Here is a 144,179-nt window from a genome sequence, read left to right as displayed (position 1 = left end):
TATCACTCAGGTAGGGATACGTGAATTTTACCTAAATTCCCAATGTAAGAAAGAAAAAAAGCGTACATCCCCGTGTCTTAACATTAACATTAATTTTGGCAAATATGTCTCTAAATCTCAATATGTGTTTCGCAATACAAAAAACAAAAAATGATATGTTTCCTTTGATAGATATCGTAAGAGTACACACAAAAAATAGATCGCAAGGAAAAGAATACTGCAATTTTAACGGTAGAGCACAGACCACAGAAAAACAAAGTTACTAATCAATGGTAAGCCATATGGAATTGATATTATCATCCTATTAGTTAAAGGTTTTGCGATGCTCCAGTATGACAAAAAATACTCATGTAAAGCATATACGGAAATGTAAATAAATGATATGTCCTATGAATATAGTATAAAATTGTTCCGTTTTATAACTTTGAATTCAGCAGAGTGCTTATGATCCCATATAAGATGAATTAGAAATGGGCAAAAGGAAGGAATGAAATTTGAGGCCTTTTTCCTTATTCTCTCATGTTAAAAAAATTGTTGCTTTATTGTCTTAATTAGAAAGAATTAAGAAACTTGAACCAACATGGTTTACTTATTTTTATATAACAGAATGTAATGATTGTTTATATTGTATAAAGTGTATTATAAAAAGAAAATCTTTTGTAAATAATGTATATTAATTTTATGTATATATATGTATTGTTTATAGCCCTGAAGAAGTCCGCGAGGATGAAATGCGTTGGCTATGGTCTGTTTTAACATGTTGAAAGAAAATTTCTGAATAAAGGATCAAAAAAGAAAAAAATCAACTCTGCTGAAAGTCCATATGTTTTTTTGAAAGATAAAATTGTTGACAATTACTTATGTCACAACAAATATTTAATACCTGTTGCATTTTGAGTGCTGGACCATTGGATTGTGTTATGGTTATTGGAAGCGTGGAGCTTCAGGAGATTTAGAGGTTTTGGATCTCCGGTCATTAGCACCATACCTTTTATATAATTCGACTAGGGATAGGTGCGGTTGTGCTTTGCCTCAAATCCTCTCTTTTTGCTCAAATAAATGGTTTGTCATCCATGTTTACCAGTGCTATTGGGTGGTACGAGGCACATTTGGTGAGGTGTTTGCCAGGTTTTGGGATGAGTATGAGTTTAGCCTTCAGACCCATGGCTGGTGTGAAAGAGTTGAAGAGCGAGGTAAGGTGATTGAGAAATAGTGGCAGGAAGAGCTTGTAAAATGTGGCTAGGAGGCTGTCGGGCCCCGGGATTTCCCAGTCAGTAGTACCCGCAGTGCCTCGCGAATCTCAGCTGGGTCTATTGGGGCCTCAATAAGGTCCCAATGTGAGGCATGTAAGGGAGACCAGTCACATGCTAAAATATATGTCTGTATGTCTTGTGGGGATTCTTTTCTCTGCTGGTAAAAGTCCTGGTAGTGTTCTAGGAAGGTTCTTTGTTTCTCCTGTTTCCTAGTCACCCAGGTGCAGTTGCTCCTTTTGACAAGGGCCTTGTGTGCTGTTGTGTGTTGGACGCGCGGTTTGTGTGCTAGAAGGGTTCCTACCTTGTCTCGCTTGTCATAGAAATGCTGTTTTAAGTATAATAGTGAACACTCCAAACGGTTTGTCCAAAGTGTCATGAGTTGGCCACGTAATGATGCGTAATTCCTGCGTGTTGCCCTGGAAAGATTTTAGTGGTCTGGACATTCTTGCATTTTTATGTTGGTAGCTCGAGCAGTTTCGAGCAGGTGTGATCCCCTAGCTCTGTCAATTTCCAGTGTAATAAGGACGCCTCGTATTGTTGCCTTGAAGGCATCCCATAGTGTGTGTCGGGAGGTATCAGGTTGGGAGTTCATGGAAAAATAGCCCTTTATAGCTATAACCACTGTTTACCCTGTTTATTGGGTAAACAGGACACAAGGGTTCAAACACCATTGTGTTTATCCAAACGGGGGACCACGGCCACTTGACCAGGACAGTTCCATGTGGGCATGGTCCGATATGGAGATGTTCAGCATCTCTGCCGAGCTCGCATTCTTCAGAAATGCATAGGACACGAAAAGATAGTCGATCCGGGAGTACAGGCAGTGAACATGAGAGTAGTAGGAGTAATCCTTGATGGGCGAGTGGAAATAGCGCCAAGCGCCCATCAGGCCTAGTTCCATGATTTATTTTCTGAGGATGGCCAACATCGCCCTCACACACTGGTAGGAGTTCTGACTTCTGTCATGGGATGCTTCCGACTTCTGTCATGCGATGCATCACACAACCAGGTTAAGATCACCCCCAGCTATTATGCCTCCTTTAGCATCTATCAAGTGGTCTCTGAAGAAGATGCATAGGAAAGTCTCCTGCGCAGTTATGGGTGTGTGCACATATAGAGAATTGTAAGGGGGATGCCCATCCCAGAGAGGTGGAGTTTGAGGAAGTAGCCCTCTTCACCTTGGAAACAATGGATTTCCCTTTATCTATGTGTGCTTTACAGACTATGGTAACTCCGGCCGTCTTTTCTTTGGAGAAGGCCCATAATTAATAGTGGTATTTTGAGTGGCACATGTGGGGATGGATTTCTTGAGGAATTATTATGTCCGGGTTTGGATGTGAGAAATATCTCCAAACTTGGGCATGCTTGGGGGAGTTGAGTCACTTGACATTGAAGGAGAGGAGTTTAAGGGAATGAGGATCCCCCATCCTGGTTGCTTGGGACAGGTGAGAGCATCAAGGGTGTTCCCCTGAGTCCCCGTCCTCCATGACCCATGATCAAGAAATCCCTCCACCGAGGAGAACTGTAACAGAAAACAACAACATAACATGTTGGAACATTCGGCAGACGGGGCCACAGATGACATTACTGTTGTGTGGGTCATGCCACCCCACCCAATGCGAGGTGTGACCCTCTGCAGTGAACGTCGGGGGTAAGAGAGGACTCCAGGAGAGTGGAGATGCAGAGATAATGGGACGGGTGAGAGTTAATAGCACATTAGAAACAATACAAGGTCAATTGTCTATCTCCATGGCTCGGCCTTTCTCTTGACATACTCGGGCAGGTGTCACTATAGGAGGAATCGCAATGTATTGATCCATTGAGGTGTGATCCAGTGGATTTCGTTAAAGGTCTCATCAGCAGATCCCTCCACAGGCATGAGCTCAATGAGTTTCATTGCTTCCTGAAGTAAATGGGCTTGTCTGAGTCTCCCTTACCATGAGAAGATGAGTCTAAACCAGTGCCCTATTGGTATTTCCCTTTAAGTTCTCAGAGGCAGCCTGTGATCAGCTTGAAGTCTTTGCATTTTTATCAAGTAATCGGTGTTAACTCTTGAAAAAGGTGGACTGTCTTGCGTCTGAAGACAATGTCCGCCTTATCTCTGGCTTTGTCAATGATTTCTTCCTTGTCCTCAAAGTAGTGGATTCAGGTGAGGATATCAGGGGAGCTTCCCCATGCGAGCTGGTGAAAAAAGGGTTCTGCGTGCCCGGTCTAGTAGGACGGGCAGCATGTTTGACTGGTCCCTGATTGCCTGGAGGAGGTCAAAGGTGAACCCTAGTATGTCATCTCCTTCTGCCCTCTTAGGCACCCCCCTGATGCGAATGTTGTTGAAACGGCTTCTATTTTTTAACTCGTCTTGCTTCACCTGTAGTTCAATCTGCTGATCTGCCAGTGTGACCAACTGCTGCCATATTTTTTCCTGTGTTATGACCTAGTGCCCAACGAGCGTTCCAAATCATCCACTCTCCCTCTCTGGTCTGTGACCTCCCTTGTACAAGTCCTGGAGGCACGTCTTTGAACTGGTTTTTGAGGGAGCCTGTTTCCATGTGGATCTCTTGGAGGAAGCTGCTCAGGTAATATTGATTGATGGGGTGGAGCAGGCCCACTACTGGGTGGTGTGTGCCAGATCCTCTTGTCTTGTTTGAAGGTGTACATTCACTGTGGGGCCCCAAATATCCATCACCAAGCTGTCCTTGGGCTGCTTTCTTTTTACCACTGTGCTGTCAAATGTTGGTGGGGTGAGTAGTGGATCCACAGGGGCCCACAGACAGTGCTGGAGGGCCTCACACATGGTGATAGTTAGCTAAATGGCTCTGAGGCTCCAAGTTCCTAAGTAGCTCACAAGAGGAGAGTTAGGCAGCAGTCCTCCTCAACCCCCATGGCAGTTGGAGCTTGTGGCCACGGGGGTCAGCCAGGGGAAAGTCCAGTAGCGTGGAGGGCACCACAGAGCCAGGGCCATAGGAAAAAATGCTCCTTACCAGCTGCAGTAAGTCTGTGAAGAATTAGGCCACATGGCGTCCCAGTGCCCAGTCAAGGACCCCTTCCCCCAGGAGGAGATCCTCCCGCAAGTTGCACAGGTCCCAGTGCATGCAGAGCCACCCAGAGGAAGGCAGGCCGGTCGCATTCCAACTGCCCCTCCAGAATCATCACACCAGGCCCCAACGGGTCAAAGGTGGCACGAATGCTTCAGGAAATGCACCCTGGATTCCCTGGCCAACCCTGCAGATTCAGAGGGCTAAGTAGGGGGGTTTCCTGACAGAGGACAGCCTGGAGCGGAGTGACAGAAAGCACATCTCACTCTATTACCGGCTAAGCTATGCCCCCTTGTATGCCTTTGAGTCACTTTACTCATGGCTGGAGTTCAAGTCTATAGATGTGCCTCAGGGCAGTTTTGTGCCAATAAAGCAGTAGCTCTGCAAACACACCATAGGGCTTGCCAAAATGTAAAAGCATGAACGGTTTCAGTGTTCTGATAGTCGCTCTTCATGTTCTTTTCAGGACACTGATGGTCAGTGTAAATAGGAAAGAGAAAGGATTGAACTCTAAGACCCCAGTAATGAAGAAGAAAGTAGCAGAACTTTCTAAGAAACATGCAGATTTAGCAACGAGTCCTCCTGCAAAACAAGACATGGGCAAGAGTGCTCCTAGACAGCACAGCAGAAGTCACATTAGTACATCAGACATTTCAGAGGTTTCTCGATGTGTAATCAACTGATGACTTCATACTGATTGAGACTACAGATCAACACTTAAATCTTCCTAGTTTGGTTTACAACCTAAACACACAAACTGTAGGGGACATACCACGTATTATCAAAGGTGTCTACTGGACACAATTATCTGATGATTATGACATCATCCTAGTGGAAGAAGACTGAATCCAGTTTCTATTAGAGAAGCACCCTGTGGGAGGATGTCATAAGGGTTGCCTTCTCTCCGATAGTACCTTAAAATATCAGGGAAATTTATGCTAGCGAATGGACCCCGCTTGATTTCTACATAAGACCGGAGCTTGTCTCACGCAAGTTTCAGTCTTATATAGATATCAATCAGGGGTGAGATAAACACTCTAGTCCACATGTTATTCCCTTAGTGAAGAGTAACTACAACCACAAGCTCAATACCCTTTATAAACAGATGCAAAATGTGATATTAAAGAGATATTAGATCGATTGCAGTACCAGGGCATAATAGCACCTTGTCTCTCAATAATGAACATCCCCTTTTTCCCATCTCTAAACCAGGCAGCTCCCATAGAATAGTCTTAGGCTATAGGAATTTGAATGCACACACACAAACAAACGTAGTACAAGAAGCGCATAGCACAGGTTTAATGACCAACCTAGTGCAGAAAAAATGCAAAACACCCCTTTGTATTTCCAATGGGTTCTTTAATCAAAACATAGCGCCTGCAAGTAAGTAACTAAATGCTTTCAATTTCCACGGAGTGCAATTTTCATTCCAACGCTTGCCTATGGGCTATAAGAACAGCCTTGGCTTATTGTTAGCATTAATTTTGTAGATCTTACAACCAGATCCAAAGGTATTGTCATACATTGAAGATATGTTTGTCACCGATGATGATTTGAATATACACCTATCTAGAGTAGATGGAGTAGAGACCGTTTTAACATCACGTGGTTACAAAATTTATATACAAATCAAAGATTCCCTATCTGACCGTGACCTTCTTGGGATATGGGTTATGTACTTAGGGAAAGGGTTTAGCTCCCAACTTCCTTCAGAAGTGCACTACCTTGCAGCCTCACGACACATTGAAAAGTTGCAATCTCTGTTGGGGTTCTCAACTTTGGACATACTTATTTACCTCACTACGCTGAGAGAGTGAAGCCCTTGTATGACCTGACTTCTCCTATGTTTTCATCCAAACAGTGGCTAAACGTGCATACTGATATCTTGCTTGATGTACAAGCAGATATGCTTGAGACTAAATATTTAAAAAGTGGTGACAATAAAACCTATCTAGTTATCAAAGCCATACCCAGTCACTTTGGTTACACTTATGTGACCTACAACAAAGGACAGACCCTCCCCATTGCTTTCAGTATCACATGTATTCCCTGGTGGAAGCACCGTTTGCTTCTACTGAAAAAATCCTGATGGCTGTGCAAACAGGTATTCTAAAAGATCTCCCTTTGGCACAGGGAAAACACTTCATTATTGTTTTACCATACCAGCATTAGAGGCAGCCACAAGGGCAAGCATGCCTAATGCTGGTGCCCTACACCCGAGATGGGTACAGTGGGCCTCATCTTCAATTGCAGTGGAAGTAAAGTTTCAGTGTGATCCCACTCTTTGTACACAAGCTTTTCTCCCATACAAACTGGACGTTTCTCTGACTCTAGCTCCATTACCCATTGAGTCTTGCCAGAGTATCTTTTATACAGATGGACCTGCCCAGACTGCAGTAGGAACTAAATCCAAATACTCCACAGCTTGCGCAGCAGTACAAGGTTTAGTGAAGGATGGTGAATTTATCCCACAGCACACCCAAACTAAATAGCAATATGACAGTACTGCACAGCATGCAAAATAACATTCCCTGCTTCTTGCATTACAAAAGACTGACTTGTCAGTTTGCACAAATAATGTGTCAGACTCATTCTTTTGAGTGCAAGGTTAAAATGTTGATTGGTAGAATTGGTGGTTGAATGGATTCAAGGAATAAAAGGGAAAACCTATAAAGAATAAACGGCTTTGGGGAAAGGTAGCTGTCTTGCAAGACAAGCTTCCATTGGTTCATGTGAGGCACACTGTGGGCCATCTGGGTCGTAAAGGGAACTGTGCAGTTGACTAGTGGCAATGCATTCAGACTGTTAGAGTAGCAGTCCTAACCAGATCTCAAATGAAGATTTACACAAATATTTTAACAGCCATAAATGCAACCAAACAAGATGGTAAATCTCCCGTCAGATTTCCTCTCCAATCATACTCCTACACCCTTTATTCACATAACATTCCTGTAGTTACGAAACCAGGAGAGGGAGGCAGAATAGTACATAATAGTCTGTCGAGATTAGACTTAATCAAAGAAGCCCATGAGGGATTGGCCTCTGCACGTGCAAGAATAAACACAATCATAGCAATGCCACCATACTGGTGGCCTAGTTTATATAAACAGGCTACGGACTATGTAAGGCAGTGTGATACATGTCAGCATATCAAACCCTCCACTGTCAAAAGACCCTTGCCAACGCCTGTCATGATCTCTAACATACCCTTAACGGGTGATTTATTTAGATCACATTGGCCCCCTCCATTCAGTTAACCAGTAAAAGAATATATTGGTAGCGATCGATTCATATTCTTGATTCCTATGGGATTGGCCACAGAAAAATGCAAGTGCTTCCGCAGTAATAAAAGATTTGCATTGCGAGCAGTTCATTCATTTGATTCAGATAACAGACCTGTGCTTGGCTCCAAGGCTTACAGTGATTCAGGGCCTCATATTTGAGGCACAGGGCAGCCCCGCAAGGAATCTTGCTGTGCTGCCCAGCATCAAAACAAAAGGTCGGGAATGCACCTTATCTATGAGATACGGAACATTCCTGTCCTTTTCCCCTGCGCCGGTGCACAATGGACTTTCATGCGCCAATTCAGGCACCCGTGCACCATGGTGCAAGGGTGCCTGCATTGCAGGGCTGATTGATTTTGTGCAGGAAGGTGTTAATCAATCAATTCAGGCAATTTCCTCTTTGTATGTGTGCTGCAGAATGAGGCACACATAGAAAATAAAAAGATGACGAGAAATAAAAACATCTCTCCTCGTTGCGCCTCCCTAACGCCACCCCTGGGGTGGTGTTAGATTCTGAAGCATTCTCAGAAATCTGGGAATGCTTCAGATTCATGGGTGTTGGGTGGTAACACCAACAGCAACACCCATGGAATGCCCCTTTCATGCAGTGGAAGGGCACATATTTTCAAGGCCATGAAAAGCCACGTAAAGTGGCTTTATGTGGCCGTGCAAATATGCCACGGCACATTGCTCCACTGGAGTTTCAAAAAAGTGAAATTCCAGCAATGCTAAATTTGCACAAGGGCAATGACAGCTCTGAAAGTTTATCCGTGATTCCGCAACAATTCAAAACTGATTCAAACAGCATTTTCGAGTAGGCCAATGGCATGTTAAACAAACTTTGAGTGATAGGGCGCTAAATTAAGATCTAAGTTGATATCATAACCTGTATGGATTTCAGAGAGCAATAAATAAGTTGCCTAGAAGAAAATTGGGAGCATATAGTTCAGCTGAGGTTCTCTTTGGAGATCTTATGTGTGTGCCTGGTTTAGATAATTCTGGGAAGGTGGCAGATGAAGATAAATTTGACTTGCAGAAATGTGAAACAACCACTCTTATGCTGCCAGCTGTGAAGAGAAGGTTGTCACTGCCTCTGACAAGTGGATTTTCAAAGTTAAGGACCTAGGGGCAGATTTACAAGCCCCTTGCGCCACTTTTGCATCACTTTTTCCTTGTTAAAAGTGATGCAAAAGTGGCGCAAGGGGCTTGTAAATATGTCCCCTAGTCTGGGTAAAGAACCATGACGAACAAGCTTTTGAACCATCCCACAGACTACCTGTCACTGTTCTTTGGATAAAAGGCAACTGAACTGTTACCCTGTCTCCTCTACCTGGATCAAGAAAAAACACACAGGTGTCTATTAAGCACATTAAAAAATGCTATGTGCCGGTCCTCTACAGTTGACTGCAACAGACACAGAGAAGGATTCTGAGTAGTACCTCCCGGTCTCTCCCTACACTAAGTACTCTACCGTCTGAACAAAGCAGAAACATTTCTAGCTCGAGTTCCCAGACAGGGATATTTAGGTGAAACACTCCATGCAGAACATTGAGTGCAACAAACACAGCTGATGCTGCAAATATATGACAGAGGCTACTGTCCAATGCAATTCCATGGTTTACTATGAAATTCCACTTGACGCTACGTTATTTGAACTGGTACCCTTTCGAGAGCCTTGAGAGACAGATGGCATTTAAAATTACTCTGGCTTTTCACAGGAGATTTTTCAACCCCTCCTTCAGCCACTCACTACCAGAGACTGCTTCATGGTTGAGAGTGGTTTGGTGACAAGTATTTGATTCCTCCGTGATTCTATACCTGGATTGCTTTGGGAACTTTTCTTCTCATCATGTGGGTATCAATGATATTTGTTGTTCTACTACTACTGTATGGATATTTCATCTCTTCCAGAACAATTGCATGAGCTGTGCTTCGTGAACTACTACCACAACCCTCATCCCATAGTGCCCAAAGAGGATCCTTGCTACAAACATTACATTTTATCATGTGCCCGAGGGCATCGTTTGGAAAAAGGTTCCATATCAGATTATGGGACCCACTAAGACATTACAAAAGCCTTTTGTGATAATATTTTCATTGAATGATGTTATGATACTGGGTTCCATTTCAGATGATTGAGACATTTAGATTGTTAAAAGAATGATGTCTGATTTGCAGGCATATGCTACTTTGGATAGTGAAGATCCCTATTTCAGTTCAGTAAATTACATAGAAATGTATTGTTATCACAACTATGCACATTATTTTATACTTAGAGGTAAATATTCAAGAGACATTCACAACTACACACAGTATGGACATTGTGAGGTTCTGCATTCTAATTTCTTGAGGAAATTCCCTTACTTTCAGAGTGCTCTTAGGTCACACCCTTCAGCTTTCTAGTTCACACAGAAGCCACAGCAGCTTCCTAAAAATGTAATCACTACCAACAAACTGATATACTTTACTGAGTTTAGTTAATATATGAGTATTGGAAAGCAAAGGTTGAGGAGAAAAGCATTTGGGGAACCAAATTCTGTAGGATCCAATGTAAAGAGCCCTTATTTTGAGCCTGTGGAATACCGGAACAAATCACCTTTCTAAACTAAATTATTGAGCAGATTACTTGTCTGGGATTCAGAACAATGAACGCCTTAAACCTTGCATTCCAAAAGTCAATTTGACTATGTTCAATAATTAGCAATTCCTGTCATCCCCTTAGTAGATCTAAAGTGTGACTTTCAACTGGCCCCACTGAGATCTATTGATAGCTACAGATATGCCATACTCTTGGGGGCATATTCTCAAGGAGCTATCGCCGAGTAATCGGCACTTTAGCGCAGCTAAAGTTGCGATAAAAATACCGCCCCATTCACAAGCTGGTGCAAACAGCCAATATCACCAGTTTACTGGTGATAGCATCCTCAAAAAACTTCGCCACAGATGACCCTGGCAACTATCACTAATGAGATGCAAAGTAGGCGTTCCCGAGGAAAAATCAGTGACAACACCACACCTCAACATTCTCAATGACCAACCTGATCTGCGATAAGATCACAAAACAGGCGATAATGAGCGTTAGCAGCAGGAAATTAACACCTGCTCTGACCTGGTGCAAAGTCGGACTACAACCGGCACCAGAAAAGGGAGCCCAGACCACACCACACCTGAAGCACAACAACAGATGCCATGGATCCACTGATCATGCAGTTCGGACCCCCAACAGGGCCACCACACCCTCTGCCACCACCTCCAGGACCTCCGCCCCCCTGGACCGCCTTCCACCACCCTCCCGGACCAACACTGAGGCAGCGCAGACAAAGACAGCGACCTCATGAAAACGCACCAACCTCACAGACCCAACATAGGGAATGTCATTCCCCACCAGAGGCTCAAAAGGACAACCATCCCACGCATCCAGACCACCATTGCCCACAGGATGACGGTCCCAACACAGTGGACAACCAACATCCCACCTCAGACTAAGATGCTGGCCTTGCTGCATCTGTTGGCTCCTGGTACCTTCCTGTTGGAAAGGCGTCCGCCGGAAGGGGGTTCGAACACGTCTTGCCCACCCCTTTGACCCACCTCTCCCAAGTAAGCCGAACCAGGCGCGCACACCCTGAGCTGCACTGTGAACAGAGGGACACCACACGTATTCTTTGTAGGACGATAAGTTCTTTTATCGATGATTTCAGGGATCTTTATGACCCAAAAGGCAAATAGTACAGCAGTGGCACAACGTACCACAATTCAGTCGTGGGGAATGGGGGTAGCGGGACAGTCTTTCAAGATAGTGTCTCTGCGAAATACCCTGCGGAAGCTCACAATCCTCGAGCTGGAGGGTGTTGTGTCTCTGGGCGATCTCTTATCGAGTCGTCCTCAAGGGGAGCGCCGCGAGTCTCTCAGCAGGCACAGGTGGTCGGAGTTCAGGAGCCGCGATTCCGTCAGCAGGCTCAGATGGTTCAATGCTGGGGGCCGCGAGTCGCTCAGCAGGCCTAGATGGTTCAAGGCTGGGGGCCGCGAGTCGCTCAGCAGGCCTAGGTGGTTCGATGTTCGGGAGCCGCGACCTCGTCCGCAGGGCTCAGATGGTTCAATAGCAAGAGGCCGCGAGTCACTCAGCAGGCCCAGGTGACTTCAGCGTTCAGGAGCCGCGACAGCGTCAGCAGGCTCAGATGGTTCCAGGTCTTCTCTGTCCTTGTTTCTCCGGCACCCCTTGTTATACTCCGCTGGTTCTTTGAAGTCCGGAGTGCTCACAGAGGGGGGACTGGGATGACGGAGGGGGTTCGGCGGGATTTCCTGCCGCTCACTTCTTGGTCTTTTCAGGTGGGTCTGGGAGGGACCCCAGACGCTCGGTAGGGGAGGCGCCTGCTCCCCAGGGGCCTGGTGGCCGATTGAGTCCTCCCGGGGAAGGCGACCCGAGGTGTGACTGGGCTGGCGCCTCTGGGTCTGGCTCGAAGGTTCCCGCTCCCTCGGTTGGGCATGCGTGGTAGAGTGGTGAGTCTGTCAGGTCTCTGGCCGGCCCGTGGATCGGGGGTGGCTGGGGCGGCCGGAGTCGGGGATGTCGGGTCTTGAGGGTGGTTGCAGGTTGGCGGGATGATGGAGAGGGCCACGCCGTGAGGCCGGTCTCACACGCGTCCCCCCCAGCTGAAAGGCGTGGGGAACTACCCATCCACTGGGGGGTTCTCCTCGCCGAAGCGGAAGAACCGGGACAGGCCGTTGGCGTTGGCATGATCCGTCCCGGGGCGATGTTCGACAGTGAAGTCCATCCCTTGGAGAGAGATGGACCATCGTAGTAGCTTGGGGTTCTCCCCCCTCATCCGCATTAGCCACTGCAAGGGCCGGTGGTCCGTCTGTACTCGAAAATGGGTTCCGAACAAGTAGGGCCGCAGTTTCTTGAGGGCCCAGACTACGGCAAAGGCCTCTCGCTCTATAGTGCTCCAACGCTGCTCTCTCGGCAGCAGCCTTCGGCTGATGAAGGCTATGGGCTGATCAATGCCCTTGTCGTCGAACTGCGAGAGCACGGCCCCGATGCCATGTTCGGATGCATCGGTCTGGACCACGAACTCTCGGGAGTAGTCGGGGGCCTTGAGTACGGGAGCGGTGCACATGGCGGTTTTCAAGGCGTCGAACGCCTGCTGGCACTGGGGGGTCCACTGCACCTTCTGCGGAAGTTTTTTGGAGGTCAACTCTGTGAGGGGCCCTGCGATACTACCATAATTTTTAATGAACCTCCGGTAGTACCCCGTAAGGCCCAGGAAGGCCCGAACCTCTGTCTGCGTGGTGGGGGGCTCCCAGGACTTGATGGCATCGATCTTCGGCTGGAGAGGGGCGACCTGGCCGCTGCCCACCTGATGCCCCAGGTAGACCACGGAGCCTTGTCCGAGCTGGCATTTGCTGGCTTTCACTGTCAGGCCCGCTTGGCGCAGGGCCATCAGTACTTGTCGGAGGTGCTGGAGATGCTCGTGCCATTGAGAGCTGAATACGGCGATGTCGTCAAGGTACGCTGCGCTGAACTCCTCGAGTCCGGCCAGGACCTTGTTCACCAACCGCTGGAACGTGGCTGGGGCGTTTTTCATCCCGAACGGCATGACCCTGAAGCGGTAGTGGCCATCTGGCGTGGAGAAGGCAGAACGCTCTCTCGCCCCTTCCGTGAGAGCGATCTGCCAGTACCCGCAGGTCAGGTCGAAAGTGCTGAGGAACTGGGCGGCCCCCAGGCGGTCGATGAGCTCGTCGGCTCGGGGAATAGGGTGAGCGTCTGCGCGGGTGACCGCATTGAGCCCCCGATAGTCTACACAGAATCTTAGTTTGGGGGCGACCCCTGGGGAGGCAGCCTTCTGGACCAGAACCACCGGGCTGGCCCAGGGGCTGTCGGAGGGCTCGATGACCCCCAGGTTGAGCATTTTCTGTACCTCGGTCTTGATGCAGGTGCGGACCCGGCCAGGCACCCGGTAGGCTCTGTGTCTCACAGGCGGGCAGTCGCCGGTGTCTACGTCGTGGACACACCAGTCGGTCACCCTTGGAATGAGGGAGAAAAGGTCTGCGAATTGTCCGAGCAGCTGGCGGCAGTCGTCGGCCTGCTGGGGAGTGAGGGTGTCCGACAGTTTCACCCCCTCCACGGAACCGTCCAGTTCTTTTGTGTACAGGAGATCGGGCAGGGGTTCAGTGTCCTCTTCTGCCCCCTCATCGGTGGCCAGTAGCAAACTCAGTTCTGTCCTTACGAAGTGGGGCTTGAGACAGTTTACGTGGAGGACCCGGAGGGGGTTCCGTGGGGATTGTACGTCGACCAGATACGTGACCTGGCTCTTCCGTTCGACCACCTTGAATGGACCAGTCCATTTGTCTTGTAGGGCGCAGGGTCTCACCGGAGCCATGACCCAAACCTGCTGGCCCGGCTGGAACTCGACCAAGGTTGCGTTCTGGTCATACCAGCGCTTCATTTCTTCTTGGCTGGCCTCGAGGTTAGCCTCTGCAAGTTCCCTAAACTTCCTCGTCTGGTTGCGGAGCGCCAGGATGTAGCGGAACACATCTGGGGGTGTTCCCCGAGGGCTTGTCTCCCAGCCCTCTTTGACCAGGCTTAGGGGCCCCCGAACGGGATGTCCGTACAGCAGTTCGAAGGGGCTGAACCCCAGAGACTTTTGGGGAACCTCCCGGTACGCGAACAGGAGGCAAGGGAGGAGGACGTCCCATTTCCGGCGCAGGGGCTCTTCGAGCCCAGGATCATTCCCTTCAGAGTTCGGTTGAAGCGTTCCACCAGGCCGTTGCCCTGGGGGTGGTAGGGGGTCGTGAATTTATACATGACTCCGCACTGCTGCCACAGGGACTTCATGTAGCGGGATATAAAGTTTGTGCCGCGATCACTCACAACCTCGCGGGGAAATCCGACCCGGGAGAAGATCCCCATGAGAGCCCGCCCCACCACGGGAGCCGTCACGGTGCGGAGGAGGTTGGCCTCGGGGTAGCGGGTGGCATGGTCCACCAGGACGAGGATGAATCTGTGGCCCTGGGCGGTCTTCGGATCCAGGGGTCCCACGATGTCGATGCCGACCCGCTCGAACGGGGTACTTACAACGGGGAACGGTTGTAAGGGAGCTTTGCGTTTTCCGCCACTCTTCCCACTGCCCTGGCACGTGAGGCAGGACTTGCAGTGTGTTTCTACATTCGCTCGCATCTTGGGCCAATAGAAGTGGGTCACCAATCGCTGGTATGTCTTGTCTTGGCCTAAGTGTCCTGCCAAGGGTACATCGTGGGCCAGGCCCAGGAGGAAGCTCCGGAACCGCAGGGGTACCACCAGTACTCGTGCTGCGCCTAGCTCGGCGGACTTTTGCTCGCTGTAGAGGAGGCCATTGTCCCAATAAACCCAATGGGTTCCGGTTTGATCACCGGCGACCTGGGCTTCGGCTTGTTGTCTAAGTCCCTCGAGGGAGGGGCAAGTGGTCTGTTCCTGGCAGAACTCTTCGCGGGAGGGCCCCCCTTCGCAGTGCCACTGGGCCAACTCGGGCAGTTCTTCGGGTTCCATCGGGGCCTCTGGGGCGGAAGGTTCCGGTTCTTCCCCTGGGTTAGTGCCTCCTACTTCCTCGGAAGGAGGGTTGTCTGCTTCTGGTAGGGGGTCTCTGTTCTCGGGGAAAGTGTTCGGTAAGAGGGCTTCACCGCCCTTGGAGGGGGCCACTCGTGCGGTCATGGAGCGCGTGGTGGCGCAGACCCACTCCGGTAGGCCCATCATCTCTAGGTGGGCTCTTCGTTCCACCTGCCCCCACGGGGAATTTTCCAGGTCGTTGCCCAGGAGGCAGTCTACGGGCTGCGAGGTCCGGACCGCTACCTTCAGTTCTCCGGAGACCCCTCCCCACTCGAAGGGCACCAGGGCCATCTGGCAGAGGCTCTCAGAATTGTCGGAGGAGACGACCGGACAGAGGGCCCCGGCTAGGATCTGGTCTTCGGCAATTAGGCTGCGGTGGACCGCGGTGACACTCGCCCCGGTGTCGCGAAGGCCCTCGACTCGGTGGCCGTTGATAGTCACCTGCTGTCGGTATTTCTCTGTGTTGGCGGGCAAGGGTGTCCCGGGGACCATTTCTCGATCCCCAAGGGAGACCAGGGCCATGGCCGCCGGTTCCCATTCCTCGGAGTCTTCCATTTCTTCCCCCAGAGCCACGGAGGCCATCTGCCGGGTCGTGGGGTTGGTCGTTGTGGTTCGCTGATACTGGGGACACTGGGGGTCATTGGCGAAGTGTCCGGGCTGCTGGCAGCGGAAGCAGGTGATCCTAGCTCGTGGACCTGGTCGTCCTGGGGCTCCGGTGCTGGCTGGAGACTGGGCCGAACCCGCCGTTGGTGGGCTGCTGGGGGGGCTGGTGGAGGACCCCCCGGCAAAGTCTCTTGGTCGGCCGTGGTTCCCTCCGCCCCTCTGGCGGGGGGGACCCTGACTGTTGCGGCCGTAGTCCCCCACGGGGCCCCGGGTGGCCCGGGTGTTCACCCAACGATCAGCCTCAGCGGCCAGCTTCCGAGGGTCGGTGAGTTTACTGTCTAGGAGATGCTGGCGCAGTTCTATAAAGCAATTGGCCGCTAAATGTTCCCAGGCGATCAGATCGAACAGTTCTTCGAAGGTGGAGACCTTGCTGCCCTTGATCCACCCGTCCAGAGCTCGGCTGTAAAAGTTCACGTATTCGACCCACGTGGTGCCCGGTATCTTTTTGCAATCTCGGAACCGTTGTCGGTACATTTCGGGGGTGAGTCCGTACCGGCCCACGAGGGCTTCCTTCATGTGGCTGTAGGAGTTCATGACCGCGGAGGGCAGATCGAGCAGAGTGTCTCTTCCTTCGCTTAAGAACCGGCCCCATAGGCCAGCCCCCCAATCCTTCTGCGGGACTCGGTGAGAAGTCATGGCGACTTCGTAGGCTTTAAACCACTGCTGGATATCATCGTTCTTATAATACTCCTTGACCACATCCTTGGGGATGTGGACTTTGGTTTCCCCGGCGGGAGCGGGCTGGGGATTCCCGGGCGGCTGTGACTTTTCGTGTCTAGCCCGCCACTCAATTTCCTTCAGGCCGCGTTCATGTTCTAGCTGGAGTTTCTTTTCGTCGTGCTCCCTTTGGAGTCTCTTCTCTTCGAGTTCCCCTTGTAGCCGTAACTGCTCGACGGCTAACTTCTTCTCTGCCAGTTTTATCTCTCCCTCGATTTTTAGTTTTGCCAGTTCCAGTTCGTGGTTGCGGCTTCTCTCTCGGTCCGCTAGTTCCTCGGCGGACAGGTTCCCCTCTGGCCCGTTGTTTCTCGCCGGGGTGCTTGTTTGTTCATGGGTAGAGTCTCTTTCCGTTTGGGTCGGGGGCGCCCCCGTCTCGACCCAGGCTTTCAGTACTTTCTGGTAGTCTTCCTTTGTGCTCAGTCCGGTGGTAGCGATGCCAAGGTCTTTGCAAAACTGTTTTAGTTCTCTATGCGTGTAATAGTCCAATTGATCTTCTCGGAACGGTGAGCTTATTTCGGTACCTGTGGCACCCAGGGAGGTTTCTCCTTCCATTTCTGTTTGGTAGTGCGTCAGTCGTTTACTGCACGCTCTCCTTCGGTGTCGGCTCGGATCCCGTCGTCTGCCACCAAATGTTGGAAAGGCGTCCGCCGGAAGGGGGTTCGAACACGTCTTGCCCACCCCTTTGACCCACCTCTCCCAAGTAAGCCGAACCAGGCGCGCACACCCTGAGCTGCACTGTGAACAGAGGGACACCACACGTATTCTTTGTAGGACGATAAGTTCTTTTATCGATGATTTCAGGGATCTTTATGACCCAAAAGGCAAATAGTACAGCAGTGGCACAACGTACCACAATTCAGTCGTGGGGAATGGGGGTAGCGGGACAGTCTTTCAAGATAGTGTCTCTGCGAAATACCCTGCGGAAGCTCACAATCCTCGAGCTGGAGGGTGTCGTGTCCCTGGGCGATCTCTTATCGAGTCGTCCTCAAGGGGAGCGCCGCGAGTCTCTCAGCAGGCACAGGTGGTCGGAGTTCAGGAGCCGCGATTCCGTCAGCAGGCTCAGATGGTTCAATGCTGGGGGCCGCGAGTCGCTCAGCAGGCCTAGATGGTTCAAGGCTGGGGGCCGCGAGTCGCTCAGCAGGCCTAGGTGGTTCGATGTTCGGGAGCCGCGACCTCGTCCGCAGGGCTCAGATGGTTCAATAGCAAGAGGCCGCGAGTCACTCAGCAGGCCCAGGTGACTTCAGCGTTCAGGAGCCGCGACAGCGTCAGCAGGTTCAGATGGTTCCAGGTCTTCTCTGTCCTTGTTTCTCCGGCACCCCTTGTTATACTCCGCTGGTTCTTTGAAGTCCGGAGTGCTCACAGAGGGGGGACTGGGATGACGGAGGGGGTTCGGCGGGATTTCCTGCCGCTCACTTCTTGGTCTTTTCAGGTGGGTCTGGGAGGGACCCCAGACGCTCGGTAGGGGAGGCGCCTGCTCCCCAGGGGCCTGGTGGCCGATTGAGTCCTCCCGGGGAAGGCGACCCGAGGTGTGACTGGGCTGGCGCCTCTGGGTCTGGCTCGAAGGTTCCCGCTCCCTCGGTTGGGCATGCGTGGTAGAGTGGTGAGTCTGTCAGGTCTCTGGCCGGCCCGTGGATCGGGGGTGGCTGGGGCGGCCGGAGTCGGGGATGTCGGGTCTTGAGGGTGGTTGCAGGTTGGCGGGATGATGGAGAGGGCCACGCCGTGAGGCCGGTCTCACACTTCCAAACAACAACTGCCAGAGTCGGAGGAGTCTCACAGCCAGCCCAATCCAAGTTCCCCACAACTATCTTGGATGCCATCATCAGCTTTTTACCACACTACCTATCCTTCCCCCACATTGCACAGGAACAGCTGTAGACCAAGCAAGGCGTTTATACCATAGGTGGATTCCCGCACGTGTCAAGGGGCAATTGACTGAACACATGTCCTACTTGTGCCCCCTGGCAACACTGCATACAATATCCGCTACCGAAAGCACGCGTATTCCATCAATGTGCAGGCAATAGTGGACCACCGGGGAATCTACACCAACGTCAACGCCAACCACCCAGGCAGAGTGCATGAGTCCTACATCTTCCGACAGTCCATCATCAACAGGTGCTTGAGGGCTGGCACCTACGGAAATGTGCTGGTCGTTGGCAAGCACCAAATTAACACACCACAAACCTCAACTCCACAATCATGCAACTCACAACAAAAAAAAGTACACCTCACAAACTCACATAGAACATGCCAAATAACATGCCCACCCACCAGACACGACAGCACAACTTACTATGGCAACCTGGGCCAGCCATGCACATAAGCCATCAACGGCATTGCACCTCAGCCACACGATCGCAGATTGTGGGAAGAGGTGGGGACCAGGCATGTGCGAAGGAGGCAAGTAACCGATGAATGTGAATGTACACAATGCTAAGTGTGGCATGGATGCAATGGCCAGACTGCAGTATGCAGACCACACACATATCCGTGTCGACATACACCTCTGGTGTTTGGAGTGTAGTGGACAGTGAACGCAACCATGTCACCCCAGCCAGTGGGGAAGATCCCGTAAATGTAGCTGGTTACATCCCCCCCTCTAAGCGTGAGTGGAGTGGGCTGGCCTGGCGTATGCCAGGCCAGCATAGGGGTGTGAATAAAAAGCATGTAGCCCTGGGCGTGGTTCCCTTCCGGAATGCCCAACATGTCTGCCAGGGCAGTTCCCCTCACCCCACCACGAGGCAGACACCATCGCCTTGAACGGTGTTGCCTGTGATCCTGTTTGCCTGCTGCACCCCGGGCTGCTGGTCCCCGAACCAGTCTGGCCAGGCCCTGCACACCCAGGCCTCAATGCACACCTGCTGACACCGGCGTGTGTCGAAAAGGGCCCACCACGTAACAGTGCAAGCTTCAAGCCCGAGTGCCGCGAACCTGGCAGCCTCCTCAGACCATCACGGCCTCCACGACACAGGCCCGCAGTACTCCCTTCTCGTTGACGTACTCCACTGGCATACACAGCGGACAAGTAGGTCACACATTTGGAACTGAGTCTTGATTACACTATGGCAGAGAACATCAATTATGGCTGATTTTATCTCACTATACTCCATTCGATGTGGTGACACCAAGTCTGTGCATAGCATTCCATCCACACGTGTCCGTGGGCCCACGTGGACTACTGCCCTCGGGCCACACTGCGCTCAAGTCGGTCGCACATGTGGGACTGAGTCTTGATTTTATAATGGCAGAGTAAATATCATTGCACGCAAGGAGAGGTGTAAGAGGTGTAAGAGGATGACGCATGTCATGGTGTCACTATCTCTGTGTATCGCAAGCCAACGACACATGGTTGTGGCCCCTACTGACCGCTGCCTCCGGCCTACACTGCGGTCGAGTAGGTCACACATTTGGGACTGTACTCCCTTCGATGTGGTGACACCAAGTCTGTGCATAGCATCCCAACGACATGTGTCTGTGGGCCCTTGATGACTACGCCGTCGGCCTACACTGTGGTCCAGCAGGCCTCACACCAATCCAATCTAGTCCATACCAGGCAGGACACATCATCGTCGCTGACTGAACACCCGCTCAGCTCTGGTGCTTTTACCTCCATCAACCACAAGTCACCCCCAAATGCCATGTCAACGTTGTGTGTTACATTTCCAGGAGGAACTCGCTGAACCACATTTGGCCCGCACTGACCGCTGCCTTGGGCCTACACTGCGGTCGAGTAGGTCACTAATTTCAAAATCAGTCTTGATTTGTTTATGGCAGACTTGATATCATTGTACAGGCCTCATTGCAGACTGCATACCCTTTCAGCTCCGGTGCCACTAAGTCTATTCCCCGAGATCCAAGGACACTTTCTGGTTGAACTTTGGTGGTGACTGAGTCCATGGACGGGGGTTGTCGTGACCATCATGTCGGTGATACTGACTTGGTGGCAAAAATGAGACAGTAGCATCCACTCCTCCATTTGCTGCTTCCGGACGGCTTCTACCCTCTGCATCATACCCTGGAGGACACCTTCCACTGTCCCCCGCAACCCTCCGCCACATTCACCTCGGACATCGATGAGGACCCGCTCAGCTCGTGTAGCCCATCTGTCTGCAGCACAAGTCACCGTCCCATGGCGGTGTGCCTGTGCCTGCCGCAGTGCATCCAGGGCCACTAACTCTGTGCAGCTCAGGTCAGGGACCCTGGTTCTTGAGATATTGGATGACCACTGAGACGATGGCCTGGGGGTCATCAATGCCATGTGTGTGTGACCCTGAACTGTCCGCTGCCTCCGGCCTCAACTGCGTTGCACCAGGGCTCACACATCAAATCAAGTCCTGACCAGCCCGGACAATGCATCACTGCAGGAGGCACACGCCAACACCGCCAGGGCCACCAACAACCGCCAACTGCAAGAGTCAAAACAGTCGTACTGGCAGACTAACGGAGTTGCTCACACCTATGGTGGATGCCATCATATGCCTAATACCCTGCTCGGCACACCAGGTGCCCCAACCTCAGTGTGCTGCAACTCCCGGACACTTATGTTTGCATAATGTGTGACATCTGAACTTGCTCCGGCTACCTCCATGATGCTCCGCATTTGTCTGTTATGCTGGTGTTTGCAGTTTCTGTTTTAATGGTGTTCACTGTTCAAGTTGTTGCCAGCACCAACCACTCCGTGGGAGCTGGCTCACACTCACCCCACACACATCCAGCACAGGTGTCATTGTACATGTGGCCCTGCCAATAAAGGGGCCGGGCGCACGTGCCTGTGGCCAGTTCCACCAACTATCTGCGTGTGTCTGTATGGTCATAATGTGTTCATGAGGGCCCGGGCCCGACAACATTACATTGTGTTGTGTACAGCGGAAGCCAACATGTCACCGCAGGCAGCGTGTTGGACCTTGGGCATGTAGCTTTATCGTCACCCTCTCAATATGTAAGAGGAGTGGACTGGGCCGTCGTACGCAGGTCCAGCGTGGGTTTATAAATGATAATTGAGTGCCTCTGGGCGTGATTCAGTACTGGAAATGTGCAAATGCATGTGTCTCTGTCACAGTGTGGGTCTCTTTGTGTGGAGTAGGTGGTCCCTGAGGGGAGTTAGACACCCATGCATGTGATCTAGTTCATAATCCATGGCTTCGGACCCCACCCGCACCTGTTCGGCTACCTCCGTTTGGCATCCTGACACCTGGCATTGGAATGTCATGTGTGGCTCGGTGAGGTGTTGGGAGCCAGCCGTGCTGGCGGGTGCTTCCTGCTGTGTGGTCTGTGCATGGGTTGGGTTCTCATCAATGTAGCTTGGCTGCCCAGGTCCTGGAGGTGGATTGCCTAGGATGTGCATGAGCTGTTGTGTGCCGTCAGTGGTGTGGTGGTCCTCTCCAGCATCGCTGATGAGTAGTCTGGTCTGCTCTACTGGAGGCGTTGTTTGTCCCTCTGCAATGTGAAGGGGAGATGCATGTTGACATTGTGTTGACATGTGTGTTGGCGCATTTTTCTTGTTTACATGCAGACTGTATGACTATGTACATTGTGACTGTTTGGGAGGTGCTGGATTTTGATGCGGGACAGTGGACATTTGGAGTACATGATGGATGTGAGGTTGTACGCGTAAATTTTCTTCTCACAGTTTCCTGCTCTGTTAGATGTGGTTGGCCTGTTACAGCGCATGAGCGCAGCCAGTTGTGTCCTCTGTTCTGCGGTGTCGGGTCTGCACATTGTACTACATTGCCGTCAATGTGGATGTGCTTTGATTGCTATGTGTGTGTGCTACAGTGTGCCACATGGATCAGGGACATGATCCAGGGTCATTGTGGGTGACCAGAGTGCTACACATCCTTGTGCATGTGTGCCATTGTGCCCATCTCCCCCTGCCCCCCCAGTCCCTGGTCGTTACTCATCCTGTTGATGTTGTGTCAGGTCCTCTCGAGCTGTGTCCTGACTCCCACTTGCAGCGTCTCCATCCTGATGACTGTGGCCCCCGTTTCCTCCTGCTCCCCCCGTGGCGCAGGACTCCCACCTCCTGTCGCCGTTGCTGCCTTCCTGTTGGCAGGGGGTTTGTGCTTGGTTTGGCTTTTCACATCATGCCAGCGCCTCATGACCTCCTCCATTGCCCTCCTCGACACTCCGACTCCATTCACGTTAGTCTACTTGTGTGTCAGTTGATGGTAGTGTTCTGTCACCTCCGTGACGCTGATCTGACTGCAACCCAGCTTCCTCTCACTCTTCTCCTTGGCCTTCCCCGACACCGTTGTTCCTTGCTAGTGGTTTATGGGGCTTATGGGGTTCATGTTGGCCTCTGCACTCGGTCCGGGTGCCTCCATGGCGCTACGCAGTTTTTTTTCTCCCTTTTTTTCCGTTCCTTTTATGGTGCATTTTCCCACATGACGCGTGGGATTTGCAGGCCTGTGGCTTGTTTTCGCTGTTTTATGTATCGTGCTTGGCCTCATCATAACTTTTTTTGCGTTCGTGTTTCGCATTTTTGCGGCATCACGTTGACTTTATCGCGGACATTTGATGCATTATCATGGGCCTATCGCATGGTACCATCGGCTTGGGAATATCACGTTACCAGGGTGTTATTTTCCTGCAATAGACTGCGATGTGAAGAGTTGCGTTAAGCTAGTTTTGCGGTAATTTTCACATGTTCTTGGGAATATCCCCCTTGGGGTAGTACTGCAGAAAGGAGCGGAGATCCCTGACACTTTACCCACAGTGAATTGTACACAAACTCACCGAGAATGCTAGAACTTGCATCCTTCACTCTACATGGTCCTGAAGAAGGCCCCACCGACCCGTTAGGGAAACGTAAAGGGGCTGAAACATGTCGACGCTACACATGGACACCCTAGTGCGCTAGACAGGTAACCCGTCTTTTCAAGCACACCACTGTTTTTACTTGCATCTCTACCGAACTGAATAAAGGTACAGTTCAGGTAATACGTGGCTATTTTTTAATTCACTTCACCAGAACTCACACCACTTGAGCACCCCACTTTTTATAACTGATCACTACTGTAATAACCAGTGGTTTCTCCTCCAGGTGGAGGATAGCATACAAAAAGGAAACCCAATGATGATGCTGTCACGTTCTTAGAGCGGAGAATCAAGATATACCGCTGCACGACCTGAAACGTGAATGAGGGTTTTCTATTGAATGACAGTAAGAATGCAGAACCCTGGTTACTCAGGTACAAGTGATCCATTCCCCATTGATTTATCGTTATTCTTTGTGTCACCTGTAGAGGAGCTGCAATTACCATTGAGTGCCTCAGATGAGCAACCAATCGCTGAGCCATCAAATGCACAGAGTTTAACTATGAATATGCTCTGTATGGATTCCTCAAAGAACATACATATGCTGCATGTGAACCCAACAATGTCAACATGTCCAATGACAAAGCCTCAGAGGATTGTTTTTGTGCAGGAAGGTGTCCCTTCCCGCACAAAAATAATCCTGCCTGCAATGGCACTAGGCAGCACATCCATACAAGAGAGGAGCCAGGATATTAATGTACCCCCCATTTTGAAATGAAAACTGTGGGGCAAAAAGGAAACAAAGCTAGTGAGTGAACTGCTCCCCAGGAGAGCTCCCCTGTCTCTCCCATCCAGACATCTTTCCATCCATCCTTTTACCATTCTATCCAACCACTGATATCTAGAATTTCACCTTTGCATTCTTGCAGCCATTCGTTTTGTCATGTATCAGTCAATCTTTCCCCATTTCATCAATCTATCCACTCTGCCATCCACAGATTTATTCATCCACTCTGCCATCCATCCTCTCTGCCATTCATCCATCTATCCGTTCACCCTGCCATCCATCATCATCCTTCCATTCACTCTGCCATTCATCCATCCATCCACAATGCCATCCTTCCACTCATCTGTCCACTCTGCCATTCATTTACTCATCCTTTTACCCACTCATCCCTCCCTTTATTCTACCATCCTTTCACCTGTCCATCCATCTATCAATTGATTTACTGATCCATCCATCCATCCATCCACTGGGCCATCCAAACACCTGTCTATCCACTTATCCATTCACTTATTATTTCACCTATTCTTCCATCTACCCACAGATTCATTCGCCTACTCATCCCTCCATTCTTCCCTTCTTTCTAGTCCATCCTTCTTTCCCTTTTCTATTTAACATCTTTTGTTTTTCCTTGGTCCTACATGCTCTTCTATTGCAGAATTCCTCCATTGTGTTGATTATAAGATATTGTCTGCCGAGTTGCAGAGAGAAGAGGCCAATAAAGTGCTCCACCCCCGCTGTAGCTGCCAAAGCGGGGGCGGGTGGCGGTGTTTCACAATGTCCCTGCATCAAGACACCTTGTTGCGCTGCATTGCATGACAGGGAGAGGGCATGAATGCACCATATTTAACATGAAATAGTGCATTCCGAGCATCTTCTTGCGCTAGCGCTCTATGTACTGTTTAGTGCCAATGCAGGCAGCCTTGCACAATGGTGAAAAGGTACCTGTGTTGCAGACAAGATTGTTTTTGTGCAGGAAGGAACACCTTTCGGCACAAAAACAATCATCTGAGGCTTTTTCCTCTTTCTATGTGTGCAGCAAAATGTAGCACACATAGAAACAGTAAGCTATGATGAGAAATAAACATATTTCTTCTCATTATGACTTCCCTGGGAAAATGTAGTATTTTGACGCATTCCCGGGTATGACACTCATGGGAAATCTGGGAATGTATGAAAATCCATGGGTGGATGTGTGGGAACACCCACGCTCCATCCATGGAACACCTCCCTGGGGCAGACTTACGCAAGGCAGCAACTTGCACTGCCTTGCGTTACTCCAGATATATCAAGCCACGCAGGGCCATTCAAAGTGGCCTTGCTTGGCTCGGTAAAATTCACACTATGGTTTGTGTCGCCCTGCAAGGACAAAGCGAAACCTCTGATAAATCTGACCCACAGGGCCATATTATCAAGAACGGCGATAACATTATCGCCGCTTTAGCCGCAGGAAACTGCTGTTAAAGCGGCGATAAGGGGCTTGATAATATGCCCTTGAGAATTCCAATAGAAGCCCAGGTTATGGTGTGAAGGACATCAAATCTGGGCTTCTATTGGAATTCTCAAGGGCATATTATCAAGCCCCTTATTGCCGCTTTAGCGGCAGTTTCCTGCCGCTAAGGCGGCGATAATGTTATCGCTGTTCTTGATAATATGGCCCGAAGTCTTTTACTTCAGTAAAGTTTTTCAACTCCATAGGTCACTTTATATCATTGTGTGCCTTATATTGTGCCAATTGTGCTTTTAATTTCCGCCATAATAATGTATTTATTTCAAGGTTTACAAATGTATTCGTAGCTTCTGTTTCGATCATTTCTGTAAAAGTTTGCTATATATATTTTTTTTTACTGTACATCTACCCTGCACATGCTTCATGACATTTGCCTACACTTCAAGTGCACAGTTGTTTTAAAGCCTTTCTCTAACATTCTGTTCACCATCCATGGTGTTATCTTACACATCATTTGTTTTCATTTAGAATATATTTGTCTTTTCCAGCCTTTATAACGATTACCTCCATGTAAAAATACTCACTGATATACATGCATTTTCAGCCGCGACCGCTACAGGTAAGAGCTGTGGGGTGGTGGGGCCAGCTGGGGGGGATTTCGAGAGAGGACCACGAGGGAACTTTATTTATTTATTTAATTTCCCCTCGTAGTCATCTCTCGAAATCCCCCCCAGCCGGCCGTACTGCTCCTACCTGCAGCAGCCGCGGCTGTGCATTTTCTATTTGTGTCTTTTGCCTATGTTTTCTGTATAAAATATGCACTTCATATTTTATGTTCTGTTTTACTACTTTCTTAAAAATACTCTGAAGAAAACTTTCATAAATGTATGTCTTATGGCTTCGCGTGGTTCAAGGCAGAAGTGATCTGGGCATATTTTTTTTTTTTTTTTTTTTAAAAACCTTTATTTCTTCAAAAATCTGGACACAGCTATTCAGCCGACAACCCGGAGGTTCGGCAGCTTCGGTAGGAGAGGACAAAGAAGCGCCCACAGTGCATTGAAGGAGCAGTGAAAAGGTTCCATTTTTAAATAATTACAAACACGATCTGGGCATATTTTTCATCTTCTGCACATACATTAACTTTGAAAATTGGTGAGATAGTGCATGATGTGCAGACAGCATTGCTCAGAAACACAGGGCAGTAATCGACTCTGAGTTTCTGAGCCAAGAACATCTGAAGTCACCAGGGTTAAGACCCTCTGCAGAAGAGAGCTGCCCTATCACGTGGCCCCCTGAAAACCCTCGTCCATAGCCCACTTTGCCCATGACTTAAAACATCTCTATTCTGAGCTGTGCTTTCTTCAGCTCATGCACAAACTCGTAAACTTTTCGAGTTAATGCATATGCTGAAGATGCCTCAAACAAATGCACACACCACTTCTGCGCTGGTGCAGCACAGAAAACGGCATCATGATTCACCCCTGTTTTATTTAAAATATTTTATTGGATGTTTTCAAGAAGGAGAAACAGAAATAGAAAATAAAATAACAGTGATATATGTCAAGCAGCAAGATGACATTAGCTCTATACATCTTTTAAGCGGTACACAATAATTCAAGCTGGTGTGGTAAACAGTGGTTATTAAACACAGTGTTCCATTGGTCGAGTAAAAAGTATGAGATCATATTTAGGCAGCCAGTTGTACAATGATGGCTAATTCAATACACCTGTGAAATAATGACACAAATGAAAAAACACAATCAAGAAATGAAGAAAACTAATAAACATCAAAGAAAAGGATAGGGGAAGAGAGATCATTACGATCAGCATAAGAGAAAGCTAAAAGTGTTAATAGGCAGGTGACCGATAAGAATGCCAAGAGAAAGGGCCATGGCGACATAGCTTTTCAGGAAGTTCATGGAGGTTTATGTGAATTGAAATATGTATCTAGATTATCCCACATATGTATAGTGGGAGATTTCCAAGGAGAGTTTTGGAGATCGATATTGTCTGCGCCCCTAAGGTGAGTAATCCAGTTTAACCAGCATTTAAATGATGCTTTTTGTGTGTCTTTTCAGTTATTTAAGACAATTTTTTTGAGTTAAAAATATATTATTGAATTTTCATATTAAATAATAAACACAGACAATTCAGAAAAAGCATTATTGAGTGAAAATACGTAATCATAATATAACATTTTAATAACATCAAATGAATTACAGTCGGTAATGACATTGCAAATATTCATTGGAAAAATAAATAGGAGAGGAGGGGAAGGAAACAACTATAAAACTATTGCATTAACTATAAAAGGTGCTGCTATAGCATAGAAATTAGTATAATATAATATCAATAAAAACGCACAACTAGCAATAAATATACAATTAAGAAGATAAATATAAATCAACAGGTCTCCAAAAAGAGTGATAAGAGTTAGAATTATGATTAATCCCAGTCAAGGACAACTGAGCTCCTCTTCTTGTAAAATAACCCACGACCACCAAGCTTGAACTGATAATAGCGAAACATCTTTCCAACAGAATGTAATGGATTTTAAAGCAGCTGAAATTAGGAAATTAAAAATTTTACCTTCTAAGTCATTTAAGTTTTGCGAAATAACTGCAGATTTGCATATTAACAATTTAAATGAAACATCATCATGAATATTTAATATCTTTTTCAAAATATACCAAACTTCAGTCCAAAATCTAAAAACTAAAGGACAATCAAAAAGCATATGTTGTAACGTACCAGGATGTAATTTACAGTGCCAGCAAGTTGCAGATTGAAGAAGTTTAGCTTGAAATAAACGTAATGGAGTCCACAAACAATTGAATAAAATATAAGAGTTAGTTTGATAAAGCGAGACAGGTAACCAACCAGAAATACTATTAAGCCAAATATCTTTCCATGCATCAATAGACAAGAAAATTGAAAGTTCATTATTCCAAAATACTGAAATCATATTTATGTTGTTTCCTAGAAAATTAGATAATTTTTTATATAAAATAGAAACGCCATGAGATGATGTGGAGATAGTTTGAATATAAATTGATAAATCAGCTTTAACATTAGAAGGAATAACATGAGGAAAGGAATCTAAAATTGAATTACACAAATATTCATATTTGGTAGGGTCAGACTGAGGTAAACTAAATTTTGTTTGTAAAACCTCAAATGATATGAAAGCATTGTTGGAATAGACATCGTTAAGATAAAAAATACCAGCATTGATCCATGAATACCAGAAACTGATATTTCTATTCAATTTAATGACATTGCTATGCCATAATGACAAGTCTTCTGTAATAAACATGGGAGAGAGAACAATTTAATCTAAATCATTAAAAATCATTTTAGTGGATTTAAGAATATCAGATTTATGGAAAAATGATGATCTATTAGACATGGTTAACAAAGTGGGTGGTGGAAATGGATTTACTATTGATTTCTCAATAAGAAGCCAAGTAGGTGGATTATTTAAAAAGGAATGGTTAAACCATATGGAACTTTGTTTTAAAATAAAAGCTTTATGATAAAGAAAAAAGTCAGGTAATCCAAAACTAGCATTACATTTGAGCATTTTTAATTTTTTATAACTAATACAAGGCGACTTGTTATTCCAAAGAAATTTGGAGAGAACTTTATCAACATCCTTGTAAAACTTTGATGAAAATTGAGTAGGAATCATGGCAAGGGTGTAGAAGATTTTAGGAGCAATAGTCATTTTAATAGAATCCATTCTACCCCACCATGAAAGATGTAGTGAAGACCATTTGGGCATTTTATCTTTAATATAATTTAAGATAAAGTTACAGTTCAATGTTATTGTTGATTTTATGGATGAAGAGAATAGAATACCAAGATATTTCAATGTATCCTTTTGCCAAATAATTTAATTCATAGGTATCATATCAGGAGTACAATAAATATTTAAGGGAAAAAAAATCAGTTTTGTTAGTATTTAATTTATATCCAGAAACTGTGGAATACTTTGAAATAATCTCTAATAGGGAAGGTAATGAGGATATAGGGTCACTAATAAATAAAAGTACATCGTCAGCATAAGCTAAGGTTTTAATAACAACGTCCTTAATATTGATTCCTTTAATACTATCACATTTTCCTATAGAGGTAAGGAAAGGTTCAATACCAATGAGAAACAAAAGCGGGGAAAGGGGGCAACCTTGTCTTGTACCTCTAAAAAGGGAAAATTTATTTGAAACTTGGCCATTGATAAATAAACGAGCAGTAAGAGCAAAATATAGAGCAGAAATCATGTGGATAAATGTGTCACCAAAATTAAATGATAATAAGGTGTGAAATAAAAATTGCCAATTAATTTTATAAAAAGCTTTCTCAGCATCTAATGCGAGAATTCCTGAAGGTAAAGTTAAAGTGGAACCTTGTTCAATAACATGTAACAAAGTTCTTGTGTTGTTTGCAGAATATCTATTCTTCATAAAACCAGATTGATCTGGGTGTATAATAGAATCTAACACAGGGTATAATCTAGAAGCAAGTATTTTAGCATATCATTTACAATCTTGATTAATTAAAGATATAGGACGATAATTTGACACACGAGTGGGGCCTTTATCCGGTTTGGGAAGTACAATAATTAAAGCCTCAGTAAAAGAACCTGAGGTAATTCCTGAAGAACCAAAAAAGGTAAAAAGTTGAAATAAAAAAGGCGAAAGTTGTAACTGAAACTCTTTGTAAAACTCAGCCGGAATACCATCAGGACTAGGAGACTTATTTTTTTAAAGAGATTTTATGGCTGATAAAATGTCATCTGTAGTAATGGGTGAGTCAAGCCCAATTTTATCTGATTGTGAAATCTTGGGTAATTCACATGTAGTTAAAAAAGAATCAATTAAGGAGACATCATGAAAATTGGGCTTGTTATATAGATTAGAGTAAAAATCCAAAAATTCATTAACGATATCATCGTGAGATAAAGCAATTTTACCATTAGGGCCATGAATTAAATTTGAGTTTTTTCTTATACGTAAATAATTAGCTAAAAGTCTTCCAGATCTGTTGGCATTAAAACGAAATTTGGCTTTAGAATTGGAAATCCGAATGTCAGCTCTTTTGCTAAGGACTGAGTTAAACTCATATCGAAGTTTTTGCAGTTTAACTCTATATTGAGGATCATTAGACGTAATAAAAAGTCTCTCAAATGTTACAATTTGTTATTCTAAATTTTTTATATTTGCATTAAAGGTTTTATTTTCGTAGACTATAATAGAAATAGTTATACCTCTAATATAAGCTTTAAAAGCATCCCATCTATTAACCATAGAAGTAGAACCTTCAGGGTTGAGTAGGAAATAATCTTGAATGGCATTTAAGAGCTTAGGTTTATTTTGTTCATTAAGAACAATGCCAGTATTCATTCACCATCTAGATTGCTTTGTGACAGTTGAATTTAAATTCAAAACAAAAGAAATCAAAGCATGATCTGAAATGTCAATGTTGCCAATCTTAGGAGTAATACCGGAGTTAATTAATTGTTTGGAGACTAATAAATAATCAATCCTCTAATGAGAATTATGTGGGTTTGAAAAAATGTAAATCTTTTTTCTGTAGGGAAGTGTAGTCGCCAAATATCACCTACCTTAGTGGTTTGAATAAATTATTTAAAAGCATAAAAAACTTAGGAGGGTGAAATTTAGTAGGAGATAATCTATCTAATAAAGGATCAGATATAACATTAAAATCACCTCCGACAATTAAAGGAACTTTACCCAACTTTAGATCTTCAGTAGTAAGATTAGACCAAAAAACAGGACCATAAACATTTAATAAATATATGACTGAATCATGAACTTTAATTTTAACTATTATGTATCTCCCGTCAGCATCTGAAGTTTTACTCAAAATCTGGTGATGTAATTTTTTTGCAAAAAGAATAGCCACACCAGTATTTTTGCCATTTGCAGGAGAGGAGACAATAGTATCAACCCACTTTTTCTTCATATAATCTAAGATTTAGTCATCTATATGAATCTCCGGTATAAAACAAATATCTGCTTTGCAGCTACCTAAATAATCTAAACATTTTGTACGCCTAACTGGATGACATAAACCTTTAACATTTAATGAGACTACTTTAATATTATGAACATTTGCCATAATGGAAGATAGAGAGAAAAAAAGGTCAAGAGGAGGAAAGCAAGAAATAAGGAAAGAGTATGAAAAAATAGTAGCTCCAGTGCAAGCAAAAAAGAAGGAGGAAATAAAACATGGAAAAAACGACAAACATAATACATTAATATCAAGAATGAAACGCACACATGCTCTACAAGCATGAACGGAACCGTTGGAGCCCAATGCAAGAATAAATCATCAATTTGTCAGAAAATACGTAACTGGTAATATTCAAGTAGCAGAGTCATGAGTATCCATTGAGTGCTGTGACTGTTGATCCAAAAACTGTTTTAATTCTTCAGGACGATGAAAGGATTTCGAGAAATTATCTTTCCAAATAAGCATTGCGGATGGATCAAAAAGACCATATTTGAAACCAAGACTTCTTAGTTGAGGACGAAGAGCAGTGAATTCCTTGCGAATTGAAACAGTCTCCATGGCAAAATCTTGATGTATAAATATTTTATTCCCATTGACCATCAATGAAGGAATTTCTCGTGCTGCTTTCCTGATCAAAACCAAATGGCGGTGAAGGTAAACTTTAAAGATCATTTGTCGAGGTTTTGTGTCTTGAGGGTTGCGATGGGAAGGAATCCTGTGTGCCTTATCAATTTAACATTTTTCTGAAAATTTGATTTGTAAGAGATCAGGAATCAGATTTTCCAAATATAATCTACAGTTGGCACCCTCAACATCTTCTGGTAAGTTGAAAATGCATAGGTTATTTTGTCTGCTGCCATTTTCCATACCTAAAAGTAGTGTAGACATAGGTGATATTTTCGCCACAAGTGGGGTAAAAGCATCTATTTTAACCATATTATCTTGTATTTTAATTGAATTATCAGAGATTTTCATTGATAAACTAGCCATTTCTTTGAGCACATTTTTAATCTCTGACACAATTGTATCTGTATTAACACGAAGTGCCTGAATTTCGTCCAGAATTAAAGATAAGGAAGGTTCAGTTGACTCTACCACTTTAGATTTAATTGGAGTTTAAGTGGAGGTGAAACCTGCTGTCTCCTTTTATTATGAAGAGAATTTTTATTTTCCATTTTCTTGTAGAAAGAATTAAATTTTTAAAGAAATATAAAGGTAATGAGAAAGTAGAGTGATATTAGAGAAAATATCCTTAAAATGACTGGTGCAGCAGCTAAAATGGTCTGTGGGAGTGGCTAGGCCCAAGCCAGGCCCTTTCTTGAGTGCTCACTCTGTCCCCTTGACAGACAAGCCTGGCAATACCTGAAGACAGAGCTGGGTGCAGGAGCCTGAAGAAGATAAACACCACTTCCTGTCCAAAAACGAGGGAAACAAATCCACAGCACAGGTACTGGCTTCAAATATACAGCGACCTCCTTGTAGATAGAATTCTGACAAAATGTCGTCGCTTTTTAATGAAAAACGGGTGAAAACACGCTGGAGCTCACCGGGAGGCAGCCATTTTGTATCGCGCGCTCGCGCGTCTCTCTATTCAAGATAATGTTAATCGCAGAAGTGAGTAGAAGGTCTAGTAGGGCTTTAGCAGCGTCATTAAGTGTATCCACACCCAAAAAGCCGGTTGTTAAGGTGGATAATTCTTTTTTCAGTGTACAAGAAAATAATTTGGAAATAAAATGAAATATCTGGTCCCAATATGACGCAACAACTTTACAGTGCAGAATCAGATGGCTAAGTCACCGGTTTCCTCTTTGCAGTTCCAGCAACAAGGATCATCACATAGGTGTTACAAATGTAGGTGGGCCGGCGTCCAAAAATCTTTGTGCAGGAGCCATAATTTTGTCTGAGAGAGGACTGGGGATATTTTATATCTGGTGGTAGAGCTCCATATTTGAGACCAGTTAGATTTAGAAATCGGGTAAGAGGAGTGTGATTCCAAAAAGGTTCTAAGATTCTTATTAAGGGTTGATTTTTTTGGGCGAATTAATTTATAGATCATAGAAACCTGGTGACCTAACTTATTAATTTTTGTTACAAAATTTGGTAAGGATTGGGTTGAAGTATGCAGTTTCGCTTTTGTCAGCGTTGCCTTAACTTTTAGAAATCTATAATACTCTATGTTGTCCAAATTATATTCAGATTGTAGTTCTTTAAAAGTAATCGGGTAAGATAAGTTTTCTAGTTGATGGGGAAAAAAGATCCCTTTATCAATCCAGGTATCGTAATGTATTGTTTTCCTCTTATATAGAATATTGCGATTGCCCCATAGCGATTCGGATTTAGAGCATCTCATGCTGATGTCCAATTTCTTATCTAATATTAACAGAGCTGCTTTTGTATTTTTAAGTATAGATTTTGAGCTGCTGAGATTTGCGTGATTAGAGGTGAGTAGGGCTACTGGGTCAAGGTTATTATGTATTGATTTTTCAACCTCTATGATTCATCCCTGTTTATCTTGGTTTCCGTTACTGTGCCTTGGACAGTCTTCACCACGTTTGCCTGCACTTCGGGAAGGGCCGTTTAGTGACATAAGTGTATGCTTTACTCTCTTTTCAGCATCCTTTCTATTTAAAGTGTGCTTTTCAGTTTTTTTACATATTGCCTGAGCTTACTTACATAAGCTAGCTACTAATTTAGTTTACAAGCCCTTCTGAAATGACCCTAATTCTTACCTCTGGAGACAAGAAAAAACAGGACAGCCACTTACCCTCAGCTGGCTGGTATATAATCATAGAATTCGTGTACCATTTCCGATACAGATATCGCTACCACTAGCATTTTTGCGAGAGAGAAAGAACGGTGCAGAGCAGAGTTGAAGCGGCGCTGGCGCTGTCGTTACCATCGCCGCTACCGCTATTTTTACCGTTACAGACATCGCCACCAGACATCGCTACCACTAGCTGCTGTCAATCACTGCTGCAGCACCATTGCCCCGTAGAGCCCCGTAGAGCCAGCAACGGCACTTGTATCAAGCAGCCACTTAACCACTAAACCGCCTCTACAGCCTCGACAGCCATATATCAGCCGAAAAAAGGGGAGTGGGGGCCTAGCCGGCACTCGATCTTTTTACCAGAGCTGCCTCCCGTGATTGCCAGAAAAACCACAGCGGAACCGCAGGCAAAACCTGATCCTGCCGTTTTCGCTGCAAGCAACCCACGAACCCCCCGTCAGGCTCCCCAAGCCTTGGAAAAACTTCAGATATCGGCCCCTTCCCCCTGCGCTGCCACCTGTGATTAAGCACTAGAGCCTGGAGATGGAGATGGAGGAGGCACAGCGGTGAATCTATACTCACGGTGAGCACAAAGGGGGGTGCGCAGCGCAGCAAAACTTTCTCATTTGAGGAGCGGGCCCTTGCCTCTACCCTTGCGCTCTACCCTCGCGCTTAGCTATTGGAAGCGCGCTGAGGAGCATGTAAAAAAATCGGCAGAGGGGGCAAACTAGAGCAGGAGGAGCAGTGCAGAGAGGAGCAGCGAATTAAGGCATTAGCAGCCCTGGTTATAGATAGGTGGTCTGATACCACTAAAACCACTGAGAGGCATTTGTCAAGCTAACTGCTAAGCACTATTTAACCTGCTCGGACATTCCCCTGACTGCTTGTCATTGGGCATCTTTTGACACGCTTCAGACGGCCGGACAGCCCTGGCGATATGAGATCAGGGCGTATCCGCGGTTGCCCCATGAATAAAGGGGGGGCAAATAAACGCACGAAGAAAGGCAAAATATCGCAGAATGAGCTTGACGGCATAAGTGAAAAGCCACTGCCTAAATCTAGGCAATCAATCCAGAAGGAAGGCTCATTAATTGACTTAACAAACATCAATTCTAATAGCCTGTGCAGCGAGCAATTGACACAGGAAAAAAAGGGCAGCAGAACAAAAACCAGTCTTGCATTGCTTCAACCTAAAATCTACACAAAGTTTCATTTTTTTTAAAATGCGGCGGACACACTACTCTCAAACACCAATGAATCTTTAGGTTTACAGCAACCCATCGAACCATCTCAGCCTACTCAGCCTACTCAGCCTGCGCAGCACTCTGGCCTACAATCAGCCAATAACAGCAACGGAAGCCCCTGCCATACGGCCAGGGGGCCATTACAAGTGACATCAACCCCTCAGCGTGATGAAAGCTGCATTACAAGGGGCGCGATAACCAAAGGGCTTCTGCCAGGAACAAAAATTCTCTTAGAAGCAAATCTGATCCAAGTGCATAGGGCAGAGAACAACAATAAAAAAGATCAGCCAACAAATATACTTTACAAAAGCTTAACAGCCCCTTGCACCTATCTCAATGAAACCTTTTGCGAGGGCAATACAGTTGGTACAGGAGACGAAGCCAACGGTTATATGAACTGTATAGCAAAAAACAAAGAACAAATAAAGCATCCCAGAAACTACAACTACGCAAATGAAAATACAAAAAAAGAGTGCTGGGAAATAAATGATCCAAATCTGAGAAACCAAAATCTAACTCAAATTGAACAAGTAATGGACCATGAAAGCATGTTAAGGCCTGGTAAGAACATGGCCCGCACAGATAGGGCATCAACCTCGCCAACAGAAATATCCTCATTCCTGGGAAAGGAAGAATGGGAAGACCTTCTAGCTGCATATACTCAAGACAAAGGCAAAAGCAAGTCAATCATCAAAACGCTGAATACGCCTATCACAATAAGCGACACATCATACGAACATCCAGTGACGGACGAGGAGGCACCAAAGATGGGTGAAAAAAGCCCCACAACTTCTGACATTCATGATGAAATCCCAAAGCACGAAAATGCCTGGTGCAGTCTGCTTAAAACTATACAACTCTTAGTAGAAGCCCTCAATTATCAATCGGACAGAATGGACACTCAATTGACGCTATTTGACACACTGGCTGTATTTGTGGTTGCCATTGACGGGAAGTTGGGCACGCTAAACACGCTTCTTCAAAACAATTTTTTCAGTGATCTGGGAATACAAAAGAAGGGTGCGGATGCAGCCCAATTATCGACAAATTGGCAACCTTACCGACGATTTTGAGCAATCTGTGCACACAGCTTAGAAAGCTATCTAAGTACAAACAATGCAACCCTCGTAACAGCTCCTTTGTGGCCGACACAAACAACTCAAAGATTAATGAAACGCCGGTGAGCAACAGACAAGGCATTTGCAATCTAAGAGCAATAAGTACAGGGATCTGTGCACCCGGAACAACAGAAATTCCACTCTCTCCAAACCCCGAGGAAGAAAAAGCAAGCCCAATAACGAACGCCAAACGAAGACGAGCAAAAAAACGCAAAGGCAGGAAACACAAAATTGCTTCTCAACGTAAAGGCTTTATGCACCTCTTTGGGAATGTTCCAACTATGGTACAAGGTGCAGCTCAATCTGAGCATGCCTTGTGCCCACCGGAAATTGAGGAAGCCTTCAGTACATCTGAGACTCCCACTAAGGCAAAAACCCCTATTAAGACGGGAAGTCATATTAAGCCCAAAATAAAAACCATGGAACCACCTGGGACTCGCATACAAAAAGAGCTCGAAATAGGCACACAAAATTTACATCTCCAATCCGGTGTAGCTCGCAATATTCTCCTTGAATCTAGTGTGAATCAGGCACAAAAAAGTGGCGGACAGCACGGTCCCAACTTACAGCAAACAAAAAACCAAGAACATACTTGGGGCGCGAAGCCTGGGAATAATCAAGGATCAGAAAAGGCAGAGACAGACATAATGCATTCAGCAAGTAATTCACTGAAAACAACCCAAGAAGCACCGCCCAAGAAGAGAGAAGAAGAAACAACATCTACTATAGGACAGTGGATTCTGTACGTAACATCTTCAGGCCCGGCAAAATGCGCCACCCGGCCGGGCAACCAGCACTGACCAAGTATACAATCAGTCGTGACCTAAGAGTAACCGCACCCAACGCAATTCAGGCGAATACAAACGCAAAACGCTTAGTAGAGGACATGCGTCTCAGCCCCCGCAAAAAAGAGGGAGGACAGTCAAATGAACAAAGAATCGCTCAGTCTCTGGTACGAAACCAAACACCTGGTCGAGAGCTAAGAATCACTGCACCTAACCCTTGCCAAATGAAAACAACTGCAAAAAGGCTAGTAGAGGATATGCGATCCAGCCGACCAAAAACAGAGAGCGAGCAGACAAGCGAACAAGGACAAACAACAGGCGTCGTTTGGTTCAATCCGAACTACTACTCGCAAGGAAGACATGACAAACTGAATAGGGGCAACATCCTACGACTGCTATCTCATGTCACCTCTCTGGCAGAAGTAAAAAGCTCAGACCTGGTATCCATTGAATTTGTAGTCGATGAGCACACAGGAAGAGAAAAAACAAAAGCAACTTGGACAACCTTGGCAACCTCACAAAAAATATACGCTGAGGCAGAAACCTTCAAAAACTGGGGAATCACAATAGAACCATACGTAAAGCCTAGATACCCTGAAATTCTTGCCCCGGTGGAAAAAGAGGCAGAATTAACTACTACTAATAGCCTCAGAAATTCTGTCCTGAGAGGCGCGGCAGGGCCAGAAGGCGACAAGGTTGATCAATATAACGACAGCGCCCGACGCATAGTAGACGAACACACACAATCATCGGGACTGCCTGACCCAAGATGGATAGCCAGAACTTTAAATAACAACGAATGACAAACCGGCTCCAAGCCAGGGGATGCCGCACACGACTCATTAAGAACATGTTCATGGAATATCAATGGCTTGGCCTCCAAAATATCAGACTCAGAGTTTATGACATATATCAGGAACTTCGACGTCGTGGCAGTCCAAGAAACATGGCTTGCAGACCCCCCGCATCTACACGGCTACTTACGCTTTTTCTCCGCTGCAAAAAGGACAGCCAAATATGGGCACCTTCAAGGTGGTCTAGCAATTTACATAGCAGCCACAAGCATTTGACAGCAAAAGAAGTTGGCCCAACTCTCACAGCCTTGCTGGCGGTAAACATTCACTTGCCACAACTTACAATAGGCTCCACCGAAAATGATATTACTCTAATCAATGTTTACATTCACCCGAGAAAGAAAAGAAAAGAAGCTAAAAATCTTTGCAGCTTCATGGAGTCTTGCATTAGGGAAAGACCCACAACAAATGTTATTCTCACTGGGGACTTCAATCTCAACCTCATGGGTGCCACGCAAGAAGTTGACCCACAAATTCAAAATGCAATCTGGGACATTCCTCCACAAGCGATTTCACAGATCTCCAAGCAAACAAAGCTAGGTAATAAGATTTTGGAAGATCTGGTTCATTTCAACATCAGGGCCTTAAATGGAAGGACACCTGGAGACAATCCCCCAGCTGCAACTTTTCATTCAACAAGAGTAAGCAGCATTTTAGACTATACCTTCATTTCACTTCCTTTATTTCAGTTTTTAAAATCATATCAGATAGGTCGCAGCGGAGACAGCGATCACTGCCCCCAAGAAACCATCTTTAAGATTGCAAAACCCAACTTCGAATTTTCGAAAGAACCAAAAGAGTTACCCCATACCGTCAACTTCAAAAAAATTAAGTATTCAGCAGTAATAGACGGAGCCTTAGTGGAAAGAGCAAAACAGCATTTTGGTAGTTGTACTGGATACAGTAAAATCACAAACTAGGAACATTTTACAAATAAAATGTCCATGTACGCCACAAGACCTAAAATACAACCACAATTAAGCAATGAAAGATCGTGCAAATTCTCCCGAGAACACAAAGGAAAAATCAGAGGCATAAAAACCTCAATCTATCGTACAATGAGAGAACTCCAACAGTATCCTACGAACCTAGTAAAGCGTGATCAACTACGGAAATTAAAATTAACACTGAAAAAATTAAAATGGGAAGCAAACAAATCCGCTGCGGACAACCTATGGGCGAGACTACACTCTGACATCAAACGGAACGATGGGGCAAGGTTCTGGAAATCAATAAACACATTCACAAGACCTATGCACAATGGGGTCTCATCTAACATCTCAGAGGACAAATGGGCAAACTATCTTGGCAACCACTTTCACTAGGCTGCGGGACACAACCAGGACAATGAGTTCGACACTCAAAAGTCACTAATGAGCGACAACACAAATTATACAGAAGGGCAGTCTCAAAATGATAGAGAGAATCTGCCGAACTTACAAAACACCATTCAGCGTTTAATTAAGAAGGGAAGAAGAGAGGGAGCACCAGGGTCGAATGGTATCCCGCCAATCCTCTACAAACAAGATGTGGCAGGCTGGGCAGCAGCCCTCAAACCGCTTTTTCTGGAGATAAGACACCATAACATCCTGCCAAGCTCCTGGAAGGGCTCTATTATCTCCCCAATTCACAAGGCAGGAGACAAGGCTTTCCCTCAAAACTATCGACTGGTGGCTCTAATTGACATTGAGGCAAAATATTTTGCAGGCATCCTACTAGAAGAGCTGATGGCCTGGGCAACAGAGAGATCCTTAATCCCAGCAAACCAGACTGGCTTTGCCAAAGCAGTAGGGACAATGACGAACATCTTGAGCATGGGCATGCTCATAGATAAGGCAGAATCCAACAAAATGCCCATACACTTCTGCTTCATTGACTACAAGGCTGCTTTTGATCACATAAACCGGAAACTTTTATGGTCTAAACTAAATGATTGGGGGATACCTAGACCCCTTTTGAACCTGCTAATTAATCTCCACACAGAGACCTGGGTACAGATAAAGGTGGGGGATGGATCCGTCCTGTCCAGGCGCATACCGACCAACAAGGGCCTGAAACAAGGCTGCGTCCTGGCCCCCACCCTATTCAATCTGTTCCTAAGCGACCTTGTCCCCATTTTAAATGGTTGCAACTCCCACGCCCCCAAACTAGGAGGACTGCAACTACCTTGCCTACTTTATGCTGACGATATCGTCCTTATAAGCTACACCAAGGTGGGACTTCAGCACCTCCTGAACGCAACACAATGCTATTCAAGCAAAAACGATCTCACAATAAACCTGGAGAAAACCCAGTCAATGACCATCAGCAAGAAAAGAAACAAATCAACATCATGGCACTGGGATAAAATAAGAATCGGAGACACGCCAACATACAAATATCTAGGAGTGAAGATTGACAACGGAGGGCAGTTTTCCACCCAAAGAACAAGTATTCGAGGGAAAGGGATATCTTTGGCAATTTCTCTAAAATCTTTAAATAACAAACTTTCTGGCCCGTCTCTCCTGCCCTTGACGCAAGTAATCCGCGCTAAACTTCTCCCAACAATTACCTACAGGAGCGAGGTTCTTAGAGGAAGAGACGCCAAGACCCTTGATAATACAATAACAGCTGCCTACAGGATCATCTTCAGCTTGCCCAAGCAAACCTCACCAGCTCAAATTAGGCTTGAATTTGGCATTGACCAACAGATCCTGGCAAGGCAGGGAGCCTACATGATAGCCTGGGACAAAGTGAGGAAATCGATACAAGGATCATTAAATGAATATTTGTGGATGGAGTTAGCCCAACACCCGTCCTCGGCAGCAGCCAAGTTCCTACGGGACAGCCTGAAGAACACTGGTCTAGAGCAGCTTTGGGATACTCCATCAAATCATACAACTTTCAAAAAACTGGTCAAAAAATCGATCAAACAGCTATCATGGATTCAAGACAAGGCAGCCCTTTCCAAAAGAACGCATGGATGGATGATCCTAAATTCGTATTTAAAGAAGGCACCACAGCACTACTTTGGCGAGGGATATTCTAAATCCACCAAAATGTGCTTTTTAAAGTACAGACTGGGCCTGCTCCCCTGCATTCAAAATCTTCCAACCTGGATCAAAACAAAAGCCGATCCTCTCTGTCGGCTATGTGGATCGGGGCAAGAGGATATGCTGCACCTGATCTGCTCCTGTGAGAAACTACGTGACGAACGAAAACACTTGTTGAAACATCAGTTCAACCAGCAAGGGATTCGCACACGTAGAAAGGCAGTTCTGGTTTGCTTTTCTTCCCACGATCCTCGCATGAATTGCAGCTTTGTAAAATTTATGAAGGCAGTGGACAAAAAGATGCCAAAAATTAACTTATAACGGTCCCTGTATCACTGACTCAACACTGCTTGTCGACTGACATTATTGACCATACGAACTCATGAGGAAAACAAAGAAAGAAGAAATAACCCTACTAACATGAAGCGTGCAAATTTTATTCTGTTTTTACCTAGAATTGTCATTTTTGTATTTTTACCATACCTGTTCTTAATCAACTTTGTACAGCAATGGTTTTAAGTAACTATGCTAATAAAATTACTTACTTACTTACTTACATAGAATTCGTGTAGAACTTCCTGAAATTCAATGCCCTGACTAAAGTCCAAATCATGGAGGTTGGGTGGGTTTGCAAGGTCTGGTATGGGGATACTTGGACAAGGAATAATGAAGATTACTGGAAAGTTATCAAGCATTTACCTTCCCGTCTCTCGTCCTCATCTCAGTCACATTAATGTAATGCTTGAAAGGGTCTTTGACATATTAACGCACAAAGATAAATGATGAAGAAATGCAGTACATGTGTATATTTTTTGCATAAAGAAAAATCAGTAAACATGATCAAAGACCACAGATAAAATTACTGAATGAAAAACGGACAGCATCTGCATGATGGTGGCGAGAAGAAACACTGCTGCCTCATCCTCCTGGACCTCTTCACCGCATTCGGCATGGTATCTCAACCCATTCTCATTGGACACCTTTACAGGATTGAAGTTCAAGTACCCACCCTCCGCTGAATTTGCTGACTGAACCAACCCAGTGTTTCTCTCTGGCCCCCTACTCTTCAGACACCCACAATTTCATCTGTGGAGTCCTGCAAGGATCCTCACTGAGCCCGACCCTCTTTGACACATAAATAATCCCTCTGTTAGAATGTGGTTGGTTAGTGAGAGTAAGTAGGTGCCTACCACTAGTAATCAGGCCAAAATCACAATATATGGACAAGTCTAGGGGGTATATTCACAAGAACGTGTGCTAAACATCACCCAACAATTCTAACGCAACTTTACACATCGCAGTCTATCACGGGAAAATAACCCCGTGTCAACGTGGAATTCACAACAAGGCAGTACCATACGATAGTCTTCCGAAACCACGGCCAATGTCTGCGTTACAACCACCTCAAAGGAGATAAAAACACAAACCACAACACAAAAAAACGTGCAATGAGCCCATTCGCGATGAGGAAAGTAGGGATAAGCACCGCCAGGCACGCGACACACACGGCATGGGGCAATCAGCACAACAAAAGCCTGAAAAAGAAAGACAAACCAAACAGAACAGCCAAGCACAATGGAGGCAACCTGAGCCAGCAGACAACCCCACAAGCCCTATTGGCAACAAAACATTGTACATGGCAGTCCATCTTGGACAAGGTGAATGCAGCCTGAGAGCAGAAGAGGATAATGGAAGAAAACCAGAACATCCGGAATGATGGGAAAGGCACAAACAAGCAGAAACATGCCAACAACAAGAAGGCAGCAATGCACACCTGAAGTGGGAGTCCAGCGCCACACCAGGAGCTGGATGACATGGAGGAAATGTTGTCCAACACATCACTCTGGAGATGGTGGCAGGATCCGGGCCCGGAAACTGCTGAAAACAACAGACACAACAGCAACAGGGAGAGGAACCAGCAGGGACTGGGGGGACGGGGGGAGATGGGCACAATGGCACACATGCACAATTAAGCACAGCACAACTGCTGACAAACCATGCCCAAGAGTAACAACACCAACCAGGAGCACAAGTCACACAACCCGGCAACATCACACCACTGAAGAAGCACAGAAGTGAAAACCACACTGCCTGAAAGGGCGAAGGGTGAGCCAAATCAGAGCTGAAGGGACATCTCATGCACAATGCAGCACACACACATAGGAAGCATAGCACCCCAACATCGAACATAATGTGGTACAAACACCAACATTTGCACAACCAAACACAGGACACAAGTGCACCCGCATGTGGCCGGTAAACGGCCATACGCATCTGGCTAAGCACGAAACAGGGACATGATAATGCACAAGTACAAACCCACAGTCCTGATGAGGTAGCAATGCACGTATGGCAGGGAGCCAGAGAGTACGTGACACACACATTGGCATACAAATCAAGACACAACACAGTTGGAGACAAGTGAAAGTGCGGAAACTTTATCAACAAGTGCATGTCAGTACAGCCAAGAGAAGTGCCACGAAATGCAGACCAATGCAGCAGCATGTCTGAATGAGGAACATAGGAAAGCGCCCATGCCCACATCGGGGGAGTCCATCACCAACATAAGTCAGTGCCAACCTACGTTGGTTGTCCGCGCCTAGATCATGAGTCCAGGCCAATGCAGCCATGTCCACTGTCGTCTTCGGACATGTGACCAGATTCATAATATGCAACCAGGCGTCAGGACACGTGCAATGGGTCACATCCAGTTGGGTCCACCACATCTGACATGTCGTCAACGTAATCCATCAGCTGACCCGGACAGATGTGCTGACTCCAACCACTGGACCCAATGTGCAACAAAGCCCAATCGGGTAGTGGCTCAATGTGCTCACTGCACACAACAACTCGTGCAATCACATAGGTCCAGTTTTTCGCCTGCATGCCATAAATGGGCATCACGGTGACACTCGTGGTCGTGGGCCAACAGGGGGCGCACTCAAACGTCGTAATACATGTCAGCTACCATTATGTTGGAGAGGCAGACATCCATGGACCACTCGAATGTGCATGAGCAACAATGCAACACAGGCTGAACGCTGGTGACGTCCGCAAGGCGGAAGCTCAGCCGGTAACTGATCCGCAGCACTGCCAACGGCAGTGCCCTCAGTACATGCAGCAGACGTGCACGGTACAGGTCCACGAGACTGGAGTCGAGCATGTGTCCGGGATGGTCTGCCATTGCGTCAGTCCTGTGGATGAAATGGCACAGCTCGGTGCAATGAGCAGTGTCTGTGTGCAATGGGTGCAGGCTTGTGGGGTGGGAGTACGTGTGAAGGCCATTTCATGCACGCTAACTACGACCAAGGACGTCTGCATGTGGGATGTGGGATGTGGGATATGTACACGTTGGTCTCACGTCGGGCAGCGCGTAGTGTGGGAGTTGCAAACAAAAGCTATCGTATCTGTCAGGGGGTGCTGGCCACATGCAAGTTTCTGCTCGGAGCTGCAGATGTGCTACCGCCTGATAGTTCAGACAAAGGACCTTTCTTCCCTACAGTAACTTCACCATCGGCATGCATACAGGAGATGTACAGAGGCCTGTCGTGGGTGTGGTGGAATGTCTGCAGCCCCTGGAATCATCGATGATATGCCCAGCACGGGGCACATGAGTGGCCTCACTGTGTGTTATGTTGCTGCACAGCTGCTCCTCCCTCCCACGAGCCCCCACACTTGTGTGCGCTGGGCGGTTCATCACATGCAAATCTATGGCACACCATTGTAATGCCTGTCCTCGCATGTCCAGCGGCATGCCAACAACACCGTAACGCTGGTCTTTGAAGGTGTGCAGCCACGTGAGTGTAGGCCAATGGTCCGGACAGGGTGGACACAGGTGTACAGCCCAAGACTGGCTGTGATCGCGCTGCGAATGAGGCCAGGCAACTGACTCATGCATCTGCAGGACCGCTACACATTACACTTGGCATGCATGTGCCAAGCCCACGAATGGTCTTGCGCTCCTACATGTCCCCGTACGTGCGGACCCGCCCTCCTGGTGCATGCCACATCTCAACGACTCCTTTCTTTGGCAGCCATTCTCGAGGGCGCGGCGCGTTAACCAGACACGCCCCCTCGGTTGGCCACGCCCCCCCACCAGATCACATAAATAGTGTGCGCCTAAGCCAGACGTCGCACTAACGATAGGACTCCTGAGGCGGAAAGCCGGGAGCGAGGAAAACGCCGATTTTTAAAACTTTTAAAATCTGACTGTGATATTGTGTTCTGATTACCCCCCCCCCCACCTACCTGCGCTTTCTGGCACCTTTGAACAGCGCTACACGCTGCAACGACTCCTTTCTTTGGCAGCCATTCTCGAGGGCGCGGCGCGTTAACCAGACACGCCCCCTCGGTTGGCCACGACCCCTCCAATTTCTTGTCCTGCTGCTATAAATCATGTGTCTCGGTAGGAAGCGCAGCGGACGAGCGCAGCGGGCGCGTCGATTGCGCGCCAAAGGCGCGCCTAAGGCAAGCCCGTCTGCGCCCGTCCGCGACTGGCCGGGACTAGGGGCGCCTCACTCTGCCCCACCCATCACCTACACCCCGGATCTACTTCGTAGCTACCAGGGCCCCTGGCCCATCTCGGCCACAACAAACTCCCGCATCTCTGCTCTCGGCATAACTCCCCCCACCCTCCGTTCTCGCCGTTTTCCCACAGTCGATACTTCTCCCACGACTTGTGAATCAGTTCCTTTGCCAATCCCTAAAAACTTCACTGCCCTCTACCTCAATACCCGGTCTGCTGTTGCCCACGCGCACGAACTTTCGGTCCTGCTGGACCTTCATGCTCCTGATCTCCTCTTTTTAACCGAGACCTGGTTCTGCGATGACTCCCTCCCTGCCCTCCTATCCACCTTACCGGCCTCCTACTATGCCCTCAGGGCGGATCGTTCTTTAGGCAGAGCCGGGGGCGGCGTGGCGGTCATCGCACGTACCGATCTCCCCTTTCAAATTCTAACCCTACCTACTATTGCCACTACCGAATTTCTGGTGATCCGCACAGTCTCCACCTCTCCCCCCCTAACCTGCTTCCTCACCTACCGCCCTCCCCAGTCCCCCCTACAGTTTCTCCCTGACTTTTTGGAGGTTGTGGCCACCATTACAGTCAACAATTCCTCCATCTTGCTCCTTGGCGATTTTAATTTCTGGCCCTCTGATCCTTCCGAATGTCCGTCATCAAAGGAATTTTCCGAAACCCTTCACTCCCTCAACTTTATATCTCATGTTCACTCTCCTACCCACATTAAAGGTCATCGGCTTGACCAGATCTGGTCCCTGAACTGCCCTGTGGAATCACTTTCTATTTCCCCTTGCCCTTGGTCTGACCACCACTTGATTTCCTTTCTCCTTCCCATTTTCCCTCCAGCTAAGCCCCCTCGGCCCAAAAACACCTGGGTCCGACCATGGGGCCGTGTCAACCTTGAGAATCTTTCCTCCCTCCTTACCTGCTCTCTTCCTTCTCTTCAGGGCCTTACCACTGCCTCCCAGGTTGATGCCATAGATCAGTGGCTCTCCCATAGCCGCGCCCCGCTCAAGCGCATTACTTCCAAACGCGACAAAGACGCCAATCGGTGGTTCAATAAAGAGCTTAAAAACACCAAACTAACAGTTCGCCGCGCGGAGCGGGCTTGGAGGAGAAACTATTGCCCCACTTTGAAACTGGAATACACCAACATCCTGAGCCAGTACAAAAAAGGCATCTTGGAGGCTAAAACATCTTATTTCTCCTCCAAGATTTTAGCAGCAGAGAACCAGTCCAAGGAGATATTTACCATCGTTCATAACCTGGCGTTCTCGGACAGAACTACTCTAAAACCAGCCCCGTCCGAAGATCTCTGCCTCTCTCTCAATAATTATTTCATTCACAAAATTACCACCATCAAGGCCAACATCCCTCCCCCTTCCCCATCTTTTGTTGATCCTCAATGTCCTCCCCCCAAAGGCGCACTGACCACCTTTCCCCCTATCACTCGGGAAAGTCTGACCTCCTTGGTGCCTTTGATCAAATCTGGCTCCCCGCTCGACCCCTGTCCTGCCCACATCCTCCGTCACATCTTTGTTTCTTGCCCAGACCCTCCCCTTCACCTCCTCAACAGCTCCCTTTCTCAAGGCATAGTTCCCAGCTCCCTGAAATCCGCTGTAATTGTGCCCATTCTGAAAAAACCTGGGGCAGATCCTTCTGTCCCAGCCAATTTCCGCCCCATCTCCCTTCTGCCATTTCTGGCTAAGGTGCTCGAGCGCCATGTCACCTGTGCTCTGAGTTCCTTTGTGGAGAAGCACGGAGCCCTTGCCCCCCGCCAAGCTGGCTTCCGCCCCGCACACTCTACGGAGTCCGTTGTCATGTCGGTTCTAGACACCCTCAGGGAGGGTATGGACACCAATCAGCACCAGGCCCTTGTGCTCCTCGATCTCTCAGCCGCCTTCGATACAGGTGGATTATAACATCTTACTTTCCCGTGTCAGGGCGGCGGGGATCGGGGGGACTGCCCTGGTCTGGTTATCCTCCTTCCTGAGCAACCGCACCCAGGCTGTCCGCCTGGGTGACTTCACAGCGGACATCCGGAAAGTTCAGTGCGGGGTCCCCCAAGGTTCCTCTCTCTCTCCCCTCTTGTTTAATTTGTATATTGCCCCTCTGATTTTTTCTCTTCAACAGATGGAGGTCGCCGTATTTAATTATGCGGATGACCTCCAGCTGGTCTTCAATCTTTCTTCTCCCTCTGCTGTTCTTAATTTCCAAACTGTCATGCTTCATATCAGGGACTGGATGAACCACAACCACCTTAAACTCAACCCTGATAAAACCGAGCTGGTGTTGACGGGTGGTTCATCCAGTCCCTGGTCCCCTCTTTTTTGGCCCCCCTCTCTTGGTTCTTCTCCTGTTCCCTCCTCCTCAGTTAAAACTTTAGGCATAAAACTTAACTCTCAACTCACACTTCACTCCCAGGTTAGCTCTGTGGTATCTTCCTCCTTCCTCTCACTGCGTACTATACGCAGGGTGTCCCGTTTCTTCACTTTCTCTGCCCTCAAACTCATCATCTTGGCCATGGTGGTGTCCCGCCTGGACTATGGGAACGCCCTGTATGCCGGTATCCCTGCATACAGTCTGCGTCGCCTACAACAGATACAAAACCAGGCGGCTCGCCTGGTTTTCAATCTCCCTAAATTTCACCATTCTACTCCACTTCTGAAATCACTTCATTGGCTCCCTGTGCGAGCTAGAATTCAATTCAAGCTCGCATCTATCACTTTTCTGGCCCGATCGGGTTTGGCGCCAGCCTTCATCTCCTCTGAGATTGTTTCATACGTCCCCACCAGGGCTCTACGTTCCTCCTCCCAGTCCCTCCTCACCATTCCACGCTTCCGGAGAAAGAAGCTGGGGGGATCCAAATTTGCTATCCTTGCCCCTACCCTTTGGAACTCCCTTCCCCTTGAACTTCGCTCCATCACCCTCTACTCACAATTCCGCAAATGCCTTAAAACCCACTTATTCATAAAGTCCTTTGAATAAATGCTCCCTCTGCCTCTCCCTGCTTATAACCTCAGTCCCCGTTAGCTATAGCGCCAAGAAACCGCTGGTATACGTGCGCTCTAAAAGTACTTTTAAACTCAAACTCAAACTCAAACATCGACTACTGTCGCCCTGACGGCTACAACACCCCAACACAGAGACACACTTATCGCACTTCCTGTCCAAGGCCAGGTCCGAGCCACGCCCTGGTCCCCCTGCCGAATCAGCACACCCCTGCACTGACCTGACGTATGCCGGAGCAGCACATGCTGCTTGTGCATGCAGGGGGGTGCGTGCGAAGCTACATGTCCAGGGTCACTTCCTACGCTGAGGTGACATGGTAATGTCTGCTGAAGACAGCACACTGTGATGTTGCAGGGCCTGTGCCCATCATGCTGACACAATGACCACACGGACACACTTGCTCAGATGGTGTGAATGTCTACAGGCATGTGCGCACAGCCACATTTGTTAGCAGGCACATATACCGAGTGACACCTATGTTGGATGTGTGTGGGGTGTGTGCACACCAGCCGGCAAGGGCTGCCTGGTGCAGTCAGAAATCGACAACAGTGTACATCGGAAAGGACACAACCATTCAACTATAAAGGCCCCATGACTTGTGCTGCACAGAGTTAGTGGCCCCGGATGCAGAGTATCCTGCACGGGCCTAACGCCACGGGCTGCTGACTTGCAGGGCACTGGGGCATGGTCACGAGTGCAGCGTGGAGTGTCTCAGTGGACAGTGGAAGGTGTACCCTCAGGGCATGATGCAGAGGGCAGGACCACGCTGAAACAGTCACTATGGTGAAGATGAATGGAACAGACACATGTTGGACACCAAGCCCGGTCCAGCAATATGAAGATGCAGAAGACCACCAGGCCATGGACTCAGACGCCACCAAGGTCCAACCAGATGGTGCCCATGACTCATTTAGTGGCACCAGTGCTGTTAGGGGATGCCTCATGCGATGAGGCATGTCTAATGGTGTGGACTCCACATCTTACCCAAGACACAGTTCCACATGTGTGACCTGCTGGACCGCAGGGTAGGCCTGAGGCAGCGGTCAGCACGGGCCATTCACCGAGTGTCGCTGGCTTAGGTTGGATGGCCCCACCGGCCTGCGTAGTTCAGGTTCAGTGGTACCACGGGACGCAGACTTGTGGTGAACAGGGTTGATGGCACCAGGTCAGTTGTTGATAGTGTTCGATCACCTCCATGACTCTGATCCGGCTTTCGTCCATACTGACCCACATCTTCCTCTTACTCCTCTCCGTGCTTTCACTGGTGTGGACTCTGCCATTCATGATTTGCGACTATGTGCTGGATGTGGGACCTCATGGTCCGCAGGGTAGGCCTGAGCCCTCATCTCCGTGTCGCCGGCTTACGTTGAACAGGGTTAGTGGCACCACATGTTGCCGGCTTGCTTTGAACAGAGTTAGTGGCACCACGTGTTGCTGGCTTGCGTTGAACAGGGTTAGTGGCACCATGTTTTGCCGGCTTGCGTTGAACAGGGTTAGTGGCGCCACATGGCGCTGGCTTACTTTGAACAGGGTTAGTGGCACCACGTGTTGCCGGCTTGCATTGTACTGGATTATTGGCACCACTTGTCGCAGGCCCGTGATATGGAATTATGCCTCACTGATCAAAGAGAGTCTGGTGCTGTGGCCGCTGCCACAGACTTGGGGTCACTGCCATTCAGGACTCAGGACACAGTTCCACATGTGGAACCTACTGGGCTGAAGGGGATGCCGGTGGAGTATGTCAATGAAAAAGGAGTAATGTGGGCCAGCGTCGGGGGGTCCAGCGATGGTCTGCGGAGGCTGCAGAGGTCGCGGGACAGGTGCTTGGAGCTTGCACCGGCACGTGGTGGGCCCTCTTTGACACACGCCAGTGTAGGCAGGTGAGCGGAGCCTCGTTGGTGCGCTGGGGCAAGCATGATGGGTCTGGGGACCAGTGGCCCAGGGTGCAGCAGGCGAACAGGGACGCAGGCCCTGCCGCGCTCAGCGCAGGACTCGTGGTGGGCTGAGAGGCACCGCCCTGGCAGACACGTTGTCCATTCCGAATGAGAACCACAACCAGTGTGATGGGCTAATTGTTCACACCCCTACACAGGCCTGGCATACGCAGGTCCAACCCAATATGCACGCCCATGCAGGGGCAGACGTAACGTGCAACATTTCCACGTTCTGCCCCACAGCCTGTGGGGACATGGTAACTTCCACTGGCCACTACACTCCATGCACCAGCAGTTGATGTCCACATGGCCATTTCCGTGGTTTGCACTCTGTGGTCTGTCCGGCACCTCCACGCCACACCTGGCATTGGGTAGGTTCACATTCCTTAGTCACTTGCCACTCTCGCACATGCCTGCTCCATGCCTCTACTCACATCCTGTTATTGTGTGTCTGTGGTGCCATGCCGTGGCTGGGTTGTGGGCATGGCAAGGCAGGATTCCCAATGGAGTGGTGTTGTCGTGTCTGGTCGGTTGGCATATTGTGTGTCATGTTGAATGTAGTTGTGCTGCGTGCCCATTGGCAGCGTCGTGAGTTGCATGACAGTGGGCTGGAGGTGTGTGGTGTGTTTATTTCGGACTTACCAACGGGCACTGCATTTCCATGTGTGCCATCCTGGGAGCGCTGGGTGATGATGGACTGTCGGGAGATGTGAGTTTCATGCACCCTGCCTGGGGAGTTGGCCACGACATTGTCCCAGGTGGGCCACAATTGCCTGCACATTCATGGTATGTGTGTGCTTTCTGTTGTGGTAGTTGTGTGCAGTGTGGGCAGGGGGCACGAGGGGTACATGTGTGCAGTTTATTGTCCCTGACACGTGAGGGAATCCAGCTATTGTGTAGGGGCCTTGCTTTGTCTTCAGCTGCTCCTGTGCAGTGTGGGTGACGTGGGGGTGCTGGGGTACCAGTTTGATGTTGGAATCCAGGACAGGTGTGATGACCTTGGATGTGGCTGGCTGTGTGACTTCTCCAACTCTGGCAGTTGTGGGTTGGATGGTACCAGAGGCCAGCATGTGCTGCGCAGCCGGCAGCTTTGTCTGCGGAGGGATGTTGGTTGGCCGCTGGGTTGGTACCGTCAGCAGGTGGAGGATGTGGGTCAGGATGTGGGGAATGGTTGTCCTTTTGGGCCTGTGGTGGGCAATGTCCTCCTCTGGTGTTGGGTCTGGGCGGCAGGTGCATTTCAGATGGATCCGCTGTCTTTGTGTACGCTGCCTCTGTGGTGTTCCCGGGGGGGGGGGGGAGTGGTCCTGGGGGTGGTGGCGGGCCTCAGGTGGTTGCGGTGGGTGTTGTGGTCCTCATGGGTATCCGCGTTGCATGATCATTGTCTCCATGGCATCTGTGGGTCTTCCAGTGTGGCTCTTGGCTGGACTCCCTTTTATGCTTCAGGTAGTCGTCCTGCTTAACACCAGCAAAGGGCAGGTGTTAATTCCCTGCTGCTACCGCGGCTTATTGCCTGTTTTTGGTTCACATCGTAGATCTGGCAGTTCGCTGTGAAAGTGGTGTTGTGGTTTTTACGTGTGTTTTTGCACGGAAACGCCTACTTTGCATCTCATTAGGGTTAGTTGGTGGTGTCCACCGTGGAGATACATTTTGGGGCAGTTAACGCGGGAATACTGACGATGTCTGCAGTTTGCACCAGCTTATGAATGGGGTGTTAAATCTATCTCCACTTTTGATGCGTTAAGGTGGAGATAAATCGGCGATAAGTGCTTGTGAATATCCCCCTAGGTCTCAAAAAATGATTCCCTTGCTCAACCCTTGGTGGATGGCTGCAAGCACACAGGATTAATTTAGGAGACAGGTGTGTAAAGCATTTAAATACATCAATTGATTAAATAAATAAGGTACAAAACACAATCTACATTCAACACTAATTTATAGAAATAGGATATATTTTTATGAGTAAAATGACACCAAAATTAAGAAAATTTAATGAAGGGAAACAAATATATGCATTTTTAAAGATTAAAAGTAAAACTAGCATTTAGAAGAAAATAGCGCTCAAAGGATTAAAAAGGGTCATGCTGGCCAAAGTCAAGAGTTCAGGTCGCCGGTAATGCAACACTTTTACAGTTACTTCCAGAAGAATTTCTTGATGCAGGAAAGAGGCCCATGTGAAACTTGTCAGCTAGAGTTGTCCTCATTGTTGATGCTGCAGTTAGCCCTGCTAGCACTTTTCTACCTGCGACTGATCAGGAAGTCCAGTCCTTATCCTTTAAGACAGGCAAAGCCCTTTTGTTGTGAAGCCTTATGAGTGGAGTAGGTGCAGTCCTCTCTTATACAGTCAAAGGGTCTAACAGGACAGTCCTTTTTCTAACCCCGGGCGGAGATCTCCGCTTCGCCCGCAGAGTGTGCGGAGATTTGCCTTCTCCGGGCTCCGCGGAGAACGCGGAGAAGACAAAGCTCTGCACATTCCGCAGCGGAGCGGAGTTGGCCTGCCCCCGCCTCCACCCCCCAATTATAAAAAGTATTTAAACATGATTAAAAAATAAATTAAAAACCACTTACCTGGCAAGCGGCGTCCCCGGGCTGCCCTCCTCCTCTTCATCGCCCTATCGGTAATCCTTGTGAAAACTGCGCAAGAAATACGCATGTGCGGGCATGCGCGCATGCGCAGTTCTCACAATAATTAGCCAGACGGTGAAGAAGAGGAGGAGGGCAGCCCGGGGACACCACATGCCAGGTAAGTGATTTCTCATTTATTTTTTAATCATGTTTAAATACTTTTTATAATTGGGGGGTGGAGGCGGATGGCGTAGCGGAGCAGAGTTTGTTTTCACCTCCGTGGACCTCTGGTAGCCCTGCTACGTACACTATGCCCGGGGTTACCTTCTTCTACAGATGTTTCTTTTGGGTCTTTGAGGGTTGTTGCTAATGGGATTTCCGGTTGGCTAGGGCAAGTGCCTAAGCCAGGCTGAAACCACCATTCCAGTCAGGGCAAGGGAGTTACACACTGAAGATAACCCCTGCTCACCCCCTTGGTAGCTTGGCAAGAGCAGTCAGGCCTATCCAAATGGCAATGTGTAAAGCGTTTGCGCAACACACTCACACAGCAGCGACACACTAGGCACACCACAAAAGAAACTCCACACAAGGTTATATAAAAATAGCCTTTGTATTACTCATAAAAACACATATATACACTGTGCCACCTGGCACAAGGTATCACTTTACAGGGGACTATATACATGACAGGGCCAATAGGGCCACTCTCAGAACCATCATAACTCACAAATGTACAGTTAGAGAAACCAACTAGTAACTACTGGTAAAGGTAGCATCACACATTAGGCATAAACATCTTAGACATATATCCTAAATCACCAGTGCACCACAGTAACACTAATAAGGTCCACACATTACAACCGCTTCAGGCATTAGGCTTTGCACCATAAACATCAACACTGCACCATAGGGAATATTTATCAGACTGCCCATATCATAAGTACATCATACCCATAACTGTATAGTGTAACACATGTACCCTGAGTGGGGCTCAATATGAGGCATAACCCACAATAATGGTACTTAGCTGTGCACATTACTCATAGACACGTCATCATCAGTGCAGTACAATAACTACTGGTGATTTGTAAACATGGTGGAGCAACTACTCCTTGCTTGCATGGGTTACCAGACCCCCCTCCACCCTCCTTTGGTAGGCACACTCGCCCTGGCAATCATTACCCTGTCCCTACCGTGACAGGACGTCCTATCCTCCTGGACACATGGCTTCCACTAGCCACCTAGCTGCAGATGCAGCAGAAACACCCCGAAAAATATCCACAAAGTGATCAGGGGGGTGGGGTGCATTTCACCCTAGATTCCAGGCTGGAGTGCCCCCACGATGCAGCTGCCCACAATCTGGCAGTGCAGCTGTATAAACAAAATATTTATATATATTTATCAGAAACAAGGGAACCCAAAAAGGTAATTGAGGACCTTGGGTAATCGTTAAGTACAAACAACAGTGATCCTCAAATAGTTGGGATAGTGATTAGATAAATATAGTTCTGAATCGATACAATATTCTAGAAGTCCAGCCGGACAACCGATTTAATTATTCCAATTTTTAGATTTTTATACATATAACAAAATACATGTGGGACACAGTCCTGTGTCCAAATAGAACAATGACATTAACAAAACAAACAAGGCATTTCAGGCAAGACAAAGTTTGAAGCTTTTTAGATTATCCAGTGTTATAAGCTTTTTACAAAACAGCTAGTGCACTTTTTCAACACAATGGAATAACGTGCATGCTATTTTAGAGGGGGTCGACGACGTTTCGATCCTTTTAGAGGAGTACCAGGATCATCATCAGGACTTTGATGTGTACAAGCCTGATTGTGAACGAAATTGCCTGCGGGGAAACAAAAAAGGAGTCAGATGTAGAGAAGGAAAATAAAGGAAAAATAAAGAGATTTCAGGCGGTCCGCTCGTGGTCTGTTGAACATGGTGAATTAGCACAAGGGATGCAAGTGTGGTTCCAGGAGTGCATGCGGATGTGTAGGCATGCGTAGGGTCAAGAACGGATGCAAATAAAGCGTATATGTGGTAAGTGAACGGATGGCCTATCGAGGTGGAAGAATAAGAAGAAGTCAAGGCGGTTGATGTGAGAACATCTATCCGAGGTGCATGCGAATGAAGGGCATGCATAAGGTGTAAAACTTAGATCCACTGAGTAACGGGCGCGAGTAAGCTATATGTGGGGGTAGCTAGGAAGGATAACCGGTAGTGGTGGTGAAATGACTAATAAGAGCAAAAAAGGAACATGAGTATGAAGGAACCGTCGGTTGGACGTGTGCTGCGTGTGAGATGAGGAACTCATGCGACTAAGCAGGGTGGGGGGGACAGGAGTTTAATATGCGTATAAAGTAACCGTAGGTTGGACGGACGCGAAGTGCGTGAAGCGGACTCATGCGTCTAAGCAGGGTGGGGGGCAGTGTGAAATGACCGTGGGTAGCGGTGGTGCTATATAGCAACCAGGTGGGGGGCTGAGCCGTTTGAGGAAGTGAATCTCACCTGTTCTCGTAAGAGAGCAAAAAGCCGTTCAGTGACGGGAGCAACTATGGTAAGCGCTCATCGGTGAGAGTTGGAGGGCAATGGCTCGGAAGGGCCGGAGCCGCGGGAACAATTATTCACCGGTTTAAGGCAGACAGGATTGCTAAAAACGGAAATTGGTGCGTTAAAATTGGTGCGTTTAAAAGGAGTGGTGATTTGTGGCGAACATCCAGGCAGTGGTGGAATAATAGTTACCTGGGTGAGAGAGTTATTCCCCAATTAAGCGAGGTCCAAACGATGCTATGGATAATGGAGGCGACGTGACGATGCACTGCAGAGAAAATCAAGGTATAAGCGCGGTGTTGGTGCCTAACACGAGACAGGGAGAAAAAGGAATCAAGTGCTTACCGGGATCCTGCCAGGTCCTGCGGCTTACAGTGAACCGAGTGACGGGGTGAGGAGCGTGGAGTGTCAATAAATACTGAAGAGGTGTGCTTGGGGGACTAGAGCGGGTGAGAGCGGCGCCATCTTGGGGGAGAAAGATAGCCAGGGAAGATAGACTAGGGAAGTTCCTTAGAATGCAAAGGAAGTGAAGACAGACCAAGCAGATCAATTGTTATTTTTACAAAAAAACACAATTGCGACAGTTCACAATTATTATTGCAATCTGAGGGTATTAAATTGAGAAGTTGACCAAGGAATCTGAGTTAGGAGAGAGTATGATGTCAATGAAACTGTGGTATGTAAAATGTGAAGGAATTACAACTCACTACATTAAGGTCTAAACAGTGCCATAATCGTGTTAAACCACATAGTTAACCAAAGGAGGAAGACCTCTAAGAGTTACAAGGGGAGAAGAGGCTGCGTTATCTAAGAATGGAAAACAAACGATATATGACAATTTGTTGCAGAACCAAGGCGCAATTGACATGAGCATGAGAGTACATGGTGTCAGAAAACAGTCCGTAATTGCAAAAAGCAAGAAGGTTCATAATGTCAGAGGAGGTTAGTCCAATCCTCGCTGCGATTCAGGCCCTGCCTGATGCTGTCAGTGAGGATGATCATTCTGAGTTCTTCTTTATTCAAGATTTTCGCAATGTCTCCTCCTCTTGGCGGCTGTTTGATGCATTTAAGCAATGTCCATTTAATATCAACATCGTTGTGCCCCATTTCAATGAAATGTTCAACAAGGGGGGCATTTGGAGTTTTGCAGCGCACTCTGCTTCTGTGTTGGCCAATCCGCAATTTCACCTTCTGTGTTGTCTGCCCAATGTAGATCTTGTTGCATGGGCAAGAGATGAGATAAATAACATTGCTCGTATTACAGTTCGAGAAGGAATTTAGAGTGATGGGCACATTGTTAAATACAAAGTCTTTACCTTCCATGGTAGTGCTACAAACATTGCAGTTGCCGCATTTGGCATGTCCAATGAGAGGGTCTAACCCCCAAAGTGCATCAAGAGTGACCATCGGACGGGGGGAAGGTAAAGCGGCTCTTACCAGATGGTCCTTTAGGTTCCGGTTCTTACGGAACGCAAAAATAGGGCGCTCTATTGAGAGATTACCTGCATTGACCACAGGCCAGTGTTGCAAAATGGATTTTCGAATTTGGTTGGACGCTGGGGAAAAGGTGGTGACACAGACTAGGCGGTTGGCATTGGTTTTGACTTTGAGTGACAGTAGGATTTCTCTTGGACAGTACCAAGCTCGTTTTTGTGCATTTCTTACCAATCTTTTGGGGTAGCCACGGGCTCTAAGTTTGCTGGTGAGAGCGAGAGCTTCAGAAAAATAGTCATCCTTTGAAAAACAGTTATGTCTAATGCGAAGAAATTGGGAATATGGTAAAGAGTCTCTGAGTGCTCGGGGGTGGTGGCTTTCGTACCTAAGTAGTGTGTTTCTCTCTGTGGTTTTTCTGTACAGTTTGGTTAATAGTTCACCATCAGAATGATATATGGTTAGGTCAAGAAATTGGATTTGTGATCTGTCATGTGTGTTGGTGAAGTTGAGACCAGAACAATTATTATTGAGCCAGTGATTGAATTGGGAAAGTGTGTCCTCGTTTTGATGCCATATCAGGAAAATGTCATCTATGTAGCGAGGCCATATAATGATGCCTGGAAGGAATGGATTAGTGGCATAAAGGATGGTAGTAATTTCTAGATGATCCATGTAGAGGATCGCTAGGTTTGGCGCAAAAACTGCGCCCATCGACGTACCTTTTACTTGCTGGTAGTAATCATTCTCGAAGGTAAAAAAGTTATGGGTCAGGCATAGTTCAAGCAGCTGGATAATGAAAAGTGTGGGGACAGGGTGGGGGCGCGGCCTCGAGTCCAAGATACCTTGGATCACGAGAAGTGCTGGGATTTGCGGAATATTAGTGTAGAGTGATTCTACATCCATGGTACAGAGGATATCAAGGGTGGGATCAAAGGGGTGATGCTCGATGAGATTTATCATCGCCATACTATCTCTGATATAGCACTGAGTATGTGATACGAAATCTTTGATAAAGTGGTCAATATATTGACCTAAGGGCACTAGGATGGACCCGCAACCAGAAACTATGGGTCGTCCGATGGGGGTTGGTCTGATTTTTGTGGACCTTTGATAAAGTGTAAATGACTGGTGTGCATGGGGATTTCACATTGAGGAATAGGAATTCTTTATGGCTCAGAAAGCCCTCCAATTTTGCTTCTGTAGTGATTTGTAAGATAAGTGTCTGTAGCTCTTTGGTTGGGTTTGTGGGAAGTCTACAGTAATGATCTGTGTTCGATAATTGGCGTTGGATTTCTTCTTTGTACGCTACTCTTTCTTGAAGTACAATGCCTCCGCCCTTGCCGGCTGATTTAATGACTAGGGAATCATTCATTTTCAGGGAGGTGATGGCTTTCTTTTCCGGAAGAGAGATATTGTAGGGAATGAAACGTTTTTTGGATTCCAGGATGGATAAATCGTCCAGAACCAGTTTTTCAAAAGTGGCTATTTCACTGGGAATCATGTTGGTGGAGGGGGAGAAGGTAGATGGAGGTCTAAAGGGTGTGTAAGAGATTGAAGAAGGGAAAGGATTTAAAAGAAAAAATGTATGTAGACGAAGACGTCTAAAAAATCTGAGTAGTTCCGTATGAAGTTCCCAAAAATTTGGATGGGTGGTGGGGACAAACGATAATCCTTTGCTAAGTAGTGATAACTCAGGGTCTGAAAGTTTGTGATGTGAGAGGTTGAAAATGGGTATGCGTTGCAAATTGTCATCAGTTACCATTGGTAAAATTTGTGACGCGTTTGGCGCTCCCCCGGTGGGTTGTACCATCTCTGGGCCTGTTTGACACAGCCGCGCCTGGGCGGTTCGTTCTGGCCGCGTCCTAAAAACTTTCTACTTGGGGCTGGGAAGTTGGGGCCAGGGGTACGGTTTGATGTGCTGGTACCTTCACCTACGTCGGAGTTATCTGAGGATTCAGCTGATGTGTCTGAAAAGCCGACCAGATTGTTGCGTCTATTGAAACGGCCCCAAGGTCTACTGTTTTGTGGGTTGGAGTATGACCTATTTGTATAGAAATCTTTTTGCAAATATGGATAAGTGCGTTCAGTATTGTATGATCTGATGTCTTTTCTTAGGTTGACTGCTTTTTTGTTTTGCTCTATTCTGTAGAACTCATCGACTGTCTTTTGTATTTGTTCTAGTAATTTCTTACTCTCAGCGATTGGGCACGTTTCCTTAATTTGTTTTCAATCTCCTCGATTTCTTCTGCTAATTTTTTAAGGGCTTCTGTGGCGGTGTCAATACCCAGTACCAGCCAGTGTCTAGAGCAGGTAGTGCCCATGTAGCTGAAGCTGTTGATATACTTTGGGTTATCGGTGAAGATTCCAGGAATATTACGTACTTGTAACCCAGTGGGGGATTGTTTCTGCTTTGAGATATTCTGTGAGCATACGGGTCATTAGTTGGAGGCGTACTTGTTTCTTTTTGCACTTTTCTAATTGGTCAGTGGATGATATGTTTGTGGAGGAAGGGCCATCTACAGAGTCTGAGAAAAGCGAAGGGCCCTCACAAATTTTTTTGATATAATCATCGGAATATAGAGGTGCATGGTCAGACATAACAAGGGGTAGAGTTTAGAGAGGAAGAACAAGGAGAGAGCCCACTTATTGGAAGGGGATAGGTATCCTACCCTTGCAATCCAGCGATTGCGCTTAACATATTTATCAGAAACAAGGGAACCCAAAAAAGTAATTGAGGACCTTGGGTAATCGTTAAGTACAAACAACAGTAATCCTCAAATAGTTGGGATAGTGATTAGATAAATATAGTTCTGAATCGATACTATATTCTGGAAGTCCAGCCGGACAACCGATTTAATTATTCCAATTTTTAGATTTTCATACATATAATAAAATACATGTGGGACACAGTCCTGTGTCCAAATGGAACAATGACATTAACAAAACAAACAAGGCATTTCAGGCAAGACAAAGTTTGAAGCTTTTTAGATTATCCAGTGTTATAATCTTTTTACAAAACAGCTAGTGCACTTTTTCAACACAATGGAATAACGTGCATGCTATTTTAGAGGGGGTCGACGACGTTTCGATCCTTTTAGAGGAGTACCAGGATCATCATCAGGACTTTGATGTGTACAAGCCTGATTGTGAACGAAATTGCCTGCGGGGAAACAAAAAAGGGGTCGGATGTAGAGAAGGAAAATAAAGGAAAAATAAAGAGATTTCAGGCGGTCCGCTCGTGGTTTAACAATGTGCCCATCACTCTAAATTCCTTCTCGAACTGTAATACGAGCAATGGTATTTATCTCATCTCTTGCCCATGCAACAAGATCTACATTGGGCAGACAACACAGAAGGTGAAATTGCGGATTGGCCAACACAGAAGCAGAGTGCGCTGCAAAACTCCAAATGCCCCCCTTGTTGAACATTTCATTGAAATGGGGCACAACGATGTTGATATTAAATGGACAGTGCTTAAATGCATCAAACAGCCGCCAAGAGGAGGAGACATTGCAAAAATCTTGACTAAAGAAGAACTCAGAATGATCATCCTCACTGACAGCATCAGGCAGGGCCTGAATCGCAGCGAGGATTGGACTAACCTCCTCTGACATTATGAACCTTCTTGCTTGTTGCAATTCCGGACTGTTTTCTGACACCATGTACTCTCATGCTCATGTCAATTCCGCCTTGGTTCTGCAACAAATTGTCATATATCGTTTGTTTTCCATTCTTAGATAACGCTGCCTCTTCTCCCCTTGTAACTCTTAGAGGTCTTCCCCCTTTGGTTAACTATGTGGTTTAACACGATTATGGCACTGTTTGGACCTTAATGTAATGAGTTGTAATTCCTTCGCATTTTACATACCACAGTTCCATTGACATCATACTCTCTCCTAATTCAGATTCCTTGGTCAACTCCTAAATTTAATACCCCCATAGTGCAATAATAATTGTGAACTGTCGCAATTGTGTTTTTTTGTAAAAATAACAATTGATCTGCTTGGTCTGTCTTCACTTCCTTTGCATTCTAAGGAACTTCCCTAGTCTATCTTCCCTGGCTATCTTTCTCCCCCAAGATGGCGCCGCTCTCACCCGCTCTAGTCCCCCAAGCACACCTCTTCAGTATTTATTGACACTCCACGCTCCTCACCCCGTCACTCGGTTCACTGTAAGCCGCAGGACCTGGCAGGATCCCGGTAAGCACTTGATTCCTTTTTCTCCCTGTCTCGTGTTAGGCACCAACACCGCGCTTATACCTTGATTTTCTCCGCAGTGCATCATCACGTCGCCTCCATTATCCATAGCATCGTTTGGACCTCGCTTAATTGTGGAATAACTCTCTCACCTAGGTAACTATTATTCCACCACTGCCTGGATGTTCGCCACAAATCACCACTCCTTTTAAAGGCACCAATTTTAATGCGCCAATTTCCGTTTGTAACAATCCTGTCTGCCTTAAACCGGTGAATAATTGTTCCCGTGGCTCCGGCCCTTCCGCGCCATTGCCCTCCAGCTCTCACCGATGAGCGCTTACCTTAGTTGCTCCCGTCACTGAACGGCTTTTTGCTCTCTTACGAGAACAGGTGAGATTCACTTCCTCAAACAGTTCTGCCCCCCACCTGGTTGCTATATAGCACCACCGCTACTCTGGGTCATTTCACACTGTTTAAACTCCTGCCCCCCCACCCTGCTTAGACGCATGAGTCCTCTTCATGCACTTCGCGTCCGTCCAACCTACGGTTACTTTATACGCATATTAAACTCCTGTCCCCCCACCCTGCTTAGTCGCATGAGTTCCTCATCTCACACGCAGCACACGTCCAACCGACGGTTCCTTTATACGCATGTTCCTTTTTTGCTCTTATTAGTCATTTCACCACCACTACCGGTTATCCTTCCTAGCTACCCCCACATATAGCTTACTCGCGCCCGTTACTTAGTGGATCTAATTTTTACACTTTATGCATGCCCTTCATTCGCATGCACCTCGGATAGATGTTCTCACATCAACCGCCTTGACTTCTTCTTATTCTTCCACCTCGATAGGTTATCCGTTCACTTACCACATATACGCTTTATTCGCGTCCGTTCTTGACCCTACGCATGCCTACACATCCGCATGCACTCCTGGAACCACACTTGCATCCCTTGTGCTATTTCACCATGTTCAACAGACCACGAGCGGACCGCCTGAAATCTCTTTATTTTTCCTTTATTTTCCTTCTCTACATCCGACCCCTTTTTTGTTTCCCCGCAGGCAATTTCGTTCACAATCAGGCTTGTACACATCAAAGTCCTGATGATGATCCTGGTACTCCTCTAAAAGGATTGAAACGTCGTCGACCCCCTCTAAAATAGCATGCACGTTATTCCATTGTGTTGAAAAAGTGCACTAGCTGTTTTGTAAAAAGCTTATAACACTGGATAATCTAAAAAGCTTCAAACTTTGTCTTGCCTGAAATGCCTTGTTTGTTTTGTTAATGTCATTGTTCTATTTGGACACAGGACTGTGTCCCACATGTATTTTGTTATATGTATGAAAATCTAAAAATTTGAATAATTAAATCGGTTGTCCGGCTGGACTTCCAGAATATAGTATCGATTCAGAACTATATTTATCTAATCACTATCCCAACTATTTGAGGATCACTGTTGTTTGTACTTATGTATAAACAAAATAGGCACTAACAGGGTGCCTTCAAAGCCCCACTCACTGGGGCTCCCCCCCTTTTACAGGCCCAAGCTTAAACCAGGAAGGATGTGGTCACAGGGAGCCTGCGAGGCTCTGTTCCTCTCTCACGGCGTCCGGTGAGCCCGCGATGCTCCGTCTCGGTCTGCCCACACATGCAGGGCTTTCCCCTGCCTCTCCTGACTTCGGCTGACATGCGGGGCTCTCCTCTTCCACACGTCGAGCCCCGCCCACTGTCAGGCACCATCTCACCTGACATCCTGAAAGCCGCTCTGATATAACAGTAGCGTCTTTACTATGCCAACAATTATGCACCGTGGACTTGAGATCAGGTGTATTCTGACCCTGTATATTAATTGCATCTCGACTGTTATTTGTTTGAGCTGGAAATAATATTCAAATTACAATTTTAAACTATATTATTTTGGTTTATATAAAAACTTTGATCATGTCCGCAATTGCAGAACTAGCTCTGAACTAGATACATAATAGAACCGAGTCTGGTGGATGCTTGTAATAACGCGTCCCCCAGCCAAATTTAGACTTTTTAAAATGTCCGATCAATTTGGAAAGGGCTGTACATGTAAATGGCGGTCCGGTTATAATCGTAGCGCTTTTATGATGTTTTCAACCTTGCGCAGTGAACTACGATCATCACCTTTGCAACTATCTATGTATTTTGAGTGTTCCTATTAGATCCCGATCAACTGTCTAATATTTGAAAGATGGCTAAAAATTAAGCATTTGGTTCTAGTGTATTAAATGAATCGTGATTGTTGTTTCCGCTCGAGTCGGAAGCAACATTAAAATTACTAGCTAGGTTATATTGTGTTTGGTATATATTAGTATAGTTGCCTCCCCCCCCTTTTTATTTCATGTAATTTTAGTATTGGCTCGGTACTGGATATATATTAAAAACTCGATGAATGCATGCAAGCCTTGACATTTCAAAATGGCCGATCCATTTGTAGGATGTGTACATGCAAAAGGATGCTCGGACAAAACCGCGGCGCCTTTTTGACGTCATCAATGCGCCATAGATTTGAGATCAGGTGCGCTCAATTTCAAAAACACGGGCGCCATGTATAAAGGCAGCGTCAACAGAACATGCAAGCTGTCGGTGTATTGGAGTAAGAGCAGGATTCGCTTATCAAGGTATTTCGATGATAAATTGAGAGACGTAGTACTTTTTGATAGTTAGTATGGGGGCCATTTGGCTGATGAGAAATTGAAAGTTGGATTCAAACCGCTAACTTTGAGCCTATATCTTAAACTCTCTTTTTGACATTAGTAGTATATACTTTCTCCCTTACATTATGACTTGGGCCATAGTAATTTTTACCATTCAATAGCTCCTAACGACATAGATGAATATTTCAAACTTCGATATCTTTTCGAAATGTATATTCTCCTTAATATTGCGATTAAAGATTGAAATTGCGCTCTTTCTTTGCGGTCACAATATGTTTAAACTTTCCACCACGAAATAGAGACTTTTTATGCATGTAACATTGTTAGATATCTATATACTTTTCGTGACTAATATAAATGCGCGGATTTGAAATTTAATTATACACATATTTGTCACCAGGCGACTGATTGATATCACTCTGGAATTAAAATGAGCACCCACCAATGCAAATTAGGACGTCTATACATAAATTCTTGAAGCTACTTCACAGGTGAGATCCTAGTCTTAATATTTTTTATTTAATTATTTTTTTAAAGTGGCAGAACTTATATCTTAAGGATTGTTTATGGCAGAATTTACATCTTGAGGATAGTTTATGGTTGTATATTGTTCACTATTCCTTCATGGCCTAATTTGAATTATTTGGTTTTAGATCACCACCCTACAAATACTTAGCTCATTGAAGTCTCTCATCCTGTATCTAGTTAGTCACATGGTAACAATGTTGTGTCTAATTAACAATGTGCAGACTAGAAAACGAAGTATACGCTAGGTGATAACTTGTCATTTCACCAACATTAAACTGAGCTTTTACTAGTGCCATTTTGGACCCTCCGCCTGAAATCGCTTGCTAAATTTTCGAATATTATATGATTTAGATTTTAAAACTTTTTTGTAAAGTTATGTATTTTCTTTTCTCCTCACTATACAAAATAGAAATAAATCAATTCCCTTTTTTTTGCTTCTTGTTTATTTTCTTTGTAACTAGTTAGGTCTCACACTATTTCATGATTTTAGTAAAAATGTTAAATGAAGAACATATTAAAATTCCGTCTATTGACTCCTCTAAACTAATATTTAGTTTATAAATTGGTGTGTGTTCTCTTTAGATTCTATCACAAATCTGAAAGCCTTCTTTATATTTGGTCATCTTTTTACCTTTCGATTGGTTGACTTCTCATATAATTCTACACCTACTGCTACCGATTGAGGTGAGACTTATGGCATTACTTATCTGGAATCTAAAAGTCTTTTATTAACCAGTTTGGGTTTGGTTTATCCTGGTTTCCCTGCCTTATTTTCTAGACATCTTGGATTTCCTACATATTAAGTGGAACTCGCAGTCTTTCATTTCTATTCACCTGATCAGTTATAACAGTTTGAATCTGACCTGCTGTCAGTTTGAGGTGAGATAGCAGTTTTTGTATTTTTCCTTTTATTTAGGAGCTTTGAAATTTGAAAACTGCTAGGCTACGTCTTTTCAGACACTATGAATTACGCGAAGTACAGTGTTCTATGTATGTCGAGACCTCTTTTTCATATGTTCTAAAGGAAAGAGAACATTATAAAATACAAAAGAAAATGTCAAAAAAATGGAAGTTACAACTGAATAAATTTAGATTATTGTGTATAATAAATTGTAAAATATGTAAATATTAAACAAAGTACAGTGTATTGTGTATATAGAGACCTCTTTTTTCTCAATAATTTTTTTTTTAAAATAAAACAACTTATAAACAGGGTACTACAGATTGTGGAAAAGAATGCCGAAAAAAGTTAGGGTATCCTGTGTGTCCAGTGACTTTATTTTCGGCACATTTGTAAAAACTTTCTGTAAATATGTGCAAGTCCGTCATTTTTAATGAGTGTCTTATACAAAAATGTTTTTTCTATTTTTATTACAGCCCTGAAGAAGTTCCGTTAGAATTGTCTGTAAAGGAACGAAACGCGTTGGCTGCTTTTTTGTATTCATCAAGCTATGAAATAAAAGCTAAACAAAGAAAAAGAGAAATATCATGCACTCTCTATTCTGTGTTCAGTGCACCTCTATTTGTTGTTAATAAATTGTCAGTTTTCTTTCTGAGGCACCATTAGGTGAAGGGTGCCAGAGCTATTGTGCATTAACAGCCAGATAAGGCAGCAGCATTACAAAAAGTGAAGTGCTACCATTTAAGTCCGTCACCTTCTAGTTGTTTTTTGATATTATCCTTTCTGAGGCAGCCCAAAGCCCGCGAGGCTCTGTCTCTCCTGCCGGCCACACCCCAGGTCAGGCTCGTCTGGTCTGACTTCCAGCACAGCCACAGCTCTCGCTAGGAGCGGAGTTGGACCCCTTCCTCGGGCTCCTGGAAAAAGGAGACCTTTAGAAATGCGCTGATCACACGCTCTTGATGTCTAGGACAGTGCTTCAGGGCACAAAAGCACATGAAAAGCTCCTCACGGACTCCGTAGTTGAGTACCTCTCCCGACTCAGCTCCGTTCTCCTGTCTTACACTTGCAGACACCAGCAGGGAGCAGGCAGTGCTTTTTCTCCAAGAAGTGCAAAGGCAAGCCAGCACACCGGGTCTCCTAGGCAGATCAGCAGACCCTTCAGCTGTCCCAGGCAGGGCAGCAGGTCAGTCCCCCAGCGGTGGTTTCTCCTTGCAGTCCGGCAGCCTGCAGGTAAGCACCCAACAGCACACCTTCATGGGGTCACAGCCCCAATGCTTATACTCATGCCAGTCTTTATTCTCCCCCTGGCACAGGGTTCTGTGCCTGTTCAAAACTAGGCCTGGGCGAAAATTTCGTTCCGTTCGCGGAAATTGCGATAATTTGAAATTTTCGCGTTCCGCGGAGAGCGCGAAAATGTAAAAAATTCCGGTTTCCGCAGCTTGGCGATAATTTGTTTCTTGCTCGCGCTGTAAAATAATACATTCTCGCGCGCGCGCGATTGCCTTACCTGAGTCCCTGCGTTCGCCGACAAGTTTTCTTGATCCGGTTGCGTTCTCCATGAGATGTTGTATTGTTTTTAGCCATTTGCGCTGTCTCGCGACAGTTCGCGCCTGCAGTGACGTCATGCGTCGCGCGATCACATCTTTCTTCTCGCGATCATGCACCGCGAGACAACTCAAAACAAGATGGTCGCGCCCGCAAGCAACCACATGGGTAAGTTGGCGACCCGCAACCATGCAGAAAATCTTGCGAACATGCCGGAAAAAAACTTACGCATCTTCGCGATATTTCCGCTTGTTTGCGATAATTTTAAACATTTTCGCGATAATTTGCGAAAGTTAATTTCGCAAATTCCGCCCACCCCTATTCAAAACCAGTTCTGGGGGGCACTTGAAAACATATTTACAGTGCACAATAACCTCCTTTGTTAGTGTAGGCTCTGACCCCAGACACACCACAGGGGGGGCGCAGCCAGCATTGTGGAAGGCAGGCACAGTCCTATTCAGGGTCAGGTGCTACTCCTCCCACTACTCCAAATGCAAATTGGCCTATTCAGCCTAGCGCTGACTCACCCAGCCCCTCTGGAGCCACTGCACCTCCCCAGCCCCTGTCACTCCAGAGCCAGAAATGCAATACACAATAGGCAGGCACAAAGACACATAGCACACAGAAATGCCCACTTCTAAAAGTGGCATTTCTAAAATAGTGAATAAATCTGTGCACACCACCACGCAGAATTTATCACCACTATTCCAAAAATACCAAACTTGATCACGCTACTCCTCTCTGATCAGGATTTACCACTCAAACACATCTCAGGGAATCCCAAATGCATTCCTATGAGAGGGCAGGCTCACATGAGTGAGAAAACAAAATGGCTGTTTGTCACTACCAGGAAATGCCACACAGTTAAAGCACATGTCCTACCTTTTACCTACAGGGCACCCTGCCCATAGGGCTAGCTAGGGCCTACCTTAGGGGTGACTGATATGTAGTAAAAGAGAGTCACAGACATGGCAACCACTTTATGCGCCACGTCACAGCGGCAGTAGACGGTGTGCGCAGGCCCTGCAATGGCAGAGGCCTCAGACAGGTTTGAAAGGCTACTTTGGCGGATGGTGCAAGCAGCGCTGCAAGCCACTAGTAGCATTTAATTTACTGGCCCGGGTATATGAGATACCACTTTACAAGGGACAGATAGGTAAATTAAATACGCCAAACAGGTGTATACCAATCCTACCACGTTTATCATAGAGTGCACATGTGCTTTAACACTGAACAGCAGTGATAAAGTGCCCAGAGTCCTAAAACCACCAACACCAGGTCAGAAAAAATACCAGGAGTAATGCAAAAAGTTCAGGGATGATCCTGCAAAAAGAGCCAAGTCCAAAAAGGGTCTACAACAATAATCCAAGGTTCCAGAATCTCAGAGTTGCTCCTTGGGAAGTTTGGACTACAAGAACCACAACGCACCTCGCCAAATTCTTAAAAGTCTACTGAACGTTGTCCAGCTGGGTTCTTCTTAGTCAAGATGATTCCGCTGGAGCTCTGTTAACCTGTTGCTTTCAGGGAGTCTACTCATTCTACTTTCACAGTAAAGCAAAGTCCTTTTTGGACTGAAGACCAGGGTGTACAACAGGTGCAGTCTTATGAGTGCAGTCCTCTCTTGTGCAGCCCAAGGCTCCTGCAGGGCAGCCATTCCTTTTCTTGTTTCTATGTAGGAATCTTAGTTGCTGGGCAGCTCTCCCATATTTATCCGGTGTTCTTCGTTGACAAACAGGGGGTCACCCCTGATGAATGGGATACAGGGTGCCACCCAGACATATGACAACTTACTCGATAATTTGGCATATCCTTGTCCCAGAAAGCACTGTTCTTTAAAAATGCAAAATGGAGAAACTCTCTAATGAAGGTTAAGATATGACCAAGACTACACACTGATGTGGCTGCGTTTCCCAAACAGTCTCCTTCCAGCACCTTTGCTAATTCAATTACTGGGGCTCCTCTCTGTCTGGGGGTGCAGGAAGTGTTCAAGTATTTCCATGTTAGCCTAAGGAGCCAATGTTCTACAATGGGGAATAATGAAATTGACAGGATTTCCCTTGCCAGGGCATATAAAACATCTTTTAAAATGTCCATGCTTATTGTTACATGGCACCCTACCCTGGGGGCACCTAGAGTAGACCTTAGGGGTGACGTAGGTGTTAATATAGGGTTGTTTAAGACTTTGGAAGTACCTTTTAATCCAATGTAAAAATTTGCATGTCATTTTATTTTAAAAGCAGCCTGCAAAGCAGGGCTGCCTTTAATTTGACAGCAGGCAACACAGCAGCTCACACGTAAGTGCATTAAATCTACGGGCTCTAAACCTACATGCCCTACCATATACTACGGACGTACAGGTAGATTGTCAGTACCAATTGTAATTATGCCTACTTACCATGTACTTTAAAACAAAGCACAAGCCCTGGGTCTGGTTATCAGAGCCCAGGGCACAATGAGAGTCAGAAAAACAACATCTGGCAGTCAAAATGAGGGTAGAAAAGTGAGGGGGACACTGCAAACAGCCCTAGTTTCTCATACTCTTGGTAGTCTCATCCTCTCCCACAACATTGATGTTCTCTCCTAGGCCAACAACACCCAGCTCATACTCTCCGTCATGGACAATTCACCCAACATCGAGAACAAGTTCAATGCCTGCATGGCCAAAGTCACTGAGTGAATGAGGTCCAACTGTTTTAAACCTAACACCAAGACAGAAGTCATGATCTTCAGGAAGGACCAGTCACCATGGGAGTATACCTGGTAGCCAACAGAACTTGAAGACTACAAACCATTGAGAACACAGCTGCAAGAATCACCTTTAATTTTCTACTGCACACACACATGGCACCGCACCTCAAGGAATTACAACAGCTCCCAAGCGACCCTTGACCCTGCTAGGTAGGTCACTCCCCCTCCGCACAGCACCGCCTGTGTGTCCTTGCCCCAGCTGCCGCTGCTGAGGAAGTTTGAGGCCCTTCCCTGGTGGCCAGTGGTAGGCCGAAGGTTCGTATCACCATCTGTATCTCATTGCATTGCCTTTATTGTTATTTGGTGTCTGTGACTGCTGTTGTCTGTCTTCCCCGGTACCTGTACTTGGTCTGTTCCCTCTTTTTCCTTCTGTTCCCCTCGCTGTCCCTGTGTTTCTCTGCCCGTTTTGCCTTCTGTTCCCTTCGTTACCCCGTGTTTCTCTGTCTGATTTTGCCTTCCGTTCCCTTCATTGCCCCGTAATTTTGTGCCAGTTTTTTTTCCTTCTGTTCCCTTTGTTGCCCCATGTTTCTCTGCCTGTTTTTGCCTTCTGTTCTCTTCGTTGCCCTGTAATTTTGTGCCCGCTTTTGCCTCTGCTCCCTTCGTCGGCCCTCACAGCTCCCGCTCCAGCCATTGCGTCCCCTGTGGCCCGCCCCCCTGACCGCCCATTCGCTGTCCCTGCCCTGCCTCCCGCCTCCCAGCTGCTCCTCCCTCCCACCTCCCCATATATGGCGCCCACTGCACGGGCGCGCCGCTGGCGTGCCAAAGGCGCGCCTAAGGCAAGCCCGTCTGTGCCCGTCCATGCCTGGACCGCGCCCAGCGCCAGAACCCCTGGTCCCCGCGCCTGCCACGACGACCGCCGCCACTACGATGCCAGCACACTCCACGCTCTCAACTCCAGACGGACCCACACCTGCTTCAAAGCCGCCCGATACACACACAGGGTCCCTTCACCTGCCGGAACTGCAGCTACACTAGCCTCAGAGCCGCCAAACCACCCATCAAGAAAGGCCACAATCACCTCCGATGCATTCTACTGAACTCCCGCACCGTACGCAAACATGCCGTCGAGCTCTGGGACGTGCTCGACACTTCATCCCCGGACGTCGCCTTCCTGACAGAGACCTGGATGAACAACTCCTCCGCACCCGACATCGCCATTGCCATCCCAGATGGCTACAAGATGATCCGCAGAGACCACCCCAACGGAGTCGGCGGAGGAATCGCCATCCTCCACAAGAACAGCATCAGGGTCTCGACCAGCACAGACGACACTCTCAGCACTGCCGAACACATGCATTTCCACATCCACACAGACCCCAACTCCACCCTCAGAGGCACCCTCGTCTACAGACCCCCGGACCCCGACTCCAGTTCAGCGACACCATCGCCGACTTCATCAGCACGCACGCCCTGACCTCCACCGACTACATCCTCCTTGGAGACCTGAACTTTCACCTTGAGAACAACAACAACAGCAACTCCACCACCCTGATCGATAACCTCGTCACAACGCCTACCCACTCCGGCAGCCACACGCTCCACCCCGTCTTCTCCTCAAGCTCCCACGTCTCTTTCCGCCACACCACCGAACCCCCCTGGACCGACCACCGCTGCATCCACTTCACCTTCCAGAAACCCACCACACACCACGGCACCCAACAGATCCCCCACAGCTGCTGGAGCAAAATCAACGAAGACCAACTACACGCAAACCTCGCTCTCAGCCCACCCACCGAACCCTACAACACCGATGACGCTGCCCACAGCCTCAGACGCTGGATCGACGACTGCGCCAACACCCTTGCCCCGCTGAAGAAACCCTCCTACAGAGACACCAGCAAGAGGGCCAGCTGGTTCACCCCAGAACTCCTAGCCTCCAAGCGAACCTACTGGAAACTAAAGAAGAAATGGCACAGTGAGCACACTCCGGACAGCCATGCAGCCCACAAGGACGCCACCCACAACCACCATCACCTCATCAGGACTGCCATGAGGACCTCCTTCAAAGACCACCTCGACAACAACGCACACAATAGCAAGGAGCTCTTCAACATCGTGAAGGAACTTTCCAACCCCAGCTCCAACACCAGCGACATCCCGCCCTCGCAAACCCTGTGCGACTCCCTCCCCGCTTTTTTCCACCGTAAGATAGCAGACATCCACGACAGCTTCAACACCCAGACAGCCCCAACAGACATCAACACAGCAGACTCTCCGCACACCATCGACCACACCCCCTTGCTAGCCTGGGCCAATGTGATCCTCGAAGACAACATCAAGACCATGAGCACAATCCACTCTGGCTCCCCGTCAGACCCTTTCCCGCACCACATCTTCAACAAAGCCAGCAGCTCCATCGCACCCCATCTGCGCAACATCATCAATCTCTCCCTCAAGACCGTGACCTTCCCAGAGAGCGAGAAACACACCGAGATCAACGCCCTACTAAAAAAAAAACAAGGCGGACCCAAGAGACCTCAAGAACTTCCGGCCCATCTCTCTGCTTCCGTTCCTGGCCAAGATCATCGAGAAGATCGGCAACAGACAGCTAACCCGATACCTTGAAGAAAACAGAATCCTGGACCCTTCCCAGTCAGGGTTGCGCATCAACCACAGCACCGAGACTGCCCTCATCGCCGCCACTGATGACATCAGGACCCTGCTGGACAATGGTAAGACCACGGCCCTCATCCTCCTGGACCTCTCCGCTGCCTTCGACACCGTCTGCCACCGCACACTGGGCGCACACCTCCATGCCGTAGGAATCCGAGACAAGGCTCTGGAATGGATCACCTCCTTCCACTCAGAGCGTCCGCCACCCCCCACTCCAATCCGAAGCCTCCGAGATCATCTGCGGCATACCCCAGGGTTCTTCCCTCAGCCCGACACTGTTCAACAATGACATGGCCCCGCTCGCACACGTCGCCCGACAGCACGACCTCAACATAATCTCCTACGCCGACGACACCCAACTGATCCTCTCCATCACCAAGGACCCCATCACCGCCAAATCCAACCTTCACGAAGGAATGAAGGCCGTCGCCGACTGGATGAATGTCAGCCGACTGAAGCTGAACACGGACAAGACGGAGGTCCTCATCCTCGGCTCCAACCCTTCAGCCTGGGACGACTCCTGGTGGCCGACGGCAGTGGGGGCAGCCCCAACTCCCACCGACCTTGCATGCAACCTGGGAATCATCCTCGACTCAACGCTCTCCATGACCAAATAACTCAACGCTGTTTCCTCCTCCTGCTTCAACACCCTCCGCATGCTCTGGAAGATCTACTGGTGGATCCCGACACTCACAAGAAGAACAGTCACCCAGGCCCTCGTCAGCAGCAGACTCGACTACGGAAACGCCCTCTACGCGGGAGCACTGACCAAGCTCATCAAACGACTGCAACGCATCCAAAACGCCTCTGCACGACTGATCCTCGATGTGCCACAGCCACATCACTCCCCACCTGAGAAACCTGCACAGGCTCCCCGTCAACAAGAAGATTTCCTTCAAGCTCCTCATCCATGCACACAAGGCACGCCACAAGACCGGCCCAGCCTACCTCAACAGACGACTTTCCTTCTACATCCCCAACCGCCAGCTCCGCTCCACCGACCTCGAACTCGCCACCATCCCTCGCATCTGGAGAACAACCACTGGCAGAACATCATTCTCCCACCTCACTGCAAAGACCTGGAACACCCTCCCACTGAGCCTACGACAGACCAAAGACCTGCTGACCTTCAGGAGGCTACTCAAGACGTGGCTGTTTGACCAGTAGTAGTGCCCCCCCTCCCAGCGCCTTGAGACCCTCAAGGGTATGTAGTGCGCTCTACAAATGATTGATTAATTGAATACACAAACAAGCACTGTCTGAACTCTTTACTCGCATCTTCAATGCACTACTTAATACCAGCCCAGTCTACCTCAATAGCTGCATCTCTTTCCACAAGCCATCTGAACACCTTCGTTCAGCCGCACTCCTACATAGCATAACATAACATAACATCAGCTGCCCAAAGTATTACCCTTCTTCATTGAGTGCACTTTGTAAAGGTTATTGTCTTATAAATGTATGATTCAAAGACAAAGCCCCAGCTCTGCAAATTTCAGGCAAAGGAACACCTCTGGTTGATCTTCCTTGGACACATTCTGATACAGTCTTTTCAAAAACTGTATATGCAAACATATTAGTTTCCCTAACCCGTCAGGTTAGCACCAACTTAATGCCTTCTCACCTTTCCCAGACAGACCAAAGGTAACAAACAAATTCTTAGACTGCCTGTACTCCCGGGATCGGTTGTGACATTTCTATGCCTCAGACTAAGGAGAATGAAAAAAGGAAAGTAGAACAATTTCCTGGGAAACATGAAAACCTGGCTTCACCTTAGGATTAACAAAAGTAAGCAAGCCTAAGCACCATTTTAGCCCCCAAAAACTTGAAAGTAGAACAACACATCAGAGATGGTAATTCCTCCACTCTTTGCCCTGAAGTATTAGCCACCAGAGACTGACCTTAGAAGCAAGGAATTTCAAATCAGTAGAAGGCAAAGTTTAAAAAGGAGGAGTTTGTAGAGGTTTGAGAACCAATGGAAGATCTCAGTGAGGAAAAGTAGATCAAAATTAAGGTCTAGAAATAGGAAAAACTCTTGAATAGTGTAAAAAGATATCTGTTCACAAAAAGAATTGTCAAAATTGTGAACACATGAAATTTTAAGGCAGAAACAGACAACTTCTTGTGAAAACAATCAAGCAGAAATTGAAGCTTCTCAGACAGTGAATGAGGATTATACAAATTATCATGTGAATAATACCATCGGTGAAAAATCTGCACAATGTCTAGATTATGATTTTTATGTAGAAGGCCTTCTAGAAGCCTGGTTAGCCATAGCCAAGTGGGATGGAAGACACTTTTTCTGGAGATTCGATCTTTTGCCTTCCAAATTAATATAGTGAGTTTGAGAGTAAAAAAGTGCTTTAAATTGAAAGGAAGGTGCATCAAAATCCATGATAGATGAATCACCAGTGACTTGAGAAGAGGGTACCAAGCCATGAGAGGCCGGAATGGAACCACCACCACTATATCCACTTTCTCCCTCTGAATCTTGAACAATAGTTTTAAAATCAACAGAAAAAGGGGAAATGGATATAACAGATATTTTGCCATTTCACTTAGGGGACATCTACCCCCTAAGTTATGTGTCCCAAGAATCTAGAACAGAACTGTTCTAGAAAAGTTGTGTTCTTAAATGCAGTGAAATCAAATGCAGGAGTCCCAAACCTTGTCCAATTTTACCAGTACATTGTGCTGATAGACCTGATGACAAAAATGGAGTACAGCCTGATGCACTGCATCAGCTCTCGCCAATTTTATGATCTGAAATATTTCTTGGGAAGCCACTTCACTTGAACTGAAAGTGAGCCTATGTTGCTCCCCATTCCAAAGCATTAACATCTGTTGTTGAAATGATTGGTGCATCTGTAGGAGAGTAGGATCTGCTTCTTATAGCTACTCCCACTTTTTGCTGATGTTTCACTGTTTGTCGACTTTAGTCTGGCTGGGTCCCTGCTAACCAGGGTCCCAGCCTAGCTGCTTCCTCACTAAAATGATTGCATGTACTTTAGGTACACTCCAGATTGGATTCTGGGGTACCCTTATAAGACCCTAGTATACAGTATACTATGTACCCAGGGCATAGGTACCCCAGGGGCCTACCAGGGGCTGCAGCATGTATTGTGCCACCCCTGGGAAGCCATTTAAAATGACACAACAGGTCTGCTACAGCAGCTTGTCTAATGTGGTGTATGAACCCCTTACTGAGATATAGGTTCCCTATATCGCTCCATATCACTGCACATATAAACCTATCAGTCACCCCTATGGCAGGCCTTATCAATCCTAAAGGCAGGGTGCTGGGTTTTATGTGAGAGGGTGCCCATGCATGATCAGAGCCCCTCTGCAGCCTTCGGAAACTTTATTCCTGGGTTGTTTGTGATGCAGCCAGACCATATACTCTGAAGTGCATTATAACCTCGCGGTAAATGTTAACTTTGGAATGGTTGCACGGAAACATGTTGTGTTTGGTGTCAAACACCTTAGCATCATACCCCCACACCAGTAACTGGTGTGGGGGTATGATTCCACCCCACTAGAGGGAGAAATATGACAGCACCGGTATACCCGGTACCAGCTTTGCAAGCCCTGTATCACAAAATGGATGCTGCCAGCCACAGACACGAGTCTGCCCTCCTGCTGCTGACCAAAACTCCAGCAGGGGAGGCCTGGACAATTGGTTTCCTATCACAGGGAGGTGTGACCACCTCCCAGACAGGCTTTAGTGTATTGGGCTGGGTGGGTGCACTACAAGAGTGCTTTGAAGTCTGCACTGGGGGCACATTTGGTGTCCCTGTGCATAGTCCAGCTCAAACTGGTTGCAAGGGCTAGCAGCCCCTGCTCTGGCGCGAAACTGGACAAAGGATATGGGTGTAGCCACCCCTCTGCCCAGGCCCTCCCATAGTTGGGTCCCCAGAGTTTGTCCCACCCCTTCCTTTGGTATAAAGTAGGAACCCCTGACTACAGGACTTTAGATATTACCTGGACAAAAATATGCTACAGAAACCAGTACTTCGACAATCTACATTGAACTAGATGACTGAAGAACCTCCCTTGGAGTAAAGGAGTTGCTCCCCTGCTTGGCAGGCACCAAAGACACATCTGTCCGGTTTGCATCTCCGAAGCTCCTGAGGACTCTGAAGAGTATTGCAACACAGGAGGTGGGTTCCCTTGGTCTCTGAGGTCGATCGGTGTGCTCAGCAAGTCTGAGGCCTGTATCCCTTGTTGAGACCGTGCAACGCAAACCCTGGGACACCGCGGCCATTTGCAGCAGCATATGCTTTTTGGCGATCCCTGAGGCTGTGCTTTGGGCTACTTGTGGTCCAGATCCCGAGCAGTGATTTCACCAAAGATTACTGGCCTACCCTCATCGAGTGACCCGTGGGCTGGTATTTAGTGATTCCTCTCGAGGTCCCTTCGTGATCCCTTGTCGGTCGACTTGTGGGTCCCTGAGAAGGGTACTTCAACAGGCTTACCTGGTTGCTCCAGACTTGCCCTGACTCTCCATCACTTGGGGAGTCCACAGGACCTTGCTGGTCCACACCGAAGCCATTTTCTCTCACAGCGTGGGTTGCCGTTGCCAAGACTTGTTGGTCTCCAATCCAGAAACCGACTCCACAGCACTCAACATCCTTTGTGGGACAGCTCGCCTGCCAACTGTGGTTGTCGTTGACGCCTCCTGGTCCTCGTGGCAGTGGAGTCAAGCTTCACCTCTTCGCACCTGAAACACCCGGCATCGGTGGTCATTCATCTATCGTGCCCCTGGTCACTGGCAAGTGACCCAGACTCTGTCCCCTCTGCTTTCAGGTTCTTCACATCTTCGATCCAGGCTTGGATCACCCCGGACACTTCTTTCCACGGCAGCAGCACTTTGCAGCACATCGCCATTGAAATCAACGACGATTCCCGACACCATTCGACACCTATGCACCCGGCTTCCCTGGGTGAGTTAGCAGGAGTATTCCAGTGCTACCGTGGGTGCTGTCCCTGGAACCCTCTAAGTCTAAAGGGGTTTGCTCAACGTCCTCTCCTAAGTGCCTTTATTATTTAAAATTCCAACCACGACTTTCCCATCGAATTGTACGGGGCTCGCGGCTGTGTTCTCACAATGCACACGTCCCCCGTGGGTCTCCTGTGTCACTGCCTTGGGTGGTTCCTTGGGGTCCCAGCAATTCTACGTGCTCTAGGCACTGTGTCTGGTCAAGTCGTGGTTCTTATACCACTTTCTTAATATATGGTTTGGTCTCCCCCTGGGGCCCATTGTATATTGTACTATTTACTGTCGTTTAATAACTGTATGAGTGTGTGCCTTGCTCTCTAACTTCATAAAGAGGTTAGTAGAGAGTGTTTAGAAATAAATACATATATTTTATATATACCTGGTGTGGTTCTCCTTTAATTTAGTCAAACAGGAGGTTATATTGCTTTACCAGATAATCTCATTGAGTGACTAACTGAAAACCACTATAGGTACATAGGTACATATAAATCAAGTTTAGAATAACAGTAAGTTCTACTGAACTTAGAGTTGTGTGTCAATGGCTTAGCACACCTTTTCTACTACTCAAGAGAGTTTAGAAGTTCCCACTAGGTTAGGTAGGTGTAACACCTCACAACACTAGTATGTCTTCAAGAGCAGAAGCCAATGGCTCCTTGCTGAACAGGTATGACCACCTCTCATTTCAAGAATTAGGAAATATGTGTGCATCCAGAAAATTGAAGACAGAGAAAAACTCTAATACTCAACGCCTCATAGAGGCTTTGATTTTAGATGATCTCAGAAAGACCCCAGGGTCTGATGAGGCAGGCAGTTTGGGGGGGGGCAGCAGAAGATGACAGGTTTGGAAGTGAACACATCCAGGACCAGGACTCTGAAGCTGGCCAGGAGGATCAAGCGGATTTTAACCTGGTCAATCCATTCTTTCCTGAAGGTGAGGATGAGGAAGAGGTCATTGACAGGCCTCTCTTTACCCCACCTGAAAGGGTTAACAGTGTGCCTAGAAGATCAAGATCTCCTTCTCTGGAGTCTAATCATTCTGGTACATCTGTAGGGACCTCTGTTTCAAATAGGACCACTACCTCTCATAGGAGGGAGTCCTCCTATGACAGGAAGTGCAGACTGCTTGACTTTGAGAGAGCAAAGCTCAGAATCAAGAAAGAGCAGCTGGCCCTAGACAGGGAATCCCTGGAGCTCCAGAGAGCTTCAAAAAGATTGGGGCTAGAGCCCCATGGTGGCCACAACAGTGTCCCTAGAGTTAGAGAACATACTCATGACCATAGGAACCTGAACAAGATTGTCCCTTCCTACCAGAGTGGGGATGACATCCACAAATGGATAACTGCACTTGAGAGGACCTGTAAAGTACAGAGGGTCCCTCAGGAGCAGTGGACTCTCCTTTGCAGACAAAGGTAGAGACAAGCTCCTCACTGTTAGAGAAGAGGATGCTGATAATGACAAAGTCTTGAAGAGTGCTCTGATTGATGGGTTTGGCTTAACCTCTGAGCAGTACAGGTTGAAGTTCAGAGATACCCAAAAGGCACAGACTCAAGACTGGGTTGAGTTTGTAGATTGTGCTACTAAGGCTCTGGAGGGCTGGTTACTTGGCAGTAAGGTGTGTGATTTTAAAGAAATGTACAACTTAATTATGAGGGAGGAAATCCTTAATAATTGTCAAAATCAGCTGTTGCATCAGTACCTGGTGGACTCTGATCTGACCTCTCCCCAAGAATAGGGCCAGAAGGCAAACAAGTGGGTCAGAACCAGAGTGAGGCAGAAGGTTCAGAACCAAGGTGGTGACTCCAAAAAGCAGGATTCCAAAAACTCCGATAAGTGTGGGGACAGGGGTAAAGACTAGGCCTGGGCGGTAAATTCCGTTCCGCTCCCGGAATTTGGGTAATTTCGCGTTCCGCCAAAAATTCTGCGATCCGCAGCTTCATGGAATTTTTTGTTTGTTCGCGCTTTCAAAATGCGGGTTCGCGAGGTATTTCTCTCTGAGCACGCAAACAGCATTCTCGAACAGGAAAAAAGCATTGTGAATGGGCGGAACAAGCAATTACACGTGTTCGCTGAACTTTTGCATGCTCGCAGAGATTTTTTACCGTTTCGCGGAGCTTTGTGTAGCGCGACTAGGCAAATTCCGCCCACCCCTAGTAAAGACCAGAAGTCTTCTCAAGGGCCCCAAAAATCTGCATGGACATGTCCTCCTTTGTCAGTCCCAGTAGTCTGCGCAAATAGTGACAGCAGCCTTTAATCAATGGAAAAGAGGCCTTGGCATTCAGGGACACAGGAGCAAGTTTCACAATGGTGACAAAAGATTTTGTGACTCCTGAGCAAATCATACTTGGTGAGATGTACCAAGTGATCAATTCTAGCAATCTCAGGACAGGCCATTCTTTGGCAGTTGTTAATTTCTCCTGGGGAGGGGTAACTAGCCTTAAGGAGGTTGTGGTAAGTGCAGACCTCCCTTTTGAATGCTTACTTGGCAATGATTTAGAAACTTCAGCTTGGGCTGAAGTGGAGCTTAGGACCCATGCAGAAATGTTGGGAATCCCTGCACATGTCTTTACTGTGACCAAGTCACTGGCCAAAATTCAAAAGCTGAATAGATCCTGGAAAAATGGACAGGCGCCTCCCAAGAAAAGGAGCAGTAGGGGTAAGGCAGTGTCTTCCCCCCTGTCTCAGAAAGCAGATCAGTCTCTTGAGGGAGATGATCTCAGTCCTGAAGAAGGAACTGTCCCAGATGAACTTAAGCCTGATCGGGTTGAGTTATTGGGGACAGGGGGTCATTCCAGGACAGATCTGAGCCAAGAGCTGCTGAGGCTGCTGGGAACACTAGTGGAACCCATAGGATCTATTGGGATGATGGACTCCTATACTCAGAGAGTCGAGACCCCAAGCCTGGAGCCACCAGGAAGTTGGTTATACCTCTGAAGTTTAGGGGCTTCCTATTAACACTAGCCCATGATATTCTCTTAACAGGTCACCTGGGCTAAAACAAGACCTGGGACAGAATTGTCCCTCACTTTCATTGGCCCCACATGTCTGAAGACACCAAGGAGTTTTGTCGCTCCTGTGTCACCTGTCAAGCCAGTGGGAAGGCAGGTGGAACCACAAAGGCCCCCCTGATACAACTACCTGTGGTGGAGGTTTCCTTTGAGAGGGTTGGGATTGATATTATTGGTCCCATGGATCCTCAGACAGCCTCTGGGCACAGATTTATCCTGGTGGTGGTGGACCATGCCACTAGGTACCCAGAAGCAATTCCCCTTAGGACCACCACAGCCCCTGTGGTGGCAAGGGCCCTTCTGGGAGTATTTTCCAGAGTGGGTTTCCCTAAGGAGGTGGTATCAGTCAGGGGTGAAAACTTCATGTCTAGTTACCTGACTGCTATGCGGAAGGAGTGTGGAGTGAATTACAAATTCACCACCCCTATCACCCACAATACAATGAGTTAGTTGAAAGGTTCAACAAAACCCTCAGGGGCATGATCAAAGGTCTCCCAGAAAAGCTTAGGCGCAGATGGGACATACTTTTGCCCTGCCTTCTCTTTGCCAACAGAGAGGTTCCTCAGAAGCGGATTGGTTACAGCCCCTTTTGTTTAGACATACAGTTAGGGGTCCATTGTGTCTAGTGAAGGAGGGAAGGGAGTTACCTCTCAAACCCCCTAAACAGGATATTGTGGACTATGTACTTGGTTTCCACTCCAGGATGGCTAAGTACATAGAAGGCAACTAAAAACCTTGAGGCTAGCCAGGAATTATAAAAGGCCTGGCATGACCAAAAGGCTGTGCTGACTGTTTACCAACTAGGGCAGAAAGTATGGGTGATGGAGCCTGTGGTCCCAGCAGCCCTCCAGGACAAGTGGCGTGGCCCCCATACCATAATGGAGCAGAAGGGAGAGGTCACCTACCTGGTGAATCTAGGAACTCTCACGAGCCCCCATATTGTGCTCCATGTCAATAGGCTCAAAGCATATGTTGACAGGGCTGACATGGGCTTGCTCATGGCTACTGATGAGGAACAGGGGGAAGAGAGTGATCCTCTCCCTGAACTGCTCTCACAGAACCCTGATGATGGGTCAGTAGATGGTTTAGTCTTGGCATGCAGCCTCACTGTCCAACAACAAACTGATTGCAGACAGATTCTGAATCAGTTCAGACATATTTTTGCACAGTCTCCAAGTCACACTACCTGATGCACTCATGAAGTGGACACTGGGGACAGTCTGCCTGTTAAAAATAAGATTTACAGGCAGCCTGACCACGTCAGGGACTGTATCAGGACTGAAGTCCAGAAGATGTTGGAATTGGGAGTTATTGAACCCTCAGATATCCCTTGGGCTAGTCCAGTGGTCTTAGTGCCTAAACCTCACACCAAAGATGGCAAGAGAGAGATAAGATGTTGTGTACACTACAGGGGTCTCAATGCAGTCACTAGGACTGATGCCCATCCAATCCCAAAGGCAGATCAGCTTACAGATACTTTGGCCTCAGCCAAGCTTCTGATCACATTTGACTTGACAGCTAGCTACTGGCAGATCAGACTAGCTGATGATGCAAAGCCAAAGACAGCATTTTCTACCCCTAGTGGGCATTATCAATTTGGGGTGATGCCCTTTGGTTTGAAAAATGTACCTGCCACTTTTCAAAGGTTGGTGAACAAAGTACTTACAGGCCTGGAAGCCTATAGTGCAGCATATCTTGATGATATTAATGTATTTAGCTCCACCTGGGAGGATCACCTGGTCCACCTGAGAAATATTTTGGAGGCCCTGCAGAAAGCAGGCCTAACTATCAAGGCCAGCAAGTGCCAGATAGGGCAGAGTCAGGTTGTGTACCTGAGCCACCTTGTCGGTGGAGGCCAGGTTCAACCATTGCAGAGCAAAATCCAGACCATAATGGACTGGGTTGCTCCAACTACCCAGACTCAGGTCAGAGCTTTCTTGGGCCTGACTGGGTACCACAGAAGATTTGTCAAAGGTTATGGATCCATAGTGACCCCTTTGAATGACTTAACTTCTAAGAAAATGCCCAAGAAAGTTCAGTGGACAGTTAGCTGTCAAAAGGCATTTGATGACCTGAAGCAGGCCATGTGCACTGCTCCCATTCTGCAAAGTCCTAACTACTCCAAAGAATTCCTTGTCCAAACAGATGCATCTGCATTGGGGGTAGGGGCTGTGTTATCACAAATTAATGATGAAGGTCAGGATCAGCCAGTAGCTTTTATTAGCAGAAGGCTGACCCCCAGAGAGAAACGTTGGTCCGCTATTGAGAGGGAGGCCTTTGCTGTGGTTTGGGCTCTGAAGAAGTTGAGGACATACTTGTTTGGCACTCACTTCATTGTTCAGGCAAACCATAAGCCCCTCTTATGGCTACAACAGGTGAAGGGTGAAAACCCAAAACTTTTGAGGTGGTCCAATTCCCTACAGGGGATGGACTATACAGTGGAACATAGAACTGGGAGTAACCATGCACATGCAGATGAACTCTCCTGATATTTCCACTTAGATCATGAAGACTCAACTGGTCAAGGTTAGTTCAATGTCCCTGTGGTTGGGGGGGGGGGGTGTAGGAGAGTAGGATCTGCTTCTTATAGCTACCCCCACTTTTTGCTGATGTTTCACTGTTTTTCGACATTAGTCTGGCTGGGCCCCTGCTAACCAGGGCCCCAGCCTAGCTGCTTCCTCTCTAAAATGATTGCATGTACTGAAGATAGACTCAAGATTGGATTCAGGGGTACCCTTATAAGTCCCTAGTATACAGTATACTATGTACTCAGGGCATTTTTTGACATTTATTGAGCGCGAACGAATACCCGTAGGCGTCTCGGCGCTAGACTATGACAGCTATCTTTCCCCAAGATGTGGAAGACGTTAGAGGATCATGAGCAATGTTACTGGTTAAACAGCCAGGTTTTCAGTTTCTTGCGAAACTGAGAAAGTGATGGGCTAGTTCTGATATGTTGTGGCACAGTGTTCCATATCTTGGGAGCCGCAACTAAGAATCGGCGGTCACCCCAGGCGACTGTTTTGGAACGTGGAACCACTAATTTGTTAAGAGTTGTGGATCGAAGCTGTCTGGCCGGTCTGTAAAGTATAAGCTGATCCTTAAGAGGACGTGGTCCTTGATCGTGAAGTGCCTTATAGACTATACAAAGAGATTTGAATTTGATCCTGTTTTGGATCGTCAACCAATGGTAAGTCCTGATGGTGTCAGAAATGGGTGCAAACTTAGGTGTTCTAGACAGCAGACGTGCTGCTGCGTTCTGTATTGTCTGCAATTTTTTTGTTTCTCTGGTTTGGGCGTTTAAGAAAAGTGCATTGCAAAAATCTAAGGAAGAGAGGACCAGGGAGCTAACCAGTGTTTTAGCAGCAGCCTCTGGTAAGAAAGGAGTGATTTTCCTTATCATTCTAAGTTTATAATGGGTTGTGGCTGCTACTTTGTTTGCGTGTGCCATGAAATTATGATGATTATCAAAAATTACTCCCAAGTTCCTGACCTTGGGGGTTGGATTGGGAGGGTTACCGAAGGCTGTTGGCCACCAAGATGCAGGCCAAGTCAGGGAGAGGGAACCAATAATGACCACCTCCGTTTTATCGGAATTAAGCTTCAGGCAGTTACCTGCCATCCACTCTCCGATCGCCTTCATTCCGTTTTGGAAACGCTCTGCCACTTCCCGGCTGTCACCTTTGATGGCCAACACCAGTTGGGTGTCATCAGCGTATTAGGTTAGGCTCATCCCGTATGCTTTGATTATGCCTGCAAGGTCCGACACATAGATGTTAAATAGTGTCGGACTGAGGGAGGAGCCTTGAGGAACCCCACACGGAAGTGACAGCTTGGCCGATTGATATGGCCCCAGTGTGACCACCTGCATTCTATCAGCCAGGAAGGAGGAGAGCAGGTCTCTCGCAGTGTGATGAATGCCCATCCTTCCGACACGGTCCACCAAGATCTTATGGTCGACCGTGTCGAAAGCTGCAGAGAGATCTAGCAGTACAAGTAATGCTGTCCCTCCCTGATCACGGATAATTCTGATGTCATCTGCTGCCTTGATGAGGGCGGTTTCCGTACCATGAAATTTACGGAAGCCAAACTGTGTATCGTCCAGTAGCTGATGTTTCTCTATATGCTCTGAAAGCTGCTGGTTCATGGCTTTTTCTGCCACTTTAGCTAGGAAAGGGAGGTTTGCAATTGGCCTATAATTCTTAAGTTCTTCCTTGTCTAAACTAGGTTTCTTCAGCAGGGGTTTGACCAGTGTGTTTTTTTAAGGAATCTGGGTAGGGCCCGGAGCTCAATATTGTGTTACAAACATGAGTGATGACCGGAGCGGTAGTGTCCATCACCATGGTGAGGTATTCAAGTCACTATGGTATGATTAGCGCAGTATATCTAATGATAGTATGATTAGTTATGGTGTATTCAAAGGTTCGAAATCCCCATTATGTTTAGCACGACAAAAAGGGCCGAGAACTGAACCGCCTCCATCTTGGATTGCGGCACTTTCGCTTGGGAATCACATGGTCTCTTCCGCACACCCTCTGCTCCCCCCTTTTCATGCATTTATTAGGAGACAGGCTGAGTTGCTGAGAAGCAAGGTCACATCTGCTAAAAGGGAGTATCGAGCAAATTCCTCTAGACCTGGGACGAGAAGGGAGTCACCCTTTCGACCTTCTCTGTAAAGATAGTAACCCTTTGTATGTGTAACCGAAACTAGAAATAGGCATGCGCTCATTAGGAGCGCCAGGACTAACTGGTACTTTTCCACATATAAGGTTTTGTATGCTGTACTGATAATGTATAAAAGTGTGTTACTGTCAAGGAGCCAGCAGTCTTCCTCGGCGCACCTGATGGGTGAGGATCGACGAGGCTCCTCTATATAGAGTTCTGTGGTGGCTAATAACCGTTTGAACCTTCCACGTTGCCAACTGCTCCTTATTTTTACTTAATATTGCGGGCCAGTGGTAAGTGTGGCCCTTGGGATAATTATTTGGACACAACAGTTGGCGACCACGAAGGGACCCTGTGAAAGGGTCTCCCCCCCCGTATTCGGGTGGTGGGATTGGGGGCGTCCTGACCGGTTGGCGGGAGAGGAGCCTGAGGATTTCTCCCACCCTGCGTGACTTTTCGGTACGTCCCCTGCTGCTAGTCACCCTTCACCGGGGTCCTACGGGCTTAACCCAGAAAATGGACGGATTTGGTCGGGAGAAGTTGGCAGCGGAGAATGAACATTCGTATCTGGGTGCACCCGGTGAGTATAGATTGATTTGATTTGACGCACGCGTTGTAAACGGTGCATTATTTTTGTTGAAGCACGCGTTGAGGACGGTGTGCTATTTGATTGATTTAAGAGCATTCGTTGAGAACGATGCATTTTTTTATTTGAACACTGGCTGCATTTGTTTGAAGCTCGCGCTGGACAGCGGTGCATTGATTTGAAGGCGCGCACCGGAGGGTGGTGCCTTGCTTGGTCGGGTTAGCGTTACAGTGGTTTGACTCGAAGTACGTACAGATCGTATTGATTTGAGTAAAACAGCGCGCCGGAGGAATATAGACGGATTGCACGTGGAAGGACCAGCGACCTAGACTGGGTAGCCACAAGGCATACTCCTGACGGGGCAAGTCCTCGTTGGGAGCTGGTCTTAGTGGTGAGCCGGAAGGGTGGCCGGAATCCCGTGTGCAGTTTGGTGTCTGAACTGTGAACCAGAGTCGACGGGCTTGGTTCTCTGATACCGATTGTATATTATGTATGATTCGTGTTGATCGTTGTTTTGTGTGTACATGTCTAAAAACTAACCAAAATGTCCTGTTTTAGCAAACTGAATTGTTTTGGCTGCTGATGCCGAACAAGTGACTCCAGATTAGCTGAGAGCTAACCCGCCCCGCCAGAGGGCAGTCCTAGCCATTTTATGTATGTCAAACATGGGATCTCTCCCTTATTGTTCTGCACTCTGTGGCATAAGTATACTAAGGGAAATGAGGAGTTACGATGGCCCAAGACGGGTTCGTTTGATGAGAAGAAAATTGCGTTCCTACAGGAACAACTGTTTTCCAGGCGAAGTAGGCAGGCTATGTTCGATGCTCTAATTGCATGGCAGAAGGAGGCCAAACAACGGCGAATAAGGGAAGAGAAAGTAGCTAGAGCCAAGGCAGGACAGAATGTTACTCAGAAAGCTATGGCCTATGACCGAGACAGAGTAGAAAAGGGATTGGATTGCATGAATCGCGAATTTAGATTAAAGGTTGATAAGAGCTATGTGACCCGCCCGAATGCGGAAGATGAAATAGAGGATTTATTGGACACCAGGCCACCGCCCCCTTATGTACCGCAGAGGATATATCCGGAGGTGTCAGGGGCCTCGGCCCCGGCCCCAAATGTGTCTCTGGGGGCTTCGGCTCCCCCGGCCACTTCCACCCCTCCCTCCCTGCCGAACCTCTCCCGGTTGCCGATATCTGTGTCTGAAGTTTTGGCCATGCTGCCTAATTTATTGGCGGCAGCTGCAGCCGGGACCCCTCAGCTGTTGCCGGGGTCAATGTCTTCCCCTTCTGTTCTGCCCTCCTCCTCCTCCAGTACAACGCCGGTAACAGCTGTAACTACTCCGATACATCCGGCCAGTCTAACGGAGGGTAGGAGGTTGTTCACTCGTTCGGCCTTGGGAACGGAAGAAAGGGAAACTATTGCCACACAAGCGTCCCAGTGGATGCGGCATCCTATTTATACTCTTTCTGATATTTGGAGTACCATGAAAGACTACGAACCGGTGACGCAACAGCATGCCCTGGAGCATATGGCCAACCGTCTTATTTCTGTATGGGAACAGGTACACCAGGGAGGGAGAGCTCCGGCTATATTATATGATATTCTTGATCAGGTTCACAAATCTCAGTTGACGCCGGAAGAGGTATATGGGAAGGTGCTGACTTTGGTTTCTTATAGAACTCGTTTGCAGTCTGCCATTCCCGCTGGATTCTCCCAGTTCCCTATGCGAGAAGTGCACCCTATCTTCCATCCGGAAGTTGCTGAGGTGGTGGATGCCCACAGTGTTGTTACCCGCCCGGGAATAGACGCCCGGTTCCAGGAAAAATGGGTCTTTACCCCCTGGAAGCGGAGTGAGGTATTATCCCTAAAAAGCCAGTTGCCAGATCCTAGAAAAAACCCCACTGCATATTACAAGGAACTGACCGAGGCCGCCTCATCAGCAGTAATGACGTTGGCGGATATTGAATTATTCTTTGCCTTATTAGTACCGGTGGACATTTGGCGCCAGGTACATGACCAGGACCACGTTACGGAATTTGGTGGGACATGGGACCAACTGAGAAACTGGGATAGAGATCGTAAACCGGGGAACAAGCCCCGACCTGAGATACTGACCTTGCCTGAAAAAATAATAACTTATATGCACTCATTGATCCCACCCAGGAAAGTAGATTGGGATAAACTGACGGCTTGTAAGCAAAAGAAGGATGAGAGTGTATCCGATTTTTTCACGAGGTTTGAGGGAGTATTCATTGATTTCAGCGGACAGGACCTGGCCACGGAGGGGGGTGTGCGCTTATTTGTCAATAGATTCGTAACCAATCTGCTCCCTGAGGTATCGGCCCGGTTGCAGGCAGCTGAGAGTACCTGGACGACCACCACGCCTTCCACAATACTAAGCATGGCTCAGTATTATGAGCATCGGGAAAATGAGAGCAAGGATAAGACAGAAAGAAAGTCGAAAGATTTGAAAACACGAGTGTTACTGCAGCAAGTGGAGAGGGGTAGAGGAAGAGGAAGAGGGTTGCAGAATTTCGTTCCAAGAGGGGCGGGACCCACGCAAACGGCTGGGCGAACGGATCTAGGCATAAATCAATGTGCTTTCTGTAAAGAGGAGGGGCATTGGAGAGCACAGTGCCCGTTGTTGTATGAGCAGAATACTGCTTCACGAGGTCGTGGACGGGGAAGAATGAGTGGGCACCGAGGTGGATACACGAGACAAGAACAGGCAGCCCGAGGTGAGAATAGTCAGAATTATTTTGACCAAAGCCAAGGTAAGCAGTACTACCATGACGGACGTGTGACAGACGAAGGCTCCGGATATACTCAAGCATAGGACAGCCAAGGGCAGAGTAAGGGGCATGTGTCAATCCCGATAGATCAAGCTGGACCTTATGTCCATGCACAACTACTGGATGCATCAGGTAAGTTTTTGGTTGACACAGGGGCTATGAACAGTTCTGTTTCACGTGCCCTGGTCCCGGGGGCCGCTCTGTCTGGCCAGACTAATGTGTCCGTGGGGTTCTCTGGAACTCCGGTGGTGAGCCCCATTTCTAAGCCACTTTCCCTTACTCTGGGGCCGGTAACGATAGAATCACCTTTCCTCCTCACCTCCCAGTGTGGGGAAAATCTCCTGGGTATGGATATCTTAAAAAGACTGCATGCCCGCATCTTTTGCTCCCCCGATGGAGTTTACCTGACCATTAGGAATACCTCTATCCCCTCCATTCAATGTTTTTCAAAAACGGACTCCTTACCCCCTGAGCTTGCAAAACTCCAGAGGGATCTTTGGGCCCTGGGGGACACTGACGTAGGGTTCCTACAAATTCCCCCGGTGTCCATCACTTTGAAACAGAATGCCAAATTGCCGAGGATCCCACAGTTCAAAATAGCCCCCGAGGGAGAACGCGCTTTACTGGCCATTATTTCTGATCTGATTAAAACAGGGGTGGTGGAGGAAACGACTTCCAACATCTGCAACAGCCCTATTCTTCCGATTCTTAAATGAGCCCCTGTACCCCAGTCCCCTGATTATGCTGATACCTATCGATTTGTGATTGACCTGCGAGAGATTAATAAGATTGTGGTACCCCAATATCCTGTGGTACCAGACATTAATTCCATTTTGACCATGATTCCTCCCACTGCAACATTTTTCTCGGTGGTTGATTTGAAGAATGCTTTCTTTAGTATTCCCATACATCCAGATAGTAGACATTTGTTTGGTTTCTCATTGGGGGGCCGCAGCTTTAGATTCTGTCGCGCCCCCCAGGGGTATACCGAAAGTCCTAGTATCTACAGCCAAGCCCTAAAGAGAGTATTGGATTCTTTACAATTGCCGCCAGGTAATGTCCTATTGCAGTATGTCGACGACCTCCTTGTGGCCTCTGATACAGAACATGGTTGCCGCGATGCCACGGTTACCCTGCTACAGCATTTGGCTACGCATGGTAACAAGGTGTCGCTCTCTAAATTTCAATATTGTCGACCGGAGGTGACCTATCTCGGTCATCTCCTGTCGAAGGAGGGAAGACGGTTGACTTCTGAGCGCATCGCAACCATAACTAACATGCCTGTTCCTCGCACGCAACGTGATGTCCGCGCTTTGCTTGGTATAACCTCCTACTGTCGCCAATGGATTGCTAACTATTCTCTCTTGACTAAACCTTTCCTGTATCTAACTACGAAGGATGTGCATGAACCTTTACCTTGGACTGATGAATGCCAGACTGCCTTTTCCGCTCTGAAAACTGCTCTTTGCTCTGCTCCCGTGCTTGGCACCCCTGACTACCGGAAACCTTTTGTGCTCTACGTGCATGAGGTGGACAGTTGTTCTCTTTCAGTGTTGACACAAGACTTTGGTGGTAAGCAAAGGCCTTGTGCATATTTCTCGGCGGTTTTGGACAATGTCGCCAGAGCACTTCCCAGTTGTCTGAGGGCTGCAGCGGCAGTGGCTATAGCAATCAGACAATCGGAAGGGCTAGTCCTGAATACGGATCTGACAGTGATGGTGCCTCATGCTGTGGACGTATTATTAAACAGGACACAGACGCAGCACTTAACTAGTGCGCGTCTTACAGGGTACGAATTGACCCTGTTTGCACCTCATATAACGATCAAAAGATGTGTTAATTTGAACCCTGCCACGTTGTTACCCCTCCCTTCGGGAGACGGTGGACAAGACATACATGATTGTATCTTTCGAACTGAAGAAGAAACCAAGGGCCGGATAGATCTAACTGACACCCCACTATCTGATGCCCAAGGAGAATTGTACGTTGATGGGTCCTGTTTCCGATTACCGGATGGTACGACAGCTGCGGCTTATGCGATCACTACCCTGCAAACGGTAGTCGAGGCAGCAAAGATACCATACCGGTCGGCCCAGGCGGCCGAATTGGTTGCATTATTCAGGGCCTGCGAGTTGGGGAAAGGCTTAAGGCTAAATGTCTACACCGATAGCCAGTACGCGTTCGGTGTAGCACATAGCTTCGGGAGGTTATGGGCGGAAAGAGGATTCTTGACATCTCATGGCGAGAAAATAAAGAATGGACCATTAGTTGAACGATTACTAGCCGCATTAACATTGCCTAAGACCTTGGCCATAGTTAAATGCAGTGCACACAAGGTTATAGTTGATGATGTGGGGAGGGGAAATTTCTTTGCGGATAGAATCGCCAAGTCTGACACCACTTCCATGTTTGTAGTAACAAGAATGATAGAAGCAGGGGTTTTTAACAACACCATAGATAGTGTGAAAGAGCTACAAAAGGAAGTGACCCCGGAAGAATTGACATACTGGCGAGAACAGGTGGGGAGGCTTGATGAGAATGGATGTTGGACTGACTTGTCAGAGAGATGTCGATGGTTACTGCCAAACGCATTTGTAAATGCGGTAGTAACCATGGCACACGGACCTTCACATGTGGGAGTTCAGGGCATCTGTGCAACATTGGATCCTGTCTGGTATAATGTTAATATCCATAAGACGGCTAGGAACTTGGTCCAGCACTGCATGATTTGTCTCCAGCATAATCCTGGGGTTAGTATTCCCGTCCTGGCGGGTAATTTTGCGCCACCCACTCTGCCTTTTGAAGTACTCCAAATGGATTACATACAGCTAAAACGAGTTAACAATCTGAAATACGTGCTAGTGGTGATTTGTACTTTTAGTAAATGGGTGGAGGCGTATCCCACAAAGGAAAATACTGCCCTGGCAACTGCGAAAGCTCTGGTAAAAGAGTTTTTTCCTTGATATGGGTTGCCACGGGTGATTTGGAGTGACAACGGGACACATTTTAATGCTAACTTAGTTAAGTATGTATGCAAGGGTCTGTCCATCCAGCAGAAGTTTCACGCAGCCCGACATCCTCAGTCAGCGGGCCTGGTTGAGAAATATAATGGGATTCTGAAGTTGAAACTGGCTAAACTTCAGGACATGACAGGATTAAAATGGCCTGATCTCCTGCCCCTGGCCCTGTTGTCCGTGAGAACTACTCCCCATTCACGGAGCGGTATCTCCCCTTATGAAGTAATTTTTGGCAGACCTGCCAACGTGTGGGGAGTACCCCGGCCCAAATCCTTCAGGGACATTGACCATCCTATGTTGACTGACTATTTGTATGCTTTGACTAAAGATCTCCATTCCATTCATCAACAGATATCTGCCGTACTGCAGCCCCTGCCGGAGGGTCCTGGACACAGCGTAGAGCCTGGACAGTGGGTCTTGGTTCAAAACTACCAACGAAAGTCGAGTTTGGATCCACGCTGGTCCCGGCCGTACCAGGTGCTCCTGGCCACGCGAACGGCGGTGAAAGTCGAGGGGAAGCAGCACTGGATCCATATCTCCCATCTTAAGCGAGTTCCCCTCCCGTTGCCCAGGGAGCAGCTTGACCAGGAGGAGGGCCTGCCAACTCAGGGCGAACCCAGCACTGGAGAACCACTCTCCCTGGACACGCGCAGAGAGGTTGACGGGCGAGGGGAGAGTGCTGTGAGCTTGGAAACCCCTTTTTGTGGCCACCCAATTGCTCAAAGCGAGGCATCTGGTCGAGAGCCCAGCTCCTCGTCTGACCCCACTGTGCCCGTTTTGTTTGTGAATCCTGAAACCCCTGGTCGGGATCGATATCACCTGCGGCCCCGGAAATAGAGAATCCCAGGTCTAGCCTTGGCGAGTGAAGTTGGAGGCCTCGGCAAAGACCTGAGAATTGGTAGAACACTGGACTGAACTCGTTGAGAGCATGGAACTTTCAGTAAAGCTCTGTTCAGAACGAAGATAGAGACATTGATCGGTTGGTGGGGGCCCAGGTGGAGTTTCTTTTCAACAAGGGTTGCGTCAAGTGCGACCCCAACGCGAGAAGTTTTTATCTTTTTGCCTTTTTGGTTTCTCTGAACGATAGGAGTCTGCCTGTGAGGCTCTATACGGACACAGGAAAGAAGCACCCTCCGGCAGGTCGGACTGCTTGTAGCCCCCTTTTCCCGAGATTATATTGGACTTTTAGTGAGAAAATGTACCCTTTTGCTCGTTTTGTCCCTGAAGAAGGGCGTCCCATAGTACCCCGTACCATTCCCCCGCATTTGCCAATGTTCTCCTCATGGAGTTTGCGTGTTAAAATTGTTTTCATTTCTATACTGATTGTATCATTTGTACTATGCTTAGGTTTGTTTATATATCTAGAGTTCCGCCATCCTGTACACACAGTGTCTACCCCTGCTCCTAAGGAACATCATTTCCAGACCTTTGCCCCTCATAAGGAAAGGCACCGACAGACATATGTACATAATGCCTTCATTGAGATGCTGCACCAGACTCATAGTTCCACGAATGTTACTGATTGTTGGGTCTGTGGTCTCCTCCCGTCAGTGATGCATAAGCAAGATTTGTTTATATCAATGCCCTTATCTTATTTAGGTAGTTGTGAAGCCTGGTTCAAAATGTTATCCATGCTATATGAACACTGCACTATAGATGAACGTCGATTCTCAGAGAAGGATTATGCCTTGATTCTAGCCTATATAGAGAAACACCAAGGTTTTACTCCTAATGCTGAGGGAACGGATGGTACCCTTGATCCTACCGCCTGCATGAACGTGTACACTGATCATGAAAATGATACCTGGTTGAGGGATGAAGTATTGGATTTCATGACTTTTAACTTTACTGAGTATTTCAAGTATTTCCAGGAGCGAAATGTCTCAGATGAGAAAATCATTCCGGTCCCAGTACTGAATACGTCCTCCTCCTTCTGCGTGCAGGGTACTGGACATTTATTTGTAGGTTATAGTAGATGTAATTACACTTATAGACTGCAGACGTTCAGTAGTCCCCCAACGCTCACCCCTCCCAATGTTTATTTTGTGTGCGGTGAAAACGCATACACTTGGCTACCCAGAGGATGGGCAGGTAGGTGTTACTTATCTTTCCTTTACCCACCGGTTTACATAGCTCCTTCTGATTATCATAAGTCTCATTCCTTAAATCGGCGGAGCCTGAAAGCTGAAGCCGCCAGTAATGATGCCACTGACCAGACTGACACTCCAGCCCAACACTTCGTTGATATCATAAAAGTGGTGTTGCCCATATGGGGACCCATCCTCACTAGTAAAGAAATTAGGAGGCTATCTAGAGTGGTGGAAGGGGTGGTTAATACTACTGCAGGAATATTAACTAATATCACAGTGGAGCTCCAGGCGACCCGGCTTGTGACCCTTCAAAATTGTCTTGTTTTAGATGTTATCCTAGCTGATCGCAGAGGAGCTTGTAGAGTCATCGGCAGTTCCTGTTGTGTATATATACCTGACTCCGCCCCTTCTGTCCATTTAGCCATCCAGAAACTGCATCGGCTAGCCTCTGAAATTCACACCGAGACTGGTACTTGGTCTTTGTCCGGGTGGTTTTGGGATTTGGTGACCACCTGGGGATGGAAGTTATTCATGATTCTTTTGGGAGTAGTAGGGTTCATTTTCACCTGCTGCCTTTGTCTACAGTGCGGGCCTGCTTGCTGTGCATATTGCGCTACTCAGGTTCGCCGATCCATCCCTAGGCCCAAGCCCGTCCAAACCAGAATCGATACCCAGCGGGCTCAGAAGGAGATGCATGACTTAATGCAGATCGATGAGGGTATTTTTGAAGACTGACCCCCGTTATTAGCTATGCTGCGCTAAAAGGGCCGTTCTGAGGTATTCAAGTCACTATGGTATGATTAGCGCAGTATATCTAATGATAGTATGATTAGTTATGGTGTATTCAAAGGTTCGAAATCCCCATTATGTTTAGCACGACAAAAAGGGCCGAGAACTGAACCGCCTCCATCTTGGATTGCGGCTCTTTCGCTTGGGAATCACATGGTCTCCTCCGCACACCCTCTGCTCCCCCCTTTTCATGCATTTATTAGGAGACAGGCTGAGTTGCTGAGAAGCAAGGTCACATCTGCTAAAAGGGAGTATCGAGCAAATTCCTCTAGACCTGGGACGAGAAGGGAGTCACCCTTTCGACCTTCTCTCTAAAGATAGTAACCCTTTGTATGTGTAACCGAAACTAGAAATAGGCATGAGCTCATTAGGAGCGCCAGGACTAACTGGTACTTTTCCACATATAAGGTTTTGTATGCTGTACTGATAATGTATAAAAGTGTGTTACTGTCAAGGAGCTAGCAGTCTTCCTCGGCGCACCTGATGGGTGAGGATCGACGAGGCTCCTCTATATAGAGTTCTGTGGTGGCTAATAAACGTTTGAACCTTCCACGTTGCCAACTGCTCCTTATTTTTACTTAATATTGCGGGCCAGTGGTAAGTGTGGCCCTTGGGATAATTATTTGGACACAACAATGGAGAGGACTGAAGAGGGGCAAGGGTCCAGAGCCGACCCCGATTTGATGGATGTAATAATGATTTTTGTTTGGTCAATAGTGAGAGCCCCGAAACTAGACAAGATGTTTCCTGAGGGAATGTGAAAGATGGAGGCTCTGGTGATGTTAATTTTTGATGTAAAGGCCTGGTAGATGTCATTGACCTGGGAGAAAAAGAATTCAGACAGAGCGTCACAGAGTGAGTGTGAAGGGGGAGGGTTTAAATCTGGTGCATTACCGGATAGAGTTTTAGTGATGTCATATAGTTGACTGCTGGAATTTTTTGCAGTTTCAATTTGTTGTGAGAAAAATGTTTTTTTGGCTGCAACAATCATAGTTTTGTAAGTGGCCAATGATTCTTTATATTTAATCTTGCTTTCGGTGTCATAAGCTCTACGCCATTGCCTCTCCCTGTTCCTACTTAATTGTTTTTGGGTTCTTAGTTCCTCTGTATACCACGGGGCGGTCGGTGTACTTCTATTCCTGGAATGGATTTTAGTGGGTGCTAGGAGATTCGTAGCATCCCCAAGCCATTCATGGAATTGACAGGTGGCAGTATTGGGTTCATCTGATAGAGCTGGGCATGTTTTGTCCAGTAATATTTTTAGATCAGTGTGGTTTAGATTCTTCCAAACTTTAAAAGGGCCTGGCTTAGTGAGTATGACCTTCTTCCTCGATGAATCCTTAATTGTCAGGCCACTAAATATAGCAAAGTGATTCGTCCATGACATAGGTTGAATATTTAATATGTGCAGGCCCTCTACGTTAGAAAAAATGCCATCCAACGTATGTCCTGCCTGGTGGGTGGGAGAGGTGACCAATTGTCTGAGGCCTAATATTTCTAGGTCTGATGTAAGGGCAGCAGTATCCCTATCATTTGCTAGTTCTAAATGGAAATTCATGTCACCCATCATAGTCGTGGCCTCTTCGGTGGCTATCGATTCGGTAATGGTGCTTAAGTTAGTCAGAAAAGCTGCTTTTGTCCCAGGGGGGCGGTATAAAAGAACTCCTTTAAAGTTAAAAAGGGCTGTGAACTTTATATTGAAATGCATGGCTTCGCATGAGGTAACCGGAATAGATGATGTTCGGACCTCGAACCGATCTCTTGTTATGATGGCCAAGCCCCCTCCCTTTTTGCCAACCCTATCCTGTCGATAGGCTTTGTAGCCGGGAGGAACTGCAATTACTAGATCGGGGCTGATGCATCATCAGTCCACGTTTCCGTAATGTAAAGGGCGTCTAATTTGTTATCGGTGATTAGGTCGGCTATTTCCTGGCTATGTTTGCTCAGTGACCGTGCATTAATGAGGGCCATGAGAATTACCACCTCGTTGACGTCACCTTGTAGTTTAGGGAGAGTGTTCGAGTTATTAATACAAATCGTACTATTACAATGGGGGCAGATCAGGTTAGCAACCATCGGTACTTGTAATAGGTCAAATTTGGTGCATCGAGAGGAGGGGGTAGGCTAGGAGGGGGTAGGCTGAAGCTTCATCAAAGCCGTGCGTGTGTAAGCTAGCTTATGATGTGGGGGCGCCGGGGCAGGAATCTTGGCCCTGGGCGCGGGCCAGGCGTGGACGGGCGCAGACGGGCTTGCCTTTGGCGCGCCTTTGGCGCGCCGCCGGTGCACCCGCTGTGCCCGCCCGCTGCGCGAACGGGTGTTCATGCCCTTATATCCGGTGTGAGGAGGGTGGGAGGCGGCCAGCAGCTACAGCGCTAACCCTCCCTCACCAAAGATGGCCGAACCCCTTCTCCACGAGCACCAGGATCTGACAATGCGCGCTGTGCAGCGGGCGCGAGGGGCGAAGAAGACGTGCAGGAGGAGGTTTTGCAATCAGATAACCAGATGCAATAAGGTATTTTAAAAATATACACAAAGTTTAAAATAGGAGCACTGCAAAGCCTACGGCTTCCGCCTCAGGGGTGAGACAACTGTAGAGTCAAGCGCGCAGCGCTACTCGCCTAGTTAAATACTCTGGGAGGGCGGGAGGCGGCCAGCAGCTACAGCGCTAACCCTCCCTCACCCAAGATGGCCGAACCCCTTCTCCACGAGCGCCAGGATCTGACAATGCGCGCTGTGCAGCGGGCGCGAGGGGCGAGGAAGACGTGCAGGAGGAGGTTTTGCAATCAGATAACCAGATGCAATGAGGTATTTAAAAAATATACACAAAGTTTAAAATAGGAGCGCTGCAAAGCCCCCGGCTTCCGCCTCAGGGGTGAGACAACTGTAGAGTCAAGCGCGCAGCGCTACTCGCCTAGTTAAATACTCTGGGAGGGCGGGAGGCGGCCAGCAGCTACAGCGCTAACCCTCCCTCACCCAAGATGGCCGAACCCCTTCTCCACGAGCGCCAGGATCTGACAATGCGCGCTGTGCAGCGGGCGCGAGGGGCGAAGAAGACGTGCAGGAGGAGGTTTTGCAATCAGATAACCCGATGCAATAAGGTATTTTAAAAATATACACAAAGTTTAAAATAGGAGCACTGCAAAGCCCCCGGCTTCCGCCTCAGGGGTGAGACAACTGTAGAGTCAAGCGCGCAGCGCTACTCGCCTAGTTAAATTCTCTGGGAGGGCGGGAGGTGGCCAGCAGCTACAGCGCTAACCCTCCCTCACCCAAGATGGCCGAACCCCTTCTCCACGAGCGCCAGGATCTGACAATGTACGCTGTGCAGCGGGCGCGAGGGGCAAAGAAGACGTGCAGGAGGAGGTTTTGCAATCAGATAACCAGATGCAATAAGGTATTTTAAAAATATACACAAAGTTTAAAATAGGAGCACTGCAAAGCCCCCGACTTCCGCCTCAGGGGTGAGACAACTGTAGAGTCAGCATAGGTAGAGCATAGGTACCCCAGGGGCCTACCAGGGGCTGCAGCATGTATTGTGCCACCCCTGGGAAGACATTTAAAATGACACAACAGGTCTGCTACAGCAGCCTGTGTAAGGTGGTGTATGCACCCCTTACTGAGATATAGGTTCCCTATATTTCTCCATATCACTGCACATATAAACCTATCAGTCACCCCTATGGCAGGCTTTATCAATCCTGAAGGCAGGGTGCTGGGTTTTATGTGAGAGAGTGCCCATGCATAAGCAGAGCCCCTCTGCAGCCTTCGGAACCTTTATTCCTGGGTTGTTTGTGATGCAGCCAGACCATATACTCTTAAGTGCATTATAACCTCGTGGTAAATGTTAAGTTTGTTTGGGGTCAAATACCTTGGAATCATACCCCCACACCAGTAACTGGTGTGGGAGGTATGATTCCATCGTACTAGAGGGAGAAATATGACAGATTTGCAAGCCGAGGCATTACAAAATGGATGCTGCCAGCAACAGACACGAGTCTGCCCTCCTGCTGCTGACCGAAACCCCGGTAGGGGAGGCCTGTCACAGACAGGCTTTAGTGTATTGGGGCTGGATGGGTGCACTCCAAGAGTGCTTTGAAGTCTGCACTGGGGGCACATTTGGAATTCCTGTGCATTGTCCAGCTCAAACCGATTGCAGGGGCTTCCAGCCCTTGCTCTGGCGCGAAACGGGACAAAGGATATGGGTGTATCCACCCTTCTGTCCAGACCCTCCCATAGGTGGGTCCCCAGAGTTTGTCCCACCCCTTCCTTGGGTATAAAGTAGGAACCCCTGACTACAGGACTTTCGATATTACCTGGACGAAACTCTGCTAAAGAAACCAGTACTTCGACAATCTACATTGAACTAGATGACTGAAGAATCTCCCTTGGAGTAAAGGAGTTACTCCCCTGCTTGAGAGGCACCAAAGACGCATCTGTCCGGTTTGCATCTCCGAAGCTCCTGAAGAGTCCAAAGAATATTGCAACACAGGAGATGGGTTCCTGTGGTCTCTGAGGTCGATCGCTGTGTTCAGCAAATCTGAGGCCTGTATACCTCGTGGAGATTGTGCAACCCGAACCCCTGGACACCGTGGCCATTTGCAGCGCATATGCTTTTTGGCATTCTTTGAGGCTGTGCTTTGGGCTACTTGTAGTCCAGACCCCGAGCAGTGATTCCACGGAAGATTGCTGGCCTACACACATCGAGTGACCCGTGGGCTGATATTTAGTGATTCCTCTTGAGGTCCCTTCGCGATCACTTGTCCGTCAACTTGTGGGTCCCTGAGAAGGGTACTTTAACTTTCAACAGGCTTACCTGGTTGCTCCAGACGTGCCCTGACTCTCCGTTGCTTGAAGAGTCCACAGGACCTTGCTGGTCCACACCAAAGCCATTTTCTCTCACCGCGTTGGTTGCCATTGCCAAGGCTTGCTGGTCTCCAATCCGGACACCGACCCCCTCAGCACTCAACATCCTTCGTGGAACAGTTTGCCTGCAGACTGTGGTCATTGTCAACGCCTACTGGTCCTCGTGGCAGTGGATTCAAGCTTCACCTCTTCGCACCTGAAACACCCGATATCGGTGGGCATTCGTCTATCGTGCTCCTGGTCACTGGCAAGTGAACCAGACTCTGTCCCCTCTGCTTCCAGGTTCTTCACATCTTCAATCCAGGCTTGGATCACCCTGGACACTTCTCCTTTCCATGGCAGCAGCACTTTGCAGCACAACGCCATTGAAATCAATGACGATTCCCGACACCCTTTGACACCTATGCACCCGGCTTCCCTGGGTGAGGTAACACGAGTTCTCCGGTGCTCCCATGGGTGCTGCTCCTGGAACCCTCTAAGTCTAAAGGGGTTTGCTCAAAGTCCTCTCCTGAGTGTCCTTATTCTTTAAAATTCCAACCACGACTTTCCCATTGAATTGTATGGGGCTCGCGGATGTGTTCTCACACTGCACACGTCCCCCGTGGGTCTCCTGTGTCACTGCCTTGGGTGGTTCCTTGGAGTCCCAGTGATTCTAAGTGCTCTGGGCAATGTGTCTGGTCAAGTCGTGGTTCTTATACCACTTTCTTAATATATGGTTTGGTCTCCCCCTGGGGCCCATTGTATATTGTGCTATTTACTGCTGTTTAATAACCGTATGATTGTGTACCTTGCTCTCTAACTTCGTAAAGAGGTTAGTAGAGAGTGTTTAGAAATAAATACATATATTTTATATATATACCTGTTGTGGTTCTCCTTTCATTTAGTCATTCAGGAGGTTATAATCTGGTAAACCAAGCTGCTTTACACTCCTTCAAGACTTAGCCTGAAGGCTGCCCTCCAAAGCGACCACTAGGATAGCTTTCAATAAAGGTTGTCTTAAACCTAATCATCAATAAGGGTTGTTTGGACTGGGGCAAGGTGCCCACTAGAACTAGTGGACAGCATATACCAGGCCAACTTCTTACAGTATCCAGATGCCTTACCATAGCCTTGTTTAGATTGTCAAGGAATAACCACCAAAGTAGTTGTAATCTTATGTCCTACGTCATTGACACCAATGTCTTCACTGATTATAAAAGAGGGTACAAGAACATGTGAAAATGTCACAACAGCGGACAAAGATGCAGCTTTGCTCATTATACCTTGAATATGCAGAATGCCATATACCCCTGAATGTCCCTCCAATTTCCAGCTGCGACCTGTTTCCGGATCATCAAAGATGTCAGCAATTTTAACAATCTGACTACTCTCTTTTCAGGAAGGACGTCTTGGCCAAGATCTGTCCTTTAATGGCACTAATTGGCATTTTGGAAAGTTTATCAGAAATCCCTGGCAGCTCAGTGTCATCTTTGTAATTTCTAGATGCTGACAATTATTTTTTCCTGAGGGAGTGTGCAGTAAACAATCATCCAGGTAAGAAAAGACTGGTATTCTTTGCAGATGAAGATGCATGACCACAGGTGGAACCACTTTCGTAAACACCTTTGGAGCAGATTGCAGGCTGAATGTCACAATCCAGAATAACCAATGGAGCTCCTCGATACAGAAATTGAAATACCTCTGATGTTGGTCCACCATTGGTATGTGAATGTACGTATTCATCAGGTTCAGTGTAATCATGAAGTGACCGTCCGGCACTAATGAAATCATGCTTTGAAGATGTTGAAAATAATTTTCTTGACAAACTTGTTGACCTTCTTTAAATTGACCACACTTTGATACCCACACTTTTAAGTTTGAAAAATGTAAAGTTTATTGAAGGATAAAAGGGAAGGGGAAAAGAAAAAGGAAGGGGAAGATATGCTAATAGTACAGGTAAGTTATATTTCCAGGAATATTAAACAAACATAGCTAAAGAGTCATATAGCAATATAAAAAGAAAAGGTAGGTAAATATTAATATAAATCAGGTGATATATCATAAACTGAACAAAATACAATGGACATAGTAATATGAACAATTTTGATTATAAGAACAAATAAGAATGTCAAGGGGGTTTCAAAACCTCTTGGTCAGAAATGTTGCGTACAGAAGAAAACCTGGCATTACAGTCAATTAAATTGGTAACTGGTGACCATAGGAGTGAACGCTTGGGGGCTAGGGAGATTGGGAATACATAAACAGTATCTAACCTATGGCTAAAACATACAGTATACCACCAAGCCTGAAAGGACAGGTCAGACAAATTCTTCCACTGTTTGGTAATCTGCTGAAAAGCTACTCCCAGAAGCAAGTCCAAAATACGCACAGGTAGGGAACATCTCAACCAATCCACAGAAAGGGAGCCCAAAAAAATATTAGCAAATGAAAAGGGAGTTATGTGGTGAAACATTTGGGTGATTTGTTTCTAAACATTCTTCCAGAAGATCTGGAAAAAAGCAAATGTTTTGAATCAGCATTTGGGGATGAGCAGGACCAACAGGTATCAGGAAATGCAGCATTGATCTTGTGTAAAAATGAAGGGGAAAGGAGTAATCTGTTATATATGAAAGAAAGTGTCTGCATTGTATTAGCTGCTCTAGATGTCTTCTTGATTTTGAGCCAAATATTATTCCAGACTGGGACGGGCCAGGAGACCTGAAGATCTTGTTCCCAATCTAGTTCAGTTTTGGTTTTATCTCTAGTGCGAGTCAGTGTACGTAAATGCTTATAAATTGCTGAGGCTTTGGGGCCAGAACTTAAAAACGTGTGAGAGTTAATAGAAGGAGTCGTTGGAGGAATGGAATCAGGAACAACGTCCTGAACAGCTGAGTTTAAAGCTAATTGCAACAGAAGATATTTATTGGAAAAAGAGGTAGGGAAATTAAATTTAAGTTTAGCTTGAGAAAAAGGTATTAATGTAGCATTTTGGAATAACTGATGAACCCAAAGAAAACCTTTTTGCCTCCACGACTTCCAATAGATGGGTTTCCCTTTAATCAAAATACGACGAGTATGCCAAATGGAGGACTGAAGAAGTGAATTAATAGTAGAGGAGGTTTCTAATAAAAGCGGGTCAAGTGATTTGTGCTTGTGTTTAATAATAGGTGTAGATAATTTCTGAGGTTTTTGAGTGAAGGAGAGTTATTCTAAAAAGGAGAAAGGAGCAATAAAAGATTGCTCAAGCGAGACCCAAAGAGGTGAGTCTGAGGAGCGGGTGGCAAGCCAATGAGAGAACTGACGAAGGTTAAAAGCCTTATGATAAACAGGAAAATCGGGAAAGTTAACCCCCACCTTCCGTTTTAGGGTGGCAGAGATTTGCTAGTGACATTCACACTTTTTTCTTGTTCCAAAGAAATGAGGATAACAAAGAATTCATCTTTTTGAAATGTTTATGAGGTATAGTAACTGGAATATTGGAGATGGTAAATAAAACAATTGGGTATACCATCATCTTGATGGTATCTAACCTCACCCACCAGGATAGATATAAGGGATGCCATCTATCTATAAGGGAAGAGATCTTTGAACAACATTTATCTTAACCGAGGAATGAAGGGAGGAAGAAAAGTATATACCTGAATACTTGATATGGGTAGTGTTCCCAGTGAAATTAGTAATTTTAAAGTCTTCCTTAAAGGTATATTTTGTTAAGGGTAAGATTTCGCACTTATCATTTTTTAATTTATAGCCAGATACAAAGGAATAGGATTGAGTTTCAGATAAAAAAGCGGGAAGAGAAGAGGAAAGACTAGACATAAACAATAATATGTCGTTGGCGTATGCTGCCCGTTTAATCTGTGAGTTACCATAGTTGAAACCATGGAAATCAGTATTTTGATGGAGTTTGCATAGGAAAGGTTCTAAAGCTAAATTGAACAAAAAGGGGGATAAAGGGCAGCCTTTACGGACACCCCTACCCAAATTAAATAAGAGGAAGTAAGGCCGTTAACGAACAACGCAGCTTTAGGATTCGAGTATAAAAGAGATATCAAAGAATTGATCTTAGTACCAAAGCCAAACCATTTAAGAGTGGAAGAAATGAAAGGCCAATAGACTCTGTCGAATGCCTTTTTCGGATCTAATGCCATAGCAGCCAAGGGGTCTGAAGAGTGGGAAGATTTTGAGAGAATGTCAAAAAATAAACGGGTATTATCAGTAAGGTAATGGCCTTTTACAAAGCCCGATTGCTCCTTACCTAAAAGGTCCGGAAGAAGGGAATCTAAACGCAAGGCCAGGGGTTTGGAGAAAATGTTACAGTCAATGTTTACCAAAGAAATTGGCCAATAAATTTTTATCTTTAGGTATCAGGCAAATGAGGGCTTCCAAAAAGGAACCTGAAGCTGAACCAGTTTGCAGGAAACATGTCAAAAGTTTGTGCAATTTAGGGAGGAGAAATTGGGAAAAATAAGAAAACAATTCGACAGTGAATCCGTCAGGACCCGGAGCCTTATCTTTCTTAAGAGAACGTAAAGCAGCAAGTAACTCCTTTGTTGAAACATCTAATTCCAAAGACTGAAAATCTAAAGTGGGGGATTTATTAATGGAGGAGAGATATTCCCTAAAAGAATCTTCTGAAGGAGTAGTTTCGGGTGTATAGAGTGAATGGTAAAACGAATGAAATTCCTGTAGGATTTCTGAGTCCTTAAATTTGGGTGACTGCTGAGCGTCAAGGATAGAATCAATATTGAATTTGTTTTTTTTACTTTAAGATAGTTTGCTAATAGCTTACCCGATTTATTATTGCCTCCATAGAACTGGATTTAAGTAAATATAAGGAAGCGTTATCTGTAGAGTCTTTATTGAATTTAAGTTTGGCAGCTATAAGAGTGTTTAGACAATCTCGTGATTTAGAAGTGTAATATGCGTGTTCCAAGGATTTAATTTTAGCGAAAAAGATCAGTAGCAGATTTTCGGGAAGCATGACATTTCTTGGAGACGTAGTTAATAATGAAATCACGGGCAGCCGCTTTGTAGTAGTCCCAAACAACTGAAAATTGGAGATCGTCCGAATCGCTAAGAGAGCAAAATTAATTGAAAAAAAAAATAAAAGAAGAGGTAAAAACAGGGTCCAGTAATAATGAATTATTAAAGCGCCAGCGTCTAGGAGTGAGGATTTATGAAGAATGTCTAAGGAGATGGAAACTGGGGCATGGTCAGAAATTAGGATAGAGCCAATATCAGAAGAGAGTAGAAAGTGAGAGAGGACATGAGGCATGAAAGTATGATCAACGCGTGATTGTGTATAGTGTACTGGAGAAAAAAAGGTATATTCCCTCAAGGTGGGGTTACATAACCTCCAGGCATCAACTAAGTGTCTTTGCTGAAGGGTGCGTAAAAATGCCTTGTGGGACTTGGAGGGAATAAACGTGGAAGTGGAATTGCGATCTATGAAGGGATCAACAATTTGGTTGCAGTCACCAGCTACAATCAAGTTTTCATGAGGAAGTTGCATCAGTTTTCCTGCAAGGTGAGACCAAAACGAACAGTCACCAGTAGTCGGGGCATATACATTAAATGGGGTAAGAGGAGTTTTTCCAACCAATAGGTCAGTGAGTAACCAGCGACCAATGTCATCTGTTTCCTGAGACACAAGTTTAATGTGAAGGGATTTATGGCAAAGGATAATAACGCCATTGCGCTTGCCATCGCCAGGTGAAAACAAAACATCACCAACACAATCTCTCTTTAACTTGAGGGATTCAGCCTGATTGAGGTGTGTTTCTTGAATCATAGCAATGTCAACATTCAGTTTAGACAAATGTGATAGTACTCGCTGCTTTTTAATCGGGGAATGCAAAACCCGGACATTCCAAGTAAGAACGTTTAAAGTCATCTAAAAAGTAATATAGCTACAAATGCAGAACCACCAGATAAAAAATTAATTTTATGAAAGAGTAACCATAGAAGCCTATAAATAGAACATGATATACCAACAATTAAAAAAAGAATTGCGCAAGTTAATAAAAGTTCAATATTAAAAGAAGTAATATGAATAAAAATATAACTAGAATGAACTGGTAAACAGAGTTAGAAAAAGGCGATTAGAAAAAGAATATAGAAAAATAGTGAGAAAAGAGAGGCGAAGGAAAGAAGCAGAGGACAGAGAAAAAGAGGGAGAATTTGTTTGAATAATGTAAACAGAGGCCTTAAAATGAAGTAAAGAAATAAAAAATAAAAAATAGAATTCTCTGGTTGAATGAAGAATGGAGAAGATAACATGCAGAGAGAAATAGAAAGTACTAGATTTGCCCAAAAACTGACAAGGAAGTAGAAAAAAGGAACAAGAAGAGGGGAAAGAAAACATGAAAGGGAAAATGTAGAAGAACAAAAAATGAAGGACAAATACCTATAAAAATCCAAATATGGGAGGAAGGGGAGGGTGAAACCACATGGAAGGGCAGCATAACCAGTTCTCACGGAGGGAGGCACATAAAGGGCTGGATGATACAGAGTGCAAGACAACAGATGAACATAGAACGAAGGTACCTACAGGGAAGAAAAAATGCAGTTAAAATACAAGCTAAGCAACGTAAACGTTATAATATAAAACACAGAAGTCGGGGCAAAAAAAGCGGTTGAAACCTTCTTAAGCTGAAAAAGAAAACATGTTAACAGCAACACAGGAATTTAAAAGAACAACAATGATGGTCAAATTATTACGATCAGCCATAATGAGAAGAGGAAGCAGCATAGGTATCCATATTGTCAGCTTTGCAGAAGTTGAGAAAGCTCTTTAATTTAAGAGGATCTTTGTAAGTAGTAGTTCTGTTATTGTATGTAACCTTGAACAGGCACAGATGAAAAAGACCATATCTAGCACCAAGATCACGTAGCCCCGGTCTCATCTTCAGAAAATCTCTGTGGCGATCTGCAGTACTTTTAGCATAGTCTTGGGAAAAAACAGTGTATGACCTAACCACGAAACACGTGACAATTTCTTATAGGCTGATAAGACCTTGAGAAGGTCTGTATATTCCAAGAAGTATAAGAGGACTCCTCTTGGACGAGCAGAAGAAGAGGTGGAAGAGACAACAAGTTGACGACCAGTCTGTGGGCACACTGAATATTCAGAGCTGGTTCAGCAGGCAGGCCCAACACCTTAGGTTAGAAAGAGACAAAAAAGGAGAGAGGGTCTGCCCCCTCTGTGTTTTCTGGGAAGCCATAAATACGTAGGTTGTTCCTACGATACCTGTTTTCTAAATTCTCAACCTGCTTCTGCAGAAGTGATACCTGTGACTGAAGAGTATGTACCTTGGAGTCAGTTGCTTGAAAGGAAGAGACATTCTGCTCGACCGCAACGAGACGCTCATCAAGTTGGGACCATCTATCTGTCAGAAATTGAAGTTTTGAATTTGTCTTTTCCATAAACAGTTTCAATGACCATATCTTCTCCAAAAGCAATTCCATAGAGACAGAAGTAGGTGATTTTGCCGGAGAAGAAGGGTCTTTTTTGAGACGTTTAGTATTGGCTTTTGCAGGGATAGCCGGAGCAGGTGTCATTAACTGCTGTTGAGAAGGGACAGTGGATCTTGTTGAAGAAGTTGAGGCAGACTCCATCATGACAAGTGAAGTAAAAATCTTAGTTTTTTTATATATCTGGGAGATGGAGACACAGAAGAAGAAGGACATTTCCGCAAACGTCCCATGAACTACGTCAGAAAAAGCACGCAGAAAAACGATGTTGAGGCAAGTCAAACAGCGAATAAAAGACAAAAAATTAAGGAGAGGAGAAAAAAGAGAGAAAAGAAAAAAAAACAGCCAAAAATGTATGTGGAGCAGAAAGGCGAGCACATCATACAGGATTCAGGTCTCCCACAACTCGACAGAATATGGTGCCATAAAGGAACACAACTGCATTTAGAGAAGATCGCTGTTAAATGAGGGAAAAAAGATTAAAAAAAGAGTGTCAAGTTGTGCAGCTTACAATGGCATCTCATGTGCAGCAAAAAATTTGTTGCGACCATACCATTAAGAAAGAGGGATGGTCGTTTAAAAGCAGAAGGAAGTGTGTATTGCCTCAGGAGCTGTTTACGGTGCGACCGAGTTCATGTGGAGAAAACAACGGTCGATTTAGAGCATGTAAAAAATTTAAAGCAGAAAGGGTCCCAAGTAGTAAGCCTCAGCCATATGAGGGAGATAATCAAAATATGCCACAAAAGAGAGAGGCAAAGGAAGTTAAAAGGAAGAAAAAATGCTCACTGCTGCATATTTAATGAGGCGGGCGTTAGCAGGATGAAGATTTCAAACTCGCAAAATGGCGGCCGCGTCTGAGGCGGCCGCGAGAGTCCCAAGAAATCCGCAGAAAGAGAGCACTAGGGCCGTAACTTCTCACCCCTTGCACTGACAAGTGTTGTTGGGTGAGCAAGCCTTCGTTCCCACGAAGTAAGAAGACTCAGAAAGTGCACATCAGGAGGTTAGGTGCAGTGGTGTGCCGGAGCTCACGGAGTGTCCGCCATCTTCCGTGGGCATCAGGCCACGCTCCCCTGATACCCACACTTTAACAGGGTAAATTAGCACATTGGAGTACACTGCTTTCTCTCTCGTCATAGCGTGTACCAGAACAATCAAATTCTCGTTCAACAGCATCGGAGGGCATCTCTCTTTGGTGTATCTTTTGGGTAAGGAGTGGGTAGGATGCCCGAGTCAGTAGGAATTGAGAGAATTTCTGTTAGGATGTTCAAAATCTACTTGTCTGAAGAATACCTGGCCGATTCTGCTAGGAAGTGTTTAACTCTCCCTCCAGCCTGCAGATCCTGGCCATCTTCTTCCTGGAATCTGGCATGGTCTAGAATAATGCGGTTTAGTACCAAGATCTGGCTTCTGCTTCTTTTAGATTTTCCATTGAAAAGATTTTCCCTGGAACGAAGACGAATTAACAGCAGCCTGTTATCTACTTGAAGCCTCACAATAATATGATCTTTGTCTTGAAGTACTTACAGATGTATGGTGCTGCTTCCTAAAAGAGAAAAAGATTTTCCTTTCCTTCAAGATTTTATCATCTAACTCTGATCCAAAAGAATATGCATCTTCAGAGCAGTAACTATTTGAGTTGCATCATAGTTTCATTCCTCCAATTTACATAAGTGACCCCATTCAGAGACAGGCCCATTGTCCAGCATTTTAGCGCCCCCACAGTTTTAAGTTTCAGCCCACAAGCAATTCTCACACCTTCAGCCAGATAGGTGTGAGAATTTCCTGAGGGCTGAAAGTTAACACTGTGGGGGCACTAAAATGCTGAACAATGGGTGTCCTGCAGTGTCTCTGAACAGTTCCCTTGCAATTGGGACAAGAGGAAGCGTCTCCCTCCCCTAGCCCTCCAGACACCATCCCTAAGAGGCCCGGGGAGGGGGCCCCTCCCATGGACCCTAATCTTAGTTGAATCGGCAGAGAAACAACAGGACACACGATCAGTGCGGGGCCCCATGCTGGTAGCCTAAGTTTGAGGCCCTGGGCAGCTGCCCACACTGCCCATACCTAGCGCCAGTCCTGGGCTGCAATATAAATGCAACAGGCTAGAGCAGAAGCCCTAACTGCATCAAATGAGATTGAGTATTGAAAGAGGGAGTATGAATTGTGAAATCTGATGTCGAAGAGGAAAATGTCTTTTATAAATGGTGTTATATGATATGACCTTTCCTTATTTGTTCCTGCTTGTCTATTATACAGAGACTTGATGAGCTCCGGGTAAGTTCACTCCACGTATATGTTTGAGATGCAATGGACAGCATAGACAGACATACATACAAAAGGCAGTGATATAGCCAGTGACCTGCCAAGATGACTGCAATTATCTACCATGTTTCCACCTTAAACTAGTCTATGCACATAAGGATTTCCTTGATTACTACTAGCCATAAATGGTGTATGATCAATCCAAAAACTGCTGGCAGGATAACAATAAAAAGCATAACATGCAATTGCAATGACATCTAATACAAAGTCCATTGTATCATTCTCAAGAATTGGAGCCTGAGGGAAGATGGCAATCCTTCGTACTAGGTGCTCAAGAATGGTTTTCCTTTGCTAGTTCTGGAGGAAACGCACACTACTGCCTCTGAAACAGTGGCATCACTGACACTAATGGTATCACAAACGAAAATGTATGTACTTCCATATTAGGTCTACCTAGTTAAATGAACTATCAAATACCTAAGGTAAACAGATCAGCAGCAATGCCCCTCAATATGGCCTCAACGCCTTTGAGGTAGTACAGTTGGATCATGTAGGTCGAATACCTGAGGTGTGCCAGTAAATGGATCCTGATGAATTGGATCGTTTACCTGGTTCTGTGTGTTAGACCTCTCAGCCTTAAGGTCGACTTCCCCAAACACTTTCCCTTCACCCTTCCTATGGTTGCTGCCACTTCATTGGCGGCAGCTCTAATTTTAAGGATAATTTTAATTTAAAACAAAGCTTAAAATTAGATTTTTATTAGAGGATGGATGCAAATAAAGTTTTAATTCAATCAGCTCCAATGTGAATTACTATTTCTGGGTTTGAATGGAAAAGATAGCTAGTGCATGGGATTTTGCATTTACTGTATAAAAGATCTGTCTATAATTTCTTAATAATAATTGGACTTGTGACGCACCTGGAGCCCATCAAAAATAAATAACATAAGAACTCAACTATAATGACTTATTACAGTTGAGTTCTGATGTCACATTGCCTGCTGCCAGATCCGGCAGACAGGGGGAAAGGCAGGTCAGGTCACAGAGCATAATTAAAGCAGCTGTTTAACGAAAAACAAGAAGTGCCATTCTTTCTTGTGCTCGTTTTTCTAGCTTACAGTGACAAGCAGAAAGGAGATATTTATGACAACATGCTTTTTTCTGCATGTTTCCATACATTTCGAGCTACAGCGACCTTAAAAAAAATCAACTGACTGGTATTAAACTGATTCTAATATCTTTTTTGATTTGTTTAATTTTGCACTAGAGACTCTGTTTGTATTCTTCATATTTGGAAACATATTCTCCCTTTCATATGAAATTGAAACAATTGCACTGCATTCACATCAAAGGGCGTCTGCACTGCCAATTACCTGATCAATCATCTAACAATTGTGAGTAACATAATATAAAGAAAGTTGAATATCATTGCATGATGTTCGTCATATGGTTAAGACAGTCAACAGTTTTGTTAGCATCACAGCAAAGCACTACAGAGGCAGTCAGATTCCTCTGCACCTTATTGATCGCTGAGTTGCATAAAAATGATAATTTCAGTATTCCAGCTAAAGACAATTCTGCTAACAAGTTCATCAAAAGTCTATCAAGCCCCACTGACTTCGACCTAATCATATGCTGAATGAATTGTCTCATATCATGCTGATTTATAGGTTCTTCAAGCAACCCCCTCACCCTCCATTGACGTTATTAAAGTCTCCTGCTCTAGTAAATCAAATATTCTTTCAGGACTGACCCTAATATTCTGAGACTAAATTATTTCAGCACACTTTGAATATCATTTGTTATTTACTGGTAAACCCACCAATCTGAATGTTAATGTTCATTATACAGTGATCCCTGTTATCCATTGTCGGAAGGCGGGCCAACATGTGATCGGATTCTTCACTTCACATTGTTGCTACCTTAGGTTTAGCTTCTAACTATGGTTACCAAACATGCATTCATGCCCAAACAATATGTGTGCCAAACCCTCTTAGCTGTGAGTATCATATCCAGATGTGGGTCACTAATCATCTCCCAGATCCCTCTCCATAATATGATTTCAACTTACTCTACTGATCTAATAGAGCCTTCCTCATTCACTTGGACATAGAGAAACACACTCTCCGTGGCTTGAACTTTAATGGCTCCTGGACCTCTGTTTTCATTGTCATCTGTCACGGCATCAGCTTGAGGTGTTTTCTTTAACATGCGATTGCCTCTGACACCATAGATCACAATTTTGACTTTTCTCAGCAAGCCTATTTATAGACTGCGAGTTATAATTCAATTATCACAATCTGCGGTTATTTGAAACAGAGAGAACACTTCTTCATTTCGACAAACACATGTCCTTTACATAAAGCAGTAAAAATTCTTTACATTTTATACAGTGACTTTGTGACATATCAACAAACATACATAAAGTACTTTAAACAAACGGAGAAATTATTGCACTACAGCACTAAGGTGTCCACTTTTGTAAATCGAAGGGACTCAAACTCGTTGGTTCCTCAACGTTAGCTACTTGTTATCGTCCTGAGCAGAGTCAGAAAGAGATGTTTCATAGTAGCTCTAGAGAGCAGTGGCAGAATTGTTGTTTTTTGCTCTGCAGGGGACACAAATGTCTAATTTTTATCCCAAACGTATCTAGATCTCTGCTAGCCGACGCGTTTCGACCTAAGTCGTATTGGACCTATATTTTGTTCATAAGGTCTTCATCAGGGCTCTTATGTGGTTCCGAAGGGACATCTTTTTCGATCAGATATAGGTAGCTGTCATCATCTTCGCCCTTTTAGTTGGTTCTTTGGGTGAAGGAATGGCGAGTGTTTCTGATTCAATCTCGCTTATTGCGGCTAATTTCTCTTGCTGTTGGTAAGGTACCGGCTTTCTGCTTGTTTGGCATTTCCTACGTCTACTTCGGCAATTGGGGAAAGCTCCGTTTTCGCTTGAGGTGTTGCACTGATCACGCATCAGAGGCATAGTTGGAATCCATGGCTCTGGTATCCAAACCCCCAGCCATGCCCTCAAGATAAGGGAATTGCAATGATGTAGATGGCTGCCTTATTGTTCCGTCTTCCCAATGACAGAAATATCTTTTGCTTTCCTGATGTGTCTCCACCATAGATATCAGCTATAGCGCCTCACAGATAACAAGTGCCTGCCTTTCACTCACTGCTTACAAATCCATCTTTCAAAGTGGCTCCTTTGGTGCACGTGACCGGTAATGTAATTACTTTTATTTGTGAACACAGCAACTTCTCCCTACACTTATTCAATAAAACAACAACATACTGGCATGGGAGTAGACAACATTGTCAGAGTGTGAGTGTGGGAGCACCAATTTACATAACATATCCTAGTGCTTCTGGGCACATGGCATAGGTGCCTGGTGGGCATATTCAGGAAGAGTTGGTCAAACATAAAGAAAAATGGCGTATATGTAAGAATATATTTGGTAAAGAAATTGCCAGAATATAATAGCTAAATGAAAGATGGGTGTGCATTTTTTACAACTTTATGCTAATGCAAATATTATTCATCATTGAGGATTGAGTTCTCCTAAAGTATTATATGAGGGCTTACCAGAGAAAATGACACACATAAGCAAACTGCATAAAAAGTTATGTTTCTTAAAAATAAATATAGGTCTTTCACATTAGGCTTGATAAATAGTCGATCTCTTATTAAAACAGATCATAAAAGCATCAATTCATCAAATAAACCATAACACAGTATTATAAAAGAGATCCGTATAAAACCATGATTAAAACAGTTACAATATTTACAGGGTCAACAATTTCGAAGATAGGCTCTACCAGTGGAAAATAATATTTCAAATCATGTGTAGGAGCAGCCATACGCTTTGAACAATTTCGGTAACTTAGGCCCCCAACATTTAGATAAAATCAATTTTTCCCATTTATTGCAGCGATTTAGGTCAACGGATCCCAGTTCTTCCTCTTTCTCATACATGTCCACAAAAAACATGCAACAGAGAAGCAAACAAAGGGGTCAGGAAGTGCCTTTAAAAAATACAATGCCACCCTGCATTGAGTGAAGTTGTGGCGCCTTAAAATCGGGAGGATAAAAGCTTTCCTTTTAGTATGGTAAAACTTGCAAAATAATACTACGTGTAGGTCTGATTGGGGTGAATGGTTGCCACAGGGGGCCAAATCTGAGTGCTTAAACTCCCTCACTGGGTAGGCTAGCATCAGAGGCATATAATTCAGGCGAGAACGCATTAGAATAAATCTATGGTGTGCAAAGCTAATGCACAAGATGTATGAAAATCCTTCCCCTAGTCTTGGCACATAAAAGATCATATGCAATTGCCGCCCTTTGGTTATGATTTTTTTCACTCCGGAGAAAGCTAGCCCTCTGAAGATACAGCTCAGTGATTTGCCTCTTCGAGACCTTCCTACACAATGCGGGGTCCCTGAATAGGTTTCCCTGCCCAATTGCAGTCAATTCAGCCTCTACGTATCTAAGCCAACCAATGTGTTAAATTGACTGTGGACATACGCCAAATCGAAGGCCACAGCAGGATTTGGGCCAATCTGATGGAATCAAGCAAGTAGGGTAACCCCAATTCAAGGTGTAAGATATAATTTGAGTTTGAATGAGCTAAAGATACCAGATTATTTTTTAAATTGTCTTCCATTCTCTGGAGATGGTCCCAGTTTGCCATCACCCAGACTCCGGCCCAATTCATTACCATTGCCTTTGTTTTGGCACGATAGATGTTTTTAATCTTATCCCCATATGCGGGACGCTGTGCGGTGAGGAGAGTGACCCCTGATCCTCCTGGTAGGTCGCTCCCCCTCCGCACAGCTCTGCCTGTGTGCCTCTGCCCCAGCTGCCGCTGCTAAAGTTCCCACTGTACGTGTATCTCCTCCGCTTCTGTGCCCCCTCTGTTTTCGCCTCCTGTGCCATTGTTTCCCCCCCTTTTGCGCCCCCCATTTGCCTTCTGTGCCACTGTTTCCCCCCTTTTCTGTGCCCCAATATTGACTTTTGTGCCACTGTTTTCCCCCTTTGGTGCCCCATTTTACTTTCTGTACCCTGGTCTCCTCTGCTGCTGTGCACCCTGCGGCCCCGCCCCCCGACTGCCCACTGCCCATTCGCTGATCCTGCCTCCCGCATCCCAGCTGCTCCTCCCTCCCACCTCCCCATATATGCCGGATGCTGCGCGGCCGCGCAGCGGGTGTGCCGCTGGTGAGCCAAAGGCGCGCCTAAGGTAAGCCAGTCTGCGCCTGTCCGCGCCGGGACCGCTCCCACGCCAGGAACCCTGGCCCCCGCACACACCACGACGTCCACCTCCGCTAAGACTCCAGCACCCTCCACGCACTCAACGCCGGGTGATCACACACCTGCTGCCTGGCTGTCCCGAAGCGCACCCAAGGACCCTTCTCCTGCCTAAACTGCAGCTTCCCCAGCATCCGTCCCGCCAACCCTCCCAACATGGAATCCAACTTCCTCAGATGTATCCTGCTCAACACCCGCTCCGCCCGCAAACACGCCATTGAACTCTGGGACCTATTCGACTCCACCTCCCCAGATGTCGCCTTCCTGACAGAGACCTGGCTGACCCCCTCCTCGGCACCCGACATCGCTATAGCCATCCCGGAAGGCTACAAGATCACCTGCAAGGACCGCACCAACGGAACAGGAGAAGGAATCGCCATCGTCCACAGGAACACTGTCAAAATCTCGACACACGCCGACGACACCCTCAGCACTGCCGAACACCTGCACTTCCAGATCCACACTGACCCCAACACCACCCTCAGAGGCACCCTCATCAACAGACCCCCGGACCCTGACCGCAGTTCAGCGACTCCATCACCGACCTCGTCAGCACTCACGCCCCCGCCTCCACGGACTACATCCTCCTCAGGGACCTAAACTTCCACCTCGAGAACAACAACGGCCCCAACTCCTCCACCCTGATCAACAACCTCGGCAACCTCGGACTCAGACAACTCGTCACAGCACCCACACACTCCACCGGCCACACGCTTGACCCCATCTTCTCAGCAAGCACCCACGTCTTCTTCGACCGCACCACCGAACTCCACTGGACTGACCGCCGCTGCATCCACTTCACCTTTCAGAAACCCACCACACACCACCACACCCAGCGGATGCCTCTCTGCAGCTGGGGCAAGATCACCAAAGACCAGCTAACCACCGCCCTCGATCAGAGCCCACCCGCAGACCCGACCGACCCCGAAGCCGCAGCCCACAACCTCAAACAATGGACCAACGACTGCGCCAACACCCTCGCCCCGCTCAAGAAACCCCCCAACACCCACACCAGCAAGAGAGTCAGCTGGTTCACCGAAGACCTCCAGGCCTCCAAGCGAACCTGCCGAAAACTAGAAAAAAACTGGACCCGCAAAAGAACACCGGAAAGCTACACAGCCCATAGAAACGCCACCTGCCTACATCACCAACTCATCAGATCTGTCAAAAGGTCCACCTTCAGAGACCGCCTCGACAACAATGCACACAACAGCAAAGAACTCTTCATTATCGTGAAGGAACTCTCCAACCCCAACTCCAACACCAACGACATCCCACCATCACAAGAGCTGTGTGACTCGCTGGCCACTTTCTTCCACCGCAAGATCGCAGACATCCACGACAGCTTCAATGCCGTCACCACCCTGACGACAGCCGACACCCCCGCTCCCACGACCACCACCCGCACTAACCGCCTGCTCGCCTGGACCAACACCAACGACGACGACACCATCAAGATCATGAACACCGTCCACTCCGGATCCCGGGGAAAACCCCTGCCCACACCAAATTTTCAAAAAAGCCAGTAGGACCATCGCACCCCACCTTCAGAAATCCATCAACATCTCCTTCGAGACAGCGCCCTTCCCGGAGAGTTGGAAGCACGCAGAGATCAATGCCTTACTAAAGAAACCCAAGGCGGACCCCAAGGACCTCAAGAACTTCCGACCCATCTCCCTGCTCCCGTTCCCGGTGAAGGTTCTCAAAAAGGTCATCAACAAACAACTGACCAGCTTCCTCAAAGAGAACAACATCCTGGACCCATCCCAGTCAGGGTTCTGCAGCAACCACAGCACCGAAACTGCCCTCATTGCCGCCACCGACGACATCAGGATCATGCTTGACAACGGAGAAACCGCAGCCCTGAGCCTCCTGGACCTGTCAGCCGCCTTCGACACAGTCTGCCACCGCACACTAAGAGAACGCCTCCACGACGCTGGAATCCAAAAGAAGGCCCTGGACTGGACCACCAACTTCCTCTCCGGAAGAACTCAGAGCGTCCACCTGCCCCCTTCCGCTCCAAAGCCACGGAGATCATCTGCGGCGTACCTCAAGGCTCATCTCTCAGCCCAACGTTATTCAACGTCTACATGGCACCACTCGCAAACGTCGCCCGACTGCATGACCTAAACATCATCTTCTACACCGACGACACCCAGCTGATCCTCTCGCTCACAAAGGACCCACACACCGCCAAAACCAACCTCCACAAAGGAATGAAGGCCATCGCCGACTGGATGAGAAACAGTCGACTGAAGCTGAACTCGGACAAGACGGAGGTCCTCATCCTCAGCTCCACCCCCTCGGCCTGGGACGACTCCTGGTGGCTGATGGCACTAGGAGCACCCCCTACACCCACCAACCACGCACGAAACCTAGGGGTCATCCTCAACTCCACACTCTCCATGACAAAGCAGGTCAACGCTGTCTCCTCCTCCTGCCTCACCACCCTCCACATGCTTCGCAGGATCTTCAAGTGGATCCTCACCGAGACTAGAAGGACGGTCACCCAGGCCCTCGTCAGCAGCAGACTGGACTACGGCAATGCACTTTACGCAGGAGCCCCGGCCAAACTCCTGAAATGACTCCAATGCATCCAGAACGCCTCCGCTTGCCTGATCCTGGATATCCCCCACCGCAGCCACATCACACCCCACCTGAAATACCTACACTGGCTCCCCATCAACAAGAGGATAACCTTCAAGCTCCTCACCCACGCACACAAGGCACTCCACGACACCGGACCAGTGCACCTCAACAGACGACTCAGCCTCTACACCCCCGCCCGCCAGCTCCGCTCCGCAGACCATGCCCTCGCCACCATCCCCTGCATCCGAAGAGTGACCGCCGGCGGCAGATCATTCTCCCACCTCGCCGCCAAGACATGGAACACCCTCCCCATCCGCCTACGGCAGACCGTAGACCTTCTATCCTTCAGGAGACTCCTCAAGACCTGGCTCTTCGAACAGTAGCAGCATCCCCCCCAGCGCCTTGAGACCCTATGATTGATTGATTGATTGATTGATCCATAGGACTGGCACCCAACTTTCTTGAAAAGGCCGTAATAGCCTGCAGGCTCCTTTCCATGGCTGAAGCTCTTCCCAAAACCAGATTTTTCCAGGAGTGGTTCTTGTCAAATAGGACCCCCAGATAGGAAAAGGAGTCTACCACTTCAATTTTCTTTGAGGCCAACTGGAAATGGGGTTTTTTTCTCCTCTTCTGGCTCCTGCTAGGACAATGAATGATTTTGATTCATTTACTCTGAGGTCTAATGAGGTCATGAATGAGGCATATGATGTTATACGAGATTGTAAGGCAACCCCTGTCCTGGCAATTAGGACCGCATAGTAGGCGTAAGCTAGTATCGCAAGGGGACTGTTATTGAAAATAGGCATGTCCAGAGGTGCTCCAGTCAGGGCGGCCTCCACCCTGTTAGTGTAGACGGAAAAAAGAAAGGGGGCAAGGACATAGTCCTGCCTGACTCCCCTCTCGATTTTAAATGGACGTGTGCATTCCCCATTTACAGTATAACGAACAGAAGAGGCGGCATTAGCGTATAGCTGGCGAATGAAGTGGATTATCAGTAGGTCGACCCCCATCTCTTCCCGCATAAGCCACACTTCTGGTGGGAAACGCAATCAAAGGCCGCCAAAAGGTCCATAAAGGCTATGTAGATCCTCCCCCCTTTCACTTTGGTGTCTTTGTCAATGCAAAGAGACAGATTAAGACATTGGTCCCCCGTCCCCTTTCCCTTCTGGAACCCATATTGCGCTTGCATCAGTATGTTATTTTCTTCAGCCCAGTCCTCCAATCTGGATAATAGGAGCCGGCCCATATGGTAATTGCGGTGGTATCCAGAAGGGAGATGGGATGGTAGTTTTTAGGAGTGCCCCTATCCCCTTTCTTATAGATGGGACCAAGTATGCTCTGATTCCAGGATGGTGGAGGGCCCTCTTTTGCTATACTATTGAACACGTTTGTTAATAGGGGGTCCCACAAATCATAATTCTGCTGGAAAAGATCAATCGGGACCCCATCAGGGCCCGGGGTCTTCCCTGGTGGACAAGACTCCACACTCTTCTAACGTCAGTTAGTGAGAATTTCAGACTGCCTAGTGACTTTACATCTGGCTCGGCAGGAAGTAAGGGGGAGGAATTGTTGGAGCCAAAGATGCTTTCAAAATGGACCACCCTATCGTTCTCATCTACATGTGAATCCGGAGAGGGATCCTTAGAGTCTCTAAAGTAAGGGGCATTTATGACTCTCCAGAACTCCCTGCTAATGCCCGAGATTGCAGCTCGCTCCAGCTCGGTCCAAACCTTCTCCCTAATATCCTTCTTTTCTTTCCCTAGCCTGTTTACAATTACTACGTAACAATTTAATCCCTACTAGGTCTCTGAGGTGGGCTTTTAAAGCCTTAATAAGAGCAGTCCTTGCTGTGGAGTATTCGTGAACAAACTATCCTCTGATTCGATTTGAGTTCACCGGCTTGGTACGAGTAAGTGCCAAGTGTTGTTATTAATTGTTCCTTTTGGAATCTTTGAAATACATAATATAGCCTTATAGCCTACTGCTGAGGGCTATACTGGTTGTTGAAGGCCCTGAACTGGACTGATGGTGAGGTGCTTACAACGAGGGAGAGGGCCTTTAACAACAAGCATAGCCGAAGGCAGAAGGGCTATAATGCTATTAGAACATAACACCCACTAAGGGTAAAATGCTGTAAATTAAAAAGGTAGAAGCATGAAGACAAACATTGGCATGTTGGAGCTCCGGCTTCTACCAGACATTATAAGCCCGAAGCCTCTCCATTATCTTCGATGGAGCACTCAACATTCCAATGCTCTAACTGGTTTCAACAAATACATGCAAGGAAAAAGTAATGTTAATGTCACAGTGTTAGATCTGGGGGTCTCTAGTTGGCAGGGTAGGTACCACTGTCCAAGTAGGGACCTTTGCTTCTAGTCAGGGAAAGGGGGATACACTGTTAAGATAACCCCTGCTCACCCTCTAGGTAGCTTGGCCTGAGCAGTCTAGGCTATCAAAGGCAATGTGTAAAGTATTTGTACCAACACTCACAGTAACACAGTGAAAACAACACAGATTTACTCCACACCAGTTTTAGAAAAATAAGGTATCTTTACTAAAAACTTCACAAGACCAAATACTACAGACAAACCAACATATAAAAGGTTACTTTAAAGATAGTTCAAGAGTTTGCAGAAAGTACTCCAGGATGTAAAAGTCAGTGTCTTGCACAATGCGACTCTCAATGCACAAAATGCGACACTTTCGTGCCCAACAGTACCTGTAGTTGCGATAAGGTTCCCAAAAGCTATAACAAGGAAGATGGCAAAGGCGATGCGATACTCCTGAGATCCTGGGGAGGCTTTGCAGCAGCCCTGCTTCACGCAGCAGAGGTGGATGTGCCGGCTCCGATCTGTAGGGGGAGGATGCGATGACTTTGGCTTTCGTTGCGTAGGTTTCTTAGGGGGAAGCTTCACGCACAGCTTTGATGCGACACTCTTCGATGTGGCACGATGCGCGGCGCAGCGTTGACTTCCGGCGCCGCAACTCTCGATGCGCCACGGAACGGGACTCTGCGTCGACGCACACGATGACTGGAGACTTTCACGCACCGGCAGTGGTGCGGCTCGCAAACTGGTTCTGCGACGACCCTCGCAATGTCTGGAATCTTCACGCTTCGGGACGATGCTCGACGCACTCGGCGATGCGGGGACCCTGCGTGTTGCGATGGTGCCGCGATTAAATTTTCCACGCACTCTCGTTCTTGCGACACGCAATCGGATGATGCGTTGGGTACCAGTTACTCTTTTCACGCTTCTGCTTCCCAGCTCCCAAAACACAGCAAAACGACCTCCTGAGGCCCCAAGACTGGGCAAGCACTCTAAGGCAGGTCAGAACTCCCTCAGCATAGTTCCAGGGGAGCTGGTGGTGAAGCCCTTTTGTTCCTGGGACTTCTTAACAGGGAGCCAGCTCTTCTCAGGCCCTTGGAGATCAGAATCAAAAGAAGGGGACACAGCAAAGTCCTTCCCCTCTCCTTGGCAGCAAAGCAAAACAGCAAGCAGGCAGTCTTCTCCTCTTCAGTCCTTTTCAGCTTTCTCCTTGGCAGAGGTTTCTTCTTAGTTCCAAAGTGATCTAAAGTTTAGGTGTCTGGGGTCCTCTTCTTATACCCCTCCAAGTCTTTGTCTCTCTGTGTTTCAGTGGGAGGATTCCCCTGCTCAAACCGGTTCCTGGGTGTGCTCTGCCCTGGAGCACCTGGTTCCTTTCAGAGTGAGGGGCAGGGTCGTTAGACGCTCAGCAGGAGGTGGAGCCTTCTTTGTTCCAGCAGAGGCAGTGTCCTCAGCCTGGCCAGCAGGGGGTGGAGCCAGCTTTGTGCTGGCAGGGGCAGCCCTATTCAAACCCAGGGACTACTCCTCCCACCCATCTAAAGCAGATCTCCCTATTCACCCTGCTGCTGACTCATCCAGGCTCCTGGAGCCACCTAGCCCATCACATGACACCTAGTCAGCCAACCAGCACACAGGCACACAGGAAGGTTAAACAGGAGAATAGCTACTTTCTAAAAAGTGCTATTCTCACACAGTGAATTTAAAAACCATCTTGCTAAAAAGATGTATAATTACATTCTGAACACAGAGATACCAAACTTGGATTTTCTATCTTGCCCTTATGGGAAGATAGGCATGTAAACAGCCTTCCCCATTCTATCCTATGGGCAAAATAGCCTCTCAGCAGTGAAAAACGAAAATGGCTGTAATTCACTACCAGGGCATGTTACACACCTCAGTACATACCCTACCTTTCAGATACACTGCACCCAGCCCAGGGGGGTACCTAGGGCCACCATAGGGATGCCTGACATGTACAGAAAGGGAAGGATAAGGCCTGGTCAGTGGGTACACTGGCCAGGTCGACATGGCAGTCCTGGACTGCACATAGGCACTGCAAGCAGGCCTAAGACATCATTTTTAGGGCTACTCCTGTGGGTGGCACAATCAGTGCTGCAGCCCACTAGTAGCATTTGAATCACCAGCCCTGGCACACACAGTGCACTTTACTAGGGGCTAACAGGTGAAACAAATATACCAATCATGGATAACCAATCAATACAACAATTTACCAAGGGAGCACTTGCACTTTGACACTGATCAGCAGTGGCAAAGTGCCCAAAGCATCTAAACCAGCAAAAACGAAATCCAGCATAGCATCAAAAATACAGGAGGTAGAGGCAAAAAGTCAGGGGTAACCACGCCAAAGATGCCAGGTCTAACACACAGTAAACAGCAAGAGTCTGTAGTTCAGTTTCAACATCATGACATTTGAGAATTTTGTTTCATGGTATTATTAATTTTATTTATATGTAAAGTTTGATCATGGGTAAAACGGAACCAGGTAAGCATGAAAAGATCCATAAAATGAGTTGCCAGCTAACAAGAATACTTCAGCAGCCTTCAATAAATCAAAAATAAAGCATCTGTACACACAGCGTATTCAGATTTGAAAAGCTATCGATAACGGCTATCTAGAAACAAACAGAATCATCACTAGCTCTAGTAAAACAGTATTATGTTACAATTCATGGTATAAACACAGAAATGATCTGATGCCTGCTTGAGCTATACAAATTCACACAAAGTCACACAAAGTTTGTTGACATTTTCTGATAGCCCTCGGCATGCTGATGTTGAGCAGCATCACTGTGTTGCTGCACACGTTTTCAGTACTCTTTATTGATGAGTGTTTTTTTGTGCTAGAAATAGTAAGTAACTGTGCCTACAAGTGATTTTATTTAAAGTACTCAGTAATACTAATTCAACAATTTACTTTATGTTTAAGCCCCAATCGGTAACTAACCAGACGGCATGTTGAGGCAGAGGTACTTTAGAGGAGCGGTGTCCCACACAGGCGGCTCGACTCAAGCGAGTGGCACAATAAAGCAAATCCAGCTGGATTGCTTTAGTCACAAGCTAATTACCAGCGTGGACATTTACCAAGAACATTGAATGGATTTTGACAAATACAGGGAATCGTCTGGTTCTTGATACATGCTTGACCAGCTTTATGAGTCAATTATATTTCTCCTTTTACCGTACTGAAGATGGTCTAAAGGCCTTATATGCCATCAAGACCGAAACGTCGACAAGCTCATCTATTTTCTCCATTGTTTTTCTCTGCCAGGAATTGTTTTCTGTTATTTCAGATTCTTTTTCTATGTGAATTAGTTCGAAATAGATGCCAACACTAATGATTTGAAGGCCATACTTCTTTTTGTGTATGATTTGTTTACCTCTGTTGTTGTGTTTCTGTTATCACATTTTGTACCCCTTTCTGTCTGCCTACATTAAATGTGCAAAAATTCAGAAACACACACCCGTGTTGAAATTGTTTATTACATATTAATTATGATGAAAATCAGTGAATTGATGTTTCGATTTTTCATAAGGTTAGTTACCAGTTGGGGCTTAACCATAAAGTAAATTGTTGAATTAGTATTACTGAGTACTTTAAATGAAATCCCTTGTAGGCACAGTTACTTATTACTATTTATAATTCCCAAGCCTCCAAGGGTAGATTGGGTTTCCCACTGTTTCTCCTATTACAAATAGTAAGTGGCTGCTTTATTTTAGCTTGTATCATAGCTTTACCAACCAAAGCAGCTCTGGGCTGAAGTAAACAATTCGTAGCTTACAGTCCCTTCTTGAACTTTCTTCCCCGTCTGGCTGTCCACTAAGCTAGCTTTTTTACCGTTTTGTTAAAATTGGCGCATGCACATTTTCCATTAAGCAGCAGCTTCTTTAAAAACACTAGCGCTTATTTACAAGCCCCTGGTGCCGCCGGTACGTCACTTTTTCCATTGTTAAAGTGACGTACCGCCGGCGCAAGGGGCTTGTAATTAAGCCCCACTGCCTTTAGGAAGGCCGGTGAGGAATATACAAAGTGCTATTAAAACCCCAAAATGGTGTCTATATAAATGAATTAAAAAAGAAAACCCACACATTATTCAAATATGTACATTTACATAATAATTTTCCGTAAAGGGGTTTTCTAAAAATAATAGAATGGAAGCGGTGACATTTATTGACCACATTCACCGTGGCACTGAAATAGCTAAAAACTAGGAGGCCTCTGCAACAACCTTGCTCCTCTACAAATACCTGAACAGCCTCAATACATATGACAAACTGAGAAGTGGAATCTGGGGGGCAGATTTACAATGAACTAACGCAGCGCGATGCAGCAAGTCATTTTGCTGCGCCGTGCTGCGTTAGTTTGGAAGCACAGCGATGCGACATATTTACAACAATATGCTGCATCTCTGTGCTTCCCCCTGCGCTGGCGCACAAACTGCTGCCATGCGCCGACGCAGGCACCCTTGCACCGTGGTGCATGGTTGCCTGCGTCGTGGGGAGATTGTTTAAGTGCAGGAAGAGACACCTTCCTGTACATAAACAATCACCAGAGGTGATTTCCTCTTTCTATGCGTGCTGCAAAATGCAGCACACATAGAAAGAGGAAAACAACGAGGAGAAAGGAATACATTTCTCCTTGTTGCGCCTCCCTACGCCTCCCCTGGGGAGGCATAGCATTCAGACGCATTTCCAGATTTATGATTTTTTATAAATATTAAAATGTGTCTGGTTCCATGGTTGTTGCGTGGGAACACCCACAGCAACACCCATGAAACGCCCCTTTCACGGCAAAGTGCTGCTTGTAAACGGGCCGTATTTACAAGGACAGGAAAAGCCATGCAGGGTGGCTTTTTCCAGTTCTTGTAAATATGGGGCAGAGAGATGCGCTGCCAGTGACAAACTTGCAGCGCAAGGGGCTTGTAAATCTGCCCCTAAATTCATAGCTACCAGGCTTTCCACGTCCATGTCTGATGAGCTGCTCCAGTTCAGGTTTTTATCTTTGAATTCTAGGTCTCGTTGTCCTGATTTAATTATGCAATACACAAGGCTACAAGTCCCAGAATTCATGGAAACCCCCTGGAATGGAGCAGGTAGTCAGGAGGGACTTTGGAAACATGGCGGGGCTGTGGATCTGCAGTCAACGAGAGGGATCGGATTTTAATATACAGATCAGATTGCGACACCATAAATAGCGCAGGGGTGTTTGGCCCTTCAGATGTTTTACTAGTGGAGCGCGTCCCTCCCCTAAGAAAACTGTTATTTCACATCCGCGTTCTTGTAAATTGCCACTTACTGCGTGCCGCAAGATAGCACTTCTTGCTAAGACCTATAAAGGTGTCAGACCCAAACCTAATCTAGATATAGTAAGACAATCGCACTCCCCTGTGTATGAAATAGAGTAATCCGTGTTTTGGTGCTGCTGGGTTTCGTCTCCTGGGCAGGAGACGTTCAATAATTCAATATACACTGCGTTTTCCTAAAACCATGAAAAACGTCCCCCATCGGCACTCACTAAATGTAGAAGCTCAATAAATTTCAGTGAGGTAGTTCGGAATCACTTCTGAATTACCTTATTACAATGTATTGAACTTCTATTCAGTGAGTGCAGATTGGGGACGTGTTTCACGGTTCCAGACCCAAACCTGGCATCTTGCACCAGCAAGGATTCAAATAATATTATCTGGTATGACATAGTTAGGTGCATCCGGTCACTGCTCTTTAACATAGTACATTCCGCTTTTAACATTGTGTCGAATCCGATTATGAAGACTAAACACATACTCAAATGAGGTGACATTGTGTAACTTTAGCACTTTCTTCAATGACAAGAAATTTTTAAAAAAAGTCAAACTATCAGCTAGAGAACAAAGCAGCTCCTTAGAGTCATGAAGGATGCAATCCACAAACACTTCCATACCGCGCCACCTATATACCTATACTAAGCTATTACGCACTCTGCATTGATAGCTTAGATCCAAGCAGAATGGCAAAGCACAACACACAAGTTCCAAGTGTGAAGCAAGTCTGCAGACAACATCCTACAACTACCCAGCAAGGACCAGGTCAGATAATCAACCAGTCCTGTCTTTTTAGTCAACAGCATGTCCAGTAGAGGACTTTTCCATTTTACTTTTAACATTGTTAGCATGGTGTACAAGATACCACAATGTGAAGTGATTTTGGCTATAAAAATAGTCTAGACTGACTAAGGTGTCACAATTATGGTCTTTGGTAAACGGGATTGTGTTTAGTGTTTGTGATTTTTTTTTACATAGACCAATAATTCTTGGACCTAAATTAACCCACGTCCTTCACCACACAAGTGAAGCTCCAATACAAATGTTGCCTTTTGGGAACCGGAGAGAATTTGATTTAGAGAATAAAATGCAGGGAATTTAATTTCCCCATTAACTTACTATGACATTGATGAAGTTTTAAAAGGGAGAATTCTAATATAACTATATAAGATTAAAGAATGTGGATTATTCTACCTAATATGGAAATGTTGGCGTGTTTGAGGGGCATTTCACACTGACAACCAGAAAAGCCAATAAAACATAGAAGATTTTTAATCAGACAATAAAAAGTAATTAGGAGCCTTGGTATTGTTTTAAATTGCACACACAAAATGGACATTTAAATATACAAATCATTTAAAGATGCACTTTCAGTGACCACACAGATTTTTTCCTCCATTAAAAATTTACTGGCATATTATCAAAATATGTAGGGATAGAAAAATCACACACACCCCTCAGAGAAGTAAGGGGCCGACAGGCCTTTTATTCTACTGCATATTTTACCTTTGAACTTGGGCACTTGCGGGCTGGTTTTGAAGGCCCAGGACTGCCCCTGGAGCCTCTGTCACTTTTCACAGATTGAGAGTTTAATTGCAGCAGGCACATGGAGGCTTCAAGCCAAGAGAAAGAGAGTGAGGTTGGAGGTATGTAGAAAGAAAGCAATCAGATAGAGAGTAGAGAGAGAAAGGAGAGAAGGTGAGAAAAAGGCAATGGCTTGATAGAATGAAAGAAATAGCACAAGGAAAAGAAGGGAGTAGGATTGGTTGGAGCATGTTCCCCATACTGGCCCTGAAGAAGTAGATGTGAAGGTGCCAGCCAGCAGGGCTTCCATTTGTTCATTTAGGGGCACATGCATCAAGCTTTTTAGCGGTCGCAAACGGGCCGATTCGCAGAATCAGCCCATTTGCGACCGGTAAAAAGCCACTTTCGATGCATCAAACCTAAATGCATTTGCAGAATAGGTAATCTCAATTTTTGCGATTACTTATTTTGCAAATGCGTTTAGGGAATAGCAATTTGCGATTCCCTAACTGCAATGCATGAAGCATTTTAAAAATGCGACTTTGCACTAAGGATTCGCAAATTACCATCAACCTCAAGCCTCTAGGCCCATTGGAAAGAATGGGAATGCATTCCCAAATAGCAAATTGCAATTTGCGATTCACTATTAGAGAATGTGTAGGAATCGCTATTTATTTTGTGATTCCTACATACATAAGGAATATTGACTCCCAAATAGCAATTTGTTAAAATTTGCTATTAAGGAATCACAATTCATTATCTTGATGCATGTGCCCCCCAATGTTTATTTCTTTTAAGCATAGGTCTGGTCCTAGGGACAGGAAAGCTCTAAAGCCCTTATTTGTGGGGATTTGGCGTAGGGCAGCACAAGTCATCTTGTTGTGCTGCACTATGCCAAAGTGAAAGCGCAGGAATATGCAATTATGCAATACAGTGCACTCCTGATCTTTCTTCCTGTGCTGGCACTGCTTCAGCTGCCTAGCACCAATACAGACTCCCTTGCACCGTGGAAGAGGAAAGAACAGGGAAAAGATAAAGAAACTTCTCCTCGTTACACCTCACCTCAGGATGAGTAAGGATTTGGCCCTTCCCCAGGTTTACATGATCTTGTAAATCTGGGGCAGCGTCAAAATCCATCAGTGTTGCATGGTAAAACCCACTGCAACGCCCATGGAACACCTCCAGAGCGCAGAGTAGGGCAACTCAGCGCTTTGCAATTCCTGGCCTTACTCCATATCTATGTGGTGTAGTGCTTTGTGTGGCCTCATAGATATAATTTAGTAATCTAAGCCACTGGAGTGTCACAGAACGTGATGCTCCGGCAGCGCAGGGGGCTCGTAAATAAGCCCCAAAATTCCTAATTTCATGCTGCGCTTCTGAATCTTAAAATTAATCACTTACCTGGAGTGCTTGGGGAAAAATGACCCAGGTGACAATTCCCTTAAAACAGCCCTTTTTCATATATTCTACTTCTGCTCCTCACAAATTGCCATCCTCCTCTATGTGAGGTTCAACGGTCCCAGCTGGTTTTTGGTCACCTCTAGATAGCCCCTGGAGACTGTCATCTTTCCATCAGGGGCACTTGTTGTCTATTATACACACCCAGCTGGTCCTACAATGCTCCATGGCATTTTGGGTCAAAGTGTCTTGGCATTTACTCTTGTACTCCCAGGCCTATTGTCTGCCTTGAGACACCTCATTCAACAATCAAATCCTCCTGGGACACCCTCAGATCAGATACACTGGACCAGTGCTTAGAAATCCTCATAATGCTCTCACCGACACCCATTAGATACCACAGCCAGAATATAATCCATATTCAAAAAGTACAAGCTAGCTATTAGATACCATCAGATGCCTCTCAAAACTACCAGTAGCCCCTGTTGGACTTGACCCTTTTTTCATGGTCATCCCTGAACTTTTTGCCTTCCTCCTGATCCAAAAAGATTCAGAATGGCATAGAACTGGAGTATGCCCCTGCAGGGTCCATGTTCTTTCGCCCAAAGTAAGGAATCCCATCAAGGTAGTGATTAGTCTACCTTGTGTTTTGGTTTGAAGGGGGTTGTGTTGGACTTGGCCCTTTTTGCAGGGTCATCCCTGAACTTTTTGCCTTCCTCCTGTATTTTTTCTGACCTGTTGTTGGTGGTTTTATGACTATGGGCACTTTACCACTGCTGATCAGTGCTAAAGTGCATATGCTCCCTATTGTAAAATGATGTAATGGATTAGTGATTCCATGATTGGTTATTTGATGTACTTGTCAGACCCTAGTACAGTGCACCATGTGTGCCCAGGGCCTGTAAATCAAATGCTGCTGTTGGGCTTGCAGCACTGGTTGTGCCACCCACAGATGCAGCTTGTAAAATATGGCTCAGGCCTGCCATTGCAGAGCCTGTGTGCAGCCTGGGACTGCCATGTTGACTTGGTAAGTGCACCCACTTACCAATCTCTAAGCCTTCCCTTTTCTGCATGTTAGCCACCCCTAAGGTAGGTCCTAGGGCAGGGTGCATTGTATGTGAAAGGTGGGACATGCGCTGATGTGTGTGGCATGTCCTAATAGTGAATTACAGCCAATTATCACTATTGCAAGGCTATCTGTTCCCATAGGACAGAATGGGCAGTTTGATTATAACATCTTATAATCCTAACTGACCCAGGGAACATGGTAGAAAAGCGAATTTAGTATGCCTGAACTCAGAATGATAAAATACATCTTTTGGTGAAGTTGGTTTTAACATTCTGTGTTTGAAAATACCACTTTTAGAAAGTAGGTATTTTCTTGCCTAACCATCCAGCCTGCCTCTGCTAGGTTGTGTATTGCATGTCTGGTTTGTAAGTGCCAGGGGCTGTGGTGGCTCCAGGAGACAGGGTGAGTCAGCACTAGGCTGAATAGATCTTTCTGCATTGGGAGTGGTGGGAGGAGTAGCACCTGGGCCTGAATAGGGCTGTGCCTGCCTTCCACAATGCTGGCTCCACCTCCTGTGGTACGTCTGATGACCCTGGCCTACACTGACAAAGCAAGAAGTTGTGCACTCGCAGAATGCACCCAGAACTGGTTTGGACTAGGTACAGACACTCTCTGCCTTCAGAGATAAAGGATTTGTGTGTATAAAAACAGGGACCCAGACCCCAGAACTTTAGATCACTTCTGGGAATCACGGTGAACCTTTGCTGAGGAGAAGAACCAGGAAGCTGAAGGAGGAGACTACCCCAGTGCTGTGTGTTTGGGGGTTGGCCTGCAGTGGTTGCTTCATTGCCAAAGAAAGGAGAAGAGGACTTTTCATCAACTTGCAGAAGATCTCCAAGGGCTTGAACTTGAGCTTGCCTCCTGCCTGAAGTCTCAGGGATACAAGACTTCACCAGCCAGCTCCCCCCTGAATTCCCTTGCTGGGAATTGAAGTGCCTGCTGTTGTGCTGGGCCTTCTGAGGGACTGCGTGTTGCTGGAAGCTGGAAGCACGACTCAATAACGAGAAGCGTTTTGCCCCCGCAGCAGTTGCCATCACATTGGCAAGGAAGTGTGCCGCCGCTGTCGCCATCGCATCACCGAAGCGCGTCGCATTACCAGAGAAGCGTGCCGCTGCCACAGAGGTCACCGTTGCATCACCAGAGAAGCGTGTCGCAGGGCCTGTCACAGCTCAGAAGATCATCGAGCCGCCGCACGGCCGTCGGGCGCGCACGCATCGCATCAACGTTGTCACATCGTAACCAGGACGCCATTTTGTCGCATTGCACTGGAGAGAAGTATCGCATCGAGGCGCCATCCTGTCGCATCGTACCGGAGAGCAGTAAGAAACCGATGCATCACCTCCCCACACAGTAAGGAAGCGAGCATCAACTCTCTGCGCAGCAGTAAGGAACCGATGCAGCCACTCCCCTGAGTGTAAGGAACCGACGCATCACCTTCCCTGCGACCCTTTTGTTTGCTTTGTGTTACGCATCCAAGGTACTTTGAGAGTAAAGTGCAATCTTAAGAGAACTGAGCTATTTCCTACCATTGTAAAGTCTATTTTTGAGTACAGTATTGTGGATTTTTGTTGTTAGGTCTTGTGATAAGTCTGTATAGAAATACTTCTTTTTATAATACAACTTGTGTGGTGTCCATTTACAGTGTTGTCACTGTATTACTGTATGTGTTCACAAAGGCTTTACACACTGCCTCTGCGATAAGCCTGCCTGCTCGTGCCAAGCTACCAAGGGGGTGAGCAGGGGTTATTTTAGGAGTGTAGCCCCATACCCTGACTAGACTCAAGGGTCCCTATTTGGTCAAAGGTACCTACCTCAGCCAACTAGAGACCCTCAAATCTAACAGCTCCTCAGCGAATCTCAGCTGACATTCCAATGCCCCAATTGATGAATGCATATCCCAATTAGCCCTTCACCAGCCAGACTATCCATCATTCCACAATTAAACATCCCCAGCTAAGGATTAGACACCAGGTTCCCCTTAGAGACTCACAGCCAACCTTCAGGCATTTCCAGCAGGCCTTCATAGACCATCGGCAGGCCAATACGCTCACTCTCTACCTGAAGACATTCCTGGACCATTCTAAAAAATATCCTATTGACTCTCAGAGATAATAATAACAACAATAATAATAATAATGACAATAATACTAATAATTGTGAGAAATTGTGTTGTTGGTTGGGTGGAGGTCTTAACCTCGTTCAAGTAACAGACACAAAACCCTGTCAAGGGGAACCACAAAAGTCACAAAATTAACCTGTGCTTAAGCCTTTGGCAGCTTGGCAGAAAAGCAGTTAGGCTTAACTTAGAGGCAATGTATAAATTATTTATGCAGCACACAAATAGCCGTAAAGTGAAAAAGCAACACTAGAAAAATCCCACACCAATTTAGAATAAAATTGAGTCTTTTTTAATTATTTGCCACCAAAATGACAGGCATCCAATCAGTAGAATGAGAGTTAAGATTTTTCAAAGTTTAAGGAAAAAATGGGCGCTTAAAAGATCGAAACGCCAACCGCAGACTTCTAGTCGCGAATTACCATGATAAAGTAAAACAATGGCTGACTTGACTGATAGTAAATTGGATACAAAGAGTGTGCTGTGCCCAGGCAGTGCTTAAATTCGGACTTAGAAGAAATTTCAGAAAGAAAGTGTTCTGAAAAGATAAAGTTCAGTGGGGCTAGCCTGCAGGCAATGTCCGAGGCGGAGGCGTCATCGTTGGGAAAAATTATTTGTTCTGACTTAATCCATTTATTGGAATTTAAAAATCTCCAGCAAAACTAAGCTGGAGGCTGTAGGCGACGAGTTTCACAAGGCCGGATATCCCTTTGGCAAAGAACCATTGAACAGAATTTGCTGCTATGGAGAAGAATGTAGCGGGGGGCTGTCGCGAAATCAGGCCAACCGGCGATGCACCGTGAGCAGATAGACGATCAGGTTGGATCCGATCTCCTCTCGGTTTTCCAATAGTTCTTAGACAAAAACCTTTAGTGTGCCAAGTTTTGGATTTAGGCTGTCTGTGCACCTTTAACACCACCACCAAGGGCCCAGGACTGGAGGGGAACCACTTTAAAGGTTAGGATTCACTCAGGCTAGGTCCAGATGCGGGCTCAAGATGATGGGAGGCTGTTATGTACCAGTGGCTCTGAACAGAATTCCAATAAACTAGCCCTTGTAGTCACTCTGGTAGTCCTGGATTCAGATGATGGAGCAGGGCTCAAGTAGCAGGACAGGCCTCTGGGGGGGTTCAAGGCAGGCTCCAGGCAGCAAAGCACTTCTTCCAGGTGCAACAAAGCAGTCTTGTGGAATACATAGCAGGCCACAGCAGCAGGCAGCCCTCTGGGAGTCCTTCTACAGGTCCAGAAAGTGAACTGAAGAGTGGGTCTGAGGGTCCAATTATTATACCTGTTACCGTCTTTGAAGCAGGAGTTGTTTCTAGAGAATTCCCTTTGAAGTGCTTGCAGTGTCCTGCTTCCCTTGCCCTGGTTCTAAGCTGCCTACATGAAAAATGCAGGGGTGACAAGTCCTTTGTGTGAAGGCAAAACACAGCCTATTTAGTTGCAAGTGGGGCTCTGCCCAACTCTGTCCCCCAAGAGCAGCAAGCCCATCCAGGCACACCTAATCCCTCTTTTGTGTTACTGTCTGGAAGGAATAAAAAAAAGTCCAACTGCCAACTACACCCAGCTATGTGACCCAGGAACAGGCCACAGTCACCAAATAGTTATAACAGGAAAATGGCAACTTTCTGAAAGTGGCATTTTCAAAATTGTAACTTAAAATCTGACTTTACCATTAAATAGGGTTTCTCAGACACCAAACATGAGATGGCCACCTGTTCCCAATCAAAAGTTAGAACATATAAAATATGTTAAGGCTACCCAATGTTATTCATTGGGAGAAGTGGGCCACACAGTAGTGAAAAACAATTTAGAGGTTTTTCACTACCAGGACATGTAAACGTAAACGTTCCTGCCCAACATTTTAATCACGATGCACTCTGCTCTATGAGCTACCTACGGCCTAACGTAGGGGTAACTTATATGTAATGAAAGGGAGTTTAAGGCTTGGCAAGGGGGTTATTTTGTCAAGTCAATTTGGCAGTTTAGTACTGCATTTAGGCTGCAATGGCATGCTTGGGACAAGTTTTAAGTGCCTATTTAAGTGGGTTGGACAATACCTTCTGCAGACCCTCTAGTAGCATTCAATTTACAGGCCTTGGGTATATGTATGCCACTTTACTAGGGACTTAAAAGTAAAGTAAAAATGGCAATTAGGTGTAAGTCAATTTTGCCATTTTTTAGGGAGTTAGCACAAGCACATTTTATCATTGCTTGGCAGTGATAAAGTGCACATAGTCCTACAGCCAACAAAAACTGAATCTAACAACATATGAGGGTGAAGGCAAAACTTAGGGAGAAGACCACCCCAAGGCTAACAGGAATAATAATATTAATAATATTAATAATAGGAAGAAGAAGAAGAAGAAGAAGAAGAAGAACAGTACCGTGACATACGTTATATGGATCCAGCAAGTCACTGCAGAGTTCCATAACTAAACACAGGAACAAGACTGAGTTCTTTCATGAAGTTATACAACTTCGAGGTGACTTCCGATATCTTTTTCACTTATGGCAGAGGGTATTTTATTCCTTATAATAAATGGTCCCACCATCACCTATTCCACAAAACATTTAAATTCTCAGTCTCAGTCTTGATCTTTCTAGTAAAAGAGATAATGTGTTTGCAAACATGATGAATAAAATTAGAACCTGTAGAGAAAAATTAAAACACATCAAAACGCTGTTAATAATTTGAAGCAAAATGCTATTCCAATCAGTTTAGGGTCAGTAAGATTAAAAAAATGCAGTAACTCAGAAAGTGTAAAAACTTGGCAAGAATCTATCTTTTTGGTAGTTTTCAATAGCATAGCATACATAAACATGTTGCCATAAATATTTCCTTTCTGCTAATCACTGTTAATTTTAGAGAAACAGATCAGAAATAGCAAAACGCCTGATTTTTAACTTGGCTGCAGACAATTTGAGAAGTCTAAGCTACAATAACTTATTAAAGTTGAGCATCTATGATATTTTCTTATATCAGGAGCCTAGAGACATCACAGCTCAATTGTAATTAGGAAATACGAGATAAACCTCTATATATATGTTACAGTCTCTATGTATAATAATAATGATAATAATTTGTATTATAATAATTATAATAATAACTTGTATGATATAGCTTTAAAAAACACACACTTGCTGTTTCTAAGCATCATAAATAAGAGATGTTACTATTATCTACTTTATAGTACTCAATGTGCCAACCTTAGAAGGATGAAATGCTGATCCTTCCTTGCCAGGATTCAGCTGCAAACATTCAGATCACTGAGCCAGATTTCATTAAAAGAGAGAACTGTTACATAGGGTTTATTTAAATATTTGCTCTCAGTGAGTCAGGTCTTCAGCGAAAAAGGTTCAGATAGGTAAATTGCAATAACCATGCGAATATACATACTCTTGAATCCAACAACCAGTTACATTGCATTGTAGTATTTACTCAATGATAAGTCATTCCCTTTGGTCTTCATGAATTAATATTCTAAACAAGAAATTGCAAATTGTGACAAATACTGATTTGCAATTTGTGGTTTCTTATTTGGAATGTATTATAAAGTATTTGGTAGAAGTGGTCAAAATGTGCGCACCAACGTCTATTGAATGCATTGGTATTTGTGAACCAACCTATAAATACCAAATTGGAGTGGGTCACAATTCGACTTAGCTCATTATTATGGATGAGGTGGTCACAGATTGTGACCCACTATGATTGGCTAGAGCTAGAGCCACAGGCATGGTGGCGTGCTTGTGGTCAACAGAGCACCATGTCTTTGATGACATTTAATAAATAAATCTCTGTTATTAAAATCAGGTTGTTAGACCTGGCATCCTTGGCGTGGTTTCCCCAGACTTTTTTGCCTTCTGACCTCATGTTTTGATGACTTCACTCTTTGCCGCCTTTATGATTCTAGGCTCTTTACCATTGCTAACCAGTGCTTAGCCACATGTACTGTGTACTCTAAACCTGGCAACATTGGTTTATCCACAATTGGCATATTTGATTTACTTATAAGTCCATATTTAAGTGGACAATGCGTGTCTAGGGCCTGTAAATTAAATGTTACCAGTAGACCTGCAACCCTGATTGTGCCACTCACTTGAGTAGCCCTTTAAACATGTCTAAGGCATGCCATTGCAGAGCCTGTGTGTGTAATTCTAAACTGCTATTTCGACCTGACAAGTTAACCTATTTTCTAGGCCCAAACATTCCTTTTTTAGGTCTCGGGACCATCCGGTCGGCAGACCGGAAGTCCGCAGATCTAATGACTTGGGAGAAGAGGGGCTTGAACCCGCCCCTCTTCTGCCCTGTTCTCCATTGGCTGGCCTCGTAAATGCTGGCCAGCCATTGGAGAAGAGGTCCCGTCACTCCAATCATGCCCCGTCCTTTTCGGATCGGGGGGCGTGTTTTTAAAGAAAGTCTCATTCTCTCCTCCAGCCAATAGCTGGAGGAGAGAAAAGACAAACACGCCCCCGAATCCGAAAAGGACACTGCGTTTCTCCGAGGCATTTCTGCTCTTTAAATGCCTCGGAGAAAGGCAGTGGTGTGCTTGCCTTGTGCGTGAAATGAGGTAAGTTCTCGAAGAGTAGCAGCGAAACAGCAAACCTCTGTAGAGGGCGCAGACCCTGGAGATGATCAGGGCATGTTTCTATCCTGTAAATAGCATCGCGGTACTCTTGGAAACACATTCCCAGTCTGTACAGCTGCTCTGGACGCTAATCACACCCGCTAGCCTTGTGCTCCAAGCCTCGATGTAGAAGTCAGCCTCGCTCACAATCTCCACATACGAACGTTCATTGGTCACCTCACACACATTCTACCAAGATGGCCGTCAGATATGATTAGCGTCTATTCCTTCCACAGGTCTTTGCTGCCATCTGTCGACGGCTAATTTTCTTCTCTTCGTAATCACCTACTCCCATTTCCTTCTCTCATCAGGCCTTACATCGACTATCTAAGAGTAAACGCCCCCTCTCCTCAGGGGCACGGCCTGACCAAGCACCAAAATGGCAGCTTTATTGTGTAACTCCGCAGCGGCCGTGCTAATCTGACTGCCTCTCTTCGCCCCGTTGTGACGCTGTGCCCCATTGAAGTCGGACCTCTTGCGGTCTGCGCGGCGGGTTTTGGGCGCTAAGTGACATTGCTGCGCATTTGAGGCCCAGCAGGGCTCATGCTTAGACATTGTTTGCCTGGCACTTAAATTAGAAGTAACACAGGTACGGCTATCACTACCTTCCAGGCCCTTCCACAGCATGTTTCAATAGTGGGGTGTCGCCGCTGAATCTTCAACTATCAATCCCAATTTATAATCTGGGAGTGGCTGGGCATTTTTTTATTACTCACAATAAAGGGAAGGGGGAGAAGGTACAAACCCTACCTCAACCTCCTCAATAATTATGTATACCACACAAAACAGGAGGTAGGGTGAAAAAACGGCTATAATCCACTAGCAATTGCTGAATGTTTTAAAGAAAGCACACATGTTTTTAGAAAACTGCCCTCACCCACAACAAGTTGTGGCATGCTTCATCATCGGGCTGCTACTGACGCCTCTGCGCAAACCAACGCTAGAGGCGGAGCAATAGGGAGGGGTAGACAGTACAACAATGATACAAACAAAAACAAAAGAAGGCTGGATCCTTAAGTGCAGAAAAAATGAGTCTTAAAACTGACCTGGGGATGTCTCTCTAATACTTTTATTCCTGGATTCCCCTGTCAGATTAAAAAGGTATATATATGTGTGAAAGACTATATACCCAAATGGATGGTGGTGGAGTGAGTTCATTAGGTGCTCTCCACCCCTCCATTCTGCATAGCAGTCGACATGTTTCTGCCGGTTCAAAAAAACTAAATGTCCGGCATTCCTCAGGACAATTTGATCCACATGCCCTTTTGCCAAACCCCTGTTTTTCCCACTGTTGTGGGTTATACTCCACCTGTGAGTCTGGAGTACCTCTTATAACTTACTCCTTCAGAGAGTAGGAACTGAAAGAAAGAATACAGAAATAACTGTCCACATAAAACAAAGACTTAATCACGTGTGCTCTCAGACAAACAACAGAAATTGCCAATCACCCATTTGGTGTAGCCAGAATTCTAATCTATGTGGTATTAAATCTACCATCATAGTGTAACAGGCAAACAATGGCCCACATAGTGGTATCTTAGGTGCACACTCATTTTTGTGCTCAATACCCATTCAAATAAAATTCCTTATATATACAATTTTTGTGCATCACACACAAGGAGAAACATGCCGAAACACATGTGATAAAACATCTCTCATCACCCCCACATGTATTCCAAGGGTATTCAGGTATTACTACCCTCATCTTAGACAAAAGATCTTAATTATATTCATCTGGGATCATGCGATATCCCGATGTTACCATAGCTTACCAGAGTTTATTAGGTAATTCGCTTAAAAAGGCACTGGAGAAGAGAGCGACCCTCTGTAGTCAAACACTGCGGGAGGGAGACAAAGTGTATTCAATTCCTCGACTTCTGTTTCATATCGGTTAGCATATACCTACACACGATATTTCACCCGTGTTACAAGGTTCCCTTAATTTCATACATATGCCAAGCCTCATATCTTGTTTTGCACCATTACCCTTTTTCCAAATCCCGTTGGGACCTCGATGACTATAATATGTCCGTATATACATGTATCTCTATCCCCCTCACTCACCCATATATATAGAGAGTACAGGGGCAGAGCTTCACTCTCCTGAATGAGGCCTCTATATATCTTTTTCGTACATTCGAGTGCAAAGATAATATCCTCGAGTGACTCCGGCATAGATGTAATCAGCCACCCTCCATTATTGGCCTAATCCCCCTCTTACTTCGTCAAGAGTGGTGCGCTGCCTCCTGATTCAGTCTCTCCTGGTGCCGTGCAGACTGTCTGAATATCGTGCTCCCCGTATTTACTCTTCCGCTATCGAATCACGTGATGCGTGCGAGTGACGATGCACGCAACACGTGACCTTGCGGCGGGGCGCACGATCTGCGGCGAAACTATACCGCTAAACTTCCTTAGTGAGAACCAAGATGGCGGAACTAATCATGAAGTATGAAACGACCTTAATTCACGGAGTATGAAAGAGAAAGAGGGGAAACTCATGAATACTGGATCCTATCAAGGCAGAACATAGACCAATACCCTCACTAGTATGTTCAGATCTATTTTCAAATAAATGCAATTAATGTATGTACAACCTATTGTCACAGGATGTTAATTTGAGCAACAACAGCAACACCCACAGGGATGCGCTCAATAATCAAGTTATAATTTCAGGTTATAATTTCGGGAACAGTCTTGTCAGTACCCCTATTCACACATTTTTTTTGATTGAATATTTTATGATTGAATATTTTTTGTTTATTATTGATTATGATTCTTCTATTCAATCAAAACATACCCCTCACCTACTATTTCTGTACATCTCTCTACTCCATAGGTTTACCCAATGTCTCATTTCCTAATCCTGGGTTACTTTCTCCCTAGGGTAGACCACGGTATATCGTCATTAAGTCCCGTTTCATGACTTCTAGTACGATACACCCACTTCTGCTCCCGTACAAAAAGTACTTGTGAGGGATCCCTTAATGAAGATCTAATAGTGGGTTTGTCCAGTACAGTCCAAAATATGTCCTGTGTCGTGTGACCCTTCTCCGCATAATGTAGAGTGAGACGTGTGTTGGTCCTGGAGCACCGGATGTTACTCCTATGCTCCATAATTCTCACCTTGACCTTTCTGCAGGTCATCCCAATGTAGATGAGATTACACGGGCACCTGATCATGTAAATAACATTTGATGAGTTACAGTTGGTATGTACTCGCTGTTGCCAAGGGTATTTTAGGCCCACGTCCACCTCTTTAGCATTTTTGGTCAGGGAACAAACATCACAAGATCCACATTGCGTATGTCCAGTGACTGGTGGTAGAAACCCACCAACCCGGGGAGCCCCCCGGGCACTGTTTTGTGGTCGAGAATGTACTAGTTGGTCCCTCAAATTTTGACCCCTCCTAAAGGCAAAAAGGGGTTTCTCAAGTGTCAGGCCACTGGTGTTCAATATCCGCCAGTGTTTCAAAATGATACGTTTGATAGCCGTGGAAGAGGTATTAAAGGTCGTCACACAGACTATCTTGTTACTAGTTGGTTTTTCTACTTTTGTTAGTAGTGCCTCTCTAGGGCAGTTCCATGCACGTTTGCGAGCTCGCCTGATAATTTGTTTTGGGTACCCTCTCTCATCCAGTTTACCTGCTAGGTGTGCTGCCTCTGTTTTAAACTCATTAGGTTCAGAACAGTTCCTGCGAAGACGCAGGAACTGACCTACCGGTAGGTTTTCCCGTAGGGCTCTGGGATGAAAACTTCCAAAATGCAAAAGCCCATTCTTATCCGTGATCTTATGGTGGACTTTTGTAGACAATTTGCCCTCCAAAGGGGAGATGACCAAAAGGCTGGGCATTACCTGCTAGATCTATAGCGGCCTGCGCCACAACTTATCCGCTGATTGCGATCCTGACCAGCTCCCCCTTCCACCTTTGTTAATCTGGCGACCACGATTCAGGACTGCTGCCAACTCTTACCTGCCTCACTATGGGTCGGGGGACCCTAAGCAGCGGCAGCTGCTGTTTAAGCAAACTAAAACTCCTTGACGGGAGGGCGGCAACACCACGGCACGAGGGGATCCTCAGACCACGCTGATTCACCTGATGGGGAGCAGCCGCATATGGAAGGGACAGTGGCCATAATGGCGGAGCTACGTGCTGGCTTTTCAGCCACTGACGCACATTTTGATAATCTGACGGCACGCCTTGACACCATGCATGGCCGCCTGGAGCAACACGAGGCCCTCATGGAGTCCGCCGAAAAGCATATTTCCAATATGGAGGATGCACAGACAGCCATGAACAAGCATTTACAATGCAATGGTCTCGGCATTGGTAAAGTTAGAGCTATTGGCATTGCTCATGACAATGCCGTTTCTTTAAATGTTTTAAAAACACAAACATAAACAAAAATAATGTCAGGAGCAATGCCAATAGCTCTAACTTTACCAATGCCGAGACCATTGCATTGTAAATGCTTGTTATTACATGTAAGCCACAAGGTATGCTCTAGACAGCTCAAAGGGCAGGGTGCAGTGTATTTAAAAAGTAGGACTTGTACTTCTAAGTTTTACACATCCTGGTAGTAAATTTGTTTTTCACTACTGCAAGGCCTATCTCTCCCATAGGCTATCATTGGAATTACCTTATTACATTTTAGAAGTGTCATTTCCAATTGGGAACAGAAATACCTTTGAGGTTTGGTGTCTTAGGACTCACAATTTAAAATCCCAAATTTATGGTAAAGGTGTATTTTAAGTTGCAAGTCTAAAAAAGCCACTTTTAGAAAGTTGCCATTTCCTTACCTAAACCATTCTGTGCCTCTGCCTGTTTCTGGATACACGTCTGGGGGTGTGGGGGTGACAGCTGGGCTCTGTGTATTTCCTGTAGACTGCGACACACAAAGGGAACTGAGGTGTGCCTCATGGGCCTTTCACATCTTGATGTGCCATTCACATCCTGATGGGTCATCCAGGGCGGGATGGGAGGGAGAAGCTTACACTTGTACCTGAAAGGGCTGCTGGGCTCCGCTAACTGTGAATTCTGCCCTGCCAAGAGATGTCAATCCAGTCCAGGGCCTTGAAATTGGGTTTTTCAACTATTTTCTTCCAAAACCCATACATCTTCGACTTTGCACTGGTCGGAACCAATCTCAAGACGTTGACGCAGTGCTGCTTTGAGGACACCACAGTGCGGCTCATTGAGGCTGCTGCACCCGACTGCGCAGGTCGACGACAACACATTGTCTTCATCCCGAGAGGACCAAATGTCTCTGCTTGGCACTTTATGATTTTAAGCACTTTATTGCAGTTCGCACACATAGAAGTAACAAATTGCCATTAGTGAGGGACACCTTCCTGCACATAAACAATCATTCGCTTCACGGCAGGTACCTTGCACTCTTTTTGCAAGTGTGCCTGTGTTGGCGCTAGGTATCGAAATTTTGCGCCAGTGCTAGGGAAAACACAGGAGTGTGCTGCATTCTTGTGAATATAGTGCATGCCTGTGTTTTGAAAATGTCTGAGTGCGACACTGCCAAATTTGGTGCAGCAACTCGCTCTGGCATTTTTTTGTAAATATGCCCCTCAGTAGATAAATGAAATAAATTTAGGATAAAAAAACTAAAAGTAACATTTATTTCTGAAAGTCCATTGTCTAATATTATCACAAAGACCGAGTAACAGCCAATTGAGGAGCTGATCGCTTGCCAGACTAAACGTTGGTTTTGGACATCAAACAAGGTAATTTCTTTACAGAAGATCGGAGAATAATAAGACTCAGATAACGCCAATTACAATTTTGAAGTTCTCTCAGAGTGACAAGAATGAATGACTACTTTTAATAGTTCCTATGGAAAGGCAATGAAAGCGGCCAAATTCACCTATTTTCAAAAAATACTTTACCTAATATCTCAAAAGCTACGTTTGCAATGATAAAACACACAATAGCAGTGTCGTAACACTGACTCAATTGATAAATGTGACTTCTTCGCTGATTGCTTCGGGAACAAAACAGGATTTTAATCTTTCCTTTACTTTAAATCTAACTTTTGAATAGATGCTGGCAAAGAACTTTGGGGCATATCAACAACAACCGGCGATAATTATCTCTAAGCGCACTTAGCGCTAGGATAATTATCGCCGGCTATTGTGAATTGTTATTGCTGAGATAGCGTGCTATTAGCAACGCTTATCTCAATAGCGATAAAAATCCTCACGCTAACAGGCTAACGTGAGATTATCGCTGTAAACCCAGCGATAATCTCACATTACTTTGTTGATAGGGACAGGCAAACTTAGCCATGATATCCTCCTTCCATAGGATATCATGGCTAAGTCAGAAAAATACCAGACGTAAAAAAGCAGCGTTAACCGCGGTTAGCGCTGCTTTTTTTGTCTCTAACAGGGTTAGCGACATTCTTGATAATAGGAGAAATGTCGCTTAGCGACATTTCTCCTATTATTTTACTCTGGAACGCCCCCTTTGCATCTCATTAGAGATGCAAGGGGAAGCGTAGAGTAAAAGGGTGCTAACATGCAAATTTGCATGTTAGCACCCTGTTGTTGATAGGGCGCTAGTTTTATCTCTCCTTTTTTGGCTTTTAAAGCCAAAAAAGCAGAGATAAAGCCCTTCTTGATATGCCCCTTTCAGTGCTGCCCAGTGATAGAAATTAACGCCAGCCACTTTTCCTTAGCGGGAAGAGCAAAAGCTGAAATTGTATCTGTTTGTCTGGACAACGTCCAACTATGGATGTCTCGAAACCAACTTAAGCTGAACCGAAGAAGTAACAAAAAGCGACTGTTACGTCAAACCACTGTCTAGAACTTTCCATTCTTCTCCCACTTCCCTTGGTCCAGTGCTTAATTTGAGCCCGTGGTTTCCGTGCCCGGCATCCTCACTTAATTGCCAACACTGGGTCTTATGACTGTCTGCCACATGGTGGCGCTGTTTGTGTTTTTTTAGAAATGAGTACAACAACAGTTAATATACATTAAAATGACTGATACCGCCACTCAAGGAATTCTTCGAATAGCTTTAGGGCCCTGGAGTAGTCTGAAGTGCCACACTTGAAGGAGTCTGATGTTCGTAGGCGTGTTTGTGCTTTCATCCGGCTGCGCTGGCCTTGGGGATGGGTGGTGCAAGCTGCAGAGGCCTCCTGACAACAGCCCTAACACTTATATTTTTCCAAATTAAGCACTGCCTTGGCCATAAACCCAAACAAGTGCATATTGTGATAAATCTGGGCATTAAAGAAAGTCGAGTTTTCGGATTCTCATGGTGTGGGCTGTTAATCCAGGCAGTTTACCAGCATGATTATATATAATTGAGAGGCTTTATTGCTGAGAAAAGGAGCATTATATTTAAATGGGTTGCCTAGCAAGTAATGCAGAAAAGACTTGTAAAACCCAATAGTGACAGCAGCAGCTTAAGCGAGACTGACAAGATGCCACACACGCTTCGTGATTGAAATTGGTTTTTCAAACGTATCCTGAGACCAAATGCCTGCGAATAGTGACAGACGGGGGAGGGTGACTCGTGTCAAGCCTCGAATCTTGCCTGCACATCCTCTGGAATACAATTAACATTATTATCCTGTGTTAAAAGTAGTATTTTTCTCTTATAATAAATGCAAAAATGTGCATTGCGTTAGAGCTAGATTTCCAATGACTTTAATAAGAGTTAATGCGAGTATAAATGTCAGTGGTGTTTATCCTTTTAATTGAAAAAAGTTTAACTCTGTAAGGGAAATGCTGATGTTTTTCTTTAATAACTGAATATTTAAAAAAATATTTTTATTGTTTTATGCCATAAGACAGTAAGGGGCAGATTTACCAGAAACTGACGCATCTCTGCATTATAGCAGAGATGTGTAAGTTTCCTTGTGCCATGCAAAAAAACCCTTGAACCACCATGGATGCGTCACATTTACAATGCGGCATACCATGGCGCAAGGATTGACAGAGGCGTCACGTATCTGTTGGCGCAAAGGTCACGCATTGCTGGAGTTGTGTCGTAAGCACGACGCAACCCCAGCAATGCTCAGGAAGGCCCATACCTATTGTGCTGCGTCACTCCTTACGCCTTATTCAAGGAGGCGTAAGGTTTTGACGCAGTCGAGTCATAGCAGTGGAACAGTGAAATCTTTTAGATTTAACTGCATCACTTTTATGAGGCTTTTCTGCATCGGAACACCCACCCTGCATACATTATACCTGGCGTAGGTAGAATGTGGCGCAAGCTTTACAACGTGGCCCATCTCCCTAGATACATCTCGTTGTAAATATGTCACAACGTGGCGCATTGTTTACTCTGCCGCTGCGACACAAAAGTGATGCAACGGCGGTGCAAAAGTGTTGCAAGTGGGTTGTAAATCTGCCCCTAAATTACATTATACTTCTCACTGATCATACATGACATTGCGTTAAAAACATGCACACATCCTGCACAAGTTCACAACGTGAAAACGTACAGATGAACATATGCCAACTTATGAAAATCAATACCTTTAAACATAGCAGATGAGACAGCACATCATTGTGAAAGGCAATCCTAATGAACATCTTTGACAGATGCTGACTTATGCTTTGATGGTATAGGCTGGTTCGACGTGTACACGTACAGCTCTCCAGCAGCCATGTCTGCCCTGGTTTGGCATCAGATTTCAGGGCTCAGGCTAACAATGGGTCCCGCTCCATCACACCTGACTCTCTTCCTGACATGTATCTGAGGCATCAACACGTCAGTTCCTCGGCCCGTGCCCATTGATAGAGTTCGGGTTCCCACGCTGCTGTGCCTGGTGCATGTAT

Source organism: Triturus cristatus, chromosome 2_1 (genome assembly GCF_964204655.1).
Source record: "Triturus cristatus chromosome 2_1, aTriCri1.1, whole genome shotgun sequence".
Taxonomy (NCBI): domain Eukaryota; kingdom Metazoa; phylum Chordata; class Amphibia; order Caudata; family Salamandridae; genus Triturus; species Triturus cristatus.
The sequence above is the reverse complement of the archived record's forward strand: the minus strand, read 5'-3'. Positions refer to the sequence as shown.